At 43.0% G+C, this 144179-nt stretch overlaps 1 protein-coding gene and 1 long non-coding RNA gene across 2 annotated transcripts; one reads left to right on the top strand and one right to left on the bottom strand.

Moving 5' to 3' along the window:
• Positions 1–28490: 28490 nt before the first annotated feature.
• Positions 28491–128983, bottom strand: TSPAN7 (tetraspanin 7). The gene is made up of 8 exons (XM_054071668.1): positions 128827–128983; positions 47634–47822; positions 45394–45468; positions 43810–43905; positions 41863–42018; positions 37006–37089; positions 29906–29978; positions 28491–29593 (listed from the first exon to the last, which is right to left on the bottom strand). The coding sequence occupies exons 1-7, from the start codon at positions 128905–128907 to the stop codon at positions 29910–29912; spliced, it is 750 nt and encodes a 249-aa protein (XP_053927643.1). The 5' UTR covers positions 128908–128983; the 3' UTR covers positions 28491–29593; positions 29906–29909.
• LOC128852695 (uncharacterized) lies at positions 124675–140358 on the top strand. Its single transcript, XR_008450691.1, has 3 exons — positions 124675–127628; positions 134038–134099; positions 134337–140358. It is a non-coding gene; the product is annotated as an uncharacterized LOC128852695 (long non-coding RNA).
• The last annotated feature ends 3821 nt before the right edge of the window (positions 140359–144179 follow it).

Raw genomic sequence — 144179 nt, 5'->3', positions numbered from 1 at the left:
AAAAAAATCTCGAATATGAAAACAATGAAGGGGAGAAGACCGCAAATGAGTCTGATTTTCTCTTCCTTACATCTCTGTAAGTCAGCAGCAAATGCAGATAATTCCATATAGATGTGCTAATACAGAATTGGCCTGAGTATCATTAAGACCTCTGGACTGCATGAACTCCTGGTTTGGGGAGCTTTGTTTCCCTTTAGTCTAAAATGCTGCATGTAGACTCATGGCCAAAGTATAAACTTTATCCTCTCCCTCCCATTTTTCTTCTTCTGTTCAAGGGAAAAGAATCAATTTGGCTGATTTCAAGTCCCTCAAAGCTGGGTACTTGGGAATCTGGGTTAATCTGAACAGGGTTTGTGGAGGTTTGATCCAGCTCTCCTTTCCAGACATCATTTAAATCCCTTGTACCTCCTGCATACAAGCTGCAACTGCATCATCGTAGTAACCCTGTGACTGAGAGTCTCCTCTGAGACTGTAATCTCACTCTGAACAGCTCTCTGGCGAGTGCTCCTGAGTGGTGATACATCATGCAATTTTCTCCTTTAGAGGCTTGCGGTGTCATCTTCACCATGATCCCTGCCCTGCTTGGCCAGTGCTGGTAAGCCAGAGCCTGGGGCTGGCCTGGGAGCGGGTTCCCACTGCAGCGCCACGTGGCTAGGGCATGTGTGGGGTCATAAATGGCATTCGCAAAATCTACCCCTTCCTCTTTCCTCTTTGCAGACCTGCCTGTGCTCTGGCAGAAAAGATACCTGTTTAGGATGGCGGGAGACCTTATTGGCGTAGCAAAATAATTCTCAATAAACTCGTGCCTTTCTGTAACGGTATTTAATATGCAGATAGCCAAACGAATGCCACTATGATAGATTTTTATGGACAAATATTATATATTAAGCCCTGATTTATACATTTGAGCATAATACCTGGGGCTCTGAGGAGAGCCTTTAATCTCTGTCAGCGAGGCAGCACGCATGCTAAAACGCCGAGTAAATCTGCACGGGAGCGGTGAACCGAGCGCAGCATATATCAGAGTTCTTCCGCCTGATAAAATTAAATACACAAGACCACCTTTCTGTGACATTAATGGTTTGATACGCAGGGGCTGACATCGGGAAATACCGATCTCTGCTTTCCGCTCTGACTGTAACCTGCAGCATTCCTGCTGTTTCTGTTGTCCGCATCCCAACAAACAGGAAGGGTGACAGCTTAAGCTCCCAGGAGAAATTCCATAGAGAAGGAAGATCTCTGCCTGCAGCTTGGCCCCTCACCTCCCCTCACTCTGCAGCAGCTTCCCTTCGTTGTTGACTTGGGTGCAGGAGAGGTGGGTGTCAGCGCCCTATTTTCACTTCATCATCACGTATAGTAAGGTGAGCATTGTCTCAGCATGGGGTTCTGCATTTAATAATCTCACCAGCTCAACTGTTTTTATCTGAATCTCCCTTCTGAACTGATAAATCTAAATTGCACATTTTCTAAACCGCTTAGCTTAGGGGTAAATCTTGCAGGTATCCTCAAATGACTAGCTGGTGTCTTCCGCACCTCACTAGCACCATCTACTGTAGCTTTGTTATACTGTTTTCCTTTCCCTTCACATCTGAAGGCTTGGTGCTTTCTGCAGGAGCCGCCTTCAGCCCGAGGAGTTCGTGGAAGAACAGATCTGGTTTCGTTTGAAAGCCCTGGGGCTGGGACGATGGTGAAACAAATATAACACATACCCATCTTACAGCTTGTATATCCTCGTTTTGAACCGGTGACCTGATCTTCGGTGCCTAACTTGCTGTTGATCAATTTTACACTCAGTGCTCGGAAAGAGAAGAAGATGGAGCAGAACAAAGGCGGCCTGCCTTCACTGAAGCTTTTAGTGCTAGCTGATGGAGAAAGAGTTAGGGATGTGCCAGGACAAGGGGCTGGAGCGAAGCTTTGTGTGCATAGAAAAGGGCCTGCATGGCAACAAATCTTCCAGTTGCTGCCAGTATGTGCCAAGGAGGAGACATCAGTTTGGGTTTCTACCCTCTGATGGGGAGTTACAGAGTGGGACTAGAGGCAGCAGGATTTTCCTGTGAACGTCCTATCTCTTCTTGTTACATTCAGCATTAAAAGGGAAGCTGCTCTGAAAGAATATCCTGCTTTTCCCAGCTCGGCAGTTCAGAGCTGACATGGAGGCGTTACGTGTCCTTATTATATGCACTCCTATTACAATGTGGTTTTGACTGGAGGATGTATGCTTAAAGACAACTATTACAACCAAAAATAGAACTAGAGCTTTTCAACTGCTGTGACTATTATGGATTTCTATGATTAATATTTAGTTGCTTTACAAAAGCACTGAAAGCTGGAAGGCAAAATCAGAACGAAGTTGTGCTAAGGATTACATATGGGTTTTGGTGGTGGTTTTCCTTTTTTTTTTTTTTTTATAAATCTGTTCATAATGAGTATTTCTGTAGGTGATAGATTAACATAAAAATATTGCCAGTCTGTTCCAGGACTGTAAAACACAAAGCAAGGTACATCATACATATTTTTTTTTTTTTTTTGTTACTCAGATTTTCTGTTTGAAACTAAGTTGTTTCAATAGCAAGTAATATCTTTTTCCACAGTCCTTGTGAAAACTGGAAATGAGGCAGCTTTGGCAGCTTAGCCTATGAAGTTCTGTGGCAAAGCTGCAGATCGAAAGACCACAGGGTTTTGTCCTGACTTTGTTTCTTGATGAAGTTCTGAAAAGAGCTAAATTAAATCCATGCACTAGCCATATGTGTAATTTTGTTCTGTTGGAATAGCTTATAGCTGTCAGTGAATTTCTTCATGCTCCCAGCATTGTGCAGGGGATGATACAATAGCCTGAAGATTACTCTCTCCCATAGTACCATGCATTTGCAAGCTTAAAGTTATTACAATAGCATTTTTTTCATTTGCATGGTTGGAGAGAATCTGGTTTTTGCAGTAAATTTGTGTTTCAAAGCATTCTATGTCCACCATTATTGGTGGTTTACAGTAAAAGATTTCCTCCCCCTCCCCCCCTATTTGGGGATGTGGGAGCAAATGAAATAAACCCATCATAAAAAATAATTTTGTCCAGGTGGAACATAAATCAGCCAAAAAAATATTATTCTACATGGCAAATAAAAAGCATATGCTGTATTATTTAAAGCACAGCCTCCATATTCACATACAAAATTAATGCTACAGTGGGAGGTAAAACTGATGGAGGCAGACAATGAAAATATTAGGAGTAAAACATGATGCCAGGAACAATTCAAGCAGAGCCACTTGCAGGGTCATGGTCATATTCCATTTCAAATGGGCATGGAAATACACTGTGGGTTATTCTTCTCCAGAGATGCACAGATAATAAGCACCTGCTCCCCATGTCTACTCTTCCCTTTTAACTGTTGATTTATTGGACATTTCTGAAAGCTGTGGTCAGGCTTGTGAGGGATATATAACGTGGTGCCTCCAGGAAGAAATGGGAGCGGGCAGACGAGCTGCCAGACTCCCCATCACTACTGTGGGGTGAAGGGCTGAGCATAGTTCAGAACAAAAGCTGGCTCCTCTTCAGCTTCCAAGTGAAAGGTAAATCAGCAGTCTCCTTGTACTCATTGTGCCCAGGTCGCACCTAAGAAAAGTTAGTAAAAAATCCTAAACAAAAATTCCTTGCCTCAATCTAGAGTAAATGGTGATTTCAGAGGAGAGACAGATAGTGTTCAGCAGTCCAAGGCACCGAAAGGAATCTCTTCCGTCAATGTGTTTTTTGACTTCCCACAGCATCAAGGAAAATACAGGGATATATCTCAATATATCAACAGATTATTGCATGTATTTTAAGGTCATTTTCAAAACAGCACCAGGAATCCAGCCTTCTTACGTGTGTAAGAAAATTCATACTACATACTACTACTCCGTACTATGTTGGAGACAGTAGTACCAGAATTTTTTTTTATACTCATCCTACTTCTTCCAGGCTATTCACTCCCTAAACTAATAGCCTCACTAAATAAGGGATGAACATAATCTTCAGATAATGTTGAAGCTGGGTCACTATGAAAAGACTTTCAATAGATGCAATGTTTTTACATGAAATTTATAAAAAAGCACACCTGCACAGAGAGGTAGCTTGCTGTGAGTTACGCTCTTTCACTGTTCTCTGATATTTTCTTCTCTGCAGCAAGAGTGGAGCTTTGCAGCTACCAGGTTTGAGATGTTCCAGTTGTGGAAGTCTATGAGATTTAAACAGCATTGCATGCCCATTTATAAACAAAAGAAAGCAAATGCTGTTTAATTGAAAATGTGAATCTGGAAATGTAGGGCTATTAAGAATCATTCTAAACTGTGCATTTTACATACATGGGTAAGAAAAAGGTCCACTGTAGCAACTGAAGCAGTGCATGTTTCCGTTCCTTTATGATGATAATCAGTTTATTAACCTAGAACTATAAAATTATTCAAAATTACTTTAGGTGATGCCAAACTTCTGACACAAATACCCCAATATATGGAAAATGAGAGGGCAGCCACACAGCCTCCCGCTGAGTCCTGCTGTATCCTTAAAATGCAGCAGCAGAGGTGAACCAGCAGCCAGATGGGAAAGATAAAAGAGCAGTGTGGGAGCAAGAAATTCTTGCATTTTAACCCCAACTGTACTCTTGCTGTGGTTCTAAGTCCTAAATAACCTTGGGCATTAAACAGTCATAGTGAAGGTGAGGCTTTACACAGAGATCCCTGTGCTCATTCCTGAGACCCATAGACCTGACTTATGCTCCCGAAAGGGCACCAAGGTATTTAAAAATCAAGTCCTGATGGTGCATGCTGATATATTTTGAAATAGGATGGTTAAGGTCTGATCTCGCAAGTTCGCAATGGAGTTGTAGGCACACCTCACTTGCAGGTCTACTGTTGCTACCTCTCAGGCAAGGCAAGGACTGATTCCTTATTTATTCTCGACTGCAAGGAAAAACAACCTTGGGCACTACATTTGTTTCAAGAACAGGGCCTGCGGTACGTGCCTCGTTTGGACTTCGCATATCACTGTAATGAAGAGCAGCCCAGCTGCATTGGTGTGGAGATTTGCCCTCCGTGTAAGGATGGTACAAACTGCTGTGCTTGGAGGGCTTGACTGCTTTCAAGTTGTGCGCTCGTGTCTCTGTGTGGTGCTGCACTACACTGCACAGGGGTGCCGGCTTGCCTGGGACTAGCTTAGGGACCTCTGCACCATACTTTCCATCCCATGCTGTCAATGTGCCCTCTCTCTATTTGGTATCTAGAGTTTTTTCAATGTGAAGTTACAAAGGGTTTCAGGAAGTACACCTGACTGTGCTCCCTCATGGTAGGTTTTATGGCCCAACGCTTATATTTCATTTCATATAAAGCTCTGTCTTCTCTCTTTACCAGTGTCTCTGGAAGTATATCCTCGACCATCATGGTATGTACCAGACTTTAACCAAAGGTCTAGTCTGAACAACACAAAATTACTCATGGGAGCAGAAAGGCTGAAAAAGATCATCTTGTTCCACACAGGCTTCCTGACATGAGTCCCGATTTATCAGTGTAAATCCTGCAGAGATGAACCTGCCCAATGTGACGTAACTGGAGGGCAACACTGTCCTTCTCCACCATCACTATTCACTGCAGGTTGCTGCAGACCTGGTAGCCAAAGGTCCTCAGCGGATTTTCACACGGGCTGCTGGTCAGATGGATGCATGAGCTGAAAGGAAAATCAGATAGACCTTGCTGCTTGCCTGGTAAAGAGTGTGGTGATGACCTTACCTGGTCATCAGAGGATTTTTGTCTCCAAGTGAATCTTTTTCTTTGACAGACCAGTTTCAATGAAAATGTGTTTCCTACCCTGACCTGCATGCATGCATCATGTCTGCTCCACCGTGGAACCGGAAAGGAGATTTGGGGCACGCATCTGGCAGAAAGCACTGCTAAAACTACAAAGTAAACAGACCTCCTCAAATGGGGGACAGTAAATTTACTCTCTGATGTCTTTCAGCCCTAGAAGTCTCAACTATTCCAGTAATTTCAATTGGTATAAATAACACTGCAAATGTTCTCCAGCAGAAGCATTATCTTTTAGCTGATGGCATCCCTTTAAGTGCTCAGACACTGTTGTGCTGAGTTTTTTTGCTGTAGCCAAACGGGACTAGATTGAAATCAATAGCCCCATTTCACCTGTCACTTACTTAAGCTTGATTGGAACCCATGTTTGTAAAGCTGAAAGGCTTTTCTAGTCCATGGTTATTGTGCCTCCCATGGCCTGCCCACCTGTGAGAATTTCACATTCCTATATTTTGAAAAGAAATATGATGGACAATGAAAATAAATGTTTGTTTTGCTATAATGTGTTTGACTCAACACTTTTTCTGTTATTAAGGCTGGGCTAAAATGAGACTGCTTGGAAAGGAGACACATCTGCTCAGAGCAGGGACTTCCATAACTCATTCAGAGTTATTGGTCTTACATACAATATTAGTGATAAAAATTGATTATCCATTCCGACTTGCTTCACAATCCATAGCTGCTTTTTTCATTCATATTACAAGTTGTTTTATACAGACTGAGACAGTGTTATTTAAATAGCCAAGGATGAACATAATATATCTTACTTGCCATAAGCCCACACCAGCAGAAAGCAGGATTTTTTCATGTTACACCTCTCATGTCCTAAAGGTAGAAATTATCTTGATTTGGCAATTGTCACGACTCCTTTCAACTTGGAAGAGAAAACAGCCTTCAGTCACCATGTGTACACTGCTCACTCAGGCTTACTGCTGCCTTTTAATCCCCAAGGGAAAAGTTTTATAGGAATCTCTTTGGCCCTATTGTTTGATGAACAGTTATGCTGAGCTTCCTAGGGGAATGTCATTTTTGGGAAAGTCTGACCAACACCTCATCAAAGGCAGGGGAGAGGGGGAAGGAGTGAATATTGTGAGAACAGAGAGAAAAATTAAAGGGAGGGACACAGCTGAAAGCTTCTGCAAAACTTAATGGAAGTCCATTTTGGAAATAACACTTCAGCAATATGGGCTCACCTGCTCCCAAGGAAAGACATTACACATAAGACATCTGCAAGGATGTCACGTCATGACCATTAGCATCCGGAGCTTTATACACACATTGTCTTGAAGCTGTAGAGGAGTGGAGAAGTGCTTGTGCCATCAGCTCTCTTGAGTTCCCAATTATTAAAAGAACAGAGCAGTTTGGATATTGCCTTGAGAAGAAAGTGTAAAAGCTGCAATCTCCAAGTTAAATTGGCTCTTTGACTCCAACACTTAGATATGGTGTAGGAACAGAAGTTACCTCTAAACTGGGATAAACAATAGTATTGCAGTTGTGAGGAGTCTATTGACACGACCATAACCTTAAGTCCCTTACAAAAAAAAAAGAAAGGTAAGCTATTTGCCTGCCCAGAGATCAGTATTTTCTTTGACTTAAGCCTAGAAGATTTTGGTTATTTGATCCAAAACTGGATGCTAGGCATCCCAACGTTTCCTCTGTAACTCCTTTTAACACGAACAGGTATTATCTGCACCCAAGGAAGAGGAGAACAGACTACTAATAAAAATTCCTTGCAGCTTACCTGCAGCTTTCCCTCGTATAGTAAAACAGCCAATGCATAGACTGACATAAAATTGAGAGGAGGGGTGTTTCACTATGGGACTACTAGATGTAAATCTCTTTCTGTTCAATAAGGAGACAAGTTTTTCCACCCAGTTGCTGGGTAATCTCTTTTGGACTGAGGACTGTTTGTCTTTCACCGGATCTAGAGCTCCTGAGGGCAACTGCAGCGCAAACATCTAATGCCTGCAACAACAATAAGAAAAAAAAAGCTACCTGGCCTTTATGGTCTCCTCACCTACGGTATTGAAGAGCCACATCTGATCTTTAGGGTCGTAGGTGACCCCTGTGCTCTGAAGGCGGGAGGGGGGTCAGGCAGCAGGGAAGGGGGTGCACAGCATCCCTCCTAGGGTGCCCAGGGTAGGCTGTGCCCACCGGGATCCGCTTTGGGGAGCAGGGAGGGGCCGGGAGCCGCAGCTTGTGATGCGCTGCCAAAACTGACGCTGTTTTGCCATCTAGTGCCTCTGGGCCAGATTGCAAGAGCGCATCGCTCCGCTCCCGCATGCCAGACTCTCAACGAAATCCACTTTTATGGCCCAGCTAGAACTCTCCTCTCCTCTCCTCTCCTCTCCTCTCCTCTCCTCTCCTCTCCTCTCCTCTCCTCTCCTCTCCTCTCCTCTCCTCTCCTCTCCTCTCCTCTCCTCTCCTCTCCTCTCCTCTCCTCTCCTCTCCTCTCCTCTCCTCTCCTCTCCTCTCCTCTCCTCTCCTCTCCTCTCCTCTCCTCTCCTCTCCTCTCCTCTCCTCTCCTCTCCTCTCCTCTCCTCTCCTCTCCTCTCCTCTCCTCTCCTCTCCTCTCCTCTCCTCTCCTCTCCTCTCCTCTCCTCTCCTCTCCTCTCCTCTCCTCTCCTCTCCTCTCCTCTCCTCTCCTCTCCTCTCCTCTCCTCTCCTCTCCTCTCCTCTCCTCTCCTCTCCTCTCCTCTCCTCTCCTCTCCTCTCCTCTCCTCTCCTCTCCTCTCCTCTCCTCTCCTCTCCTCTCCTCTCCTCTCCTCTCCTCTCCTCTCCTCTCCTCTCCTCTCCTCTCCTCTCCTCTCCTCTCCTCTCCTCTCCTCTCCTCTCCTCTCCTCTCCTCTCCTCTCCTCTCCTCTCCTCTCCTCTCCTCTCCTCTCCTCTCCTCTCCTCTCCTCTCCTCTCCTCTCCTCTCCTCTCCTCTCCTCTCCTCTCCTCTCCTCTCCTCTCCTCTCCTCTCCTCTCCTCTCCTCTCCTCTCCTCTCCTCTCCTCTCCTCTCCTCTCCCATCAATATTTTATGTGCCGTAATGGCTGGATAGCCCCAGCTCCGAAAGGCTGTGTTTGTCTAGAGCGATGGGAAGGGGATAAATCGCTGGTGGCCGCAGGAGCTATTAATGTCTCACTGGGAAACCCTTCCCTTGCCGATTAGCTATTGCCTAAAAGTAGATCTTTAGTGTCATTCAGATCTCCTGATTTAGCGCTGAAACTGTGATGGACTCGAAGCCATTAGCTGAGCGCTGCTGCCACGGCTCAACTTGTTTGGCAAATGAGGCTCCTTCGGGCTGCAAGGGATGTGATTTACACAGGGAGGCTTGGGAGCTGAGCCAGGTGAATTGCTTTCAGTGACAGTGAGTAATGAATGTAATCAATTTTGCGAGCCCTCCCCCTCCTCTGGTAATTGTCCATGAGTAGGTCATGATTTTCTCACGTTTATTCATTCTTCTGAATTATTTGGTGAATAATTTCAGCACACGTAGGGCATCCTTAAAGGATATGCAAGCAGTTTATTGGGAGAGCCTTGGTGTCAAAGGGTTTTCAGCTGGTTGACTGGAAGTACAGAAACACTGTACTAAGCCTTTCAGTCAAGACACACGGGGGTTACTCACATGAGTGAATTTATGGTTTACATTCTGAAATAATTCTCGCCTGTTCATTTAGACTGTGCTGTGTCTACAAACTTTGGGTCTGTGACATTTTTAAGACTATAACTAGATATGAAAAAAATGCCTGCAGTGCAGTCCAACCTAATTTCCTATAAATACAAATTAATATTTGCTGAAGCTTTTTGTTTTAGTTTTAATTTCAGCAAATTCTAGTCACCTCTAAAATGGAGAGGGCAGAGATAAATTACTTTTGCTGCCCCACAATCAGTTCCAAGCACGTAGAACTAAAAAGTCTCATGCTTCATGGACCGATGTTAGGCAGGTGAGGGGAGGAGCGTGGGGGAGGGGCAGGTTTCAGCTTTGAATACCATTTCTTCCGGAAGAAATTTCTTTGTTGGTAACAAATTTCCAGAGAAGCTTTAGAAATAATTTCTAGTTTTGTTATGTAAATATTCCTTCTCCAGCTAGGTCCACACATCTGTCTTCACAGGCACAAGAACTTGTCATGGGTCTAGTCAGCTCTGCTTGGGCGAGGGAGAAGAACATAAACCACATGCAAAGCACTTTAAAAAGCAGATGATGATGGGGCAAAGCAAAAACGAAACTGACTTGAGCTGTGTACTGAGAAGTAGCCAGAAAGAGCAAAAACAATGATAATAAACAGTGAGGTGTGTTCAGAACACTTCTGTCACTGCACAGGAAAACAAGGCAACAGCCATGCCACCACGAGGAAAACTTGGCAGCTTTCAGGTAAAGTCATACCACACCCTGTAGGCTTGGAGAGCTGTGCATAATACCAAAGTTTAATTTTACGTGCTAGCGCAGGCTATATTGTCATCTACAATTCAAATCTTTACTTAAGAGGTTATTGGGTTCTCTATCAAGAGAGAATAACAAAGAAGTGTTTGAAGACAAGCTCCGGTGAGACCTGATTTGATGCAGATTCATGGCTTAAGGCTGAGCACCTAAGAGGACTTTGTACTGCATAAAAGCAGTTACACTCACATTGTATGCTTTCCCTCAGCTGGGAACATTAATAAGGTCTTTTCCATCCACCTTCACACAAACCGCAGGAAATTTATGTCTTTGGACATCTTTGGCCTTCTGTCACATTTGGTTAAATTGGCCAGTGAGTTTAAAAACTGTTGAAGTTACCTGGACTGAAAATCAACAAATGGATTAAATTAGTCTTGCTTCCTTAGTAAACTCAAAGTTAATCAACATAGAGTTGAAGGGATTAAAACTTCAGCCTTCAAAATGGGATTGAATCACAGCAGAAAAGATTACCTTTTTGAAGTATTTTCATCATTATCAACAATAATGACAAATACAGTAATGAAGAATAAAGTAATAATGATAACAGTCGACATTTTATGTAATAGCTTACATCTCAAAGTGCTTTTCAAGCTTCTTTTTTCTGCTTTTAGAGTGGTGTTCTCAAAATACACTACATTTTCGCAGTTTTTCTGAAGTCCAGTCATTCTTGGGACAGAACAAAGGCAATCACATCAGTTGTATCACACTGCTCATCAGTGGAGGGAGAGGAAATTTTAGACAAAAACATTTGGATAGATACTTGCCCCAATATAAAACATCAAGGTTTCTTTCATATTAAAGCAAGGAAACCACAGCTGAATGGTAGACATCTAATTTGGTGTTTTCTTGGCTAGACTAGGCAAACTGTGAACATTATTGTAGATATGACACCCCAAAGCCAATCTCCTGTCAATACAATGAGATCAGTGTGGGCTGGAGTTGTGCTGTGAATGCATAAGCACAACCGAGCTGATTTTATGAGATGTGCAGTGATGTGCGATTGCACAGATTCTAAAAGATAAAGAGCATGCATCAGATAATGCCTCAGACCCAGATGTAATTGTAAATGCCCCTCTTCCAAGGACTTCAGTGTCAAAGATGTGTTCAAAGACAGAAAAGTGGCCATCAAAAAGCCTTTGAAAGTATTGCTGCCGAGCTGCAACTCAGTTTAACTTTTAGGACAGGATGGGTAATATTGATTTGTATTCTTACAGAAATGTTACCTATGAAGTCTATGAGGATATATATGCAAAAAGGTAGAGAAAAAAAGATTACTGAATGCTTTATATATTACTCCTTACAGATCCTAAAGTTGGCAGTAGTTATCTGTTGAAAGTAGTCTGAGCTCTCGTTACACACTTGCCCTCAGCACACAGACATGAGTGCTTCCTCTGCAGTTTAGCAAAAGAAGGGGTACTGTATCACATACTAATTAGTTTGCCTTTACAGTATTTCACTAAAGTATTATTATTGCCATTGTTGTTGTTATTGTTACTATTTTTCTCCTAGTGAATGTGCACCGAGAATGACTAAATAATTTGGACAGACATGGCATGATTGGGAAAGAAAAGGGTTTTGAAGCACTTCATTTTCCCCATCCCATTCCCTCCAGCAAGAAGAATAAAATCCTATGGTTTTCATGCAGAACCTTATGCAGGAGACAGGCAGAAAATAATTAAGCATTCCTTTCTGGCAGCCCAGCTTAGGTCTTGCCTGCAAACATGCAGATAATGCGACTGCAGAAACAAGGCATTAATGGCTGTGTTAGCTTACCGGTGTGCCGGCAAGGGTAGAAGGGGGTGCATGCAGCCAGTGCTTGCTCACTGACCTAATCTGTCTCAGAGAGTCGATGCCAAGAACACCTAAAGCCTGACAAAAGTAGTAGAGTGTATTGGGCTTGCGTATGGGTCAACACCTGGGTAAGGTCTACAAGGATTACAGGGAGAAAGGAGTGGTGCTTCTTTAGCTTTCCCAGGGTTCATAGGAAAGTAAGTAAATAACATAACCCATGTCCATCTCCCTGGGTTAGACACAAGGACAGCTAGGAGATGCTGGAACAACCTCAGATACCGTAAGCCTACATCAGCTGCTGGTGTTAATGCCAGCTGTGATGTGCTAAGCATGAAGGTGATGGAGCATTGTGCATGGGATCCTGGCTAGTCAGCTCTCCCTCCAAAAGTTCTCTTCTGATAAATAAAACTTGGATGGCTTCTTCAAAGCTCCTTTGAGCTTCTGAAGCTCAGTTATTCCTTTGGAAGGGCACAGGATAAAATAATGGATTAACTGGAGGTGAAATTGAGATCATAGAAGGATAAACTAGACTGAGGTTTCCTTCTCTACTTTGTTGATGCAAGCACCACAGATAACTAAACTGAAGTGTAGGACTTCAGAGAGACAGACAAGGAAAGAGCTGAAGCACTTTTCAGAAGGGATGAAACACTTTTCAATGTTGGTAATGCTGTGTCAGAAATGCTCTTCCAATTATGTTAAATTGTATGAAGAATGTTTGATAGGAAATACTAATTGTGTGTAAAGCTACTTCTGGAAGTTCTATAAATTAGCTTTTCAAGCAACTTACTGGAGTGAGAGTTCAATTTTCATTGAATTTCAATGGGATTTGTGCATCTGCTATATCACAGTCTCAAACAACATTCTAAAATTTGGTTTTCACAGCAGCAGTACTTCACTGCTTTCTTGGTAGTGAAAAATATCAAATCCCTTAACTATAAATTCATATAATGGAAAAAAGTACAGTAGAAAATTGTAGGCTGCTGTATTCATTTAAAGAAAACATTCTTAGTCTTGCTAATCCCTATTCAAATAAATCTAGCAATGACTTTAAGAGACATGGAATGATCTAAGTGTACTAAGCCAGCTCTGTGTCTCCTTGAATAACTCAAGGGGGGAAACAAAACAAAACAAAACAAAACAAACCCAAACCAAAATAAAGTAAAGCAATACAAAAGAAAACTCCAGCCCATTGTCAGGTGGCACAATTTTGTAAATTAAAATAAGATGGGTGACAGGTGGGGGCCCTTTCAGAAGTCAGATTTTGGTAGTTAGAAAGGACTGTGATAGTCAGGCTGTAATAAAATCCCAGATACCAATGCCCCAGAGCAGACTGGATCTAAAAAAGCCACAGATATCCAGGAGACACAGTCTTACATTAAAAGTTTGTAGTTTAGTTAACTCTACAGCACTCCTGTGCTTGAGATATGAGTTATTATATCTGGGAGCATCACTAGGGTGCTTGAGCATGAGCATTGCAGAAGTACTTGAGATGCCACAAGGAGCTGCAGGGATCTGACTCTCCCAGTCAGCTGCCTCAAGGTGAAGAGCCCAGACCTGACTGCCTTTCAGGGTAGACAAAGAGGTTTTTTGCACTGTCCATTCCAGGATTTTTAGCTGTTTTCTCTCCATTTCAATGTCAGTCATTGCCAGCACTTTCCCAAAATCCCCCTTTCACATTTTCCTTTTTCAGCATCTCGTGAAGTACCATATTCACACTTTTAATGAATATTCCCTAAATGATTGGATGTTCATGGTGGGAATATGTAGAGGGATTGATTACACCGTCTTTTTCTTTGAGTATTTGTTGCTGGTTACAGTGTTTCTTTCCTCTCTCTCCCCTTTTGTACAGTAGGCTTTATCCTATTCACATGGAAGGCTTCTGCTTTCTGCAAATCAATTGACTGTATCTCATCAAGCTAAACACGCTGACAATTATCAGGTGGCAAACTAACTGCCGTTTTGAATTGACATTTTTCTTTTTCCAAACTTTCAACCTACACCCAAAGGTACCTGACAGGTAGTTACCTGACAGGGTGCTACACCCTGCCTTATCTTTTTCTATGGCAATACGATAGTTTAGGAACAGTTTCTACTGGGATGCTGCAGAGTGAGGGGCTGACCATCAGAAAACTACACAGTGACTTACATGGCCTGCCGTGTCTTTTCAAACTGGTTCCTTGTACTTTCGTGTCCTGCAAAGCTCACTACAGGATACAGCTACTCAAGTCTGTATTCCTGGGGTGACACGCCACCTCTCCTTTCGTTTGCTCTCCTTACAGACATCTTATTTTCTTTCAATTACTTTTTTTTTCTCCAGTTTAGCAGCTTTCCAAAAGCAGAGACACTTGATCATCATCTCAGCCTCACCAAGCATGTTAAGTGTGTCCTGCATATCAACAAACGTCACACTTTTTGAAAGATTACAGTTTAAATGTAAAAACAAGGCCATCCTAATGAAATAGACACTTGTGAAGAAATGAATCAGAGACCATGGAACATTTTACAGTCATAATAGCTTGGCAATGTTCTGTTATTTATTTACAGCTGCATTTTGGCCTGTAGCATGAGCCTGATTGTAGTGGTTGAAGGAGAAGGAGTAGGAAACAGTGAAGGGCAATGCTGGTAAATGCTTCAGATTCTGGCTTTCACCTTTTTTGTACATCCACTGCTCTAGCTGTCATGCTTATTCTGTACCTGAGTAATGTATTTTCTTTGATAAGTGGTTTGAGTTGCATCGCTGGGTGTGAACACACTGACCTAATTCAACCTCCTTTGCAATTTCTAAATTTCTCTGTTTACCTCTTTCATTCTCAGCTTATTCACTGTTGCTTATAATCACCAGGCTTTACTGCCTTAGTGGTTAGTTTCTCCAAACATAATTAAATTGTCTGGGATTGACATCTGGCTCTGCTGAGGTTTGGGTTGTATCTTCTTGGCTGCCTCAAAGTCCTCCTTGATTTGGGATTCTGATCACTCCTTGGCCCTACATGGCACATCATCAATGGGTGCTTTAATTCCTGCAAGACTCTCTTGAGCCTACAATAATGCTGTGAAGTGTTTCTGGCTCTCAAAGCACTCTGGAAGGTTATTTCAGGACTTAGTCTCAGCTGTGGTGCCTGTTGTTCATGCTGGAGCCTCCGGCAGGACTGCATCAAGCTACAGCACTTTATTGGGGTCCTTGTCCCCTTGCAGGAGGGCTGTGAGCTCTCCAGAGCTGATGCCTTCACCTTCACAGATAGCCAGAGCTCTGGTTTGGAGTGTCCTTGGTCCTTCGACATCTCATAAAATCCTGCCAAAATAGTTGATCTGTGAAGGAATTGGGCCACTTCCTGTTGTATATGTCCTTGCCTAAAGGTCAAAACAAAACCTGGTACCCCTTCTGCCCCTCTTCCTGTCCTCCACTGTTATGAAGCCTTCGCTTGTTTTGTATGCTACAACCTATGCTATCTGTTGTCTTCTGCAATTCTTCTTTTAGTCCGTTAATTTCAGGTTTGTGAAACATTGCAGGTGGTAACAGAACAGAACTTGTCTTTTCCATTACACGCCTTTATGACCCTTGGCAACAGCCCTGTGCCTTTCATAAGGACACAATTAGTGCCTCTTGCTCCTGGGAAGGCTTTTTGCTACTTATTGTTGTACCTTTTGGTGATGGGCACCCTCTTGGTCTCAGGCCTAACAGCTCAGTTACACACAATCTCATGTTCCGTTTTTTCCTTGTCAAGTTAATTGACAAGGGAATTTAGTAAGAAGTACCCAATCTAGAAATGTCCCTCATCGGTAAGTTTGACATTATAAGTTTTAGTCTTCATTTTAAATTTCTTGAGTTTTCTGGTCCCATGATTGCTTGTGTGGCCATGATCAGCTGTGACCATTGCTATACATTTTCACTAGTGAGAACCTTAAAAATTGGCAGATTGTCTTCTCACTACACTTGAACTTCCTTATATCTTTCTTGTAAAGACTCTTTACATTGTGTAAAGACTCTCCACATTGGCGGATGAGCTCAACATGAGCTGGCAATGTGCACTTGGAGCCCAGAAAGCCAAACATATCCTGGGCTGCATCAAGAGAAGTGTGCGCAGCAGGTCAAGGGAGGTAATTCTCCCCTTCTACTCTTCTCTCACGAGACCTCACCTGGAATACCACATTCAGTTATGGAGTCCTTAGCAAAGGAAGTACATGGATCTGTTAGAGTGAGTCCAGAGGAGGGCCACAAAGATAATCAGAGGGCTGGAGCTCCTCCTGAATGAGGACAGGTTGAGAGGATTTGGCTTATTTAGCCTAGAGAAGAGAGGGCTTCAGTAAGACCTTACACTAGCCTTCCAGTACTTAAAGGGGGCCTACAGGAATGATGGAGAGGAACTGTTTATCAGGGAGTGTAGTGATAGGATGAGAGGTAATGGCTTTAAGCTGAAAGAGGGGAGATTTAGATGAGATAATAGGAAGAAATATTTTACTGTGAGGGTGTTGAGGTACTGGAACAGGTTGCCCAGAGAAGTTATGGATGCCCTATCCCTGGAGGTGTTCAAGGCCAGGTTGGATGAGTCTTTGAGTGACCTGATCTAAGGGGAGGTGTCCCTACCCATGGCCAGGGGATTGGAACTGGTTGAGATTTAAGGTCTCTTCCAGTCTAACCAGTCTGTGATTCTACCTTCACCTCCCAGCTTTTCCCACTCTGAACTTTTTGTGATTGTTTCCCATTGAAAGCTCTTTGAAGTATGCATCCAGCCTGTCTCATTATCACTCCCTGTAGAAAAGGTTTCCCCTTTTCCCTTGGATTTTGTGTGTATTTTATCTGCTTTACTCTGGCATTTCCAGCCACATGGTTTTTGACACTTCATAGACATCGTGTTACAGTTTGGCTTATTCATTTCTGTTGTCATGTTGCTTTGCCCACTGTGGTCTTTGCACCCATGCAGAAGCTGCTATGTATTTTTATTTTCTGTAAGCCCAGTAAGGAGACATTCTGCACACTCACAGAGTGCTAAACAAAGATGTGTCAAGAGCTGATCAGTTTGGAGTTATGGAGTTTCTTTAATATGCTAGATTAACAAGGCTAATTGTTTCTTTTAAGTCTGTTTTAAATACGTAGGATTTTTTTTTCTTTGTGAACTCTTATGGAGAATGTTTATCTTCAGTGGATCTTTTATGTAACTGTGTCATCGGTGAAGTCATGTTCTTCCCTCTCAGCTTCAAATGCAGTAAAACCAACAACTACCCTTCCATGTTCCCTATATTTATTCTTTTAAGCTTGACAGCTGATCTGTACGTAGTGAGTAAGATTTCATAAGTAAGCAAAGCAAGTCATACAGCAAGCAGCCCTCCAATACCACTGTTCTCTAGTCTGGCTTTACTCTGGTGCTGCTCCCTAACTCCATGTTTGAGAAACTGTGAAGGTTAGCTGGAAACTTGGGTGTCCCACTAGGAAAAGTAGTTGCTTCAGATTTGCTGGTGGGCTCCACTGGAGATTGCCTCTGTGTGCAGAGACTGAGCCTTGCAGTCTGCAGTGTCTTCTAACTTGTACTAAATGAGACATCCTTTATCTGCGACAAAGTGGGAAGTTGTGTTATTAGCAAGATTAGTTGCTCTGATCTCAGGCAGGAGGGCAAGCTATTAATTGTACTCTTCCCTGATTAGGCAGTCTTCTCTGAAGCACCCGAGCTGCACAAAAGTTCGGGTCCTGCAGAGAGAGCCCTTAAAGAGCCCTGGCTGTGCAGTGCAATGTGCAGAGCTCTTCCTGGGAAAGGCTGGAGCCGCTATGTGCTTCAAATGCTGAAGAATAAGTTTCTTTAACAGGAGGAATATGAAAACCCCTGGTGATGTGCCTATAATCATCACTATGTAATAAGACATCTTTTTTTTTTTAAGCTTGCAGTTTTGGTCCTGAAATTTCGGGGTTGAGTCCCCCAGGATGACCAGAGTGTCTGTGTGTTTCAGCTGTACTTCATTTACACCTGACCTGATCAGTAAGAACAAGATTTACAGAACCAACCACTGCCAGAGAGAGGGGACTTCTCTCTTCCTGCGTTTACCTTCTTGGCTCTTAACTGCAAGTGCTCCTGGGATAAAGGGAGTGGACCCACAAATATTTGGCATCCAACATAACTTCTTTTCCCTCAGTGGAGTTGGCAGAGCAATCAGCAGAAACCAAATTGAGACCAGTTTCAGGAGACTGCCCTTTGTTTTGCATCAATTTCAGAGCTGCCTCTGTGACAGGCTAATGAGGGCTGCTGGGTGCCAGGTGCTGCTGGGGAGTACCACCGCACATCCTTCCCCATGATTGAACTGCCAGGGTATCACAAAGCAGCGAGAACAACTTTGATACGCTCAGGAGGTGAAATGGCAAGTACAACTGTGAAGCTTGAAAAGGAAGTGCCAGAAAGCAGAGTACAAGCTATTGCTTATCATTTAGCAGAGAAAAACGTGAGTGCAACCAAAACAACAGCATTATCTGATTAGCAAGAACCTGCAACTCGACAGGAGCAGATCTGCGAAGGCAGGGGATCTGTCAGTTGTTGTTGCAACACCACTACAAGTGCCACAATACATTAAGTGGGAATTAAGAGTGGTGGTGTAACAGGTGTAATTGCAGTAGTGCTGAAAGGGACACTGTCAGAGCTAGCAGACCTGCCATTAGATCTCCTGATCTCCTGTGTGGGTGTGCAGGAGATGCAATGTTATATTGCACTGAGGCTCTGCCTCATGGCTTCATTGTGGCATCCAAGGATGCAACAATTCCGCGCTCACGCACAGAGCTTGCGAAACTCAGCATCTTTTTTGCTTATGGCCCAGAACAAGCAGAGGACTGCTGTAACTGGGACTACCTCAAAGAATGGCCTGGTATGCCCATGCTTGGGACCACTCTGCTGACCTACCAAATACCTCTCTGCCACCCTGAAAAGCTACCTCTCAGAAACACGAATCAGCTTTAAAAGCACTCGGTTGCTTTTAACTTGCCCTTCCTTTGCCACATAATCTCCCTTCCCATAAGGCAAAAGATGTATTAAATTTCAGTCAGAGTATAAGGTATACAGATACGTTATACAATAACAATGATGATGATGATGATACGTGGCAAAATAGCTGTCTTCTACACACATACACAGATGTGAGTACTACCGCACACATACACTCAATATATGAAAGGTCACCTAGCATGGTTTATCTGATCACATTTCTTCCCTGAAGGATAAGCAGTAAAAATGAAGAACATTGATAAATTGGAAAGTCCATATAGGTTTTTTCACAGCTAGGGATTCTTCTGCTCACAAACCTGCACAAAACACAGAAGATACGGTTCACATGAAGGGCAAGTGTATCATGGCCATCTTCCAGTTTAAAGATTTTACAGGACATTTCATTAAGTTACTACTAATACATTCAGTTTAGACAAACCCCCTTGGTTGTTGCCTTGAGACCATGCCTTAGATGCAAAGATGTGCACCCTCACTAGTACTTTCCTCAGGTGCGTTTTTCTCAAGGAATTGAAATACTGAGAACGGTAATTGGGGGAGAAAACCAAAAAGCTTGGTCTTTCAACGTGGTGTTGAAAATTGCATCATTGGTACCAACATGGGGCTGGAAGGGATTGCTAGTACTGAGAAATGCATCTCTTTTAGACCCCTGCAGCTGGGCCTGCGGGTCGTGTCCTCCAAACCATGACTCAGGATTAGTCAGCTAGACTGCACTAACTCCAGCATGGCAGAAAAGCCAGGCCCTTTGCTATCTGCTCCTATCCAATTTTGTCAGACTTGACACAAAAGGCCTGAATTTCCTAATGTGTTCAGGGTACTGGGACACCATAACACTGCCAGGTGAAGTGCTGCTCTCCACCAGCCAGTAGGTTTGCCAGGGAAGTGCTGGAGTCTCCTGCAGGGTGAGGATGAACCCTCCCTGGCCATGGATCAGCAGCTCCCTGGCATGACAGTGCCAGAGTGAGCAGCACAGGTGAGATGGGGCTACTGCACCCTATGCCACACACTGGCCCTTTGGCACAGCTGAGTGATGTGGCTTTGACAGAGGATAAATGAGACCCTACAAATGGAACAGCCTCCTTACTCACCTGATAAATCTATCTTTCCCTTCTTTGGGCAGCAACAAGGCACTACATATAGTGCCTGGTTATAATCTGTGCCTTAAAAGCAGCTTATTTTTTCCCTAGAGAGATAAGAGAGTTGCTGTGAGTTTTTGGATACCTGTGCATGCAGCATGCCTTGTGTGGCCACAAACAGATGACTATCATGGCCTTGGAGAACATCCTACTTATAAAGAAAATGCACTCTTATTATTCCTAAATACAAGATACGAGTCTGCAAGAGAGTATTAGGGAGGCTGAAGAGCAGTAACAGCCATAGCTTGTCCACTCTGGGAATAAGCCAATGGCAAAAACAATAGCTCATTTGTGCCTCAGCTGGGAAGTGCCTCCTGACTATTGTAACTGCATGGGGTGTCCACTGTTGAAACTCTCCTGGGACAGGCAGCTGTGTGCAACTACCTTCAGTGCTACAGGCAAGTTTATTGCAGGTAGTAATGCAGCAAGAACATCGGTGATCATTTGACTGCTGGTTGGACAGTTTGAGCTTAACCTTCTGATGGACTGTCACACTGCTGTCACTTCAGGGCAAAAGACATAGTTCATGCCATTTCCACCATTCATTTTTAACACGACTGTTCTCTGAGTGTCCAGACATAGGCTGCTTAGGGGGAAAGCAAGAGTTTGGTCACTGGGGACCAGGGGCTGGAGCCCATAGCTCAGCCAGTAGCGACGCTGCTGCAGCCACTGACTTCATCTGAGCCAGAAACACGGTCTAACTCCAGAAAAGAGATATTAATCATCTCAGTTATCCAAAAAGACCCACGCTTGTCATTATTTAAACAAGCATCAGTTGAACCACTAGGAAACAATGAAAAGAAAAATATCAACAGAAGAGCTCAGTTTCAGAAGTCACTATAATTTGGGGGACTTTGTTTCTTTTCCTGGCTTTTTTTTTGAGGGAGACTGTAATTCTGTAGCTGGAAGGAGCTGAGCTTTTTACTCTAGTGGCCCATGCAGCCTGCATGTCTATGGATCTCCTACTCTACCATCACTACATCCTTTTCTAATAGGAAAACTTAGGCACATTGCATTCAGTTGAAGGAAGCTATCGAAAGACTCAGGACAGAATACAAAAAAAGAGCAGTGGTCTCCATCTTCTTATCCTGTTAGCCCGTGCTCTTGAATTGCTGCCATACATGGCTTCCTTAAGAAGCCCAGAAAATCTGTCCACATGGGGAGCCAAGGGGAAGAGGAGGTGCTGGACATGCTACTCCACATTGGTGGCAGCATTCTGGGAAGGACTAGGACTACCCTGTTGGCTGCCAGGGGCTGCCAGACCTGGCCCAGGGGCTGATGTGGGCAGCTTATAGGTAGTAGTCATCAAGGCTTTACAACTGCTGTGCCTACCTGGCAAAGGTTCATTAAGTGCTATATTAATTGGAGTTTTACAGAGTAGGTGATTTAGAGGGAGCGTTTATGAGCACCTCCCACTTCATTAAGTGCACCTATGTACAGGATCACATCTCCTATTGAACCAAAACATACTCACCCTATAAATCCTGTGTGTCTCCAGTGCTCACATGTTGCCCTCGGGACTTGCAGCACCGTGTCCCAGGAGTCCTTGTCCCTACCATAGTGTGGAAGGTCCCTGCTCCAGAAGTGTGCGGAGAGGACTGGAAAGGAGGCGAGGCTGCAGGCCTTGAGGTGGGAATGGGCTCTGTAGCAAATAAGCATGAGATGGCAGGTGGAGAAGTGGCCCGCAAAGAACTTACCTGCACCTCCCATGGGGAGAGCCCTAGGGGCCAATCTCCCCATTATCATGCTGGACCACTTCTTCCTAATTAGGCAGCACAGCTTGGAGGTGAGGATTCAGCTCTTCACTTGAATCCTCAAGATTGTAAATGTAGTGGGAAAGCTTCTAAAGCTTGGCAGTAAGAAGCTATGTAAGCAGCCACCGCTTTCCCCCCACCCCCTCCCCCCCTTCCCCAAAGTCAGCAGCAGCAGCCTGGGTCCCCACTGATTCCAGGCTGAGCTACAGCCATGTGGGACACGTGGGCTGGAGCATAGCACTGCCCCAGGTAGTGGCCAGGATGCCTCCAGGGCAGGGGAAGGGAAATTGTCATTCATCTGTTGGCTTTTTAAGGGCTTTCCTCTGCCAGCGAGCATCTGCTGTTGCCATGCCTTACCACCTTGAGAAGAACCAGGCAACTGTGATGGCCACGGATGGGCTGTCAAAGCAGAACAGCCCCTGAATTGAGAAGTCTATGCAGCTTTTGCATTTGCACCAATGCATATCTCACTGAAAATGCCAACACTCAAATAGGAGCAATGGGGAACAGAGAAGAGGAGACAGCAGGGATGCACAACCCACTGCCACTCACTTGCCAAAAACCTCTTAGGCAATAAAATTGCTATGTCCAGACAACCATGCAGCCAAGTCATCTTCCACCCTGTCAAGCTTTGCAGACGTGTTTAGGAAAAGCTAGTAGCCAGCATCAGTGCATCTCCACTGGCTGCCTGAGCTTTGCACCCAGGGACAAATGAGGCACTGGTCTTTTTCTATGCTTTGCTTCTTCTCATTAATGAGTAAGAAGTTACCATATTGCACTAATCCAAGAAATTAACGGCTTTCCATTTCAAAGCAACCCACTCCAGTGTTCAACAGAGTAGGATTGCCTCCTGTTTGTGACCGTCCTTCTGCCTGCATTGTCAAACAGCATTGTTTTAGAACAACATTCATCTGAAGTGGATTATTATTGGGTTGACTACCCCCTGGGGTATAATGAAAAGCCCTCATTAATTCTCAGGGCAGGAGGGCTAATTACTTTTTTATAAAAAACTGTGCTAATTGCCAATAACGTTTTTATTGAATGGGTCTCATAGAGATGATTTTGATTGGCTTTTTGATTTCCCTTTCACATTGTAGCACTTAAAATAGATAGTCCAAACAAATAGGGAGCGCCTAGGTTATCTGGATAAGCATTGGGAAGAAACCCCACCATTACAAAGACCAGTGGACTACACCAGTCTATGTTTAGTTCAGTGCTTGAGGTTGGTGTGGTGCCATCCAGGGGTTTCCGAGTCTCCTACCCTGAAGCTGCCTCATGCTTCCACATAGCAGTTTGGTTTCCGTACCCCCCACCAAGGCCTGGCATTGATTTTGGCAGGCTGTCAGTGTCAGCACGGCACAGGGAGCAAGTGCACAGGCTGGTTCCCCACAGGGCTGAACCCTCCCTGTCCTGCAGGCAGGCGGCATCCCCAGCCCTGCAAGTACCAGGAGTGCATGAAGGTAAACGGACTAGAACACAGCAATAACCCATGGACACAATGTTCCTGGGAGAAGGACTTGCTCCTTTGACATTTGTGTCACAATGAACTCCAGGGTGAAGAAAATTCTGGGCAATTTTTTGTTTGCTTTTAATTACAAATAACTACAGGGCTGAGGATACTGAGTAATCAAAATAAGCAGTAAGTTGTTTGGAACAAGTAATAACTTACAAACATGACATTAACAATAAATCCCACAGAAGCACAATAAGCCCGTGGGAGCCAGAGTAGGAAACTACCAGCATCAAACTGCTGCTGTAAAGGTAGTGCCACAGATTGATGCTGGCCATGAATTTCATTGCACGTGCACCATGGTAGTTTCTAGCAGTCTCATGCCTGCAGGCTCCCACTAAAGGCTGCTCTCACCATCAGGAGGGCAGAAGGGGTGTCTTGGCAGGCAACAATCCCCTCCAGACCATACTGCAGACCGCTCTGCTGCCAGCCTGAACTTCCGAGTCTGCCCAGCTCAGAGCTGGAGATCTCTGCACCACCATGTTGGACACACAATCAGATTGAAATATTTTCTGTTCCAAAGCCTTTTGACTGAAAATAGGAGAGTTATGTATTTTTTGCTCTTTTCTCTCCACCTATCCAGTGCTCCTTTTCTCACATCATGTTTTCTGATTCTCTACTCATGAAGATAAAGCATACAACCATAGCTTCCAAGTTTCTGCAAGCCAGAAAGCTGTCCTTGCTTCCCCTCTGGAAACAATAGCAATTAAAAAAAAAAAAATCATGTTTTTTACCTGGATGAATAGTCTCCATTTTAAGAACAGATAGGACTTTCAAAAATGGCTTTTCACTTCTGAGTGCCCTGAGAGGTTTTGAAAGGGCCAGATTCCCAAAGGGCAGGTCACTCAGCACTTTCTGAAAGCTAAAGCATTTTAAAAATACCTCTACGGGGTTGCCCAAAATCTAGTGCTTCTGAAAATCTTGGCCAAGATGCTGTGTTATATGAGCACAGTGAATAAAAAATAGCATTCTGGTGATTCAGTAGTTGCATTGGGAATGTACGTCACATTTCGAGTTACACTTGTATAGCGCTCCAGGGATCTTATATATGCGTGTGTACATATACACGCTGCGTGTATATATACACCTCAGTTATTGATTACAAGGAAGGACTGCAATCTAGAATAAGTACTCGGTGTCTCCTATAGAGAGCTCAGCACATACCAAAAATAGTCACACTGCAGTTATTGAGGAGCAGAACAAGACTCCAGAGCTTGTGGAGTTGCTGTCTCGGCACAGCTTGCTTTTAAAGAGCTCACGCATACCAGGTATCTCTGATCACATTGGGCAAAAATGAACCCCCCTTTGAATAAAACGTTTCCTGGCTGCAACAGGAGCAGGTGCAATGACAAGCAAAAGGCAAAAGCAACAGCTTTTTTCTTCAAAATTAGGCCAGGCTGGTAAAAGAAGCCTGCAGAAGGTTGACCAGATTTTTCACACATTTGGCGGGCAAAACACTTTTATTTACAAAAAAGCAGGAGTGTCATTTGGATGTCGAATCATGAAGATTTCTATTTTTATTATACAGGTTTTTACTAGAGCAACCCTAAATCAGCCCTGGCAGAAGTCTGATATTCCAATAATCCTGCCTCTCCAGTGGGATGCCAGTTATTTTATACAGCATTAACTAAATTAAGCACAGGGCTTGGCTGGCAGCAAGTTAATAAGCTAAACTTAAAATGATCTTGAATGGTAATGAGCCATTCAAGTCAAGGGGCAGAGTCACAGAAGATAAAATTTTGTTAGCCCCTGCATTGAGTCCTTCAAGGAGTAACAGGCTGAAATCCCATAAGCAGTCCTGCAAAGTCGGTCTCCTCCACAGCAATGCTCACTCAAGGCTGGCAGCAGCCAGCATGGCCCTCCAGCACAGCCGCCTGCTCCCAGAGCTGCAGTTTGATGCTAGTGTGAAAAATCACTTTCATGGCAACACGTTATCCTCCTGGCAGTGCTTCCGGATGTCCTCCTCAGCAGGAGCAAGCCCTGGGAGGCAGCTCAGGATGGAATGCACATGCCAGCTAAGGCTGCTGGTCCACCCTGCAGCCAAACCAAACTGCAGCTTACTGGGGAGAAAACAAGACAGCCTTAATGCCCCTGCCTCCTCCTCCCACAGTCCGCTCCCATCACCCACTCTCCTCATCCCACAGCTATGCCCTATTCCTCCTGCCCCTCCTGGGACTCATCCAGTTGTCCCATCACCCGTTTCAACTCTCAAACCTGCCAACTCCTTCTTTTGCCCAGCTTGGGTCTGGTGATTGTAGTGAATGCAGTTTGCTCTGGAAGGGATCAGGCAGCCTGAGCCAGCCCAGCCCAGTGGGAACCACCCCTCCTCTACCACTGATTCAGTTCATGACAGAGTGTGGACCTCAGCCTTCAAGGCAAAGCCCCCCTGGTAACCGCAGGTTCAGCTCTGGAGAGAAAATCTCTTGCACCTACACCCAGCTGAAATTAATCCATACTCAGCAGCTCTGGTTTTTTTTTTCCCTTCCTACTGCCTTGCTTCTCCCTCCAGGAGGGAGGCATGGAAGCCCATCAATGCTGTGTGCAGGGCAAGGGATGCCACAGTGCCAACTAGCACAACCCTCCCTGCTGGAACTGCTGTGTGGCCTCAGCCCGAGCCAGGGGGATTTCTCTGGAGAAGCCCTTGGCGGGTCCTTCAGCAGCCTGATCCTCTCCACAGAAGCTGTACAGAGCCGGATTAACACACCTACCCCATACAAGCAGGAGTGCTGCTGGGCTGAGGGAAACAATTGAGCACGCACTGAAGGGCTTTGCTGAATGGATTGAATTCACCACTTATGCCTTAAAGCTGAACGCATGCTTTAATGAATGGGGATGGGCGAGCTGGAGCAGTCTGGGGGCCTGCTGACCTGTCAACCAACATCAGCATCTTCAAAAGAAACAGTTCTTGGCACAAACAACTCTTTCTTTCAAGAAAAAGGAAAGGAAAAAAACAAAAAAAAAAAAGGAAGACTGAGAAGCTGGTGCTTTTCCACTCTGGAAGGTTACTGGTGGCTCCAGAGGGGAGACCTGTCCAGGGATGAATAAGGGAGGAAAACTGGGACGGCTTGTGGACCTCTTCTTTCTGGTGTGGAAAAATATTCTCTCCTGAACTTCTTGTGCCTGTGGGAGAAGGGCAACGGGTAGCCCCGGCAACCAAGCAATTGCTGCAACTGCTTTCAAACCTTCGGAAGAAACTGCAATTGTGAAGGGCTGTCACCACTGCTGAGCAGCTTTGTCCCCACGAAAGTACATGCACACTGCCCAGCATTTATGCTTACGTGTGTCAGCATTCTCCACATTTAAAGGCGTCTCACTTCTTCACGGGAGAAGCTTTATTGAGGGCAGATTTAAATTTGTGCATCAGCTTCCACTTCTCTTATTTACAGACTTCTATTTCAAATTAGTTTTGAATCCCTTGGACAGTCTATGGTGGGGGGAGAAGGGGAAGGGGAGCTACGTGGACCACTTCCTTTGTGAGTGACTTTGTGACTTGTTCTGAGGTAAAGTCATTTGCTTGGTACGGAAAAAAAGCACAGTTAAATTACTTCCACGCTTCCATAGGACAAGGGCTACAAACTTCACAACATCCTATTAATTTACAGTGATAAGGGAACACCTCGGATACCTGAAAAACCTTGGGAAAACAGGTCTTCAACTAGAAGTCAGTGCATCCCCAGACATAACAGCATCCTGACACAAAATGCACTTCAGACTCCATAAAAGCTTAATGCCCCTCTGAAATAAAAATACTAAGCCTTTTTGTCCCTATTGCCAACAACTTTTACCAGGGAGAAATGTATGTAATGAAGAAATTACGAGTTGTTTGTGTTTTTCGTGGAACAAAGCAGACCTGTGGAATGGCATTACAGCATGCCTGGCTATCAGCACAGCCAGAGCTTCAGCTCCTGGGCACCACAGGAACACAACCTGCCGAAGACTCCATATGGTGGGGTTGAGCATTTCAGAGCTGGGCTGAAAAATGTGAACTGTGACAGAAGCTAAATGTGAGGCTCTAAGCTCCAATCAAATACAGAAGCAGAGACTGAGCACCAAATCGCAACTTTTTGGTTTGGCAGTGGATCAGATCTATAAAACACATGACCTGCGTTTGAAGAGCAACACACAGTAAGGATTTTCTATTTTCCCCTGGCAAAATAACCGGGGTCCCACCCCTCCCTGCTCTGGAAGTGCTCTCTGAATAAAGACAAAGATGCCACTGAGGTTTTTAAGACATACTGCCTTGGCATATGCTGACTGTTTTTTTCCTGGGCGGCTGCGAGCCATTTTAGTTGTAGGTGAGAGCACACCTGCCATGCCAGTACTGCTCCAAAGTTTACTGGGAGCTGATACCAGAAGCATCACACAGGGCAACCCTGCCCCGGGTGGAGGGTCCAAGTAACTGTGGGTGGGTGGCACTGACAGATGGACAGAGGGATGGAGGATGGGCTGGGACTCTGGCAGCTGTACAGGCTGTGAGGACACAGGTGCTGCACAGTTCCTCCACAGGTAAAAGGCTACAGGTCTTCCCTCCTCTTCTTCCACATTGCCAGTGTAAGGGCATGGTCCAAAACTTCCAGGTTGAACCTTTCATGGGCTTTCCATCAGATTTTAAACACTTCACGTACTCATATGAGAAGGACATAAGTGCCTGCCTTTCCAAAAAAGCAGCAAAGATGGCTATTACCCACCCCTCTCAACCCCAGACTCCTCTGCTCCGCACCCTCACTAAAATCAGACAAAATGCTTAATGACAAAATCATGTGCAGCACTGGGGATGGGACAATTAAACGCTGCAGATCATTATCAGTCACAAGAAGCAAAATTGCAAATCTGAGGGTATGTATTTGTCATGTAGTGAAACCAGCTGTGAAAGGTTTTTCTAGAATATTTGACACAATTCCAGCTCTTCCTCTTTTTTCCCAAAGTAGTAACATTTTTCTGTCACAAGGAAGTTAGTTGCTAAAATATGCATAAAGACATGTCACTCCAAGCTGTGCACTTGTGTTTCATGTTCACATCCCTCCCTGAAAGAGTTTTGTTATGAATAAAGAACGAAAAGGAAGCGGCTAGAAATCCGTAATGGTTCCATTTATTAATACGTATATCACAAATACTCACAATATCAATGCATTCTCATTGGCATGCTAGACAGAGGCATTATTAAAAAAGTCCTATTTTTTAAAAAGATTTTAAACTTTTGCTTTCCCCCAAAAATATTTCATATGCCTGTTTTTTTGTGATTTTTTTTTTTGTGTGTGTGTGTTTTATTTCTATTTGATTCAACAATGTATTTGGTGGCTGCAACCTCAATGCAAAAAGAAAGAAAAAGGAAGAACAGGAAAAAAGTGTGAAGGCCGCAGTACAGCACAGTTCAATTAGTTCATAACTACCTAATAAAAATAAAGGAAGCAAAATTCCTGCCTTCACAGTAAGCAACAACACAGCTTAATAACAGTATTACACAGGATCAGGTTGAGAGGCAAAATGCACTAGACAAAGCCTACCGGGATACGCACTAGGCATACAACACTGAGTAAGATTTAAAGATGTAGAAGAACATTAGGAATAATAGTTCCCTTCAAGCACAACATTTTAACATCATTTTCAAGTATCTTTATGTTATGTTACTGATTCCTTTGTTTTTGGGGAAGGGGGACAGGTGCAAGGATGAAAACCTTAGTAAAGCAATAAACAAAACAAGAAATTAAGATAAAACCAGAAGAATATATATTTCATATACCGGTTTATATGAACGTGTGCAACACTTATTAACCATGGTGAAAGGCTAATTATGCCCTCCAGTCACTACATGCACAGCCCGATCAACGCTGTTAATGAATTACCTTTGTTAACTTACGATGCAACTACTGTGTGACCAAGAACATACATACAGTGCCGTCCTACGCCCAGCCGCAGGGATGGGGTCTGGGTCCAGAGGCTGAGGGGACTTGGCTGCTCTCAGTGGCACCGCGGTACTTCACAGAATGGTACACTACGCATGGGACAGAGTTCGGGAGGTGGGGTGCGAGTGTGCGTGCGCACGTGCTTGCTTGTGGGGGCGTGGGTGTGCGTGCGTGTGAGAGACAGTGTGTGCTATAACATTCGTTTCAGTCTTTCTCCAATTCTGCAGCTCCTGATCTTCAGACAGGCTCTGGACTTCACATTTCTGAAAGACTAGAGAGCAGGGGTGATAAAAAAGAATAGAAGCGGGTTGCTTTGCTTGCTAACAGCATTTATGGCAGGTATTTTGCCTTCTCTTTTCAAGAAGAAAATTGAAATTACCAAACATTCAACAGTATATTTCTTCATTTTTTTTTCCCCACCAGACAGAACACTGGGATGAAAATCCTAAAGCAAAGAATCCTGTGGGAAAACTTAATTCTTAATGGACATCTAAGACTTGCCCACTGTCTTCAGTGGAAGCAGCACAGCCACAATATAATGGGGCATACACAGCATACTACAAGGAAAGAAGGGAAAGCTCACCTTGTTACACCATCTCGTACTGGTTAGCAGTAATAAACCGGGACAGACAGCATGCCAGCAGCATCCCAATCAACTGTTTGGACAAGAATAGAAGTAGAAGTTTAATTAAATGAATGCAGAACAAAGGAGAGACCATGGTGAGCAAAGATTTAATGTTCTGGAGTTATTACGCACAATGTTTTTATGCCTTATTTTAAGGACTACTCCAATCAATAAAACAGCATTAAGATCTCCTGTCTATGTTAGATCTTCCTCTTGACTGCTATCAGAGCATATTTTTTTGACAAGGAGCACATCTTTTTACTACTTTTCAATCCTGTTGTCACTGCCCGGCCAAGTCAGATGTGGATGGGCAAACTGGCAGGGATATCACCACACTACCGGCTGCATTTCACTCACAAGCTCCACCTGGCTCCCTTGCTACCACCCACCGCCTCTAAGAAATGACAGCCCCCTTAATTTTGTTAACAGTGTGCTGGGAAAAAGCGTCCTAATGCCCCAGAGTGGTTATGCTTTCATTACAAATGATGCAGCACCAGAGAAATGAGCGTTATAAATCTGGAAATAAATTTCAAAAAAGCCTTTCACTATTCCCTTGGCTGTCACTCAGATTATTGAAAACAGATCCCTGGCTTCCACTCGTCAATACGCACTCAGTCATTTCAAGGTTTTGCCTATTGCAGTTTGTTAGCATTTCCTGCATAGGCCAAGAGTGTTAATATACTATAAATAATTTAACCTTGCTTTTCTCATTTGGACTGGTCAATTAATTAACTCATGAGCATATCTAGATTGTTACAGCTTATTCCTGGCTATGAGGGGAGGCAAGAGAACTGTCTCTGCAGCTGGACCAGCCTTCCCTGGGCTCCAAGCAAGGGCTGTCACAGCTGCTCCAGTTGACTCGTTGGTGCCTGCGAGGCACCACCTCTGCCCATCTCCTTCTGCTGTGGGCAGAGAGCACCACAAAGGAGCAGTGTTTAAGAAGAGGGATCACAACCATTCAGCAGCAGTGGAGCTCCTTCAGACCCCACAGAGCATACATAGATAATGCCTGGGTAACCGCTCATCCAAATTGGCTCCTTCTACTTCATGCTTGGGATCACATATCCTTTCCCTTAGATCGTCAGTGCTCTCTGTTAACATGATCATCATCAAAATATACATCTTTTCTACCAGCCAATTTCTTGATTTGGGATGACATCAGCCCAGAGCAAGACCAAGCCAGAGTACTTCAAATATGGATAAACCATGTTCTGCCTCTAAGATGACACATTTCTGGTCAGGTCATGCTTCATTTGCCATAAATTTTCTCCCTCTCCTGTTTCAATGCCTACTAGAACTGTTCTGAGCATCTCAAAATGGCACAGACTCACCTATAAAAGTAGGCTGAACCCTCCTGTCCTCCACATGCACCCCCTTATTTTGGCATCAAATATCAAGGATGACATTTCCCTGGTTACAAGGAGGTGTGGACCACAGATAATACGTCCTGACCAAACTTCCATAAAAACCTAAGCTACCAGGGTTTGGGGACTGCATATTCACAGTTGCCAAAAGAGATAAGGGTGCAGAAAACCTTACTCAGCTTTTAAAAATCTCGCTTGAAACCATTTTAGCTAGCTGGTTGTCTTTCCTACTGAATTTCTCTAGACAGGTATTCCAGGAGGAAACGTATTTAGTAGCTCCTCCAGTAGTCCATAGACTGGCAATGATAAGGATGCCGGCATATTATGGCTGGGTTTTGTATTGCCAAGCTTAAATGTTCTGGTCACTGGCAAGATTTTATCAATTTGGCCATTTGAAAAGTGTTGCTGAAAATCCACCACATTCTGAGTTGGTTTTTTTTTTGTAGAGAGAGTTTGACAGTCCCTCTGCTTACTCACGTGATGTTTCTTTAGCTTAGTTCAGTTTTGGAGAATGAGATTTCCCATAGCACATCCATAGTATGTATCTCTCTGTGCTCTGACAGGCAGAACAGAGTAAGTGCCTCTGGGTGGCTCTGTCCCACCCACCTTGCTACCCCTTTTCTACGTTTGTGGAATCTTTCAGCTATCCCTTACCTTCCTCCGCTGTTCTCAGATCTTTGGCCCACTTGTTAATGCTTGGCTGTGACCATATGCTGGTTTACGCATTGAACTAGTTATATTATCACTGCATTAAACTTTTAAACTTCTATATTTTAGAAATAATGGCACGCATATTGAGCCACTGCATACACATTTTATACAGGATATACCAGGACACAGCAGAACTCTAATAAATATCTCAGAAGCACTCTAAACACATATAAACGCACGTATTTTCCAAGGTGTGTAGACTTCCACATTTAACCACAAGAGTATTGTTCCTTCTGTAGCCAAGAAGAGGCGGTACTGTATTAAATTGCTAAACTTTCCTCACAGTGCTCTTTCATTACAGTCATAACTACAGCCCTCTGTATTTAAATCAGGCTAGAGGGTTCTAGTCTGCAAAACACAAACGAGTGCTCTCCACCCTGCCTTGCTCTGCATTTGCTTGATCACTTGCAACCTCTGCTCTTCAGGCAGGAGGAAGCCCCTTATCCTATTGTGCAGCAGGTCCCCACAGCTCCTTTGAAAAACCAGAGGAATCAGCATAAAAGGATTCCTGCAAAGAAACTAGCTGCTAGAAGTTGCATTAATTTTCCTTTGCTCCCATTGTCTCTCAAATCCCCCATCTCAACTTTTATACGCTTATGAATATTTTATATTTTATTTTATAGTCACAGTTTTTTAGGTACTAAGATGCTAGATTTGGTTCTGCATTTGTATTTTCTCTCACTTCCCCGCCTTCTTCCTTTTTTTATAAGATCATCTTGGTCTTCTAAACTATTATATAGAAAACTGAGAATTTGCCTTGGAACCTCTGGTCTTGGCACAGGAAACTGGAAAATGCTGGCCCTTTTTTTAATTTAGAGCCCTGGGAAACCCACATCCCTTAGGTGCATCTCCTTTACTATCATTCTATTGGCTAAAACTCATTCCAGGGAGCACAATGCAGTGTGTGTGTTCTTCACCTCTCCATGGTTTCTAGTAGTCATCTTGGGCATGCCTCAGATCTGACCATTGAAATCCATCCACAGCAGCTTCCTAGCAATCTCATCTCCTGTCACAAACAGGCATTTTAATGTGGCTATTTTGCAGGAGATAACATTGACAGGAAGCTGTCTTGCACGATAATCTTCATTACATCTTATTATACTGAAGAGAAACTGAAGTGCAATTTGAATTTCCATTTTATTTCGGGTCTTGGTATCTTCACCATTTTGTATTCTTTGAGAGAAATTCTACAAACAGAAGTGTGTTGAACTAACTTGGTATTCATCAGTGGATCAAGCAAGCTAAAACTGTGGGGTTTTTTTAATCCATCAAGAAAAATTGTTTACTTGAATTATTTACTTTGTCACATTCTCAACATGACGAGCTTCAAGAATCCACATCTCCAGCTCCATTTTAGAAGACAGCAAATTTTTCCACGCCATATGTCACTCACCTAAGTCAGCCACCTGTGCCATGGTATGCCCTGGCACAGGTCCTATCTCCACTCTGAATCCACAGCGATTAATCTTTAGAAGCAACTCAGCCTTAAATTTCAAGTCAAATATTGGATCCCAACATGGATCTCACTCCCTAACCCAGGTGCAAGGAGTGACTGAGGTATAATCCTGTGCTAGAGCCAAGACTCACCCTCACTATACTCAGACAGGAGTTGCAGCAGACTAGGTAGATGATATCTGCACCAGAACTGCTTTCACAGGCAGGCAAAGCTACTCACATTAACATTAACAGTAAAGAGGGCAGGTAGATGTCACACTGTAGAGACGGACTATTGCTTCATGAGAATGTATATCTTCAAATGACAGAAACCGTGCATGCTCAACATGCTTTGAGCACACAAAGAGCACCTGACTTCCAGTCCTTCAGTATAGAGGGAATAATTTGTCCTTAACACTGCACTGAGACTTCCCCACTCAAGGACTCTACTGCGACCACAGCCTATAATCCGCCCCAAAAACTCTGCCTCTTGCACCCTCTTAAGCCAACGCCTGCTGTGTAGTTTTATCTGTGCAAAACTTTTCATCATCTGTTCTGCTTGCATAATTTTATTCTCTGTTGGGCACAACACAGTCATCATTTTGCTACTCTGAAGAGCACCTGCTAAACTGCAATTATTCCAGCTGGAAGTCAGCATTATCATCTGGTTCCAAAACCAATCATATTATATTTTATTATTATTATTATTTCAAACCTGAGGAGCAGAGCCTGCTTCTCAATGTGCAGACAATGTCAGCAACACAGTAGTTTTCTTTTAAAACTCTGCCTCAATTGGGAGGTCTATGCCAGGCCTGTAAGACATGCAATGCCATTACATCAACTTTCCTTATTTCTGGGACTCAGCACATTCCCCATGCTAGTAAACACCTAACAAATCATGTGAAGGAAAGGCCCTTGAGCATGCTTTACTGTAGAAGAGCAACATGATCTAATTTGTCTTTTATTTAGATTAAAACTATTCTCAGTAGGAACAGAAAAACCTTGCCTCCAGCTGGAGGAGTGCCTGGCATTACTGCCAGCCATGGTTAACCTGAAATCAATTTGTAAACACCGTCTCCCTAATTGGGTCCAGCAAAACAGATTAGGCAGTAAATGATAACTGGCTGCCTGCGTATTCTTCACACCCCAGGAGAGCTGCATTTTTCTCCCTTGCCTTCCCTTTCTTCTCCTTTTTGCACATTTGCAAATACCCCAAGCAGCTGGATATCTGCTCAGAGTGCCAGAGCTTTGCGCTTACACAGGGAAGCAACATCCCCAGCTGGCAGCAGGGCGCACGCTGCCATCAGGCAGCACGAGCTGCCAATGCCACATCAAAACATACTTTGGTTTTCACTCAGAGCCGCAGCAGCGAAGCGCCTTCCCACCCGTGCTGCTTGGAGCCTGTCACGCTAATCTTGCCTTGTGCCAATGGGGCCCCCATTCCAGGGACCACACTCTGCATGCACTGCCTGCTTGCCTTTCTGTGTTAAGCTCACAAACAACTGATGACCTAGAGCAAATATCTAGGCATGTGCCAGAATATTAACCGTCTGGCTGAACTCTCCTTGTAGTCTCCCTCCCAGCTGCAAACAACTTTCAGGCAAGAGAAGATGATGCTTTGCCTATCACACATACGATACACTAATTAAAGGCTTTCAGGTAGCATTGGTCCTGACTGAGGCATTTGTCCCAGTGACATATGAATTGTAAAATTCTGCTCATGTCATTTTTCTTTTGGATAGTTTTACAAGAAGCATTATAAAATATGCTTTATAGCCTGCTGGCTGTCTAGAAACCAAACTGAAATATGCACTCAGAGTCCTACAGCAGTAATCAAGTCATAATCAAGGTTGGAGAAGAGTATCAAGACAACTATGACCATTCAACAAGAACTAGAACAGCCTATTAAAAAAACAACAACAAAACAGAACTCCCCCCCCGTCCCGCTCCACACACCAACAGCTCCAGACTGGTGGTTTCACCACTTCTGGATTCTGAAGACTTGATACCCAAACACAGGCTTTGGGTGGCTGGTGGTATGATGAACCCACAGTTACGCCCAAAATAAATGGACTGACAGGCCAGATGATGGGCATCTTACGTCTGACATTTAGACTAGAAGGCACTAGGTTTCCAGATATGTTCAGGGCAGGGTAGTCAGCTGGTCTGAGTCCAATAGGTCTCCCTTGTGTTGTGTGTATGTTAACTGAGAGGATGTGGTTGGGGACAGTTACTCTGAAGAACCTGGAGGTCATTGCAACTGCTGAGCAAGTTATACCTCAGCCAGATGTAACTAAAACACTGTACAGCCAAACATGAGCTAACTGCATGGGGCCGCAGGGGTAACAGGGCAATCACAGCCCTGCCCTTCATTCACTTCTCCATCACTGGCAACAGCACTGACAAATCACTGGTTTGCAGCAGCACAGTGTAAAAATATGGTTTGCTAACTAAATTAATGAGATTTAAGAAGTCAAATAAGTTTTCCTAGCATCTCATTTTTTCCAACCATTGCATAAACATAGGTCATCCAACAGACATATTAATATTTTCAGTGTTGCCTCAGGACCCAGAGTTTTAATATTGTGTGAATGAAGCAAATTAAAGTTGCTTAGCTTTTGAATACAACATTTACAGTTGTACTATGTACTCTCCACAGAGAGAAGACACACTGTCTCTGAGGTAGGGGTGGGTTAAGTGTCATACACATCGCTATGCATTTAGCTGAAGCATCCTGCAGGCTTTCGCATTGCCTGTGTCTTCCTTTCTCTCATTTTTTGCATGTTTCTGGGGTAGTCCTTGCCATCACACATGAAGCGACTAGTATAAAGGAGCATCTTATTGAAAGATGCAGGTGTTTTCCTGCCCCTTCTTGTTCAGAAGATTCTGACTAGACCTTTAGTTTTCCCAGTGCCTGTCTAGGTAAAGGCAGTTTGACTATAGGGGGAGCTGCAACCACCTTCTTAGCTCTTCCCTTGTCCCTCCCACGCCAAAGTCCTTTTGGTGCAGGCAAGGAGTTGGTTTAATAATTTGATTCTGGCAGATCTCTGCTCAGTATTCAGTGCTAAAAGGAAAAATAAATAAATAAATAAATAAAAGGGGTCACCAGAACTAGGTGCCCCCTCCAGGCTCCAGGTCCAGGATGGGGAGGCCTGAAGCCATACTTTTATTTGAATTTTTTTCTAGACTCCTTTAAGAAAAACTAAGAATGCTTAGAAGATAGCAGCCTATCCAAACAATGGATAAGCTATTTGTCTTCTTAGCTGTTTATGCTCCATTTAAGCCAATGTTTTATTGGGTTAACCTCTATTTGACCCAGTGGAGGGACAAGCTGTTTTCCTTGAGCTAGTCATTAGCTCAACCGTAACTGATATTCCCAAGGAGAAACTTCATTTAAGTTGAAAAAAAGAAAATCAATGAACAGATGACCTCTGGACTAACGAGCATGCTGAGTTCAGTCCCTTTCCATAATCCTTCCTTCCTTGAAGTCTGGGCAAGAAAAAGAGAGAGGGCAAAAAAGGAGGTGAAGGGAAGCATTTACACACTTACCTGTGAGAACGCAATCCCAAAAGCCACTCCAGCTATTATTCCCATATTTGTCTCCATAAAACTGGTCACCAAGTCATAACAGCCCTGGAAAACAAACAAAATCATTCCTTGTATTGACCTTCCCTGCCATGAATGCATACATTCTAAACTCTCATTTAGAATGGACTTGGGCTAGACAAAATTTCTGCTGTCATTTCCGACAATGTTTTCTTTCTATTTAATACAAATTCTGAGGGAATGATGGAAAGTAGTGGCAAAAAACGTTTTTTTCAGAAACAAACGTATTTCAGTACTTTTAAAAGCTGAATGTGAAGTTGCACTCATTTTTACAAGACCTTAATTTAAAGAAAGTCAGTTTGCATTATTTTAAAACAGTAATATAGCTTTGACCTGAAACCAAACCTGTTACAATATAAGGTAATGTTATAATACAATATAGGTCTCATAAATTATAATGATCTCTTAATACTTCAGATATTTAACACAAACATGCCTCAGGCGTCCAGTAAGGCACTCTGCATGCCCTCATCTGTCAAAGGACACCAGGCAAGGTACTGAGTAGTATATAACTTTAAACCATGTAACAAAGTCATCAAGAATTTTATATAAAGCTTCTTGATTCATTTGCTCTTGGAAATAGAATTCCCTGTACTGCTCCCCAAACCTAATTTCTCTCTCTGCCTCAGACCTGGACTCCATCAACTGACTTGCTGTCTCATACCTCAATTCACAGCCCACACTGGGGACAGAAGGGTCATACACATTTCTGCCCTTCCCTTGGATAGGCTTTTTGTGAGATGCCCCTCTCGGTATGATAATTTTCACCAAGTTTCTCCCCTCAGCTGCTCTACCCCTCAAAAAAGTCTTTGAAATAATTAGCTTTCCTAGTTTGTGGTGTCTAAATGAATCTAAACAAGTGACTCAAAATTCAAAGAAATAAAAAGAAAGATGACAACTATTTTTTCTTTTATTACTAAGCTGTTTGCCCATGTCATCCAAAGCCATCTCTCAGCCCCTTGTACCACACTCTCTCAAATGACCAACACCACTCTCAGCTTAAGGCCAGTCCCAAGGCATTTTATTTAATGTTACAACTTTATATATTTTTATCAGAAGTTGGGAAAAACCAGAAATAACAGAGTTTCCTTTCTGAGTTTGGACTCCCATCCCATAAGAGAAATGTCTCCACATTTCACTTCCATCCACAACTCCATCACTTCATGAAGTAAATTGCACAATTTCTTTAACCTCTTTTGTAGTATCAGAATACATTTTATTTAATCCTGAGGGAAATGAAATGGTGAACGTAGCAGTAGCTGAGGACCAGCACAGCTGTAATCCATTTCTGAAATGTTTAAGCGTACATATCAGCCCTTAATTACGTCTTACAACAGAGTATAGTATGTACACTTCAATCTTGTTAATTCAACACACCAAGCAGCTATAGTTGTGTATCTTACATGTTATGAAATGAGATTAGACTTCTCAAACAGTGCTTTAATTCTGTCTGACATGGCTTAATATTCTCCCAGTTCTTCCAAAATCTGTTCTGTTCAACATCCTTCAAGAGATGCAACATCTAACAGCAATGGTAATTTAAGGAAGACAGAAGATCTCGTTAAACAACATGCAAGTGAGAGAGTTTTGATTGCTCGCCTCAGCTGAAGACTGTGTTTTCCCAAATCACAATCATCTGTTTCCTGAAGTATACCGCCTAAATATAGCCTGATTGTTCAGTCCTTACTGTGCACAGGCTGAGAGCGCAAGAATCACCAAAGAGTTGCATATATAGCACAGAACTATGTGAAACACTGAGTGCACACATCTAGGGACTGACTCAGAGGACAGAAGTGACCATTTACCAAGCATCTGATCATTCCTGACTCCACGCATATTTTCCTTTATTAAGATTTTGGAGAGAAGTAGTTCTTGAGGTTTGTTGGTAATGAGCTCCAAAGATTAAAAGCCCTACATGAACATTAATTAGCTAATCCTAACGACAGCTCTTAAAGTTAGGTATTGGCCCAATCTGAGATGAAGAAACAGATAGAGACTATATGATTTACCCAAGGTCACTAAGCAAGTCAGTGGTTGAGCTGACAAAGAAAACTCAGGAATGTTGTCTTTCATTCCTGCAATTAGATCATTAGCTTAATCTTCTTTGGATGATTAATCATTAGTCCTCATAAACTGCTGGTAATTTGATTAGCTCATCAAGAACATGTCTTAATGATAGTTTTGCAAGATCCATCAAAAAAGAGATGTTCCAAATATACTATCCACAGAAACATAACAAGGGTCTTCCACCACACAGATAATATTTTCTTTTTCCCCCAACACACACAGACCAGAGTGCTTATTTCCAAGATAAGAAAGGTGCTTGGGCCTGAGGCAACGACATTTGCTTCCAGTCTGAAGTGAAAGCATAGGGCTACACAATATTTCCCCTTTTTGCTTTTTATTCTCATCCCCCTTTCAGAAACTTCTTATCTTGCTCAAACCTCTGGGACAACTCTGAAATCTTGCAACTGTTGAACAGAAATCTTTACAACCTTTGATTACAAATGACTATCTCTAGAAAATGGGACACAATTTTGCAGATGTCACAGGACATTCAAACTTCCGCTCAGTAATTAAATCAAGTCAATTAAGTCAACTGCTTTCTGCAGAATTAGCATTCCTTTTCTATCAGGCAAGTTGTGCATTTGCAGGAGAGATGCTTAGAAGCAAGAGGACACCTTACAGCCTCCCAGTACTTAAAGGGGGCCTACAGGAAAGATGGGGGGGGCTCTTTATCAGGGATTTCAATGATAGGACAAGGGGTAATGGTTTTAAGCTGAAAGAGAGGAGATTTAGATTAGATATGAGTAAGAAATTTTTTACTGTGAGGGTGGTGAGGCACTGGCACAGGTTGCCCAGAGAAGGAGTGGATGCCCCATCCCTGGAGGTGTTCAAGGCCAGGTTGGATGAGGCTTTGAGCAGCCTGGTCTGGTGGGAGGTGTCCCTGTCCATGGCAGGGGGGTTTGAACTGGATGAGATTTAAGGTCCCCTCCAACCCAAATCATTCTATGATTCTGTGACTAGCACAAGCTCATTCATCCCTCAGCTGCTTCCTGCAATTTTGCAGGCATCCTTTGCTCAGGAACTCGCAAGTGCACAGTGATTGCTGCGCACATGCAGAGCAAATCCTGCACTTTCAGGAAACACCAGATCAGCGCGGGGAATGCAAATGGCACCTGCTCAGCCACACAGCTAGGAAAGGTTTAGAGTGCATGACCATCCTGAACTGAAAAGATGGGACCTGCTGATAAGAGTACCAGTCACACTAGAAAGCTTTCCTGCTAGGAAGGTGGGCAGAAGCATGGGATACGGATGAGCTGCCCAGCAGAAACTCTGCCTGCAGCAGATGCTGGCTGCACTGCACTTCACCTAGATCCACCCTGTCTTGCCTCTGACCTTTTTTCCACTTCTACAAAACCAGAAAGCTTTTGTATAAGTTCACAAAGTGCAACTGAATGGAGTGGCCCATCCTTCATGCTCATGCAACCAAGCAAGATTTACTTTGCCAGTGGTGACTGTGAGTTTTGTAACAGATGGACGTCATTAATGTTCCACATATGTCTGCAACATGTGGCTTTCATTAAACTACTCCAGAAAAGAAAGGCTTAGTGGAAAATAATCCTCTAGTATTTTTTTTGTTTTTGTTTTTGTTTTAAATACATGCTAGAAAACGTTGTCCACATGAGCCGTTTTCAAAGAAAGATGTTTCAGGCTACTCTCAGCTACCACCCCAACCTCCTGATTCACAGGTGACTGAGGTTAAAAAGACAGAAAGTCAGATAGGCATTTTCATATTTCCCCTGTTATCTACTCAGGACTTTTATTTATTATTTTTTTTTAAATTCAACTCTGAAAACAAAACGAGAAAAGAAAATAATACTTAAGTCTGACTAAGCTATGCTGCAACTTATGATTAGGCCACAATACTCCTTTTACCAACAAACTGTCTGTTGCCCCTCTTGCAAATCTCAATTGAGAAAGAAAGAATTGATGATGCACTAGCACTTAAAGCAATAACTTGAGTTGTATTTCTGCAGTGTGGTATCTGTCGTATGTGCTGCATTAATTTCTCTTTAGTCCTCCCTTTCTTTGTAGTTTTCTGTGTATTTATTCTTCGACTATCCTTTTCTTCCTCTTTCCCTAACCTGCTTTCCCAGCCCTATTCTGTCTCCTGAACCTGCTCCTTCAGAGGAGGGGTCATTTTGGCTGCACTATGTTTGCCACGGCACATGTTCGAAGATCTTCTTAAGAGTCACAGTAAATGTGTCAGCCAATCACAATGCTTGTTGTCCATCATCCATGTTTTCTCTGATTGGGATGACAGTTTCGGAACTGAAGTTACTGTTTTAATAAGCAAAAGTAAAACCTGTCTTTCCCTCCACCTTGCTATGTCTTTGTGCTTGACACAAATCCACTGCATTCAGCAGTAGTGAGCAGAGAAGCAGGGAAGTGCTGACTAACCTAACTCTGAAGGACACTGAGAGCATGTGCTGCTCATAGTCCTGTGCCTGGCCAACACTGCCTCTGTGTGCAGTGCTGTACCTCAGCCTCTGCTGTGAAGAAGTAGAAGAAAACCCCTCCTCATAAGAAACATCCCTGAACCTGGTCATTTGAGAAAGACCACATTAAAGAATTTGAAAACAAGTGGAGGGCAAAGCCCATCCTTACCATCACTCCAGCCCAATACATGCTATCAACCAATCATTTGAAATGAAATACAATTGTAAGCAGTCATACGCGTCACTGGTGTACTGGATGGTTTCATAACAATTGCCACTGGCACAATGTTACTGGTACCTTCTGGTTTACTTTAGTGGCAGCCACAGTCATGTTGCGCAGGTCCTGAGTATTACAATCACTGGAGTTCATGCAACAGCTTGTAGGGATGCCGTGTTTGAAGAAGTAAGGGCTGGTGCTCCAGTTGGTGTAGCTCTGAATGCCGCAGCAGCTCAGCTATGAGGAATAAGAGGCAGATTTAAAACAAACTGTAATTAAAATTTGTACAGAACCATCACTGCCTGCTTAATAAGCTCATAATCAAAATAGAGACAGGTAACCTACAATTTTGAAAAGTAGATACCACCCTCCAACTCGTATATCACAAAAGTATCAAGAATGTCACTTACAGAAGATGGGAGTGGATGACTATGAAAAAAACCCAGATTTTAGGAGCTGACCTATTATTTGTACCATTTGTCAAAGGTTCAGCCATAAAGCCATCTTTTTTAGCTGAAGGTCTGTTGTTTTTTTTTTTCATTTGTTTGTTTCCTTTGCTTATTTATTTATTTGAGTGAAGATGATCCTAGAAATTCCAGACAGAGTCTCAGAATGCAGTAAAAAAAATGGCCTTGAAAAAACCCAGAGCATTGCATAGAATTACATGTAACACATAGAGGGTCAAACTAGTACAAACTGCTAAGGTGAAGCAAGGCTCTCTAACTTACCGAAATAATTTCTAGGAAAATTCACTGAGACATGAATAGGGCGACACCATATGTTCATAGAGTGTGTCTATGAAATCAGTTGTAAGTCAGGAAGGATATTCTGCTCTAGATGCTAAGCTAGAAGACAGCCACTCAACCATATGGAATATGTGCTGAATTTTCTGCATGAATAGGGCTTATAAATACAGCTCCTGTAAAAACAGAGCTACAAATGAAATTAACATTTTGCTAGGCCGAAACGTTGAACAGATACTCAAAACTATTTAGTTTAGCTATCTCAAAGGAATGAGAAGTTTGAAATACAGGTTAACATTAGGCAAACAGGACAATTTGATGGCAGAATATACTCCCTTTAGAGCACTGCAACAATCTGTTAACCTGCAGAAGCCAGGTTAGAGGCACAGTTTCAATCACAGTGAGGGGTCCCCAACAAAATAGCTATAATTTCTAAACAAGACCTAATAGCCATTAATACAATTACATTAAAATTTAGACCATCCAACAAGTTACAATCATATGAAAATCAAACTGGCTTATAGAATATACTATGAGTTGAGGGGATAGCTTCTTGTTACAGTAGACAGTTTCAGTAGAAATTTAAATGTGAATTCTGTTGCTCTGTGTTGTAGTTGGAGGACTTCGTCCCTTGTTGTTGGCATTTCAGATAGTTTGGTTGTGCTGTGTGCCCTGGCAGAAGGCAAGACAACCTCCCATTGCCCTGTTACCGCACCCTGTGGGTCAGAGAGACTCCTCCACCAATCACCCAATTCATCCCTCCAGCATGGCCAGAGAACAGCTTTCACCACTGACCTCGGCAGAACATTTGTCCATGCCCTTTTCCTCTGGAGAAAATACACTGTTTCTTCCCTTAACTGACTAGGCCTCTTTTGCCAGCCTCTCATTTTGTTTGTGAGAAGAATTACTGCAATTTACCAGTGACACAGGGTGCTATATTATAAAATCCTGTCTCATTCAGCTCAAATTTACAACGTTTCATAATCCCTTGTTCTTAAGGGATAAAACTGGCTCCTAAGCCCTATTCGAGATCTAGGACTAACAATAAACAAGCAGGACAGGCCCTGTCTCTATCAGACATATTATTCATTAAAACTTAGGCAACTTGGACAAGGATATCAGCTGAAACACTTCTTCTTTAGATCATCTTTGCCACCCTCTAATTTTGCTTGCAATATACACCTTGCAGATTGAGCTATCCACATTTCATGCTCTATGATTGAATCTGAATGTACGCTTTGTCTCTCTTTATTTATTAATTTTTAATATCCAGTTTTAGACTTACACTTTCCTGTACGTTATCCACTGCATGGCTTCGCTCATCATTCTTGTTGTAATTCTGGATTGCCTCAGTATATGTCCTAAGGAAAGTATCCTTGATCTGTGGGGGCAAGGAAATAAACAGCCCATGTGAGCAACAAAAAGCGTAACATCTGCAGCAGTTTTCACAGGAAGCAAATATATTTCCAGACCTAACAAGGCACCCAAGCTAGACCTTCTCACTCATTTTTAAATGTGTTTTCAGAGCTGGCAGAGCTCCCTTTTAACTGTTGAAGTCATGCATGCCATTTTCCAAGTGGAGTCTATTTGGCATAGGAAGAAAACTATCCCAGCAAAGTGTTTAATTTTAAAAAATAGAAAATTACTTAAGCTGTAAGAAAGATATCCTTTGATGCTTTTTCCCCAAACAGTTTTATCCGGCACTAAGTCTGAAGGAGGCTGTGTGTTTCTCTCTGCTCATAGATGCCTGATGGGAGCCAAAGCCTGTGTATGCTCCTTGGTGACACAAGCCAGTGACATCAAAAGAAAATATGAATCCCCTGACCAGGTGGCAGCCCTTGCCCCCAGCACCAAAGGCCATTGCATAAAGGACCAGAGATCTCTCAGCTGGAGAAGGTCAGGCTCATCACTAAAAAAATCCCACTTTGAATGGGTGGTGAAGGGGCTGGGTAGCAGATAATCTGTGCAACGCACATGGCTGTGACCTTCACAAGAGACTGTGTTGCCCAAAAGGCAGCATTGACCTGACACTGAGGCTGCCACAGGTCAGGCCAGGTGAAATTTCAATCCACAGCAGAGAGACAGGTATTTCAGGATTAAATTAAAAACTATCCACCACTTGCAAGAGTAGACACCAGAAAAACCTATAGCAAAGAAAATCTCCTGTCAAAAGTGCGAACTAGAAAAACAGTTCATACAAAATGAAGTGACAAAGAGGGTCTCTAGGGTTGTCCTGGTTTGGCACTAATGGCATGTACGTCCATGGACTTAAAGCCAGAAATTGACCTGACGACAGTGGATAAAGCAGAAGTGCTACTACATATCTGGACCATCATGCTTTTGTAAAGCTTCTTCTTGCCCCAGTTTCTTACCTCACTCTATTTCTAATCTCTCCTTATTCTCAGGATAGAAACAAAATCCCATCCCACTCCCTCCCCTCAAAAAAAAAAAAAAAAAAAAAAAAAATTACAAGTCTGTTCTGATGCAGAAGTGCTCTCTGCCTTGAATAAACAAGGGCTTGCCTGGCTGAAGAAACTGAGTTTAAGAAAAGTATTAATCTATTTTGCAGCCCACAGCATATGTAAAAGAGTAAAGAAGATCTTACATGATGGACACACAAAACTCGATAGCTCCAAAGTAAATTATCAAGCAGCTGAGGCCAAGAGCTTTGGCTAAATCCCTTCATTCAGATTCACACCAGTCTTTAAGAGCTGTACATGTTGTTGTTGCACAACAGCCACATCCCTGGAGATGCATATGGAGCTGCCGAGCTCAGCAGCCTACACATTTTCCACACTCCAGAGAACTTCTCAGCAGCCCTTGCCCAGGGAGGCACTGCCATATACAAACTCAGCACATTTCCACCTACCTCGTGGCGAAACACAAACCCTGAAATGCCAGCCACTAGCTCAGCCAGGAACACCAGGGATAGGAACATGGCATACTGAAAAGGAAGAAGGCAAGAGAAGTCAGAACGTGACAGGCTTTTGTCTCAGCACAGATATTGCTCAGTTACCACATAAAATTTAACTTTCCACTCTAGACATCCTTTAAGGATGTCAATAAACCAAAGGTCTTTTGGAGGCAATACATAGGTTATTGCCTGAATACGTTGTTTATACAACTCATAAACATATCTGTTGTCTGATTTCTGTTTTTTTCTGACATTGTTCCCACATTTCTTAGTGTTCTTATATAAACTAAAACACACTCACATGACAGAAATGGATCCAAGTCACTTGGGTTTTGATCTTGCGATAAAGAATACAAACAGACCCTTTATGGTTGCACGGTGCTCTGCTAAAGCAAATAGGCTTCTCCAGGTGTTTTGGTTTGTGTTTATCTGTCTCACTGCTAGACTGGGATTTGCTGCCTGATTACTGAAGCTTCTCCAATGAATGAACTGAGCCACTGACTTCACTGGAAATATTCTCACAGTAATATTAGACAGATGCCTCAAATACTTCGCTGAGCCGAGGCTGGTGTTTGGCGTGAGGACCAGCATTTGGATCTGGAGCTAAATAAAACAGTGCTTTGAGTGTAGACACTCACAAACTATTAAAAATACATCTAAACAGATATAACAAAGGTAAAGAAAAAAATGCAAAGTAGGATGGTAAAATTTGAAGATGAGGCTTAATTGTCTCAAGGGAAAATTACCTTTTTTCTCCATGTGCTAAATAACAGTTAATTAAAAAAGGAAACATTTTAAATTAAATTCAGTCCTTGCAGGATTTAGTGGCAAGAGGGAAATTTATTTTTAATGGACACAGTGAATGCAGAAGTAGAAAAATCATTGTATACAATTAATGCAGCTGTCAATTCACTGTATTCTGTTCATGAGACAAAGAAAGTTTTGAATATTTGTTATGCATACAGTGAAAGTAAAACAATGTGCTTGGAACAGCACATGACAGCCTAAGTGGTATACCTTTAAAAAAGTTACATGACTTACAGAGGGATTAGCAGAGCCTGAATTCCTACGGATTTAGATCTTTCTCCTTTATCCCTTCCCAATTTGGACTGCAGTTACCCTGACAAGGCTCTCCACGTGCCGTGACAGCACATCACCAGCAAGAGACAGCAGTGGTGTGCTTAAAACAGCATGAGGTACATGCCAACTGGCCAACAGCACACACCTGCTGACCAATATGCAGCTGCTTCCTCTCTCCTCCTGTGTCATCAACTGAGGAAGTTAACTCTCTTTAAGATGTCCTTTTTGAAAAATCCAGTTCAAGCTGGAGAATAATCATCCCATCTCCTTAGAAAAATCAGCCCCAAATTATTGTAGCAGATGATACATTGCCAAGCCCCTTTCCACTATCTCAGGGCATCACAAGTACAATCCCCACCCTTGAAAGCATTGCGCATGTAGGATTTTTCACCTTAATATTCCTAGAAATACACTTTATCATATAGGTTTGCCTTAGCTACAGTTACTTTGCATTTTAAGGTGGGCTGGAAAACTCAGAACAGAGAAATATATAGAAAAAAAGGTTAAATTGGGCTGAGAGACAGCTGCTTGGTATACCTCGAGTCTATGGTGCTTTTGAGATGAGGACAAACATACAATACAGAGCTTTGTTTTCTGTGGTTGATTTGTTTTGTTCTAGTGAATGTTAGGAGAAAAAGAAAGGCTGATGTGTGTTTGGAAGGTACCAACTATTTTCCCCATAGATTTCACATCAGGGTATTAAAATGACTCCTTTAAAATATGCTTCAAATGAATTTCACATTTATGATACTTCAGACATTTTTAAGATTGTAAATATACCTATATATCTGGCTGACAGAAAAACAGAACAGTTGTAGAATTACTCACAGAGTAATTCATCAGCAGCATTTCACACTGCTCCCAACCACACATGAGCTGTATGTTCTGCGGTAGCAAAATTCATTCATACTCAATCAACAACTGGTTTTGGCAAATATTTTTTCCCCTTTTTTGTCCAAAAGACACACGTGTTGAACATTAAGATCAATAAAATGTAGTTTATGTGCCTAAAACACCACGTTAACATCTGGTGAAGCTTGGCAGGGGTTTGGGGGAATCCCAGCACATCAACAAACACTCTTCACCTCTTGCTTAAGGCACTTTGGCATGCTTACCAGTTTCAGCATCCATGGGCTGCCACGACAAGTGGCAAAACAGCCAAAAAGCCCAAAGACAATGATTGTGGTACCCGTTCCGATGAGCACATAGGGGGCATTGGTGGAGTTCTCAGCAATGAGAGAGATGTACGTGCCAAGGGTGAGCTTGCCCCAGACGCCAACTGCGAGAAGGATAACGCCTGTGATCTGCAAAGCAAGAAGAGAAAGCCTTCAGGACCTGGCAGGGAAGGCATCCAACGTTAATGCACAGTGATCCTGAAGAGATTCATTGGTGCTGTTGTGCTGGCAGAAGGAAAACTCACTTACTCCAGAGGGATGGACAGAGAAAATTCATTTCCAGCATCTGGAAGTGTTATGTTAAAATTGTCACTGGAGGACAAATATCTTGGACTCATCACCACAAAGCTGATGACTGCCAAGAGAGGATACAGTGTACTACCTACAGGAACCAACTTTCTGCTCACTGAGAGAGGTGGCCAATTCCATCACTCTTAACAAAAGCTAATAACAACTGTGGCAACCTCACCTCTCCTGAATTTTGCCACAAAAACTACCTGAACCACAAAAAAAACTACCTGAACCACCTGTGCGACGTCCCGTCCTTCTTAATGCCAGTTTTGGGAATACTCCCCAGGCTATAGAGCAAGCAAACCCCTGGCTGCCCACGAGCTTCTTCCCCAACACAGGGCTGGAGGACACCAGTGGGACACCAGTGCCCAGCCTCTTGCCTGAGACACCCAAGCAGAGGGCAACACGGGGCAGGGCAGCCAGGGTACACAGGCTCCCACCACCAGCAAGGATGTAGGGGAAGTCCACGTTGTGCCATACACTGACATCGTGTACGATGGCCATGACAGGGATGATGCCTGCACTGGCTGCTGATCATCATCTGACTCTGACATACCTCCCTCAAGGCTGTAAAGACATAACTCATTCCCATGGCGTGGCCAAAGGCGGGACATGAAGGGCCAGCCCTGAGTGCCAGCTCTGCAAACATTTTCTGGATTCCCCCAGAACTACTTACTAGCTCCTCCAGCCCACTGTCGAGGGGCGGGAGCAGAAGATATGTCCTGACAGGATTCTTCTGTCTGCTCCTCATTTTTTCCTTGTGAACATATTTATATTGCTGTGAAATCTTGAAATTCAACACTGTAACACCAAGTTTGCCCTGCTGATGTTTGTAGAGGGGATCCCTGTTCACAGATATGTTGCCCCTAAAAAATCCCCGCTGAACTATGTTGTAAGACTTTTCAGCTGCTTCTCATACAACTTGGCGTGAATTAATTCAGGCAAAGCCTTCCTGAAGGGAAAAAGGAAAGCAGCTTTTAGACTTTTTTTACCTAGGCTGGCTTAAAAAGCACTATGCAGGGTGCACCCCCATCACTGCTTTCCCACTGTGCCCTTTCCATCATCCTGATGCTCAGCAATGTCAGGCAAAGGAGCCCGTCCTCTGCTTGACCTATATCTGCGGCAGTGGCAGCAGGTGCAGTATTTCTCCCTCTCTGGAGAGGGAACTGCATTCAGAAGAACTGCTGAATAATCAGAGCCACCTAAGGAAAATACCAGGGCGAGGAAGGATACTAAATAGATGCATTGAAAAAGGATACAGGTGGAAAGATGCAGTGAAAGAAAAGAAACCACAAAAAGAGAGAATAAAGAGAGGAGACCAGAAAGACAAAAGCAAATTAACGTGTCCTCAGAGGCCGGAGATCTTTTCTATACCAGAGAGAAAGTAATCTCACCCAGCAATTTTGACTCTTCCTAGCTCATTCCCCTCCTTCCTACACACCTCCCAGAGCTGTAGGGAAGACATGTCCCCACCAGGCTCCCATTCAGAGCACACGAGGGTGCAGCACTGCCAGGGAAACACATCACATCCCTGTCTTCCTAAGCCTCCCTTTCTCCCCCTTACCAGCTGCGACAGGCGCTGGCATTTCTGTCACACCTTCAGGACAGGATTAGCAGGGATTTCTGCTCTCCTGCCCACAGTGGCAATACGAATAAATCCAGCCCCTGTCCATCTTTCAGCGCAACTGTGTGAAAACTGCTGAATTCTTGGTATTCTACCCACCAACTAAGAGCTGAGTGCAGCTCACCTACCCACAGGCATCCCCTGTGTTTGGTTCCATCAACATACAACACTATCTTCACCTCTCTTCCTCTTCTTTCTTAACAAAAGCTTTTTCAGAGGGAGTAGTTCTATCAGCAAAGTCTAAAAGTGAGCTGTGGGGGACTCTGAAATCTGCAGAACAACTTTTGGTTTCTCACTTCCAGTTTAACAAAAGGCTTATTACTGTGCCTGAGCTGTTGAAAGTTTTACCACTGTCCCCAGGGAGAGGTAAAAGCAGCCTTCACTGCCAAAATGAACAAGTAGCTTCACAATTGAAAGAGAACTCAAGCCTTGTAATAAAAAGCATTTTTAGTCGGCTGTTTGAAACAATTACTAACCCTTTACTATGCTTTTTAAGAGTGTGGTTTCCCCATGCCCTCAAGGGGGGCTATCCAATTTATGGTACATACAGACTTGGAGGGGGGGAAAAGGAGTAAAGCCTCTTGATGGCTCATTCCTATTCTGTTTCTAAATAGAGCTCTTTACATTGGTTTAAGGAAATCCTGCAGTTCTTCGCGATGTCTGAAAGCCCAGCAAGCCTGGCACGGTGAAGAAGGGATGTTTTCACAAAGACAGGCCACAGTTGTGTGACTTGGGTTGCAGCACTGGAATTTTGCTCATGAAGAGGAAAAAACAGAGGACTTCTCTGCAAACCTTTTCATGACCTTTATTTAACAGAACACAAGCTGCATAACTAATGCCTACCTGAAGGCAAACCTTGTTTCCTTATTTTCAAGATACGCTTTTTATCCCTCTCTCTCTGCTCCATCATGCAATCAAGGGAACAACGAATGTACTGACTTCTTGCTTGGCTTGGTTTTTAGGTTGGTTTTCTTTAGAAGTAAGAGGGACAAGGGCAGATAGAAGAACAGGATAGCACTGGCCTGAAAACATGGCAGCAGGAATACACTCAGCTCCTGCCATTCACCATCACTACACACATCTTCTCCTACTCTTCCTCTCACCCCAACAGGCTGTGGAAATGAGCTGTATGGTTGTACCTGATTAATGACGCATTTCCTTCATTTGACTAGAAACCACGACACCAGCCTAATTCTATGGCCAGCATGACCCGTGGATCAGGCCCAATACTCAGTGTGGGTCCATTCACACCTGAAAGGCCTAAAAAGAAAATCTGTGCACCTTCTGCAATGCAGACTCTCCCCAGTCTTCCCCATTTCTTTCCCACTTTAACATTTCCCTTCAGACTATGATCACATAGTTCAGGGGCCAAATGGAAAATTATTAGGAAATCATGAAGATGAACAGCGGCAAGTAGACATATAGATATGATCAATATGATCTTCTCCTGCAGATGTACGAAATATTTCAGATATCCTGGCAAGGCAGAGGAAAGTGACCATAAGTCTTTTGACTTCTAGAGCCTCCTTGAGCCAAAATTCACTATCTAGAGTAGCTTTATTTATAAACACTTGCAACAGTTGGCACAGGTGGAGCAGCAGAGCAGCAGTCCTGCTCCACCGGTGGACTTCTACAGCAAAACTTGGCCTTCACATAGCCCCTCCAAGAATTAAGATTTGTCCTGATGATAGTATGACAACTACAGCCTGTGTTAAACAGAGGGCACAACCCCACCCCAGCTCCTCAGCAGACACAGAAGAACCAAACTGGCAGCTGCAGAAACTACGATGCCCCAAACAAGACACCTTTAGTGGTACAGAAAAACAAGCACTAGCAAGGGCCGAAAAAAAAAAAAAAAAAAAGTAAAGTTTGCTTCTAAAAACCTGCCCAAACATTAGGAGCTGTGGAAGAATTGTCGGTAGCTGCTCTTTGGAGGGCTGGGACTTCATTCCCCCCACAGTCCCTGGGGGACAGAAGGGTCAGAGCAACTTCTTGGAGACTCAGCCCCATTTTATGCAACACCAGCTGTGACAAGCATGATGTGATGAAGGCAGCCCTGGATTCTCCCACCTCCCTCAAGCATCTCTGACTTCAAGGACTGTTTTTAGGGTTTTTTTCTTTAATGTTTTCAAGCTCAGAGTCTAAATATGCACAGAGACAGACAGCTGGGGGAAGGATGCGCAGGGGAGGGCTGCCTGGATAGCTCAGCCATTTTCAATAATCACCAGCAGTCAGGTACCTCAATATCCCGTTGCTCAGCAGCTAATGTTGGGTCCGCCTCCACTGTGCAGTGCAAGGCAGGAGCCCTGGTATGAGCAGAGGGCTGAGGAGCATCCTGTGGGCATACTGCTGCCCTCAGGGCAGGATTAATGAAGCTCATGGAGCAACTTCCAGGGCTGGACTGGCAGCGCCTGGGCTTGCAACTACGTCAAGAAGCTTTGCTCACTCACCGCTATTGCTGGGACACCAGATATGGAGACCTTGCCCTCCTAAAGTGGATCTCTGACCACCCCTTTTGTCACAGTGCTGAGTGCCACACACACGGGGGAGGGGGGGAAGGGGGGCTGAGGCTGAGCCATTTACACTGCACACAACCAGAGTCAGGCAGGTGAAATGCACCCTCAGTGCGTACAGACATAAAACTCACAGCCTGTATGGAAAAACAGAAGCTGTGATTATTACACGATGAGGTTACCCAGCTTTTTGTGCTGTCCTGTCCTCTGGTGTTAAGGGAAAGGGAAAGAGAAAAAAAAAAAAACAAATTTTCAGATTTCAAGGCCTGTCACAAATATAACTGCATGCTTTGATTCAGAAAAGAGCTCTGAAGTTTTCCTTGGACTTGATACAAACCTTGGCTTAAACAGTAATGTCTCACACCTGGATAAAGCAGTCAAGGCACGCATCCCTCCATAAAGAGATGACATCATGAGAGAAAGGTTTGCGCCAGGTGTCAGGGCAGGCTTGGTTTATCCATGCTCCCACTGCCACAACAAGCCCCAGAAACTCAGACAGGCTTTGTGCCCATGCAAGGGCTTGTTGTTTGTGATGTTTTTTTGTTGGTGGTTTATCGTTCTTGCAAATTGAACCACCTCTCACACTATTTTAATGGATGTTCCCTTTCTGTGTGTGTTTCAGGCCAGAGCACTTCACTTCCCCTTCTGTTGTATAGCACTCTCCTTCCAGCCTTGCATATGGCTTCTGTCAGGAGAATCCCGGGCCTAACGAGGAAGCGTCCCAGCCCCGAAAGTCTCATGCCCTGGCTGACACATTCCCCATCCTTGACACCACCCACAGCACCTCCTGCTAGGAGCCACCACCAAAGCAGCCCTGCCAGACTGGGCACTGCAGCTCTTTTCTCCTGCTTGCCCCTGTGTGGGAGAAGTCACCGTCAGTTGCAGTAGAGCACAGGTTTTCCAGTTATTGATACCTGCTCCATGCTCATGGGCTAAGACATGCCAAAGAGGGAAGCTGAGAAAATTAAGACACGCTTCTATACACCATTACTACACCCACCTTTCAAGACCAGCAACCTCAAATCACTATCTCTTCGGGAGACCAGGAAAAGAAAACCCCACCCTGCAATTTCTGGTTCTTTCCTGTGCACTTTTTCCAGCCTTCAACATTATTAGAAAGCTATTTCATCCTGGATTTCATCAAAAGTAGATCCTGCCTTCCTTACAGAAATTCACTGTTGGGGAAGCCCCTAGACTCACATTTCCTCATCTCGGAAACCGGAGACGTAGCATTCAATAAAACACGATTAGTCCTGCCCTTCATTTAGGTCAAAAGTTTTAAAGGTTAAAAGAAACCCAACGTAGGAGATATCTAAGTAGGGCAAGGATTGTAAAGGCTACACACAACCACAAACTGCATTGTTTAGTGCTAGCAGGTATCACGTTTCATTGTGTCTGAACTTAGGCTCAGCAAACACAGCCCAGAAACCCTTCACTGGCAGGAAATTAAGCAAGCAGGCCACCTGGTCATTTTCTAAGAAAAACTACACTGAAATCAAGTCGTGGAGTGTTTTAATCTAGATAAATCAGCATGTTCTGGTTTAAAAAAAAAAATCTGGAAAAAAAATCCAACCAGTGCCACCCGTTCTTTTGGCCATGTGCATCATGACCAAATCCCAATGACAGCAAGACTGCACATGGACCGCTCAATCATCCCTCCTTGCCTTGTCCTGCCTCTCCTCAAGTGAGGTATCACAGATACATCCCACCAGTAACTATTCCAGTCCAAGGCAGGCTGTCCGGCTCTTTTGTGTTCCTTCAGCATTAGTACAGATATTTCCAATGTTATCTGAAGTATTACCCCAGTTCTGGAGCTGATTAGATGTCATGAAAAAGTTAGCATGCTACAGACAGGCAGAAACACACCTGAACTGAATGCTAGGTCTAACTTCACTTGTCCAATAAACCATCTGCTTTTAAGAGACACACAAAGATGTGGCCAACAGCATTAAAACAAGAGTGTAAAACTACAGAAGGCTGGAGCAGGATATTCTGATAGTGCTGGGCATTGCTGAAATCAGAAGTAAAGCTAAACATACAGTTTCTCTATACAAAGCAACAGAAAATTGTCTAAGAATTACTTCTTTTAATAGTGCCAGGACAAAGATTAAACTATCAGCCTTTTCCTTCTAGGTAACAGTGACAAAATATGTAAATAAGAGAACAGGATTCAGAGAACAACTTTTGAAAGTGCACTATCTTCAGTGGCATCAGAATTAGTCAGGAAAACACTACACAGTCCTTTAAAGTTGAACTCACGCTCTATCCTAATTGAGTCCATTGTCTTCATATCCCAAATCTCACACAGCATTGCTACCACGGTATAAAGGGAGCTGCTGCCTTAAAACTGAGATAGGAGATATGAAAGCTACTACATGTAGCATCCATGGAGATTCAAGAAGCCCAAACATCAAGAAATTAATTTATACACAGGGCTTCCATATGGGAAATTTGAAGTTTATCATTTGCAGAGGTGAAGATAAAAGTGTAGCAGGAACTGATATTTTATCTGTCTACATAATTCGTGTCCTCTTGTTCATTACAGATGTCAGCTATTTTGATTCCTAAGCTCTAGCAAAATAAAATTCAGAACCCAAATCCAATTGATATGGAGCATGCAGCAATCCCTACTGCTTCCAAAAGCAGTGGGAAGAGCTCAGCATTTCCCTGGATGGGTTCTTTTTCCACAGAATTGAGATGCAGGAGGGAAGCTTCATTAATCAGGGTCTCATTGTAGGCATCAATTTTCTATTTCGTTTCATATTCACAACACTACTTAAAAGAATGTAAAATGTGTGCAACTTAATAAGAGATCCAAGGTGGCAGCAAAGAGTCAGATCCAAGGAAAATACCCATGTTGCTGATATTTTCAGCTCCTCAGTTTCAAGACTTTATCTTCCAAACACCGTCCTCCCTGCATTTTGGTAGAGGTAGACTGTCTCTGCACAGCTGTACTGCAATGTTCTCCTCAAATAGTCCACAGAAAACCTGCAAATAAAATGGATGAAGCCAGGGGAAGCCAGACCAGAACCAATGCAATCCATCTTGGCTGAAGCTGAAAGGTCTAGTGATGGATTTAGCAGGCTGTGAGGAAATGAAAGAGGACCAAGGCACACAACTAATTAGATCTTCCAGATATTTCCCCAGCGGAGGGAAATTTTTTCACAAAGCAAATGGTTGACCTTGACAGCATCCAGAACAAATCCTGCATTAAAAGCATGTCCAGAGAGGCTTAAAAATAACTGGCCTACCTCTGAAAATTTTATAAGTTTCCCAAAATAGGCAAGGGATCACATTCAAAATGTTCCTGCTTTACAGCCTGCCAAGCAATAGGAGTGAATGCCTTTGACTCTTCCCTTGCCTAAGCCTCTGCGGTCTCATCAGACAGGCAGGTGACTAAAACAAACATAAATCTTTCTTTGAGCTCTTCACAAGCAGGAGCAAAGCAATAAGAGAAGATATGCTATAACATGGAGATGCACGTAAGCCAGCAATACAGCGGAATTCTCTGTTCTCACATGCGATGATCATGACTACACTTATGAAGCCAACCTAGGTTAACCTCTAACACAGGATCAACCTCTGCCAGAGTTAATAAGAAATGGAGATGTCATGAGCTTTATCTTCGGAAGAAAGCAACTCTTTCATGCCCTTTCCTCCTCTCCGGAAAAAATAAAAAAGGATGTACATAGATAGAAAAAAGTCAAACACAAAATCACCACCAAAGGTGTAGTCACTAAGGCACTGGCCATTATTTCCCCTAAAAATGAAGCTGCTTGGAAAAAAAAAAAAGAAATTCTGATCATAGACAGGGGTAAAACTTCCTTGGTTTTTTTTTTTATTTTGTTTCTTCTTCTTTTTTTTTTTTTTAAATCCACTAAAGTATATTCCACTCAGGGAAAATTCTACTCAAGAAAACGTTAAAAGTCAATTAATAACCATTTCGGAACCATTTGCAAACTGAGAGACAATCTGTAAAGGTCACTATGTCAGGAGAACAGTGGCCATTCTGGTACATAGCTGCTCTAACATACTCCAGTCCTTGACCTTATCAGCCTCTCAATACATCCCTCAGTACCTGACATGACTTTTTGTTTCCCTGCTCTTCTTACTCAGTCCTGTCCCTCCTCTTCTTCTCCTTTCCTGACAGAGTTCCCCATCTAAGTAATCCCTTCCCAAGAAACACCAGACAAAAGATTTAAAGAAAAAATGCCGTAAGATTAATTTGTTAGATTACATTTCTTTCCGTGATCCATTGCCTGTCTCACCTGGGTAGGCTGCAACAATTTGGGCTCAGGGTTGTGCCTTCCTGTTGCACACGTGTGATGTCCAGCACAAAGAGTGTTGCTTTATCCCAGCTATCTATTTGAGTTATGATCCCTGCTGCTCAGCATCCATCTTACACTAGCTGCTATCAAAAAATTCATTATCTACCATAGCTCTTGCCATTTCCATCCAAAGCTGCAATTTCTATGTATTAAAACTATTTGCCCATACCCTTCCTGCAGAAACTATCATCAGAGATGCCAACACATGCAAACTAAGAGAACAGGGATGCTGCCTCTGCTTTCAAGTTGCCACCAGGTCAGAGCTGAGTATGTAGTGTACCCAGGTCAGGGGATAGCCACCAGACTGTCCCTGAAATACAGTGGAGGAGGTTTGATTAGACACGTCGATGTCAAGCTTAACAACCTGTTCTTGCACAGCTACTTTCTGTAAGTTGGACTATCTTTTCCATAAATTTTTTTAAGTTTCAGTGGTTTTCCTTTCTGGGTCACTATTACATGAATAGCTGCTCTGAGTAAACTGCCACCAAATTAATGTCCTCAGAGCATAAACTGTAGCACTGGTAAAAAATTATGGAAAGAAAATAAAACACCAACTCTCAGATAGATGCCAAAGTGAATACTAAGTTATCACGGAGTTGACCTGGCTACTCACCACCAACTTCTCAGGCAACAGAATGTGTACTTATCCCTAACCTTAACAGTGCCTCCATCAAGGAAGTACAGCTAAATGCCCTCTGATAGGAAAACGCAAATTGCACATACAATCCAGCTGTTTTCCAGCACCCCCACCCATACATACTCTAACCGCACACCACGGTTTAAAGACAGTTTCCATGCAGCTTAGGGCAGAAACTACAACCAAACAGGGCTGTGTCACTCATTTTGTAAGGAGAGCAGGTTAAAAAATCATAGACTAGAAGAGGTCAATGACCATTTAATGAACAGCAGCGAAGAAAATATCACAGTCATTTTGTTTGCTGCAGGATGAAGAACTGGATATGGCCCAAGAAATCTGAAAAGCACTAACAAAGGGTGCAGGTGTGGGACACAGACACATATGCAAGACAAGAGCTTGAAAATACCCTTGCAGTGTTGCTCCAAACTAATAAATTCTTGCTAATACAGCAGCAAATACCTATTTTTATAGAATTTTCCTATAAGGAATTAATTAATTACATGCCACTTGTAGGAAGGCTCAGGAAGGATAATGAGACTGATGACCTGGTCTCCATACTAAGGCCATGAATATTATGAGTGGTTATAGTAGACAGTCACATTCTTATGGTGAAATCTCAGCTTTATTATACCTTGCACTTACAGGAAATACACTTGGAAATCTTAGTAAAATTAAATTCCTCATCATGAGGCTTATGTTTATTTTTATGCAAGACACTTCATTAAATGAGAGAAAATATTCTGGTTTACAATTTAGTCATCAGTGGCTCTATTAATTGATGTATCTTCTAAGTCTGCTGGACACAAAAATGTGGTCATCTCTGGATAAAAATAAAACGCAAAAATACATTTCTGCTGGGAATTTTCAGACCTAATTTAATGAAATGTAGCTTTAAATATGCATGGCTGAATGTCTAAGGAAAAAGAACTTATAGTTTGGAGACATCAAAAGCAGCATCCCAGTCTGCAAGCTAAAGCACATAGTTAGAGAAAGGAGGTGACTTCAGCACCCATCAATAGCTTGTGGAGCACAGCTTAGAGCCCTGTATCTGTTCATGCTTCCCGAATACTGATGTATCAGGCATGCCACAACTCCTGTATATGTCAACTGTGGTCACTTGTGAAGAAGTGGCATGGTGGTCCGTGGTCACCAGAACAAAAAACATGCTGGTGGGGGCAAGTCTGCTTTGGATAGAGGGGGCACAGACTGTTTCTGGAGAGTGGCTGGATGGCTTCAGCTTTGACCTGCTCAGCAACCTGCAGAGCTGCAGCCTGCATCAAGCAGGACCATGCACCTCAGGGAGGTGGCGAGACACAAGTCACCTGTTTGACCAAGCCATGATGGAAGTAGGACTGGTTCTCACCTCTCCTCACCAGCATCTCTTCTGTTGAGCTGTGATTAGAGAAAGCAGGCAGCTTGCTTTCTCACTCATCGGGCTCACAGAGCTCAGTTTTCAAGGGCCTGCAGCTGGACAAAGGCTAAGGCACAAAGCCAGGACCAAGAAGGCTGCTGGAGCTTGACATTGCATTGATGCGTGTTTCACATTCCCTGCCTCCATCCCCTTCCAAAAGATACACGATGATAGCAAAGGCTAACCACAGATGCAGCAGTGAGGCAGCATCTTTGCAGCATGCATCTGCTCAACACATGTCCAGGATGCTCTGCAAATGCTGCACCTGCACTGCTGAAAACTCATCTGCAGCTAAGCCGCTCTTTCCTCAATTTTTTTTTCTGAATATCCTTCTTCCTCTTATTGTGTATTTGCTCTGAAGAGGGCCTAGTCTGTTTTGTATTCGGCCAGAGATCTGCTCTTGCTACCAAAGTCTGGATATGGTTCATCCATGAATGTGATCCAAACTCGCAGCATTCAAGGAGTGTTCACCACATTGCAACTGACTTTCAGCACAACAAAAGGCTAACAGACGGGAAGGCAGAGACGATACTCTAGTACATGACAAAAGGAAAAGCAAACCTTATAGCACTCCGATTAAATCTAATTAAAACCAGTCTTAACGATTCAGGCAGCCTTTGCGATGGGAGAGGTCAGTGACAGGCAACAGACTCACCATCTACATTTGACAGTGGGCAGAGCATGTACAGAGGAATCTAGCCCTGTCATCCTAGGTAAGGATGAACACAGAAAAGAGAGCATCTCACCTCATCAACCACTCTCAGAGAGTGTCTGTTTTACCAGAGAAGACTTTTGTTTACATCTGCTGCTCTCAAAGACAATTCCCACCTCTCTTCCTACTCCTCTTGGGCAATGCTGTTACTGGTGGATGAGAACACTGCCATAGAGCTAGAGAGTCACTGTCAGGACTGATGTCCAGTAAACTACCATTTTAGACTACAGGAGGACTCTTCCACAGGAGCCACATCATAGGAGAGTAGTGGACCTCTTCAAGCTCTGCCTTTTCACCATTCATTGACGGGCTTCAAGAACTGGAGCAATTTCCTGTGGTGGCCTCTCAGCCTCAGCACTGGATTTTCAGGCTCTCCCTTCTGGTCTCAGGTGAAGAATGGAAACCCACCCCTTTGAAGATTCTGATGATCAGACAAAGCAGCCCTGTAGCAGCCTGTCCTTTAAATGAGTGAATAATTTTGTCCATCAATGACCTCAGAGCTGCTGGCACAGCTCTACTCCGACATCAGCTTGGAGAGCAGAGTGCAGCATCGCCTGTGGCCTGAAATTGCCCTGCTGCATTGCTGCTCTTGAGACTGGGATCGCATTTGGGGAGCTCATGGGGCTGCACGGGCAGTGCTGCCCTGCCTGTGAGCACATGGGATGACACTGGTAGTGCAGGACCACAAGTCAACAGCTTGTCAAGGTGGATACAGACAAAATCACGCCTTTCCAGATTACTCAATCCTCCACATTCGCTTGGTTGAACAAACCAGCAGGCTCCCCACAAAGTTATGAGTCTACTTTCACATCTGAAATTCATGGCCACTGTGTGGTTTGTTTTCTTTTTCATATTTACTTGCTTGTTTAACAAATATTTAGGGCAGACTAGGTTTACTTTCTTCCAGTTGTCCATCTCTTTTAGAGATGTCCTTATCTCCTTGCCAAGCCTTCAACAAGTATAACTTTAAACATTTATGTATGCATGTATGTAGTTCAATATCAATGAGAAAGTACACTCCTAACCAAAGAAATAGCGGTTGTTCTGAAGATCTAGTACTGTATATAGCACAACAGAAGGAACTAACTAATCATCACCAAAGTGATCATCACCAAAGTGATATGGTCAGTGAATATTTACCTGGTGGACTAGAAAGTTTTTGGAAGCTTAAATGCAGCAGCTGTCTCTCATTTCACACTTTCAAATCCCTGCAGTAACAATACACAAAGATAACTGCAATGTGGCTTACACAGAGTAGTACAGGTTGACCTCAAACTTTAAAACAGTTCTCTAATTTTACTGAGCTGTAAGACCTGAAAAGATAAAAAATGCAAGATAGTCATAACTAAATGTTTTGAAACAGGAATATGTCACAGTTCATCCAGCTTGACAGAGGAAGAAGATGTAATGTGTGCATCCTGAGTGAAACGTTCAGAAAAAAACATACTCTTTCACACTAGTACACACTTTGAATGACAGCAGACACCATGAAAGTTGCCAGAATAGATACAGTCAGCAAAGACTCTGCAAAACAACTCTGAAGGGGAGTTCCTGCAATGCATGTTAGGAGAGGAAGGTCCTCCAGGGAATTATTGCGCCTGTCTAACACACACCCATAGCCAGCACACGGAGAAAGGATTCGCCACTGCACCACCTCCAGCAATGTGCCCAAGGGTAAAGGGAGCAACCAGGCCTGTTAGGTGCACAAAAACTCTTCAGCAGATGCAGAGCAGTACCAGCCCAATTCCATCCTTAACTAGACACTAGTCTGCTACTGTCCATATGGCTATTATATTTCTGTAATTATGACTTCACTGATCTTACACAGCTGCCTTCTGAATATAACGAGAGGCAGTAATGACATTCACAGCAGCATAAGACCCAAAGCGATTTCTCACTTCGCTGGCTGTGGGAACTGGAGGAAACGCAGAGCTATCAGTTTGTTTATCTGCTGATCTTACAAAGGTAAGATTTAGCAGCAAGAAAACTTCAAAAGAATTTAAAAGTGATTTACAAGCTCATTAGTCATTGCACACAATAGCAGTAGTGTGAAACTCTCTCAGAACCACTTTGTATTCAATCGTCTATGCTCCTAATAACCTTCAGAAATAGCAGAATACAGCATTGAAATGTGAAATAATAGATATGTGATAAAATTCAATAGTACCAAATTCAAGGTCATGCTTCTGGGAGCAATGCCAGAACTTTCCTAAATTTGCAAATATTAGTGGAGGAAAAGGATTTCTGAATGCCAGTTGACCATGGATTTATGGGGAACCATTCACACTAGACAGAGAGAGAAAAAGGCACATGCAACACAAGGGTGCGTTTCCAGAAGAGGCTGTGCACAGGCTGCATTTGCATAAGGTACCAGTGAGCCCCTTCCACAAGGCTGAATGCAATTCACAGTGGGTGTTAAGTCTATTTATCTCCACGCAAGAAAGGTGAGGTGACAGTGCAACAGGTACCGAAGAAAGACTGCCAGGATAAGGAGGCAATGAGGAGTCCCTAGCAGGAAGTGAGATGCGTGACTTGCATGAAGTGGGATAAAGAGGGTAAGGGGATATGAATCTGCCTGCTAAAGGGATTACACAACAAGGACAAGAGAGAGCTAGTTAAGCCAAAGGACAAATATGCTGGGAACAAAGCAGGCACGCACTAGCCACGAATGCATTTAAGGTGGAAATATGAGTAATGAGGTTGTGAGCAGCCTCCTCCTCTCGCAGAAGTGAGGTAGGAGGGAAAGAGGTGAAGCCAGCAGCACAACCACTGCTTGCAAAAGATGACAGCCGGGAAGCTTTCATCCCTTCACCCACGGGATAGAGGCTGCGAAGCAGCAGCACAAGTGGAGAGCAAGAGGGCTCTGCTAAAATCCCTAATTGGCTGGAGGCTGTGAAAGGGAAGCCTCGGGGCTGGGAGCTCGTAGCCTCCTCCTGCGCAGTGCCAGGCCACTTCTGCCAAGAAAGTCATCAGGTGCAGTGTTCATTGCAGTTCAATCCATGCAAAAATCTGCTTGGAAGCACATGTAATGGTCTGATAACAGCTATGTTTAAAGTTTAAAAAGGATGTTATTATTGCAACTAAAGCCCTAATGTACTGATCTCATTTTATGGAAAATGACTGGTTATTTACGTTCTCCTAAACATACTCAGAATGAGCTGAGAACTGCCATTCTGATTGCCCTTTTTTTTTTTTTTTCTCGAAAGAACATATTTCTTTCATAATTGAAACTTCTGAGTCATTTCTCCTTTTGCGTACGTCATAGTTTCCTCTCCAGCTCTTTCGGATACCATGCTGTAGTGAATTTCTCCGGTGGATACAGATCTGCTTTTGGCAGGCAGTATAACATATGGTAGTTCCCCGCTATATTTCTGTGCAACGCACATGGGCCATCACGAGAAAGCAAGCATTCTCATTTCAGCATGCCCAAGTCAGTCCTCCAAAACCAGTGATGTTCTCTGTAACCAACTGCATTTGCGCTTACCCACACCTTTGCTACTGCTCCTCCTCCCAAATGCCAGAAGCAATGCAGCCAAGGAAGAGAAAAAAGGTAACAAAACAAGGCTAAGGAGGGCAAAACCATGGTTTCTTCCACTCTAAAATAACCCATTTTTGTCCCAGTCAAGGTGTGGCACTCTGACTCAGCATCTACACAAATTTTTCATACTGCTCTGTTTTTCATTTGTGTGCTGCTGTTTTTCATGTCCCTTTCCTACTAAAAAAGCCAAAGTCAAAGCCAGAAGTCTCTTTTAATACTTAAATGTTTTTATTTTAGAGAGAGGAAGGAAATAACTGCCCTGAAGCCCAACAGGAAGGCGTTCCTATGGACTATGGTGTGCAGATGATCTGCTCAGTCTCCTGCACTGCTGGGAGATGGATTTAATAACTATAGTTGTTCTGTCAACTCCTATCCTCTTAAGTTAAAAGACGGAGGAAGAAGGCTGATGAAATTTAAATTTGTCAGTTCCTCCAGAGCCCACAGAATAAACAGACACCATGTGCAGCCTGTTCCTAACTTCTAAAAGTTTTATGAAATATGCAAGTGTGCCTTTTTAGAATGCACATTCATTAAAATCAGCAACTGCCTACAGATAATCTGACACACACACCCCTGAAACAATTATGTGCATGTCAGGGACCTTTTAGGTGAGACCAGCTGCTAGCCAGAGTGACCATCAACTCCCTTCTATCCAGGTTTCTTAAGGATATAATTTCTTTATCCACAAGCAAGTTGGATATTCAAGGAAATGATGCTCAGCTGTGTGTGTGTAGCTATGTGATCAGAATATCCTTACCCTCAGCAAAATAAAAGATAACTGCTGCACAGGCTGGCATAAAGGGGCAAGTGACAAGGCAGCTTTGAAGACTGCATAGGAGAAGCTACAATTCCATAGTACGCCCTAGCATTTAGCACAAGACTGCAGTGAACTGGCCTACTACAGTACACCATCTTATTAACAGAAAAAATATTTCCAAGAACCAAAATTCAAAATGATCACACACCCCCGCCAATACACCATAGTTTATAAATATTATTTTAAAATAGTTTATGACCTGTAATTGTTTATCAAAAGTCCCTGGATTACATTAAAAGAAACAACCGAATCGTGTTTTATATTACTACACATATAACACATACAGTTTCTTAAGTAGTTGAGATGTAGGAGTGCCTGCATTTGTGGGTATTGTATATATGCATGGGTGTGAAAATAAAAGCATATCCCTCACACATAAGTTGTTTTTTGCTACATCGCTTAATGAAAAAACTGACACTTCTGAGTATGCGTGTACAACTGCGTGTGTTCTCGTGTCAACTAAACCCTGCATTTTTCATCTAGCGTTGCACTCAAACTGCTAAATTCTGGCTGAAACAAACCCAAAATAAGTCAGCCAGAGCAGCACAAAAACTTTAAACACAGATGTTTGAGGTGGTGAAACTGTGTGGTGTTACTAAAAGAAAATAAAGAAGTAGAAAATATCAGGTAATCATAATACCCGCTGACACTACCAGATAGCTAATAAGACACATGTAACTGCCCTGCTCCTACTTTACTACTCTTTTGAGACACAAACTGAACTGCAATTCTCCAACAGGATGGTCAGGCTGCCAGAACAGCTTATAGGTTTCCCACCATCTAAACTCAGCTTACGTTCTGGTGTGGATTCAGAAGCTGTGGGACACATGCAGTATTCCCTCATCCCACTCTGAAGCTTTGGCACAAATCCTTTAGAAGCACAGGGACTAACGCTGATTTTTCTCAGCTGAACTGCTGTGAGTCCCTTCAGAAGAGCCTGAGAGGCAATGGCTCACTTATATACTTCCATCTGGCCTGCAAAACGTCTTTTGTCAAAACCAGTGAAACACTTCAAAACTTCTGAGCAGGAATGCTCCTGCTATTTGAGATGTAGTGAAAGATTTACAGGTGTCTGACTTGCTCCTCTCTCCTTCATTTTTTCTTTTCTTGAAACTACAACAGTGATGTCCTAAACGATAGAAGGACCAAATTGTACCAGACTTTGTGTATCTTATAGCTATGAAAGATGATTCATTGTTAAATACTTTAAGACTTCTTTATTCCAATTAATCTGTTCAGCTCTAATCAGATTTTGATATACCATTAAAATACTCACTAACCAACTCCACAATCACGGCAAATAAATGAAGTAGGGGGACTGTTTAAACAAAGGAGAGAGGACGACATTATCATGATCCCCAGCTCCTGCACACACAGTTTCAGACTTTAACTAGCAAAACCTTGCTAAGCCACCCAGAGGAGCCGCTGGAAAGGCAGCCATCCCACAGACTCTTGGTACTGCTCTTGAATCCCTTAAACACAAAATAAGTTACCCACAATAAGAGAAAGAGATAAGATTTGTTCTTCGTGGCAGCTTTTCTGAGTTTCCTTTAAAGCGCCTGTAACTCAGACAACTGACAAAAGCCCTTCTGTGCATTAGCCACTAGTGCATTTTCAGCTTCACTGGAAACAGGGCTAATAAAAGAAAGTCCATGTTTACATACAGCAGAGAAGAAATACGTTGAGGAAGTAATTTCATTTTCAAGCTTGAATGGAAGTACTGCAATTAATGGAAAGTAAAAAGATAAATATAAAAAATAGGCATTAAAAAACAGTTATATGTTTTAGAACAGCAATTAAATGAAATGATTCAGTGTAGAGTGCCTGTTGAAAAGATTAAAGAAAACTATTGGCTCTTTCTCAAGAAGAATTACAGTTTGAATGAAGGTTTCACACTAGTATAATGATAGTTTATTTACAGATATTCAATATTTATCCTACTAACATTCATATTAACAGTAAGGCAAGCTAATGTTACTATCATTATATTAAGCCATTCTGTTTTATTTCATTTCACAGAATCATAGAATGCCAGGTTGAAAAGCACCTCAGGGATCATCTGGTCCAACCTTCTAGGTAATATGTAATTTAAATGAGATGGCCCAGAATATTTGACTAGTTGCTGCAAAATTCCTGTTTGTGCTGTTGCTAGTCAGTCTTGTTCAAGTCTCATCTATGATCTAAAGGCTCCAATCGGGGGAGCCACCTACTAGTGAGCGAGAACAGAAGGTATTAAACCACTGACTATGAGCTGTACAAATTCCATGCATTTACCAAGCTTTCCCATTTTACTTCACCAGCTCTTACTACCAGCTGCTAGCAGCTATCACCAAGACCATACTGTGACTGGCTCCAGGCAGAGATGTAGCTTCCAAATTTGTCATCCTGTCTGGCTGTAGCTGATGCTCACTGTTAATCCAGGACAACACAATCGTGACAGGGTGGTTTACCAAATGGGCTATGTAGAGCTTAAGATATTGGAGCCTGGCAGCCCAGGAACAAAATAATAGCAGTATCAGCGAGGAAGACAACAGCAAATAAAGAAGCTACATACACATACAATGAAAGAAATAAAAACCTTGACACAAAACACTATGGGAAAAGACTAGACATCCCTTTTCTATTTCGTATCACTAACCACGTTAACACACAGTACAGTGCTTTCACTTCCAAAGTCCATGTGAATACAAAAGCAGCATATCCTCCTACTTAATTAACATATAAAATATAAAGAGCTGCATTTTAATATCTGTTATACTCACACAGACCTCCCGGCTTCCAAGCATTCCAGGTTGCTGGGGACCTCTGCTGCCTGAACATTGCAGAAGACAAAGCTAGGGAATTGTGTATTTTCCTAGGATTCAAAGGGATAAAATCTACACCAAAGGCTGCCTCCAGCTCTGACAGCCCTGACAAACAGCCTGAGTATGTTCTGCTTCTTCAAAAAAATGTTATTTCCATCTAAGTGTTACCAACAGACAGTGCTCCAATGTCAAACTCTGGAGAAGAAGACAGCCCTAACAACTAACAGGGATTTCTCTGAGAGAGTCTGCTTCATCACTGGCTTCCTCAACCTGTAAGTCTCTCTTGGACTTCAAGGCTCTGCCTGCAGGTGTAGGAGATTAGTGTAACAAAACTCAGTGTGAGACTTCATGGAATCAAAAAGTGATTTTATTTCATAAAACTCCAAAGCTGGTTTTACTTGCTGACACTCTCATATTCAAATATTCATAAGCACTAAGATGCATGTGTGCAACCAACTAGTTTGGTGAGAATCACCTGTGTACACACACCACAGAGGTCAGGAGATACTGGCTGCCTAGTCTGCGCAACATCTCCTGGGTTCTGCTTCATGGGACATACAAAACTGATTTAGGGCTCATCTTCCACACCACTTAGGGGTAAATATTGTTCAGAAACTCCTGCCTCCTTATTTTATTTTACTCCTCTCAGAAGTCTTAAGCAAAAATTCCTGAATTTCACATGTCTTTTGTTTTCTTTATTTGGGCATCTTATGGCTCCAGTCCTGTTCTTCCTCTTATGCTGTCTTTAGAGCAGGTTTTTCTTCCTCTTGCCCTTCAGTTCCTTGTATCAACTCATACAAAGGGTGCTCCAGAGGAATTAACAGATGCTGTTACTTTAATCTTTGCTCTGCTGTTTCTAATGTAGGTTTCACGTACAGACATTTCCATACATACTTCACTTACATTAATCTTGTTACTTCTGTTACAAGTTCTACATGGGGAAGACTTTATGCATTTCGCTGCACTGCAGCTGTAGATATGACTTCATTATCAGTAGAAAACATGGCAAAACAAGCCACCTCAAGAATCATGAAAATCCAGAATTAACAAGAATTAATCTTTTTTGTTTGTGCCAAAACGGCCAGGCTTTCAAAAAGATATTTCAGATATATAGTGACTTAAGCACAGAAGGGCTGAAATTGACTGACCCATAGGTTACTCAAACACTGTTCATGACGTGAATGAAGTACCAAATGAATGTCCTGTCAAATAAAAAAACACATACCATTCTGTAATATAAATCTACCTTTACAAAGAGCTCGTTGCAAAATGCAAATCATAGAAATCATATGCAAATCATGTACATCTAACCCTTTCTACCCTTACACCATCCCGACAGACCAGGCAACAAGATTTGACTCTGAGATCACTCGGTTCCTAGATTCCAAGTTCCCAGTTTAGATCTTACTCAAGAAATTACTGGAGAAACAAACAAACATTTCCGTGCTGTAGACATTGAAAAGGGACTTGATGCATGTCTTCCCAGAGCAGTGTAGTGTTGTTTAATAGCTAGCAACAGAAAACAGACGATCAGGAGCTCCAGATGCTTGGGCTGGCTTGGGGAGAGGAGCACACTTTGGTTAGAAGTAAAACAACTTGGACTTCTTTAGACTTTAAGATCTGTGCCATTCATAAAGACAAAAAACTATGGCTGAATGCTAAGATACATATAGATAAACGGGTGTCCTGGTAGAAGATATTACAAGAATACATCATATTGAATAAATCATGTCGCTGAGACATGAAGCTGTCGTAAAAAAAAAGCTGAGGTAAGTGCACACGCCTCCCCTTCAGGGAGAGAATTAATTCATCTGACTGAGTGTAAGGGTCACAGCTTTGCAAAACTGGAGAGGACTGACCCACAGGAGCCGTAACAAGCAGGCATCACACAATACTTGTCCTATCACTGCACACATGGCAGCACTGGAGAATTTGATGCGAGTACCTTCTTGGCCCTCACTGGGAAAAATGTAGAAACTCATCAGCACATCCTAGACGAGGCTGAAAACTAACATAAAAGAAGCCTGGTAAGTTTGGAACAGTTATGTTGTATTTGGTCTGCTCTTGCTACCTGCTCACTGGGTACATCACACATATAATAAAAGTTCTCAAAAGTTAGTTTTCCTCTCTCTGAAATGGTCCATGTAGCTCGGGAAGACAGCAGGTGAGAACAACTGTTCCACAATGCAAGTGCGTTGACCCCACTACACATAAATATTATTGCCAGCACCGTTCAAGGCTTGGCTATTAGCTATTTTGTGCTACAGTTGACAGCACAGCAGAACACCCTGTTACTGAGAGAGCAAGAACGGAAAGAAGATAAATAAAGAAGGAATACAGGGAGACATAAATAGAGACAAAACCCATAAATAAGCGCAAACAAAGCAAATCTTCAAAAGCAAATGTGTTCTCCTGAAGGAAATTAGCTGAGGTTTGTCCTCTGGCACAAACAGGTTTTGTATATATCTTCACCTACTGCTGAAAAATAAACAAAACTGCTTTAAGGAGGTTCTGCCAACCTTCTCTCATCCTCTTTCATCTTTGGCTGCTATTTTGCTCTATCTCTATGTTTTATACTCCTCACGATGCCTAGGCATCCCCTTCTAGGCATACCTGCCAGGCACAGGTCAACAAAAATAGTGGGGAAGCTGCCAAACATTTCAGTGGCTCTAGATCTCCTCTCTTCATGGAGGGGCATTCAAAAGCCATTCATGACCTGCTAGGCACAGAAAGGTAGAACAGAATGGCCCTTTTCTATTACACAGTATTACTTACTTTCTTACATTATACAAAGAACACTTAAGAATATCCTTCAAAGCAAAGTAATGCTTAAGCTGCAATGACAAAATGTCCTTTCTGCATTCTCTGCCTTCTCTCCCAACAGGACTGCTCAAACACAGCCAAATTCCCATTTGTGCTAACCTGACAAAGTAAGCTGAACTTACTTTGATTGAATTCGATGATAAATTCAGATCTGTAAGGGCTTCTGAAATAAATTTACACATGTTGAAGATGCATTGAAGAAAACATTTTCTTATTCAAATGGATATTTTAATGACAGCACAAGTAAATATGCCCCTGATGCATCATTACAGGAATTCACTGTTTAAGCAAATATAAGGAAGTAAAATCTATTAGAAAATGTTGATGCTCTTTTCACTGTCCAAGCTGATAAAGTGCCAACAGAAATGGAAAACCAAGCCCCACCTATTGGGGAAAAGAAATAATTCTTGTAGGATCTACAGTTAAGTATCCCACTGGGTATGAGCTGTTTGCCTCCACCTTTTGGAATGGCTGAGACCTGGCAGCAAGCCATCAGCAAGGTATTATCTTAACTGTTATTTCTTAAACTCATAATGTCCCATTAAAATGCAACAATAATATGAAAATGTTTTGAAAGGAAAACCAGCACTAATTTCAAAACTTGAAAACAGCATTAATTCCAAATCAAGATCACCAGTGTACATCTTTAGCAGCATTGCCTGCATTACTGCTGCTAAATGAAACCAAAAAGTTGTTGTATTAATTTAAACAGATGTCCTTTCTTAACATAAAAATATTCTTTTCTAGCTGGCCTCACTTGCTGTATCAAATGAAGGCACAGAGGTAATTAGGAAGTGGGATAAAGCCATGCAACACGGCTTACTGAAGCTTAGATATTGCAAATTAACCCAAATAACTCTTTCTGAAAAGCTGACTCACTTTTTATACCACAGGAATACCACTGGAACCATCTGCGTTCCCTTCAGGAAACCTGCTGACAGAGCACCACGTGGAAAACACAAAAAAGCCTGTACAGAAACAGTCTGATGATAAAGGAGCTGGCAAAATAGAGGAAGCTGCAAGAGTTATTGAAGAAATTCTGCAAGCATTGTAGTGGACTTATTTTTACGAGTGTCACAAAAAAGATTAGGAATATTCTAAGGGAAGTTTATTGGTGACGAAACTGGCCAACACTGTCGCACAGAGGAATACTGTCACACAGAGTACACTACAGGAAATTGAGGCATTTCACACCAAAACAGAAGAAACATAATTAGCCATTAACGTCTTCAGCGTGTGAACACAGCTCTCTGCCATGCACTGGTCTCAGTCATCAGAAATTGCTGGTGAAAGACCTGTACCAGATACTCAGAAGGTGTATATTAGCTACCAATGCAATGCAGGTGTGAAAAATGCTTGCGTAATTGATGTATTCCGAGTAGGCACATGGAAATATGGGTGCTACAGAACAAAGCATGCTCCTCTGATGTACAGTGTAATTCTGGCTGTCCATGTTCAAGTATGACCAGACAGTGTGGAAGATCTAGAGAAGAAATAGTCAATCCTTTCACCTCTGATTAGCCTACTGTATGAGGGAACAACAGAAGAATGTGGCTTGTTCTGCTGAACGCAGAAATACCTGACTGTGAGCTCAACTGGCTTCTTCTGTTTGTTCCTAGGGAACTGCATGGAAGCAACTGTATTGTCTAGGGATAAAATTAGGTGCTTAACCCCTCTACAAATGAATTTCTGACAGCCTTTCAGAAAGACTTTTGGAGGCAACAGTCTCTGTGACAGAGCTTGATCAATACGTGAACGCATCAGACAAAGTAGCTATCAGTGGTTAGTAGAGAGTCAGATTTTTTCCTCCAGGAGGTGCTTTCCACCCCACATTTCTACAGTTCTAGAAATATCTACATACCACAAAATCCATATTCATGTTAGGTCATATCAATAATCAGTCCCTTAACCTGGCTGGCTGCCCCGAAATCTTGGCTCTCTGGAAGAGACTCCTGCTCTCCCTGACCTGCGCTCAGCAAAGAGAAGAACCTGAAGTAGACTAAAGCTTGATGTGGTCCATACTGCCTAGGACCCCTGGTAATTCTGCATTCAAGATGGACAGCAATGAATGTCCACAATGCTGTTCGGATGCCAAGTCTAACACATGCATCCCATCTACAAGAAGGGTTGCAGGGAGGATCCGAGGAACTACAGGCCTGTCAGTCTGACCTCAGTGCTGGGGAAAGTCATGGAACAGGTAATCTTGAGTGCTATCATGAAGCACATGCAAGAGAACCGGGTGATCAGGCCCAGTCAACACGGGTTTATAAAGGGCAGATCTTGCCAAACTAACCTGATTGCCTTCTATGACAAAATGACTCAACTACTGGATGGGGGAAAGGCTGTGGATGTAGTCTTCTTGGACTTCAGTAAAGCCTTTGACACAGTTTCTCACAGCATTCTGCTTCAGAAACTGTCTGCCTCTGGCCTGGACAGGCGCACAGTCTCCTGGGTGGAAAACTGGTTGGATGGCCGGGCCCAGAGAGTGGTGGTAAATGGAATTAACTCCAGCTGGAGGCCAGTCACAAGTGGGGTTCCTCAGGGCTCAGTACTGGGTCCAGCCCTGTTCAATGTCTTTACCAATGACTTGGATGAAGGCATTGAGTGCACCCTCAGCAAGTTTGCAGATGACACTAAGCTGGGAGGAAGTGTCGATCTGCTGGAGGGTAGGGAGGATCTGCAAAGGGATCTGAACAGGCTGGACTGCTGGGCCGAGACCAATGGCATGAGGTTTAACAAGGTCAAATGCCAGGTCCTGCACTTGGGGCACAGCAACCCTATGCAGTGCTACAGACTAGGGGAGGAGTGGCTGGAGAGCTGCACAGAGGAGAAGGACCTGGGGGTGTTGGTTGACAGCCGACTGAACATGAGCCAGCAGTGTGCCCAGGTGGCCAAGAAGGCCAAGGGCATCTTGGCTTGTATCAGAAACGGTGTGACCAGCAGGTCCAGGGAGGTTATTCTCCCTCTGTACTCGGCACTGGTGAGACCGCACCTTGAGTACTGTGTTCAGTTCTGGGCCCCTCGCTCCAAGAAGGATGTTGAGGCTCTGGAGCATGTCCAGAGAAGAGCAATGAAGCTGGTGAAGGGGCTGGAGAACAGTCTTACAAGGAGCTGTAGAGGGAACTGGGGTTATGAGGAGCTTATGAGGAGCAGCTGAGAGAGCTGGGGTTGTTTAGCCTGGAGAAGAGGAAGCTGAGGGGAGACCTTATTACTCTCTACAACTACCTGAAAGGAGGTTGTGGAGAGGATGGAGCTGGCCTCTTCTCCCACGTGACTGAGGACAGGACAAGGGGGAATGGCCTGAAGCTCCGCCAGGGGAGCCAGGGATCAGAAAAAAATTCTTCACAGAAAGAGTCATCGGGCACTGGCAGAGGCTGCCCAGGGAGGTGGTTGAGTCACCTTCCCTGGAGGTGTTTAAGGAACGGGTGGATGAAGTGCTTAGGGACATGGTTTAAGGGAGTGTTAGGAATGGTTGGACTCGATGATCCAGTGGGTCCTTTCCAACCTGGTGATTCTATGATTCTATGATTTCCTGGTGGCATAACCTAGAAAGGAAAGAAAGGTGGCATGAGAAAGCGAGCTTTTATCTTTCCTCTTTAAAGTCCTCATCAGAAGACTGAAGCTTCTCAGGCTCCAGTAACTCCCTATTAAAGTCATCAGTGCCTGGAGAGAGCCTTCACCAGCACCATGACTGCTGCAGAAACCACAGTTTCCCAAGCTGCCTAGTGGATTCCTCGTCTTCCTCCAGTAACCTGATGAGTTGCTCACGTACAAGAGTAATGTCTAAAGGCAGTTTCTAGTCATGCTCTTAACTCTTTTTCACAAGCATGTGACTATGTGGAGCTGGCTGGGAAAGAAAAAGAACATAGGTATTTTTGTGGGGAAGATCTCATTCTGGTTTACAGGCTTTATACTCCAACTTGACAATGCTTGCTAAACTTTCAGTGTCCTGCTCTGAAGCATCAAGCATATGGCTTCCTAAGTAAATCCATCTAGTGTTACTTTAACAGAGTTTTCAGATCTTACTTTTCCATTTTAACATGCAAGTGAGTGTTCAGCTCCCCCAAGTACCAAGAGCACCCACAGACACATAATAATGCCTGCATAACTCTGCAGAAACACTGAAATAAAGGCCCAGAAGCCTTCATCTACTGAGGCACTTGGTAGACTACAAGTCGCTTATTTCAACAGATTTAGGTATCCAAACACTAAGCCAGAGCTGTGAGCTCTTGTCTTCTGTTTCATTTGTTGATCTTTCAGTCCAAAACCCCAGTGCTGATGGTTGGCTGTCGACACTACTAATCATGAAGACTGTGCCCAAGAATGGGCATCACAGGGCACAAGATAAAATACAGAGGTAGCAGGTTTTATAACTACTACAAACAAGACTATCAGAGATTGTGAGAAGCTCAGCATGCAAACAGAGAAATTTTCAAAAGCACCATGATATTCATAAGGGATAATGCATTAGAAAACAGGCATCTGGTTCCAAAGGCTGACTTTCATTGCAGAAAGGCTGAGAAAACAGACCACCTGAAAACTCCATCTGCACCTTTAGGTACCTAAGCATCTTTAGAAACTTGTCTCTACATAAATATCAACTTTTCTGATCACTAATCTGTCTGCATTAACCTGCCCCTTCTCCTACATTCCTTGACATGTGTTAATTTTTTTTCTATTAATCCATCATAGAATAATGTATCAAAACACTCTAATTTCAGCTCCCGACCCGTAGCTTTTTAATACAGACACAACATAGTTACAGCAGATTTTTACTATAAGTATGTTACTAGAAACACCAGTGGTTCTTGTAAAGAAAAGGTCATATTAAATGTACTCTGCACAGAACATAAAATCAGTGACATTTTGACCATCAGGCCTTGAGGAATGATCTGTACTCCCTGCTCCCAGCATGCTAACTGATGCTGGGCTGATGCTGAGCAGATGGCTGCAGAGTGTTTTTTGCTGGCACTGAGCCACCATGTTGTATTTTCTTGCCCATGAAGGTTGGGTTATTTATTTATTTATTTATTTATTAGATGGCCTTTGACACTCATGATTGGGGCAGGATGGAAATGCAAACACATGAACAATAAGATGATGATGCAGTTGTGAGAAGCTATTCACGATCAGACTTTGAGTTTCTCCTGCCAGTTTTCAATTTACCACCTCTTGCCTCATAAGGCCTCCCCTATTGTCTCTTCAGCTTACAACTGCTAATGAAATGCTTGAGTGTTTCTATGGGAGCTGATATTAATGTGTTTTTCCTAGTAGTTCTCTTTCTTTACAAATAGCGCTAAGGATGTCAGCCGAGCTCCCCCAACCACTTTTGTTAAACACAGAGGTTAAGATCTCAAACTAATTGGCGTAAAGACAAAAGAGACTTTAATTAAAAATCTGTAACAGTAAAAGGGATTAAATACAGATGCAGCATTATTAGATGCTAATTTTCATACAATTGTTCAGAAGATGCATTTTTAGTAACTAATAAGATGCCTATTTTTCATTTCTACATCAGTTCCTCTAAAAATTGTAACTGTTTTTATCTCAAACTCTTTCCTATCATTTAGCTTCTCACAAATGCTCTTGTTTTGGCATAATTTTTGAGAATAAGCAAAACAGGAACCAAATAACATGAACTAAAGTAGAAATAAAACTGACTCCAAACTAAGATCCACATAAATTATGCTGCACAGAATCAATAACTGTTCTGCTTTTTGCATACATTTTTAAATAGACCTAATCCGATACATAAAGGCGGCAGGTTTAACAATTACAAGATAATCATCAGACAGGCTTTAGATCAGCCAGATGTCCAGAAATATACAGTTAATCTCAAGTGTAGTTTTACCTCCAAAATTACACTGTATTCTATCTTCTGCCCCTCATGCCTCATTTTTAAATCCTTCCATCATTCACTCCATAGCTTTTTATTATCCTCCCCTTAACTCAGTGTGATCAGTTAAGTTCCAGCAGATGAATACATTTTCCATATGAATAGGAAATCCAACATAGCCACATCACTGCCTGGTATTTACATGTAAAGTGGTAAATCTTATAAGAAGAAAATTAAAACAACATCAATTTATACTTTACATTAAGTGGATCAGACATCTCCCCTCTCCCTTCCCCTGCTCCCTCCCACTCCCTGAAGCTTAAATGACGACAGCAGCACTTAATCTTTTTTGCTGAAGGATGTTAACAGCACTGGGCTATGTGTACTGTTCCTCTGAGTTTCCCGGTTATTAAATATTTTTTTCTGCTTGGTTGCTTTCAGGCTTAGAGTCAAGTTAAAAATAAATGAATACAATGCCATTGTTAATACTCAGTTCTGAAACAATTTTAAATGCTTAAGAAGTAGCAAGAGAGCACAGTTTGAGCAGAAGTTCTGATGAAATTTATTTATTCTATTACAGTTTAAGGTGAAAAACCACAAAAATGCAAGATTTCTAATAAATGACTGGTGCCACATAGAAGGGCAATGAAAACCCAGAAACACTCTACATCAATTGACCTGCTTCTAAAAATATTTTGACCAAAACTAAACATGAAACCACTCCCTTCACTCCACACAAACTGACAACTAAACCTTGCAAGTTTTGCTCAAATGGTGTTTGTCTACAAAACCCCAGATGAGTATATTCAAGCAGCTTAAGCTCCTGCCTCAATTCTGAATCAGCTCTGAGAAAAAAGAGGGTGCTTCCCATCTTCCATTCTGAGGCCAACTCCCAAGCGGATTGCATTTGTCCTACAAGCATCTCTGGGTGGCACAAGGGAAGCAGGAGAAAAATGTTCCCCACCAAAAACTGCCCATCCTTTTGGTAATGCCATGGACAGCCACCTGGTCTGCTTTTTCTACTCTCTGCCTCTTCACCTCCTCTCCCTCTTCATCTCCTCTCTCACCTGTGTCCTGGAAAGGAGAAACCAAGACAAAACCAGCACATTTGCTAATGCACAAGCCTAGTTTCCTTACCGTCTGCGTCTCACTTGACAGTGATGAGGCAGACAGAAATGGGGCAGCAGGAGAGAGGTTGAAACCTCTGTACCAGGCAACACCTATGAAGGAGCACACCTACTGCTCCAGCACATCTCATCATCCCCAACACCAATGGCCACTAGGAGGACAGCAAAACAAAGCACAGCGCTGCCCAGGGAAGCAGAGAGATCAGATCTAGGTGAGGACCAAAATCATTGAGCGAACACATGATGGACCCTGCAGGTATGGAGGTTGCAACTGAGGTTGCAGCCTTGCTTCGATCACGGAATGCACTGTGTAACATTGTGAGGCTTCACTGCCATAACCTTTCAGCCAAGCATACCTCCCACAGCTTCCACATCACCACCTGCACGCGAAGAAGAGTCTGAAGAAACCAAGGAAAATAGGATTACTCCTCCCACCCTCCACCCTCCTCCCTCGATACAAACCAAACCAATACAAAATCAGGGCAGCAAGAGCTGAGCCAACAGCCAAAGCCATGCAGGAGTTCCTGGGCGCTTCTGCTGAAAGCCAGAACGTAAAGTATGCCTCCCCACCCCAGAGGCCCCAGCCACCCAGGCATACTGGATCACAGTCATGTCTCCAGTACCACGCAATCGTCCACCTCACAACAACCACTGGTACCTGCTGGCTCCCTGGAAAAGAAAGCAATATGAGTCATTCTGCTGAATAAATCCCTCATTTACTTTTCCAGCTATCTCAGGAGACAGTCATTCCTCTTATCGCAGTAAAGCACATTAGGAGAATGAACATTACCCAAGGCAACTGTGTTAATTTTTTTTAGAGGAGGAGCTTGCATCAGAGTAGCTACCATGAGGCATGCTGTCAAGAAAATATAAAATAGCTCCAGGGATGGCCAAGAGGAACCTGATGACTAAAGGAGTGCCCTCGAGAAGGCTTTGGGATATTCCATGAAACGTAGCCCATGGCAGGAGAAAAGCAAAGTGCATATAGCTTTGAGCGAAGTAGGCAGGTCAACATATGTTAAAGTGACACATACATGGGCAGTCAGCTGTGCTGCTGCTAATCAGTCATTATCCGTCACCCTCTCACAGATACTGTTTTATATTAAATGCTATTTATAAGCCTTTTACATTGTGGCAAAGCACATGGATAAAGATGGAAATGACAGTATTCTGTAACTCAACACACACTGGTATAACTCCAGCATGGGATTTGGGCTGAGTCTGTCAGCTCCAAGCTCTGACTTTCCAGTCAACATACAGGTCACACACCACAGTTCCCATGGCTGTCAGTCACCAAAAAAATCTTCCATTTAGCAGGAATGCTTAATGCGGCATAGAATTGACAAAATAAAGTGAAATTCAGTTCTGGTAGGATCAAAATACATCTTTTCAGGCAGTGTGTGGTAAGCATGTTCTGGCATTCACACCACAGGTAGGCCAGCACACCATGGTGTTCCTGGATAGATTTTTATATCTACAATCATGTTTTGTTTTTCTGTTTCAGGGAAGTGGAGTAATTCAAGCCTTCTCCACAGCTCCTTTTTCATGCCTGAGCTGAATTTTCTGAAGGCTACACCTGTGCAGCAGTTCTTCAGCTTAGGTAACTTAAGAAAGATGTCTTTTTTCATATTCCTCCTCCTCTTTGCAAGGGAAAGCCCAGACCACTGCTCCAGGAGGTCAATACAGGCTGACCACAGCCACCCCTGTCCATGCAGCATTGTCATCCTAAACCTGTTTCCTGACACATGATTAGTAACTCAAATGATTTTTCTCTGGAGGCCTTTTCCTCTTTGTGTTCTCTTATACTCTGCCTCCTTCCACCTAAGTGTCCTGAATATATAATTGGAAAAGTATCCACCATCATGATAACAGCAAAATAAATTCTGTCTTCTGGCTTACCATCCCTTGTCCATTTGTAGACTGCAATTTCTGCAGCTCCTGTATAGCCAACCTCACCAAAACTATGGGCCACTGGCAGACGGGGCGCTACCGCATGAACATCATCATGCTGGCAGCCAGATCCACTAGGAAATAACTTTGCCAACAAGGAACAGAGGAAATAGAGACTGATTAGACAAAAGATGAAGAGCAAGAAAGTAAGACAACAAAAGAAGAGACAGAAGGAAATGAAACAGCAAATGCCACCACAATGTTTTTATTGATATTTTACAGCCCATCTGTGAAGCCCTACATGCTTTACTAGCGCATCTCTTTTGCAAGAAGAGATGTAAAGAAAATAATCATTGGTATGCAAATACTTATTGCTGTAAATACAACTAGTTAAGATCTTTGTTATGCTTTTAGCCTACCACTGTTGTACTGTGAACCAACCCTCCCCTCCAAAACAATTTGGTCAGCTATTTAACAAAAAAAAAGTCAAGCAGGTGAGACCACAAGTAAGACATGTAAGACAGCCCTCTGCCAAAAAATACACCACCTCTTTTGCCCTCTGAAGACAGAACCAGCAATCTGATTTATGGCCTTAAATGCCTAGAAGATTACAGATAAAGCTGATAATCCATTTTTAAGATGGCTAAGTGACCATTTTGTCCTCAGACATTTGCATATGATGTAGGACATTGTCCTGTGGCGGTTTGACATTTTCTAAGCAAAGGCCAAATCCCCTCTTGTGTTCCAAACACCAATAGATAACATAACTATTTTACTGGTAGATTTAGGTCCAGATTTCTAGTAGTCAGTTGTAGATGCACAGCAATCTGCAAGCTAGTCTTGCTGAAGAAGGCTTTCCCAGGGCAGCCTCATCACCAGTACAGGCAGCTCCTCCTGCCACAGGTTGGGTGCACCCACCCCATGGCAAGGATGGTGTTTCCCCCTCCATTTCGGCTGTCTGGGAGGAGGAGGAGGCAGACCTTTGGAAGCAGCACGTCAGGTAGCCCTGGCTGATCACTGGATGGAAGAGACTGACTCTGCCCATCCATTTGGCTCTCAGACTGCTGTAATGGGAGGTTGCACAGAGCCATTAGGCAATTAAAGCAACAGCATTTCATTTGGGCATGTTCAAAGTGCTGTGCAAATAGAGGGATTAATTAATCCCCACAACAGCAGAGCAAGGTAAGCACCACTCTCCAGATGGAAAAAAATACAGCGGAGACAGTGCAGAAAAGCTAAGAATAAAATGTAGATCTGTTGCCTCATCAGACTTGATTTCAGTCCCTCGGGATGCATAGGAAAACATTTGCCTTTAAGGAAGGAGTGATTTATGATGATCTGCATCTCAGCCTCAACTTATTTTAACAATTATAACTGGACAGGAAAAAACTCCGAAATGTTAAATGAAGCTTTTAAATAAAAATCTTCTATTCCAATGCAGAGACATTTTTTGTATGAAAGAAAGCAACTGCAAAACCCTTCTGGCTTTGTGGTGGCACGTTCCTGAACTCATTTTCTCCAGAGGAACGCTAAAAGCAAGCAGTGCTGGGACATCCTTAAAAACAGGCTGTCCTACTGGCTCTCAAGTCATATGCCATTTACAAAAGCAAGCAGAGAGTTGTTCTGTCACTACTTAGACCCAAGTGCTAAATAGTAGTAAACATAACTAAAATACAAGAAATCAGTACTTGCACACAGAAGAGAGTGGTGTAATTACTCCAGGGGTTCTATATGATATCAAAGTCTCATGAAACAACTTGCAGTCATTGCCCTACATGAAACCCAACACATCAGGTTTATTTCCCATCCACACAAAAAGCAGCTATCAGGAAAGAGAGCAGAAACTACTCTTTGCCATGCGGAGCAGATGACAGTCCATATGAAGGACATCATCCTCCAAGGCAGGGGGTAGACCAAGACTTCCTTAGATTCACTGAAAACCCAAGATTTATGCACTTGCTCTTTCCCGATAAAAGGATTGAGCAAACTTTCATATGATGATTACTTATTCACTACTTGGCAGGAAATTATTTCTACTTAGGTTAAGTCATCTTGAAGACAAAAAATTACAGAGTGCAGTTTTATTGGGAGGGCTTGCAGAAGTTCTCAGGCTCATATTGTCCTTCCTGTTGCCTCTGCAACCAACCAAGAGCTTCCTCTTGACTCCTCATTCAAAACACCTGAGCATTTAAACATCTAGTCAAGACTAGCTGTCTTTCATACTGGGAAAACATATATGGTAAATATTTTAACCCATAAGCTATAATGAACTTGGGTATCATTCAGACTACTGAACATCCTTGTAAAATGCAGGCTTTAATTTTTAGCGGCTTTTTTTTTTTCTATGCCATGGGATGGCACACTGACACTAGGAAAAAAGATGAAAAATCTATGTAACAGTCTAGCTAGAAAAAGTCTTTGCATTTATTATTACCAAAATACCTGTGTAAAGTACTTCCAAAATAATGGATAAAACTCACAGTCTTACCAATGACAGGACAAAGCAGGAAGGTAATTACTAGTATGGGCACCTTCATATAGTGTGATTTCTGTTACAGCTTTCAAAAACAAACCACAAAGGATGGGGGTGATAAGCTCAAGGTATCCTGATGTTACTTTCTTTTTTGGCTGACACCTTTCTCCGGAGCTCTCAGTCCTTTCAGTCACAGCCTGGCTCCATCAGCCAGAGCAAGAGAGGCAACATGCAACTGCCGTCCGTGGTGAGATGCTTGTTCTGGAGGCACCGTATCTCCTACTGTGCAGGAGCATTTTCGTTTTCCCCAAAACACCCTATGTGATCCCATCTGTCCTGCATAGCTTATGGCTCATGGGTCTGGGACTTGGCCTGGTTAGGAGAAGACAGAAGTGGTAAGAGTTCATCAGTGTCAGTTCACATACAGATCAAACCCTTATTTCAGTAGTGACTGACCCTGTGGCTAGCAGAGTCGCAACATATTGCTTGAACCCCATCCCTGATTGCCATCTGAACCCTTGTAATCAGCTCAGCTAGGAACAACTGCCCGTAACTATGCTTGCTTTTTAAAGTACCTTAGTGAAACCTACTTCCACCTGGACAGTCGCTTCCCAACAGATTTTTTTCTGTCATAAGCCATCTAACAGTCTTCTGCGCTGTGAAGTTTGAAGCAGGCTTTAGTATCATCAGTTAGGAAGGAGCACATTCAGGGCAGCCTGAAGTCCACCACAGTCCATCTGCTTTGCATTTCCTATAAGCTGGACCAAGGCTCCATGGCATTTCAGTAGGACACTAATCAGCACTGAGGCTCCAGTGGAATTCAGGCTTCCACAGAACTGTCCCATTTGCTGAGCATTTACAATCTTTCCTAAAGTCTCTTCTATGCAGAGTTCATCCCTGTGATGCTAACACATAAACCTTGACACTCGCCTTGTTTTTTCTTCCAGGGCAACCAGTGGGGCTGTTTAAAGAGCCATCCCTGTTCCTGTTCTGCCCTGCCTCCAGGGTGGCTAGCACCAAACATCAAGAACTGGGGTATGCAGCCAAATACTTTGCCTGCAAAAGTCATGGCGATGAATAAATGGCAACTGCGCCTGAGAAGTAAAGCTTGACAATCTCTTAAACAAAACCCAGTACGGAGGGGGCTTTAGAACAAGCAAACAAACCAAGGAAGAGAATAAAAAGAAGATACGAACAGCCATTGGCTCATTTGATTGCCAGAGCCACATGAGACAGGCTGCTGATAAAGACATGACATCAACATGTAAGAACTTGCAAGATGGCACTGAGTGGAAAAGCAGGAGACATGGCAGAAAAAAGCCTTCTTGAATATAGCACTTCCTGCTGCACAGCTAAGAAGCTATGGGAATTACTCTTTCCAGTATTAGCTGGCTGGTTTATTATCTTGGCACTGGAGGTCCGGGAGGAAAAGAAACGTGGGTTTCAAGCACTCTGCCTAAAATTGTAACAGGATGGCAATCTGCAGTATGCTGCACAAAATTAATCACTTTCACTTTACATCTCCCCTGAGATCTCACTGCTCTTACCCAGTGAGAAGGCAAAAACAGGCATTACAAGGGAAACCTTGTAAATAGAAACCAAACCAGTACAATGCAAGCCACCTTTCCTATTAACAACATTTTATCCATCTATTCCTGCTGCTGGTCTTCACAGAGAAACCGCATTACTTGTTAGAGACACAGCTCTTGAGTATCAGAGGGAGGTTCACGGACACTTTCCCAGCAGCCACACACAAACCTCAAGCCCGCTGAGCAGTGAGCTCATAGCCTGCTGCACCTGCCACACACATATGTGCATCTACTGCCCTTTTTGCTTGTTTTATCCTCATTTCTGTCTCTATTCAGCACTTAAGAAAAGGAGCAAAGGAAAGAAACAGAAAGGAGTCAGTCGTTTCTAGCAAAAGTAAAAATAAGTCTCTATCTAGCTAAGGATGACAGTATAATTTTGTTTCCGCACCTGCCCATTTTCTCAGAGCTAACCAGCAAAAGCCAGCCAATGGCCTTCCCCTCTTCTACAGCACTGCCACCACCAGCCTTACGCTCTCTAAGCATCAACGCAGTTCTTAGTGAAATTTCACTGGCAACATTTTAAATCACAAGTTTACCATTTAACTTCTAATGATATATATATGCATGTATATATCTAAACCCACAATTTACTAAAGGGTCTGGCCTGCTCAGATCTCATCCTACCCAGGGGGAAAACCCACTCCAAAATACAATACCAAGAGCCGAGTAGTTTCTTTTCCAGCAAAGCTACTGATGCTTCAAAATCTAACGTCTGAGGGATCCTTTAGGCAAGATTCAAAGCAAAAAAAAAAACAAACCTGCATTACCTGGTGGTGCCACCAGATGTCAGAGAACAGTAGAGAAAAATTAGTTTTAGCTGTCCTAAGTAAAAAAGCTGGTATTATAAAGAGGAGGTAACGAAGTCAGCTTAACCGTGCCATCTCTATGACAGTGATGTCCACATGATTCTATCCCTATTTACTGCAACATGTCTTATCACACCACGATATCTTATATGCAGTGAGTTTTCTTTCAAATAAACACCCACAGGTTTTGAGAGTGCCATCAAGGGAAAGAAGGGGAAAAAAAAAAAAAAAAAAAAAAAAAAAGCTAGCTTGCTTTTCTGAAGCTGGAAATTCAAAAGAAAAACCCTAAGGTAATGCAGCAGCATTATGTAGGTCTTAAAGGCACATAGCTCAGAAATACCCAACTTCCAGCATTAAGATCAACTGTGCTTTGTGCATATGTAACAATGTTATTACATACACTGTTATCTTCTCTCTTTTAATTATCATGCTGTTGGCAGCAAATTTTACACACTTTATTCACATCCCCACCCTCTCCAAATCCCCTGTCAGTGATGAATAAAATACAGAAGGATGCATTATAAACTCTATAGCAGCCAAATTCTTCCTGCCAAATTTGAAGAGTCCCTTTAAATCACTCTATAGCAGAGCCTGAGAGAACGAATTGAAATACATGGTGGGGAAGGAGGGCATACAAGGTGATAACAGCATGAGTTTGAAATCATGGATTGTACAAAAGTGGTAAAACCACAATTCAGTTTGGATGGCAAGACAGAAATGTTAAAAAGAGCTATCCTTGCACTCCACTGCCCTGCATCCTCCATATGTCGCCTTTCTGGAAACGCGTCAGGCAGCTTTTCAAATCCTACAACTACTTTTTTTGATTCTTTCAACAGGATGGATATAAGGCTTGGAGGATGCTGAAGCACCTTACATGATGTAAAATACTTACACTTTATTGTAAAGAGAGTAAGAATGTTAAAAATTGGTATGTTGGGACCTTTCCAAGGTAAGATGGAAGTTCTACAAATTCCAAGGGAAAGGAAAAATTCCCACTTCTCTTGCTCTGCAAATCTTTTACAGGAGCAGTCCAAGAATGTAAATAAAGCTATGGCTGTTTAAATTGCACTTTTGACTGGCTTCAAGCAAAGGATGTCCACAGAAGAAAACTATTTCTATGGCAGGTTGAGAGACTGAAAAACAGGTCTAACACTCGAAGACATTCAAGGACTGAAACAGGGCTGAGAGTGCACATCAGGTGAGGAGAGAGAAGCCTGGCAAAGCAGCCAATAGCATATGGCAAGTTAATTATTTTTCTAAAAATTCTCCATGTATGATTCTATACATTGCATTAGATGATTATACATACACATCTACATCCACATGTGAAAAATCTAAGAAGCCACATTTTGAAAGGATAATTTGCCATCTCCTTAGGATGGAGATACTGGGCAACTTCTCAGGAAGCCCAACCCAGGACCTGAGTGATACATGGGAAGACCAGCAGCTGGGAACACAGCTGATGCCCTGGAAACCTGTGAGCAGATGGAAACTGGAACGATGGATGTCAGCAGGGGAACGGCGCGGGTAGCACTTTGTTCCGGATGCTTCGTGCTGAATGTAGGAGATTATCGGTTATGTGAGCAGGAGATATATGGGCAACAGCTCCAGCTACTGTGGATGGTCTGCCTCCCATCCTAATCCCCCTTCGAGGCACTGAGGGCAGCAGATGCAATGCTTTCCTTTGCTATCTGAAACACAGCACGGTGTGGAGTACAAGGTAAACAGAGCGTCAACAAATTGGTTTGTGCCAGCCTCGGCATAAAACACTCAGTATGTGAGGCACATGGTACAGTCTAATGAAAATTGCTCCGGAGGGTCTCAGTACCAAATGTATCAGCGAGGAGATGGCCCCATCCTTCTGTTAAGCCATAACACTAGGGAATTCCCAGGACACTGAAGAGCAGTTCTGCTTGTTGCAGTGCATCTGTCTGTTGCATGCTATAAATACAGCCACTAAGGGTGTACATTAGTTCCACCGTATGTCAGGCAGCAGACACTTCTAGTATCATACGTTGCAAGCAGTACTTCCTCATAATAATTCCTGATCTGGTCCTTAGGGTTACAGCAACCTGGGAGCGAAGCAGGTGCTTAGGATTACATTGTTGTTATCTAATGCCAAATGCTTTTTAGGGCTATATTTTTGTACTGAGCAAATTTATTCTATAAACAGCATTTGCAAAATCTCTAAAAATGTACATGCATGCTTATTTATTTATGAAACAGTGAATAATTCATGAAAGAGGGCAGATAAAGGGAAGAGATGGGGACAAACAAGGTGCTCAGGACTGTAACATATGTACAGATTTGAAGAAAAAACATTTGACTTTGAAAGATAACACTGTGAAGTTATCTAACAGTGTTGGCTTTAAAGCATTGTGATGTCATTTCATGCTCATAAATGTGCATCAGCAACCACAGGAGAGATTAATGGTTCAGAGCTGCACCACAGAGATCCAGGCACAGACGTGCTGAGCTGTGTGCTTTTTCACAGAAATGGCCTTACTCTTGTGTAAGAGAGCCGTAGGCTGTACGAAGCACAGGCATTCGATGAGACTGTACGCAGACCAGTAACTTGAAGTAAAGGTAAAGTCTGGGGAGCTGTGTTCTAAATGCCGATCACAGCTGCCAAAAAAAGGGCAGTCAGGGCACAACTCAAATTCCACAATAAACAAACTTGAACAATTTATATGAGAGACAGGAAAAAAAAAAACAAATCTGAAAAAAAGCCCCCAGAGGTGGGCTTCCTCACACTATTTGTCCTGCTCTAACCAAATGCAAGGCAGGTTGATTGCGCCCTGGAACTGCAGACACCAAAAGGAGTTCATGTTTCAAGCTCCTACTGTTGGCATTTGAGTTTGATAGAATCAGGTCAAAATCAGGCTTGCTCAGTCTGATACGATGCAGACTTCTGGATCCTACCCTGCTCACCAAGAAGATGAGAGACCTCTTTCTCCTTTCCTAGAGTCATGTTGCTAAAAACTGTCAGAGAGGTGCTAGTGCTGTAGGATGACATATCAGCAACAATAAAAAAAATGGTCCTGAACTACAGTGAGCATTTTCAGAGAGGAGAGGTTAGGCCAGCTCTTGGCCTCTGCCTTGCAAGTAAAAAAACCCACCTCCTAGCTTTCACCAAGAAGATAAACACAACAGGTGGGGACAGTACATAAATTTATAAGACTGAGAGGGCACCATTTAAGACATCTTGGTCAACACTATATCCAAACTTTTGCCTCCCAGTTTCATAGAGGAGCTGTTCTTCTATTCTTAAACAAGCAATACATGAGTGAATATGTAGAGAAATCAGCATTCACATATTTGACATACAGATGAAAATATCAGCAGCTGTATTTTAGGTTAAAGAAATACTTGAAAAAATGCAGAAATACTACAATGAATCCCAAGGATGACACAGTCATTTGTAAGGATAAAAACAATCTCATGGCCATATTGTAATTTTGAAATTAAACCTATCCTTTCCCACATGATGGAATTTCCCATAGTTTTCTTTGGCTTTTAAAGACTGAAAGCTTTCGATGCAAGAACAAAGTGGATGACATTTAATACTAAGAACTTGCATCCCATTGAGTCCTACCCTGACGCACATTTCCTACCACCACAGAAAAAAAAAAGAGGAAATTAATAACTTCCCAGGTGAGGCAGGCATCAAGCTATTTAAGTTAACAGACGCATTAAAAAGCCAGAATAAATCCTGATATACTAGCCTAACATGTTGTTAATGAAAAGAAACACAGAGTGAACAGGATGCATTATCCTCCTCTCCTAGTTTTACCTCCTGCAAAAGCAATTTTTGGCAGTGTACACTGTCAGAATCCCTTCTCCATGAGACAGGCACAAGTAAACGGTGCAAGTCAGGGAGTGGGGTGTACATAATTTTGCCTGTCCATAACTGGTGAAAGCAATCTGTTGAGGCTCTGGAGCGTGTCCAGAGAAGAGCAACAAAGCTGGTGAGGGGGCTGGAGAACAAGTCTTATGAGGAGCGGCTGAGAGAGCTGGGGTTGTTTAGCCTGGAGAAAAGGAGGCTGAGGGGAGATCTTATTGCTCTCTACAACTGCCTGAAAGGCGGTTGTGGAGAGGAGGGACCTGGGCTTTTCTCCCAAGTGACAGGGGACAGGACAAGGGGGAATGGCCTCAAGCTGTGCCAGGGGAGGTTCAGGCTGGACATCAGGAAAAAATATTTCATGGAAAGGGTCACTGGGCACTGGCAGAGGCTGCCCAGGGGGGTGGTTGAGTCACCTTCCCTGGATGTGTTTAAAGGACAGGTGGATGAGGTGCTGAGGGGCATGGTTTAGGGATTGATAGAAATGGTTGGACCCCATGATCCAGTAGGTCCTTTCAACCTAGTGATTCCATGATTCTATGAAATTTGTCCCAGGATCTTGCCACATTAAGCAAAGAAAATGCCTTCACTGAAAAGGCCCTTCCAACCTTGTAAGGGCTCCAGTATGCCCAAGTGGTTCTGGCAGAGTGGACTAAGCAAGGACATAGGTTAAAGAGGTGCACTGAGAACATCTCCTGAAAGGGATCTGCATATATTCCAATCAGTGAGGTCTTTTAATTAGATGAAAGCTAAACTGAAGGGGTTGTACAGAAATGTCAGTCAGGCCTCTTAATGCTTCAACACATCCCCTACAATTTACTCAGGGAAAGCAAAGACCAATCTACTGCTGAATTACACGGAGAAAACCACAAATCAGTCTGAAATCCAGGTTAACGAAGCCAGTTGGTTTTGTCACTGGGAAGATACTGACAGTCATTAAAGCAAAAAACCACCAAACCTCTGCACGTTTACCATTTCAGACAGTCTGGCTCTCTGCGACAGAAGCAAGTGGCTGCCGATTGCCACCAGCTAATTATAGCACCAATCTCGCAAAGGGGCTGCCGCTGCCAGTGCGGTGTGAAGGCAGGCAGCTCCTCGACACATTCACCATCAGCACTCCAAAAATGAACTGCTACTGCCCGCCTCCATTTCACAGCCACCATTTAATTGCAGACCACCACGCATGGAGAGACACGGGAGGAGCTTACGTCCTGGCAGTCTCTTTTGGCTGACACCAGGTAGCACAGGCGACACCTGGTCCTTCTCCATGTAAGAAAACTCAAGGCAAGACCTTATGGTGGTAGAAACGGATATTTATTTCAACTCCTTACATATCTGGGTGACCTTCCAGAGAAAGTGGAGCCAAAGCTGTCAGAGCCTGCAGGGCACTCGCTGCCTGCAGTGGTCCTCGCCTGCAGCTTCCATAGGAAGGTAGGTGATGGCAAGCAGCATAGCTACCAGGTTCATACCCACTTGCCCGGGGCGATGGCCATGAAACAATAACTGCTGCCCATTTATTCTTCCAGACCGTTGTTTAACAGGAATGAAAAGCAAAATAAAGCAAAGGGAGACTACAAAAATGTTTTCCTTGACCTGAGTCAGGAACAGCCTGCTGCAGACCTCCTGCTGGCCTACCCTCGGTCAAAACAACCGAGAGGACTGCTGCACATATTTCCATCTCAGAGTTGTTTACAGTGTTTTGTCCTTCCCTCAGGCACTTTCCTTCCCATGATTAGCAGCGATGTATGAAGATACTTCGGTATCATTACCTTTTTCCTGGAGGTGTTCCAGTCCACCAGCCCCTTAATGATTGTGGCGAAGTGCAGCACAAGCCCCAACCACTGCATTTCTCATCCTGTACAGGTCCCCAGGTTTCTTCCAACACAGTCAGAAGCAGTTGATGAGGCACACACATTTTGCAGCAAAACCTTTCCAGGCAAAGTATTTGGCTGCATACCTCGGCTCTCAGTGTTCGGTGCTAGCCGCCCTGGAGAAAGGGCAGAGCAGGGACAGGGGTGGCTCTTTAAACAGCCCTGCTGGTTGCCCCCCGAGACCCCTAAGGCACGTGTCAAGGTTTATGTCCGTCACCGTCACAGGGCTGAACTCTGCATAGAATAGACTTTAGGAAAGACTGTCCATGTTCAGCAGATGGGACAGACAACTCTTTTCCCTATAATTCTGCTAATGCAACCAAAATGATGCCACACAACATTAAAGACTGCAGAAGTCTAAGGAGATACTTCACATAAAATCAGTGCTAAGTAGATGGGGAAACGGAGATGGCAAAGGAGTGGAAAACAGCCAGCATGATAGTTTACCCAGTCATATCACATTTTAGTTACTTTTCACTACACACAAGCTGCCTCTCTTGGAATCAATTCCAGCTGCACCTAAACTAAATCTGATTAAAGTTGCTGTGATTACTTGTATCTCTAAAGTATCAACTCATCAGTAAGAATGAAACAGAGTCAGCTCATCAAATGCTTCTCATTATTACAGTCTTTCACAGCAGGAGCTTGCATCTTCCATCACTAAAGACATCTGCTATTATCATCAGAAACTTGAAGACAAAGTGGCACGAAGACTTTTTTCAGGATTATTGCAGTTTGAGCATTTGTCAGTGCCACGCACGCTATCTCCATTTTCCCCAGCTGTCACATCTAAGATGCACAAAAAGAAGTGCAAAAGTATTATAAAAAGTACCTACTGTAAATCCACATGTTGGCCAGAGATTTGAGTATGTGTATTGTACTTGAACCTCCATTTGCCTTCAGCCTATGAACTATATTAGCTTTCAAGTCTATGGGGCCATTAACATGCAGGCTTTTAATGCCAATGTTCCTGAATGCCAGCATCTAGTTGCATGTTGTTGAACATACATTTGAAGTCAGGAATGTGGCCATATCAATATTTACTACTTACTAGCTTCCAAAATCCCTATGCGTATGACTGATTTACATTTCCCTGCAAGATTTCTACCTGAAATTAAGATTTTCAAGTGAGTAGCCTGCACTTATGCCCCTATTGTTTTGGACAATTGTTCACTGCTGCAACTTGACTATAGTCAAACTGAAGAGAAAGCTAGTATAGTAGCTTCTCATGAGTTTTCACTTCTGCAGAAAAGCTCCAGATCCCTGTGTATAAAAATATTTTTATGGTTTCTTCCTACTCATATAACCACACTGCTTTGGGTGCTGCATCCACAGATGTTCCTGTAAGCAATCAAGGAAGCGTAGTGTGGATAAAAGCAGCAATGAATGGGGGACACATACAACTGTCATTAATGGATCATTCTAAAAGCAAAAAGGGATGTCAGGTAGGTTCCTTTATTTTTTTCTTGTGCTTAGTTCTATTCCACACTGACATTAAGGAGAAGAAGAAATAGAGGAGATGCTTATTAAAATTTGCAGTGCACAAGTCTGGAGGGAATGCAATTATACCGGAGGACAAGATTATATGAGATTATTTCATCGTTTGAAGACATGCTTTGAAATTCAACATGGCTAGAAGTATAGTATTACACATACCCAGAAACAACCAACAAATACAGGCTGGGGAAAACTGTTCAGACAGCAGCTCTTCAGAGAAAGATTAGGGGCGGAGCAGACCATAAGGTGAACGTGACTCAGTGAAGTCATACTGTTATGAAAACTGAGCACACTGGGGTGTATATACAGGAGCACACAACACTTGCAGTATAGGTCATCCTTTCATTCTGCTCAGCTTCATAAGGCCCCAGATGGAGTACTATCTCCTGCCCTGAGCACTTTAAAAAAAAATAATTACGAGGACCAAAGGAAGAGAGGTCAAAGAACAAGAAAGATATCTAGAAAATATGACTTATGAGGAGAGATTACATAAAATCAAGTTATTTTCAACTAGAGATGAGAATGCTATGGGCAGGGTGATGATGGACTTATATGTACACAGAAACATGCCACAAAAGTCAACAGAACAATCTGTTCCCCATAAGTATGGCAGATAAGGAATAATGTGCTGAAGCTGGAACAAGAATGACAGATCAAACATTATAAAAACCACATATAATGATAACAAAGCACAGGAATAGATTTTATGCAGTTCTTCAAACACAGTGCAGTATGATACAGTGATGAATGACCGAAGTATTGCTGACCATAACCAGAAGCAGGGCGAAGGACTTGATAACCTCCTGACATTCCCCCTCCAACTCATCTTTTCCTAGTTTTCAAGGAATCTCAGTTTTACAACTGTAAGCACCAAGAGTTGCAACAATATTCTAACCACAGGAGCCATAGAGAAATGTATGTGCAATAAATAAATAACTAACACTGAAAGTCGAGCCACAAATCATTTGTGCTGTCTGGGTCAGTGTGATTGCAGGGAAGTGACTTCTACGAACAACAGGATTCAACTAACATAAGTTTAGCAGAACAAGAAATTTCAGCCACATATCACTCTCTTCTGCCAGCAGAGTTAAGGGAGAAAAACGCCCATGGTCAGTGCCTACTTTGGGACAAAGCAGGCTGTGCCAGGGGTGCACTCTGTGCTGGCTGGGCAGGCAGTCTCAAGGGTAGCTGAGGGCTTGGCTGGAAACACTAGATTTATTTATGTGCCTTACTGTACAGATAACAGTAAGATTTGTACATGTGCACCATAACACTTAACTGCGTGCACTGCATCTCATGCAGAAACCTATGCTTACAGCTCCAGCTATTTCGTTCTCAATGAAGACCGCCAAAAAAAGGAGATGCTCTACAGCACTGGCATATGAGGTCTCAGGTGGATTTTAGGTTTCTCTTCTTAAAGGATTTTGGCTACACCCTTTATAACATAAGGGAGAAGAGCTTCCCAAAGTGCTTCAGGGCTGTCACTGATATTAGTCTGTATGGGACGTCAGTACGTGTTGAGTAACACTTCTTTGAAAACTGTATCACTCGCCCTTTTATTTTCAAAACACAACTTAGGATGCTACTGGAGAGGATCAGTTCACGTTACACCCTTACTGAAACACTGGCTCTAACTTCTTTCAAGTAAGAAAAGCATAACCCTTCAGATTATGTTTCAGGTTTGGGGTCTGAACATTTTTCAATAGATTTTCTCTTGGTGGGGCTTAGCCTTTGCAGAAAACATTACAAAGCTAGGGGAGTGCTGTTCCACAGCTCAGGGGCCTTTTACACGGTGCAGGAGCTCAGCAGTTGCTTTCTTACACTGTAGAGTTCATTCCAGCCCCCTTGGGGCTGAGAGGGGAAGAAAGGCACACACAATTCCCCTACTGTGGAGCACAAAGATAATGTCTTCTAATTAGAGATCTCTAAATATTTGGAAGTCAGCATCCATTATTATTCTGGAAACTTCATAAGGCAATTGAAGACGGGCTAACTCTGGCAAATATTATTCATAACAAAAGAACATTATCCGGAAAGCACAGAGGCACTTTCCTGCTTTTCAACCTAATAACGCCAACATATATATTACAGCAGGATTTCTACAGCCAGGTAGACATCAGCTAGCTCTAAAGTAGAAGAAAGACAAACTTTTAAATGTTAACATCCCAAACAAAGTGCAGTCAGAGATTCCCCCCTCCTCCCATAGACAAGCCTTTGGAAAAGATTTCTGCCAAAAATGGCACAGAACATCAACTGAAAATAACAGTGAATTTATATTCAGCTGTGTCTTTCTGATGCCAATGGAAGATATGCGACTTCTCTTCCCTGAAATGGCTTTGGGAGAAAGGAATAGAGAAATGAGAAAAAAGAGAAAAGAAAGAAAAAAATTGTACTGGAATTGACTTTGGGAACAAATGCAATGTCAGCTGAAAGAAACCCATACTGGGGTTGAAACAGCACTTTGCTATATTCAACTGTACAGATTTGTCTGACTGGAGATGCCTGCGCTCAAGGACATTGCCATAATAATTGGGAACATGCTGACATCTGCATCAGAGGCTCAATCTAGTCAGGAGTCAAAGTATTAGAAAGAGGCAGTGAGATAACCCTTAAGTGTCTTGAAAACTTTTAGTCAGGAGAGCATTTGGGGGTTGCGTATTTAATTCCAAGATGTCTTCCTAAGCCTGCTGAAAATGTTGGAGAATGGAGAGTGGATCCTTTACTTAAACACTTCTTTCAGAGGCATCCCAACCAACACTTCATTTAATTAAAATGTAATTAATTCACAGACTATGCTTAGCCAGTTCTACAGACTACATCCATCAGCCTATTGTGGGGACTCACAAGCAGGGTGGTTGCTTTATCTCTTTATTAATTTTGCACATGCCTAGTTATGGTTGAAACATTAGCTTTGAAATAGCAAGATTCCTATATGAGAGAAAATCAGAAGGCCTAACAATTAACAATTTGAGTCACGATCTTCTCTTGCCATCAATTTGCACGGCATTGGAGAAAGCAGAAGAGGAAGATGCATAACACAGATGATGCAGAGATACGTGAGAAATCTATCATCAACCCAGCCCAAATATGCAGAAGGGCTAAGAGGACTTTAATTTCAAATGAAAATTTCAAATTAAAATTGTCCAGTCACCAGAACATAAAATTACTTTACAAGAAGTGATATGTGCAGTTGCAGACTGTTGCTGAATCAGGATCCTAAAGCACCCATCATATCAAAAGCTGACGAAACTCAGGATAAAAAAAAAACAAGCTTTGCTTCCAGTACATAGCAAAAGAACCAGGGAAGTGGGACTGATAAAACTGATGAAAATATTTAGGAATATATATATCCAAGCATTTTTACTGACCTTGACTCGACCTGTGATTGTCTAAGTCTAGAATTAGATCTTTTTCTTCCAAGACAGGCAGGCAGACAATGAAAGCCTCAGAGAAATTAATAGTATGATACAAGAAATGGGCATCTTTGTTCATGTTATGGCACTCCCTGGGATACCGAGGTAGGAAGAGCTGTCTCTTTTTCTTAATATGCCTCACACAAATGGCCATGCACTTGCTTTGGCCAGTGTCCAGCAACCTCCTCTTGATCTTCATTTTCCTCACTTGAAAGAGTACGGCATAACATGAGTTTAAGTGCAGAGAGGGTTTGTAGGTATCCATGCAGACGATTCTGAAGCAACCAAAACCAGCCATGGTCCTTTCCTCAGCAAACTGTGTTTCCTCTTGTAATGTTACATTTTCTTTACTGTCTGCACTGGGGACATATTTGACCTGACGTATGACCTGCTATCATTACCAGAATTGCCTTTTCTCTGTTCTGCATTTTCCTTCCAGGATGGCTCTTTGATCTGGCCTTTACACAGGAGTCTTCAAGGGCAGAGGGCAAAAGGAGCTGCAGAAAGGATGGAGGAGAGAAAAATCACACCAGCATGCGAACAGCAACACAGTCTGGAGCCAACACCAAAACAGTTAGACCTTTCTCTTGCTGGTGGAGATCACTTGCATAGTAGAAGCTGAAAGTTGGTGCTGTTGAACTTTACATGAATCAGCGGCTGCTGGGAGGTGAGCAGCAGTTGCCTGGCCCCTGTCAGTGTGATGCGATGTGATATCATCGCTCAAGGGCAGCTGGTCTCTCCTGCAATGGTGGTATGATGCATCTGCAGTCCTGAAAATGTGACCATCGCGTAACAGACTTAGAAACTGCTGCAGTTAAAGCAAGAAAGGATGATAGCATGTAAACAAGCACGCTTCACCTCCCAGAAAACCACAGAACAAAACCAGAAGACTTTTAACAAGAAAGTACTCGAGAATTCGGGTGCAAAATTATCTCATACTGTTAAAATCACTTTCCTTGTCCCTGAAGTCTACCACTATTTCAAGCAGCAGAGCAAGTGAGAACACCTCATCACTGAGGATGCACCACCGCATCATTTTAGGAAAAACACACTGTGTTTAGCAAGTCATCCAAAAATGCATCCTTTTACATCAAAAGCAAAATCAGCTCTTTTAATATAAAACAAGAGCAGTTTGGGAGCTTCCCATTCATGAGTTTCCAAGTGCATGTGCCATTCCCTAAAAAGCTGAACTAGCTATTGCTTCAGAAGCAGCTCTGCACAGGTCATAGTCTCACAATATACTTCGTATTTCTCTGCCCACACAAATCCCCCTGCACAGCCAAGAAGAGGGCAGGCACCAGATGCTCTCAATGCAGCTTTCTGTTTCCTAATGCTGCATTTCACAGCCAAAAATCTAACAGCCCAAACCAACCCATGCATTTATAGGTACCACACATCCTAGCTGTTTATTGTCTAAAGCCAAGCTCCACGCTGCAGAAATAACTACACCTTGAAAAAGAAAAATTCACCAAGGTAAAGTAGTGCAAGGGAAAATTGCAGAGGGCAGAGGCTTTCGTAAGGAAAGCATTCTGGCACGTCTCTTCCTCAGTGGCTTGGCCTCCTGAGTAGAATACAAATGAAGAGCATCACTGACAAGCCAGTGTAACATCTCAGTCTCCTTTACAAGTCATCCATTCAGCTCACAGCACAGAGACAGTGCAGGCATTGTCAGAAATACACTGGTCGCAAACAGAATAAGAGGAAGGCCCACAGACAAATATCACCCTATTGAGACTGAACACAGCCTTAAAAATACACTAACAGATACACTTATTAACATGCATGCACAAAATGGAATATCGACAGAGCACTCAAAAATGCTAGTTCATTCATTATCCTCCATTTCAAGCTATAACATTATCCCACAATTAACTGATATAATCTCCATGCTGTTCAACTTCTCTACTGACGAGAAGCTTACAAGGAGCAGGCATTGTCAGGAAAAGTTTAAAAATACACCAAAATTTTACAGCAACTGCGAGAGAAATAAAGTACTTACTTTTCTATGTGACTTTTTTTTTAACCTTGTGAGTGCTGATTACCAGGGATGCCACGTGTTTAGCTATGCCAACTGGTATGTAAAAATTAAGTGGGAATAGACTTTTCCTAAATGGGAATAGTCTTTTCCGAAGCTTCAATTCTGAGACAACATGGCCATTTCATTGCTAGGAAAGATTTGGGCATTTCATTCTTAAACAAAGGTATATTGTCAACTCAAGAAATGCCTAGCTCTAGAACACATCAAAGACAGAAAGACAGCGCACAAGAATTAACATAGCAGAATTTACGTAAGAAATATAAAGTTGAGGATGCCATATATTTTATTGGCTGATCATCCTTGCAGAGAGGGATAAGTGGGAACAAACTGTGGACAAATAAGGGAGCCTTACATTTTAAATAGCATATTATTCACATTTCTTTCCCTACCTCTATCACTCTGTGAACATCTGATTCAATGGGCCTTTTGTGTTTTTTCTTTAATTAAACATTTCAAATCATTCACCACATCTAACTAATGAACCCTGCATATTTTATTCCTGTTTTGTGTGCAGATGGGTTGTACACACAAGTGTGAGCATTGTGGCCTATGAAGCATGAAAACAAATGTAGATATAAAGAGTAAGAAACCCCTCTCCACTCTAATACAATTTTAGAAACTTGGAGGGAAAACACTCTGAGTGCTGAGGAAGCTCAGGCTGTCAGAAAATCTCTGAGAGTCACATATGAAGTTGCAAAAGATATATATACTGGGATAACCAAATAATTATAGGCAGGATTTTTTTTAGGTAAAGAAAATGATGGGCTGCACAGGAACAGTAAACTCTCAAGCCCAATTCATGTTCTTTAGGTGGCAAATTTATACAGACTGTAATGAGAAGGGCATGCTTAATTAAGCTTTTTATTTAAAGAAAGAGCTGAAAAACATAAAAAAAACCCTCACTACATCTCTGGTACATATTTCCCCTTTCCTTAGCTTTGCTTGGTCAAAAATCAAACACAGAGCAGATTAATTTATTGGCTGGAACATAAAACCAATTAAATAAATAAACAGCTTGTCACTCTGGCTTCAAAATGAAACTAGTGGAAAATTTTTTACTATGGAATCTATTTTGGGAAAGTAATCAACCACTGGGAAGGGCAAAGGCTAAAGAAAAGGCCACAGGCATTAAAAAAAAAAACACCTGGAGACAATGTGCTATTTCTGACGTTATTGAGGATTTTTGCTTGGTTGCTTCATCATGCAGGTGTCAAATGGTAATGTTGACTCTCAAAGATAGTGCTTTTTACACAGAGCATCCAAAGATGGATTATCTGTCACAGAGAAACTGCAATGGAGGTAAAAGGAATTGCCGTAACCAGCCAGGCAGTGGCAGAGTGGGTAACACCACCCACATGTCCTTCAGCGCAGTGCAAAGATTTGGCCCACTGCAGGCTGCTCGTGGCCAGTGTCTCGTAGCCAGGGCTTCCTCACCAGCAGTTCTGCTGGAAAGGGATGAAGGAGCTTCACATCTTACTTTAAGCAGCCTGGGTGCACGTGGAAACAGAGGAAGGTCTCCCCCTCTTCCAGCTGTGCACTGAAACAGGTATGGCAAGAGTGGAGAAGTGGCAAGCAGGGGTAAAACATACGTCCCAGGTGTCTGAGTGCTGTCGCTATCATTGTTCAAAAGTGGTGATGGAAGGTGAGAAGCCGTCAGTGGGAGCCTGCAGAAGGAGCCATACTCCACAGCTGCCAGCTACAAGGGGATGCCATGGTACCCATGTGCCAGGGCATCCCGCTCCATCTCCAGCAAAGCAACCACACTGCACAACAGTGGTCCAAGGTCCCAGGACTGGGTATGAAATTAGCCTTAGCACAGACAAACACAGCCCTGCAGCACTTTACGGTACCCTGTCCCTTAAGACCTGAGATGCTGGGGATGTGGGCACAGTCTCCTGCAGAGATGTACCGCAGGAACAGGTCAGGGGACAGCCTCCATCCCAGCCACCAGCAGAATTGTCTGTGGCAGAGACAGGCATAGAGGTCTCTCCCTCCGGTTTGTTCCCATCCAGCCACCCATCATCTATGACATTTTTCTTCAGCAAGAACTGTTTCCTATATTATTTCACTCCTGTTCTATAAGACTATGGAAAGCCAGTGGATGTCTCTGCAAAGATATTGACCAACTGAGCTGTGCTTAGGCTTGAAGGAAGCAAACCACTTGTGAAGAGACCCTTACGTCTCACTTCAGTTCAAGCTGCATCTTTACGAATCACCCCTGTGAAAAGGTAAGAAGCAGCTCTTTCCTACTGACAGCAGAGACACCAAAGTGGAGAAAATTATTATACATTGTGTAGAAATCGTTTCCTTTGGCAGCAGTTAAGAAAATGCTCTCTATCCTGTATACAGCCTGCATGCTCCTGCATAATAAAGAGAGCAATTGAATAGCCTTTTAAGAAGTTTACTGGGTCACATTTCTCCTGGACTAAGGCCAGTGCTCCCACTATTCCCCAGTGCTGAGTACACAAATACTTTACTGGTCTCAGTCCTTATTTCTTACTGATGCTGACAGTGTCTGAAAACACTGAAAAATGAATCTTGAAATGGAAGTATGTAATACATACTTCTAAAGGTTGTTTAGGGTAATTTAACAAATCTGCTATCCTTGCTTCTTAGGTGGCTGAATGGCTGCGAGAAGTGGAGCCTGCGCACTTCAGCATCAACGAGCATGGGTTTGTTCCCAGTCAATACAGGACACACTGTTCCTCAGAGGCTTGGATGAGAATGATAAGCAACGTAAAATACAGTGAAGGGTAGGATAATGTGAGAACTTGATTATGGAAGCCATTAAAAGTTAATGGCACTAGTCATATGAGGACAAACTATGCCAGTGAGTGTGGTTTTGCAGAAAAGTGCACTGAGGATAAATTATACTTTCCAGCTAGAGATTTGTGCAGCTTTCTAAGGCAGTCAATCCTCCCTCCATCACAATCAGGGAACCACATTTTCCAAGAGGCATGTGATGCAAGATGCTATGGGCAAGGGCCTGTGCATAGCACTGCAAAAAAGTTCAATGCCTTGAGACAATCATCTACTGCATTTAGTGCTTCTCCAAAGCACCAGCAAAGCATGGAGACAGCAGCAGTTGCACAATCAGTGTCCAATGCTCCCTAGGTCAAAGGAATTGCTAGGAAACAATGCAACTTTTGCAAAAGGGGGCAGTTTCTTACAGAAGAAGGTGACAGGACAGAAAATCTCCTCAAGCAAACACTGTCCTCCCTCCCGTCATTAAAAAAAAAAAAAAAAAAAAAAAGGAAAAAAAAATAGAAAGCAGGGACATGAAGGAGAGAGAAATATAGAGTGAGCTGGAGGCAATGACAAAGGGATATCCAGCTTTTGGAGTCCCTTTTGAAAAGCCTTGTTTGATACCCTGGCTGTGATAACCACTCCACACCCCCCCGTCAGCAGCACCACCACAGCTCTCTGGCTCCTGGCACAGCAGCCAGCATGGGACTCTGCCACAGAGCCAGCCTTGTCAAGCAGCAAAGCCAGAAGTTACCTGCCACACAGCCTCTTCCCCCACAGCCAGGGAAGAAAGCAGAGGTACAGGAAGAATAACGTACAGCCAAACAGACTAGGAAAGAAATAAACTACCTTGCATTCCTAAATAAGCCTCTTCCATATCTGAACACACAAGAACTACACAGAGGACATAAAATTAAAAATTAAAAACAACAGAGAAAAACCTGTTAGCTATACTATTGAGTTTCCCACCTGTTTAACCAATAGGTCTCCTAGAAAAGTTATTTTCTCTGTTTTTCTTTAATGACTTAAAAAATAATTCAATATTTTAGTGCTTCAGGTATTAGTATTTCAGCAAAGCCCATCAGGAGCTACATTTCAACAAGCATTTCCATAATCTGAGGGTAACAAATCTATAGTGAATACGCTGTGCACAGAAAGAAGAAAGGAGCTGCACACATTAGGAATCAGCAGCAGTTGCACATCCAGGGAGTGCAGGAGAGGAAAAAAAAAAAGCTATAAAACCCAATCTCTAATTCAGCCATGGAAAACCAGCCTTCCCCCGCACAGCTGGCTCACTCTGGTCATTGTGGGCTAAGAGGCGCCACTGAGAGAAGGTGCGACACGACTCATTCAGGAGCTCTTTGCACAGACAACTGACTTGCAGAGTACTTGGTTTAGTAGTAATTTTGCAAAGTGAAGCGGGTTTCCCAGCCTGAGTCTAACCACATGAGATCTCAGCTCAGCCAGGTCAGTGAGCTGCCCTTTCACGAGCAGAAGGCATGTGTGGAAGGTGAAGGCTCCACAGGACACAAAATGGACAGGCACAGAGGTACGTTTGCAAAGTCTGGCCAAGAATTTCACTCCTCATTCCCATTAGACTAACGGGCACAAATGCAGGGAGATACTCTTTATGCTGCCCAGGTTGAGGCAGTTTAGGATAGTTTTGCCAAGAAGGCCTATCTGGGGCAATTTTAAATAATTTCGGATACAAAAGCAAAAAGGGGAAAGTGAGGGGGATTTAAAAAGGCAGAAAAAGAAACGGGGAAAAGAGCTTTTGAAGCACTCCTATTTATAATGTTAGAGACCCAATAGCTTAATTTCAGGCCTAAGACCTAAGATACTAAGTTATAATAGCCCTGTCACTGCACTTAGCAGAAAGAGCTATTTTGTGTTGTACCGGTAAAATGTACCCGTCAAGGCACTACTGAAAAACCTGCAGGAAAGCCTCACTTTCTTGTTTTGAAGAAACCTTCAGCTTTTATTGAGACAGCTATGCACAAGCTTAGTAAAATTATGTGCATTCTCTTTCTGTTCCTCTTGTAAGGGCTGTAAATCAGCAGCACACATATTTGCCTAACACCTCACCTACCACTGAAAACTCAAATTAAAAGGGCTTCGCTTCTGCAAGAGGCCACAAGCTGGCAAGAGCAATGGAGCAAGGTCTCACCTACAGGAGTGCTGACACCTCTGAATGGCACCAAGCCCCCCAGCTCCCACCAGGATGCCCAGCATGCTTCTGCAAAAGCCTCTTGGCTTGGGCAGGTTCAGAAGGAAAAGACTTCCTTTCTTGTCTCCTGCACGAGCAAGGAGCAACAGCAGCACTTTGAGCCAGAGCCTCCTCATGGGAGCTCCAAAGTAGCACACTCCCAAAGAGATTTGGAGACAGACATTTGTCCAGGTAAGAAATGCCATGACAGGTGCTTCATGGATTTTCTCATTGTTCTAAGTTACATTTTTAAGTCTCCCAAAAGCCTCCCCTGATGGGACCCCCACCAAAAACTTGAATGTGAAGAGCCTGCAGCTACACAGGACTGCACCGATGTCTGACAAATCCCCCAACTCCAGGGTAAGGATGCAAAAACCAAAAGGAAAAGTAGACACTGCGCTATAGACACACACAATGTGCCATCTCTCTGCTTCACATAGCAGTAGTTCAGTACTCTACTGCTCTTACAGCCACACTAAACCACGCCGAAACTCTCCTTTTCTGCACATCCATTGGTACAATCGAACAGCACATCTGCAGTACCATCAGCAGCGCAACAGTTGTTCCCAAAAGAAAACCTGAGCCAGCTCAGCTATTCTGATGTTTTCCACGACAGAGGTCATTTTAAACGATGCTGGGTATGCTGCAGGCAACATTTATATTTGAAAAGGTTTAAAAGAGCAGAGTTCAGTTTCCATTATATGTAGATCAAGTTGTGGTAAAAATTTAAGCTTGAGATACTTGTAGGAAGGTAGGGTAGGCTGATAAGTGGTGACTCAGACAAGCTGGCAATGAGGAGCAAGCTAACAGAACATTTAATTAACAAATTAACTTTATACTCTCTTAAACAAGCATTACAGTCTTGCAAACATTCAAGAACATAGCATTCAGATTTTAACCAGTAGGGTATGCCTGACATTTTTCCAAGCCTTACTTTCCAGTTTCCATTAAGAACAAGTTTACCTACTGCATCATCATATGTTCTGCTGACAATAACATTTTACTCTGTACACTTCTTTATAGCTGCAGGACAATTCCTCTGAGTCACTTCTAGCAGTATCACACTCTATCAGCAGCACCGATTTGTGTGAGTGCCTGTTTGCCTGGCTGTCCTCCAACCAAATCAGCTTTTCTGACTGAATCTCCTGGTCCCTTTCTGAGCAAGTAAGAGTCAGGAGGCTTGCAGAAATTGTTCTTCCCATTGGGAGAGGACTCAGCAACAAAATCTTGGAAACCCTTTTCAGAACTAACTGGGAAGAAGGAAAGGAAAATGGACAGGAACAACAGAGATCCATGTATCTCACCTTTGTGCCTTACAAAAACCTTAACCTTCCAAATCAGGAAGGGAAAAGTTAACCAGTGCCAATACTGACTGTTGAAGGCAATTTCCAGAAAACATACAACTTTGAAAAGAAGAGGCTAAAGCTACAAAAAGGCATCTTCATGTGCTACTCCAATCCATTAAGACACTGGATCAAACATCATGGGTTCATGAAAGGCAAGTCTTGCCAAACTAACCTGATCGCCTTCTATTACAAAGTGACCCGCTTACTGGGTGAGGGAAGAGTCTGTGGATGTAGTCTTCTTGGACTTCAGTAAAGCCTTTGACACAGTTTCTCACAGCATTCTGCTTAGGAAACCGTCAGCCTCTGGCCTGGACAGGCGCACACTCTCCTGGGTGGAAAACTGGTTGGGTGACCGGGCCCAGAGAGTGGTGGTAAATGGAGTTAACTCCAGCTGGAGGCCAGTTACAAGTGGGGTTCCTCAAGGCTCGGTACTGCGACCAGCTCTGTTCAATGTCTTTATCAATGACCTGGATGAGGGGATCAAATGCACCCTAAGTAAGTTTGCAGATGACACTAAGCTGGGTGGAAGTGTCAATCTATTGGAGGGTAGGGAGGCTCCAAAGGGATCTGAACAGGCTGGACCACTGGGTTGAGTCCAATGGCATGAGGTTTAACAAGGCCAAATGCCGGGTCCTGCACTTGGGGCACAACAACCCTGTGCAGTCCTACAGACTAGAAGAGTGGCTAGAAAGCTGCCTGGGGCAGAAGGGCCTGGGAGTGTTGGTTGACAGCCAACTGAACATGAGCCAGCAGTGTGCCCAGGTGGCCAAGGCGGCCAATGGCATCTTGGCTTGTATCAGAAACGGTGTGACCAGCAGTTCCAGGGAGGTTATTCTCCCCCTGTACTTGGCACTGGTCAGACCACACCTCGAATCCTGTGTTCAGTTCTGGGCCCTTTGCTACAAGAAGGATGTTGAGGCTTTGGAGCGTGTCCAGAGAAGAGCAACGAAGCTGGTGAGGGGGCTGGAGAACAAGTCTTATGAGGAGCGGCTGAGAGAGCTGGGGTTGTTTAGCCTGGAGAAGAGGAGGCTGAGGGGAGACCTTCTTGCTCTCTACAACTACCTGAAAGGAGGGAGCTAGCTGGTAGAGAGGAGGATGCTGGCCTCTTCTCCCAAGTGTCAGGGGACAGGACAAGGGGGAGTGGCCTGAAGCTCTGCCAGGGGAGGTTCAGGCTGGACATCAGAAAAAATTTTTTTCACGGAAAGGGTCATTGGTCATTGGCAGAGGCTGCCCAGGGAGGTGGTTGAGTCACCATCCCTGGAGGTATGTAAAAGATGGGTGGATGAGATGCTCAGGGGCATGGTTCAGTGGTTGATAGGAATGGTTGGACTCGATAATCCTGGAGGTCTTTTGCAACCTAGTGATTATGTGATCTGCCCAGAAGATTTGAATGCCTTTTCAGCCTTTTGGTCACCATCTTTTCCCTGCTCCCTCAAACAGTCCTTGCTTCCTGTGTTGGAAAAAAAGATTTATCATTAGCAAATTTCAAGAGCTTTTAAAACAAATTTGGCTCATGTTTCCCAAACTAAGTTCAGGCAGACCAGAGCATCCATCTTTGGTTTTGACCATCCGCTCTTACAATGGCCAGTCTAGACACAATGGACGTGATCACTCCAGTAATCACCATTCAGGTAAAATAATAATTGTCAACCACTCAACAAGCAGATGGGAGCAACGGCTCCAAACACCATTCAGACACGTCCCTTGGGCTGAGACCCTTCTGTAGACCTTGCAAAAGCAAGCCGCCTATTACACACTTACAGCAGGAACCAGTAACAGACATTTAATTTTAATTAACAGTTTGCTGAAGGAAAGGCAGAGGTAGCAGGGCCAGAACACAACGGAAAGTGATGCTTCCACTCTCTACTGGGACAAAAACAAGAAGCAAAGATCTCCAGTGATTTGAAAGAGCAAGTGGTGGCCAGCTGAAGCACCTCGGGGAGTCCTAGTGTTATGGGGAAAAAGCTTCTTGGCCAGTAAACGCAACTTTCCATGAAACAATGCTAATCCCCAAAGCCCTGATGGACACGCAGTAGGGAAAGTAGGAAGAAATGCTGTCTCTCCTCTGTTGTCCCCAGGACATTCTTTCCATCCTCCACACCTCAGTCAACCCTCCCTGGAGCCATGGATTTGCCTACTGCATTACCATCAGCAGGAAAATCTGGGTTGTTTATTGTCCCTCTCAGGGAGGGCGATCCCGTATTAGGAAGATTAAGGTCAGCCTGTAAGCGCATGACACGATAATCTCCTGCAGGCACCTAAGGGGCTGTGGCAGAGATGTGGCACATCCTTCCTCAGCTTCACACCCACAGCTAACCACCGTGCCAGACAGCCTCCACAGAGCTCCTACACACTCAGGTTGTTCCTTGGGTGATGGTGGCCAGGGTGTACCCCAATAGTCAGTTGCCATTATCAACACGGCAATGCCAAAGCTTGCAACCCCTACTCAGGAGTCCTGCAGCTCAGCTGCTCCACTGCTCAGCACAATACATTGGGGTCTACAGGACCTCCACGGGCTGCTGGACTTGTCTGCTGCCTAACTCCTACAATATTTTGGTCAAAACACACCAGTGTTGCTTTGGCATCCCCTACATCTTCCCAGCAGCAGGCAATTTGCTCTCCTATACCTTCTGAACAGCTTGTAAGCCAAGATCCTTTTTTTAAATGTTAAACAAATTACACTGGGAAAGTCATGAATTATTCCAGTGAAGTGCAGGAAAAAAAAAAAAAAATCTTTATTTTCTGAGAACAGCAGCTGTTATTTCTCTCCTGAAGGAATAAAGAACCTCTCTGTACATTTGGGGAAAGCAAAATTGGGACTTCTAAAAACTATTGTTTACCTAACAAAACTAAAAGTGTAATTTAATTTCACCCTCAATACAGTAACTAATCCTGAATCATGGTTCAAAGCACAGTGGTATCAACAGAAAAAATAACACCGAATTCCAACTGCCCCCAAATCCAAAACTTATTTCTTGCCCAGAATATCACATTACTGCTGACTTGGGAAAGACAAATCAAGCTATTCTGAACAAGTCTGGTCAGAATCATTTTCTTCGACAGCAAACCAGAATTCAAGTTTCTGGATGCTCAACCACCACAGCTCACAGCATTTCTAGTATTTTGCAGGCAAAGCCACAGTCTTCCAGTTGCACGCTGTCCCAATGAGAGCCTTACACTGCAAAAACTGCCTGACATGCAAACCAAACACATCACAGGCAGACAACACAGTGTCCAGTTACGCACTATCTGAATCCCCTCAATGCTTGTGGTTGCTTTATTTCTTTGTTAACTGATGGTCCCCACCCTACTTAGAGCAACTTCTTCATCACCCCTTGCCCTGTTGCCTCCATTTGCAGGGGAGACTCCAGCCCATAGCTCTCATGCAGCACTGGAGACTGCAGCACTGATTTTTAGCAAGCATTATCACTCTCGCTCTCGTTTCATGGGTGAGCAACAGCTTTGAACGCTTCCCTTCAAACACTTAATTGCTTGATGTATTGAGAAACTACCTTTTAAAATTATTACTCAGTTCTGTATCACCAGACCTCCATCTCCCAGCACCAAAACCTATCACGCACAATCAACCCAAAGGAATCTTTTATTGTGGCATCACAAGGAAAGCAGTAAGATCCCTGTGGATTAAGAAAACTGCTCTTATGCAGTGAGTTCAGAATGCTTGGTACTTTTTGTCTTAGCCTTTTTCCTTTAGACCCAAAAGCATTTTTTTCCCAGACCTGCCTGGTACTGATTTTCCACCAGCACCTCAGGTGAGGAAATCACTATATTCCTTTTCAAAAGCCCAGCCTTACCACAGATTTAGTACCTAATATAGAGAAGGAAGAAAATAGCCCACAGTGTGGTTTTGAAATCAGTGCAAATGCAGTTAATATTTAAATAAGGAAACATTCTTAAGTAGATCTTACGTAAAGGAATCCAACTTCTTCTGATTCTCCTTTTCCACTTCCTTTCCTATTTCCCCTCTAAACTCACAAAGCCAGCTAGAAAAATCAGCCCATGCGATGGAGCACAACAGTTGGCGTTCAGTGTACAAAAGCAGCCCCTCCACCCCAAAACCACTCGTTTCTAGGGCTGCACTAAGATGCCGGGTATACCAGGTATCTGCTTAGCACCTATCTCATGGTCAAATTTTCTTTTAACATCCACTTCCTCCAGAAAGAGGAGTTTGCTCTACCAAAGGTAACTCAACGTCCAAGCATCTTTACTACACACAAAAATATAGGGGTGTCAAGTGAAAAAAGGAACAGAACCCCCTTGGAGAGAATCACAGCGACTGCTGAAATATTAATGAAGCTCTTTATTTGAGAGAATCTAAAAAGGACTTTGAATAATGCATTGCAAGCAACGGTACATCAGCAGTGGCTTCTTTATGTGAGAGGCAGCTGGCATTTTAAAAATAGACAACTTTCAACTTGATGGGGGTAGCTTACCAGCGGAGGAAATTATCCACAGATGCACCATCATTTAAGGGAACAAAGCAGATAAATAAGCAGAGCACAAAGAAAGTTTATTAGTACAAATGTTCTGAAACAGCCTTCTGCTGTCAGCACAGGCTTGCCCATCATAAGCACAGCTTCACTATTATTGGGCATCTCAACATATTGTGTCCCTTACTGTTACAAGAAAAGGCTCTTTAAACTATGCTCTGGCAAAGATCTAATGATTTACTTCTGTAAACAAAGGAGACGTTCTGTCCTCCCCAGGCAGCTCATGAATTTCTGAAATTTATTTTTTTTAAATAGGATTCTTAGTAATGTTGGCTTTTTAATGCAACAGAAAAAAAAAAAGAAGTGGGAGAAAATGTCATTGTAATAGGAATGAAGTGGAAACTAAGACCCTCAGAGCCTACTCAGCTCTGCAGCTAACTGGATACATGGGTCCTTTGGCTTTAGAATTGCTCTAAATGCCCCATTCCCACAGCACAAACACCTTTAGCGCAGCACATTAAACAGCCACATGCAATGCAGCTAGTGAACTCCTTGACCCATCAGGGGTTTCAGTGCCTACACTTACTAATGGCAATATGACTAATGGACAAAGATGTCGCTGTAGCTGAGTTTGTGACGAGTGCCCCAGAAGGTGATATAAGTCTTTGCAGCCAGAGATGTTTTTCCAGGTATCCTCGATATGCGCTTCCTTTTTGTACAAAGCCAGGATATAAAGTGCAGCTTTAAAATACAGTTGCACAGGCATATCCAAAGGTGCGGCGCCTGATTCAAGGCACAGGTGCTTTCCTACCTGGCTCTGCTGCACATTTGCATTGCCGATGGCCAATGCCCTTGGCACCTTTCTTTTCCAGTGGAAGTACTGTGAATCTAGCTGACAATAAGAGCCACACCATTACAGAACTATTTGAGAAAGGGGCTGATGGGAGTTTTGCAGACGCACAGAGATTTCCCTCTTCTATCCCAATACAATCCCCTCTGCGACCCGCTGAACCCACAGACCAGCCTGCTTTCCCTCTTTGCACATCCTCAAAGAGTGGGATCAGTGGACCATCAGCTCCCCATCCCGAAGGATGGGAAACTGAAGGGGTAGTACAGAGGGGCATGAATTGACTCCATAGTGAAAGCTACATCTCAAGTGCTACAGCGTTTTAGAGCTACCTCGTATCATAATATGTAGAATGACAGTACTCCCATAGTACCAATATACTGACCATCACATATAGGCATGCCGCTACTGAGGCAGGAAACCTTAGGAAAAGCAAAAGGTCCCAGAAGGCAACCTACAGCACAATAAAACAGGATACCCTGCCAACCCCATTTCTTCTACCATCTTCCCACTTTTTTCTATCTAGCCACTCTTATTTTACTGGTCATCAAATGACTGGTTGGTCACCTCAAGCATCAGTTTCCTTTTGCCCTTCTCATCCCTATTGACTTGTTCCTTCCTCTTCCATATGCTGCCCTCCTCTCTTTCCATTAACCAACTATTTCTGTTCTTTCATCTTAGCCTGGACAAACAATTCCATCAGTCTTTAGTGCCCCCATTTCACATGACTAGAAACAGACAGCTGACAGCACTAACATCCACACTCACTGCCGGTGGGTGAACTCATCTGAAGGAAGAAAATCCCAAAGGAAAGAAAGGACAAACTCCAGCCCACAGGCATTACGTGATATTATGGCCTTAGAGAAACTCCCAAAATGGCATTAGGTAGTGAGAAGCAGGGACTCCCAAAGCAGCCAGTTTTCTTGCTCCCACCCCCCACTGGCAGGAGGTAGCAAAGGGCTACTGCCCCACTGCAGCCACCTGACAGGCCTAGATCAGCAGGAAAGGGACAACTCTCTGCAGCCAAATCTCCACAATGAACTCTCTGTGATGGCCAGCTCTTCAGAGCCAATGCTCTGTGGCCAACTCTCCATGGCATCCAGCTCTCCCCAGAACAACTCTCCAGAGCCAACGCTCTGTGGCCAACTCTCCATGGCATCCAGCTCTCCCCAGAACAACTCTCCAGAGCCAACGCTCTGTGGCCAACTCTCCATGGCATCCAACTCTCCTCAGGACAATTCTCCACGAGACACCTCTACAGAGCCAGCTCTCAGCTCAAAAAACTCTACGTAGGTAGCCCCGAGTGCCTGGCAGTAAACAGTCCAGCAGATGCCACCGGTCCTTCCACCTGGTGCACACCAAGCTCTGCAAAGCATCAAACATTGGCAGGGACTGTGCGTGGCATGGAAGGGAGCCCTGAGTGCTCAGGGCTCCCCTACGTAGACTTGTCCCTGCAGAGAGTCAGCCACGTAGAGGTGTCCCATGGAGAGCTGGTTGTGGAGAGTTGGCCATGGAGACTTGGCCGTGGACAGCTGGCCACAAAGAGTTGTCCTGGACTCAAAGCCACAGCATCACTGCCCACCACTGGACGATAATGCCTGAGCATAACATGACACTTGTTTGTTTCAAACCCGAGTTTTGCCTTGCCTGGGCCTGTGAGGAGACATTTTGCCACCACGTGCCTGCCCACAACACCACCTGTGGGGAATACCTGCCAATATTCACACAGAAAACGACAGTTCATCTATTCAGAGAGACCGTACTCCCAAGGGTGGGGTTTACTGCAAATGAGATGACAAGAGAGTTTTTTAGGGCTTGTTGCATAGTTTGCACTCCTGACATCTTTGTGCATGCCAGTGCCTTGTCTGATGCCATTCCCTTCTGCATCAGCATGCGCCCCACCAAAGTTTTTACTTTCACACTCTCCTTTGCACTTTTATTTACCATTTTTTTACCTCTTCTCACTCTTTGCCATCCCTTTTTTTTACACAGTGCATGCTTTTTTTTTTTTTTTTTCCACTGCATGCAGCTGAACATAGGCAAAAAATACCAACCAAAACCCAATGCATCTCAAGGGCTTAACAGGGACTTAAGTGAGAGGGTGAGCAATGTCACCCAGAGTGCCAGGGAACAGTTGCTCCCTCCCCATGTTAGCAGCGTCCAAAAGGCAGATTGCCTGCAACGTGTAACTCTCAAAAAATGCTGAACAAGGGTAAAATACAGGGAAAATAGCCTATAGTGAGCACTTGAACCCCCAGATTGTACCACAACCTAGAAGTCCCAGCAACATTTGGTCTCTTGACTAGCTGGGTAGAGTTTCAGATAGAGGGAGCTCACAGAGGGAAAGGCAGGTTCATCTAAACCAAACTAAAAACAGATGTTAAACCTTTAAACTGAGTGGTGAAAAATAAAAATAAAAACAGAGAGATTATTTCAACAGGAGTTTTAAACCAAAGGCAACACGAAAGTGCAAAAGATCACAGTATTTAGGATGATGCATTCCCTGCAGACCAGGCCATAAAACGTCTGCAGTCTCAAGCTGGGAACATAACAGGAGCTGGTAAAACGTAGAGGGGAAAGACAAAAGAGAAGTCTGAATAAATTGTCCCATTTGAAAAGGACACAGGAAAATAGGGAAGCAGATCAAAAGTATAGACTTGTACATAGTATGGTGAAGTCTAAAACAGATGATGCAGACTATAGTAGGGGGGGCTGAAGTGTTTGATTTTAAATGAGGATGCCAACAATCATCAAGAACCTTGTGAAAGGGAGGAAGTAATGGGGATTCTTTAAAAACAAGCTACTTATTACCTAGGAAAGAGAGACTTGATCATTTTGATGGGGAAACAGCACTGCCTTAGCAATGTGACGACCAAAGATAGCAGTGGCCAAAGAAATCCACTGCCTTCCTCCAAAAGAATGATGCCAAAGCATGGGAGCCTGTCTGAAAGGAAATTAAAGAGAACAAGCAGCACTAAAAGTATACTTTTGAGGGATGTAGGAAGATTGCTTAAACATAACCATTTGGAAGCATAGGGCAAATAGTACCTGCCAGAGGAGGCATCAGAAATACACAAAACAAACTGTTGCCATGAAAGTGGCATGATGACCACTGATGAGCATTTCTGACTTCCCTTGTAACAAAAGACAAATGCTGCAGGTCCATCCCTCACACTCCACTGGCACCAGGGCAAGCTTCACAGCAGCTGTCTGGGAAGGGACCACCAACGGACACAGGGAACCTGCTGGTTAGCCAAAGAGAAGTGTAATATTAAGAACGGGATAAATGTTTTGCTGCTTTATTCTACCAGAGCATAAGCTAGAGATGCTGGATGCAGAACGAATTTTGAACTTCAAGATCACTTCCAGGATGATCAATATTATTGTTGCTGCTATTGTGACTATTACTATTTAATTTAGATATGCATAAGAATACCACTTAATCACTAGCTGTTTCAGGACAAACTGTTAACTGTTTGCCTTTTCATTCCTTAGACCTAGACCGGCAGCCTTGAAGATGCAGCCCAGGTTTGCTATAGAAACACTCGCAGGTACGTCAGGAATGAAGACATCTAAAGCATCATTAGTATGGCTCTTGTCAGTAACTATAGCAAAACAAGCAATGCTAGAGTTCTCCCTTCATCTTTCTATGTCGCCAGAGATCAAGTCACCTAAATTCTTTGCATTTTTCTAGATAAATAATCTTTTACATATAGTTTGCTGAAATATAAAGTATAGTAAAATCTTTGGTCTTTACATGCATCTTCACTTCCTCTGCCCAAACTCAGGCCTAATTTGAAACATGCATTAGTAATGTGAAAATTCACAATGTCTTCCTACAACAGGAACTAAATACAAATCTTTACACTTTGTATTTATCTATGGTTTTCCTGCCGGTTTCACAGTCAGGTAAAAAGTTCATAGTTCATTGTAACAGACCTCACCAGTGAGCTAGAGAAAGAAAGCAGAAAGCAATGGATAGTGTTATGACATCAGTGTTCTCCTTCACAAGCAGGTAATGAACTGTCTTTTCCTCTAGCAGTGCCTGCCAAGCCCATTCAAAAGGAAGCTTCCAACTTGTACCTACCTGGAAGACTGACTTATGAGGTCAAACTATTATTGTAAAGATCTTTTTGTCTGTCAGCTTGTGATATACACAGAACATCTTTGTCAGGAAAGTTACTACATTTAAACTCTAGTGTGAAGTTTTGGGAGGATGGTGCTGGTTAAATCAGGAATCCCTGTAACCTATGCAGCCTTTACCATAATATTTACATGTCTTCCCGTGTCCAATAAGAATATATTATATATATATAGCATCCAGTGTGTGAGCAGCAATCAAACTAATATATGGCACAACAGGGAAGCACCTTCCTCACCATCCAGCTCTCAGTTTTCCTGCTGGAAAAAGGAGGAACAAAGCAGCCTCCTGACTGCTATGGGGATACCAGATCTGGACCAAATTAATTTCTTATTGGCCCTCTGCCAATTCCTTCCTTACCAGGCTGCTAACAAATTAACGAGCTGCTTCTCAAGAGCAAAGCTTAAAGCGGGAAGCGCAAGGGAGAGTTAGCATTAAATATGTTGATCCCTTCAGCAGCTTAGGTACAAAAGCAGGTGCACTCTCCTTTGCCACTCTTCAGAAAGGTGTGCCATGACACTCCATCACAGAGCTAAGAGAGAATAAAAGAGACAGAAAAACCTCAGCTGTCACCTCCACAAAGTACATTTGGCCATTTTGCACAGCCACGTGTTCTATGACTCCTGTTATAAACTCATCTTTTCTTCCCCTGAAAGACCAACAGTGCTATTCTAGCCCCAACTCCCCAAGTGAGACCACTGGTGAAAAAGCAGGGCACAGGACTGCGGCAGTTATTTACATCCACTACTCTGAAATATCCTGCTGCATTCCTAGCTCTCGTGGGAGAGGCAAACTCATCTGAGTTCTTTCAGACCACTACGAGCAGAGCCCCTCTAACTTTCTAATGCCAAACATGTGGAGAAGAGTCTTGCGAGTGCAAGTAGGCAGATTTGGGAAGAAAGCTGACAGAACAAGAGGCCTTTGTGGCAGAATGCAGTAACCACCTGGAAGAGAAATTTCTGAAATATCTCAGCCCTTCCTTGGAAACTCAGCAGAAAGAATACGGTCAGTAGAGTCCTGAAAGCTACTCCCTTGTATAAGCTGAAGGCAAATGACCTTTTGTCGAAGAAAACAAGTTCACAAACACAAAATGACACAAAGGTGGCTTTAATTGACTTGGAGATTACTTTAATAACAAATGAGGCAAAAGATGCTTTAAATGAAGGGAAGGCTGTTTCCAAAATAAAAAGTTTCACGTTAATTTGGGAAGAGACCACAGATGTACCACTTGTATTTCTTGAGTGACCAGAAAAGTTTCTAAGTGAGCCCACACAGAATGTGGCTTTACCCTAAACTCAAGCTAGTGTGCGTACATGGCAGGGTAGGAGGGCGAGGAGGAGTTTTCACTGTCTTACTTGGTTTCCTCCCCCAGGACAATTTGGAGACAGTCCTCATGGGTTTTTTCACAACACATCACCAACCTTTTCTGCTTATGCTCAAAAGGCAGACATCATGACAGGAAAAACCGTTACCACTCCAGTGATGCAGCACCATGAAAGTGCAACTTGCATAAACCATGTTATGAGATATAATTCCTTCCAGGCCAGACTGGGGCGAAATGTCTTCCCACTGCTCAGCAGCACAAAGATAAGGTCTGAGCCTGACAGGATCACCTTAGGTCATCTTCAGCATCATTCCCTGGGCTCTTCTAATGTGTTTTATCTAGTAAGAGTTATCATCCTACAGTAGAAAAAAGAAGTCAAAATGTTATATCATCACGTGGTTGACATAAGTTCTAGTTACCCTACATGAAGGACGGACTGCTTAACTTCCATCCATCCAGGGAGAAAGAAAAAGATTTAAATTTAGAACTGTGGCAGAGAGAACTAAATAAAAAGTTATCTTCTAAACTGGATTTGCATGGGAAGCTCCTAGGACAACAACAACAAAACAAAACAAAAGAACTCACAAAGTGAAGATTTTCTCATGTCTGACAGGAATTTTTTCAGTAAGAAATTTCTTACATATTTATTCGTGTGAAAAAAAAACCAGTTTCCTGCTTCCCAGACATCAGGTTTTTTAATGTCAAGAGGAGACAAATATCAATATATACTTTTAAGAGCTCTCTGAAAGGCCTGATCTACCAAAACACAATCACATGGTCGTGTCTAGGATCTCCTGGCCTTTGCCTGCTGGTGCCTTGACAAGCATCCAACAGTACTTTCATAGGTTAATTACATCCAACTGTAATTTCAGTGGTTATGGCTAAGCCTTAGCCACCTTAGCAGAAACGAAGATTTTCCTCAACAGGCTGTGTTTAAGACCACAGCTTTCTTCATCCATGAATGCTTTTTCCCTGCCCCCATTAGAGACAGGCCTACTGCTACAGATTAAAACCAAACCAGAGTGTGGAGGATGCTGCCAGCCCAGCGTTACGAAGAGATGGCTCCAGAACAGGAGCTGTGCAAGCTAGCCGCTTTCTGACACATTAATCTCTCCTCTTTGGCCTTTTGCCCATAATGATACCTAAGCATTCCAGTGCAGGAGCAAAGCTATGAGGGGACAAACTCATCCAAAATGTCTGCAACTAATTCTAGTTTTCATCTTTCAGCTTTGCATTAGTTACTGTATTTTAAGGCCATCCTGTGGCTCAGTGTACACTGAACCATGACTGCATAACGGATCTGGCTGCTCCCTTCTGTATACTTTCTCAGACAGTAGTTTTGATTACAGGATAAGAGAAAAAAAAAAAAAAAAGAGTGGAAACCAGCAAGCACAGCAATTTTATCCAAGAAGGGGTATAATTTCAATATTATTGACACAGCCCAACATAAACCACATATGTTAATTTTCAAGTATGCCAAGACTTGGAATAAAGAATACCAAAAACTAGGTTTCCACAGTTCCAGTGCTAGCTATTCTCCCTCCTGGGGAACATTCATGATGTAATGCAAAACACTTATGTAGATAACACTGTCTCCTACCCCTATGATTCTCCCTGTCCTAGCTAGCTAGCATGGGCCATCTGTTACTGCTTAGCGCACAGCACCACTAGACACTAGATTGGTACTACTTACATGAAAAGGATGAAACAAACTGTCAGCAAAAATAGCATTAAGTCTTTCCTAAGCAACTCGCAATTTACCACCGGAAAAGTGTAATTTAAACTGTGCCAAATCAGGTGATAAAAGACACCAAACCACGAATTAAGCCAGAGGCCAGTCTGTCTCTACATGGTACTACTTATGGAGAAAGAGAAGTGGGAAACAGAAATCATGTTGTTTCTTACTAAAAATTCTCTTTTTTAGATAGCAAGATCCAGGAATGCTAGAGAAATTAATGATCTTTTGTGAGTCCCTGATGAACCCTTTTCCTTCTTGTTTACCAGACCATACAAGAGGATAAGAACAAAACAGTGACTGCTCTAAACTCTTTTGCTCTGCTCTCAACCTAACCACTGAAGCAACAGCCACTACAAGAGATAAAACTGCACAGGGACTATCAGAAGAAAACCAGCCTGCCATCCACAGAAAAGCACTCAGCTTCAAGATGCACACTAGGATAAACAGTCACTTTTTTCCATCAGCTGCCCCCACCTACACACTCCAAACAATAAATACACCTTAATCTATGGCTATTGAAAAACCTTAATTTAACTCTGACACAAAACCAAGGACAGACTGCATTAGCTTCTTGCCAGAAGGGCCTCACTGGGGTGTGGAAGAACGCAAAGACCTACGTTATGGAATAAGAATTTGCTCTCAGCATGAACAAACTCTCTTCTTGAAGAAATCCCCGAACTAAATTCTTCCACTGAGCATTGAGTTACCTGAAGCTCTTATCCTCACAACCTCTTCTAGCCTTAAATGGCAGCTTGGGAAGCCCACTCTGTCCTTTCTGACATAACTCACCTGCAGCCTCAGTAATTATTACTGCACTTTTCCTGCGCTAAAGCAAACTCCCGCGAGCTGCCATCCCCACACAGACTGTACTTTGTAGCTGTCTGATTAAAATTTAGCTAAGAAAACTGCTAGTAAGTCTTTACAGCTGCCATAGCATCCACTGCATGAGTAAATTAGAGAAAAATCCTTCTTTAGCTAAGAAGTCTGTCCAATTGCTAGCAGCACTTGACAGTCTCTCTCAGAAAATTTGGCAGAATCCCCAAATCACAAAATTCTGCATAGCAGTCCTTAATCAGAGCTCCGTGTTAGCAAAATCCTTCTCTGCATCTTCATGTCCACAGTAGGGTAAAATTAAGCGCCGGCTTTTTCTGGAGGTCAACATTTAAACTTGATCCTGCTTGCCATACTTGGTACATACCATGGAGATAATAGGTAATTGACATCTCGCAAGAAGAGGAGGAAGACATTCTTATGCAGGCACACAGAGTTTCCTTTTCTTTGCGGTAAGAGTGTCAACATGTTTACTCTATAGCCAAATGATGTCTCAAAATATAGTTGTATATCCATCTAGTGAAATGTGCATTTATTTCCTTGAAGGAAAACTACCCAAAATATGCTCTGCATAAGGAGAAACGACTTTTTTTCCCACAAAAGGGCTTTCCTGATCCACAAAGTCAGGGATGTTGCCTGGCTCATTCCCATCTGTGGAAACCCACTGACATTTGGGCCTGCTGTCATGCACTGGCAGCTCTGCCCCCTCTCCCAAGACACCGGACAACCTGAAATGCTTTTTCCAGTCCATTGTGTATGTAACTTCAGAATAAAAAAGCTTCACAGTCTACCAATTGCACAGTTCAGACACAGCCAGCTGCTCCATCCAGTCATCTTTCTCCACAAGCAGTATTCATTAGACTCTCAGAGATATTCCAATACTCTACAAGCTACCTTAACAGCAGGTAAAATGCAATTTTTATTTTAGCTTGCTGCTCCTGCAATTGAAATAAGATGTCAAAGTGAGTGCTAAAAATGTAATAATTATTACAGTCAGGGACTTAAAATAACTGATTCACAGCTCTGCCAAATTTGACCAAACTGTTCCTTACGCATATTGCTTGACTTGCATCCGTGTCTCCATCTATAAAATGGATGTGCCAACTATTACGTTTTAAGAACTACCACTAGTAAATAAATCTGAAGATTTAGTTTTCCCGTAAGTGATTACCCAATGTTTCTTAAGAAAAACAGTATCTGGAGAAGAAAAAAAAAGGCAGTATACAACTCTCAGCATTGTAAAAACCATCACCTTGTCAATATACAGGAAGCAGCCAGGCTCCATTTTTTGCTGAATTTAATCCAAACAACGTGCACTCTGACATGCCCTCTGATGCTGACCATAATACTCAGCATTTATTCATCCACCAGCTGACTAATGTGTGATCTCACAGTACACTATCTCATCAACACATCCACAGATAGAGTCTTTTACTCTCACATTCTTTAGCTTAGGCTTCGTTTTTATAGAAGCTCCAAAATGTTAAACAGGGTCCATCCAAGCTTCAGTAGAATCACCATGCTGGAGGAGTGCACATCTTCTTGTGAAATTATGTTGTGCTGCAAAATCAAAGGGCAACCAAAGCAAGTCTAGAGACAGCAGGCAGAACTTAACCAGTCTGTCTCAACAGAGGAAGGGAAAAAAGGTTTATCCTGCTCAGATATCCAGCACAAGAATGAGTGATAACACCCCTGAATCATGACTCCATGAGAATTCTGTGGGATACAACTAAGAAGAACCTTCTGTTTCACCAAGCCTGAATATTGAGCATGGGTGAGCCTCAAAACCAATCAGCTCACTGCATAAGACAGTCCGGTAATTTATGGTTCCCACTGATTTTAAGCAAAGCAAAGTGACTTTGCAAGATATTTTATGTTTCATATGGACAAAGCTGTCCATCCACATGTATTCATTAACTTCAGCTGATTGCATTCTTCTTAAAATGTCTTTTTATATCATATCCTTTTGCTTGCTAGTACTGCATTAACGTGATATACAGCAAACACACTTTGAAAAGGCAAATGTTACTGCCACACAGACTGACTTGAGTACACAACTGATCAGCTGGTGAATCGTACTAGAAGAAAAACTGGTTAACTGTTTCTCATTTATGAGGTGGCTCTAAATTTTAAATCATTAATAGCTTGATTGATTGTCTAAGAGCAAAGACTTAGCATGAAATTATATTCAATTTCCTTCAGTTTCAGAGGTCTACCATCTTACAGTTTTACATGTTCAATGGTTCTGGAAAAAATAGGAAATCACTTTGGTCTAACGCCTGGCATGAAACTGCAAAGCCAAGCATTTCATAAAATTAAAAGAATAAATCACCTAAGAGGTTGTGGCTTGGTTACATTCTCAGTCATATGGGTATTGCACTACTCTAGGAAACAGCCCGGCTCCTTCCTTTATTACTGGATATTCTTTAGGGTACAGGGATTAATCCTGTCTGGTCCCTTGGCAATCTGAGGTCAGCAAGCAACGGGGGAGGGAACACTTTAAATCTGATACTTCTGTTAAAAAATAGCTATGCTGCAGCATGATCAGGTTTCCCTATGACAGGGACTGCGTTTGTTTTGTGTTTAACTGCACCTGTTTCTCTACAGAAGTGTTACATGCACACCATTCTAGCTCACAGAAACTGAGGCGACTTTTCCACATCATTTTGAACAATCATCTCCCCCAGAGATGCACCTATTTTGAGTACAACCATCTTCCACACTAGCTGTTGCTTACAAAACACAAAACTCCTGAAAGTGGGAGGTTTTATTTTTGTTGCTGGTTTCAGTTGAAAATAACACCATCGCTAGATGAAGCACTCAGTTTATTGCTATACTGGTTGGTCCAGCACATCTCCTGCAGCTTGTAACTTCAGAAGCCGATGAGCACAGTGGGACAGCCCGCTGCATGCCTGCCCACTCCAGTGCAGACCCTAGTGGTGCTCTCAGCCCAGCTGGGTGGCTACTTGCTAACCTCTGGCTGCAGCAGGGATCACCTTGGAAGGGGCAAAGACCAGTGGTTCTGTCTTGCCTGCCTCTCTGGTGAGCACGTCAGTAAACACGGCTGAAGGCAGTCGAGCTCAGTGCCATGTAGTGGGTGATGCAGGGCACTGAGCTGCCCTTTCCATGTTAGGAGAATGCTCAGCAAAAGCATCACTTTGAAGTAGGGAGACCAAATCAGAAAGATTTAAAATCCAGTATTTTTCCATAAGGAAGAGACCACGGGCAAGAAAGAAATTGACCATCCTGCCAGCAAGAGTTCTGCACAAACACCCTGAAAGCTACACAAAGATCATAGAATCACAGAATTATAGAATAGTTAGGGTTGGATGGGACCTTAAAGCTCATCCAGTTCCAATCCCCCTGTCATGGGCAGGGACATCTCCCACCAGATCAGGCTGCCCAAGGCCTCATCCAACCTGGCCTTGAACACCTCAGGGATAGAGCATCCACAGCTTCCCTGGGCAACCTATTTCAGTGCCTCATCACTCTCATAGTGAAGAAATTCTTCGTAATGTCCAGTCTAAATCTGCCCCTCTACAGTTTATACCCATCCTGTCACTACAAGTCTTTGTAAACAGTCTCTCCCCAGCTTTCTTGTAGCCCCTTCACGTGCTGGAAGGTCGCTACAACATCTTCTCAGAGCCTTCTCTTCTCCAGGCTAAACAACCACAGCTCTCTCGTAGGGGAGGTTCTCCAGCCCTCCGATCACCTTCATAGCCCTTCTCTGGACCCGTTCCAACAGTTCCATGTCGTTCTTATGTTGAGGATTCCAGAACTGGACACAATACTCCAGATGAGGTCTCACAAGAGAGGAACAGAGGGGCAGAATCCCCTCCCTCGACCTGCTGGCCACGCTTCTTTTGATGCAGACCAGGATCCGGTTGGCCTTCTGGGCTGTGAGGGCACATTTCTGGCTCACAACGACCTTCTCGCCAAGATCTTGCAGATAGTCAGTAAATACAGCAAACCTTGCCACCTCCTAGAAAGAACCTATGTGGCCCCAGTCTTACCTGTCATGACAAAAATATACCCCTAATGCCATACCCACAAACTAATTTTTTTTTTCTTTTAGAAAGGTGTGACCTTCCATTAGTAAATTCTGATCACTTCCTCTTCAGCATCCCCTGTTTTACAAGAACAGGCAGCAAGGAACGCACTTGGGTTGGGCTTGTATGCTCCAGGAAATAGTACTGAAATACTCCTGAGAGCCAGCTCCAAAAAGTCCTGAGGTCCTGGTTCTTTCTTCAGGAGTTTATAAACTGGACTTGCATGAAAACAACCTCCAAAGTCTGCAAGTAATGCACAGATGATCTGTAAGTTGCTCTGGGACACGAAAGATCAATTTAAGCCTTTAGGTTATTTGACTTGCATAATTTAATTCTGCATTTTTTCCTGAAGTATACTGGAAGGAGAAACTTGGTCTCATATAATATACAAGCTGATCTCAATATTAGCTAGCAACTGCAAACTCAGTCTGCTTCAACTGATTCAAGGATACAGCTGTAAAAAAACCCAGCTCTAACACAGCATCAATGACCTGTAAACCAAGAGGAAATTAAAACAAATCTCTAACCATGCAATAATATTAGGTGCTGGTTCTTATAAGACATTATTTTACAGGTAAATTGAATCATACTCTGTGTGCAATCGGTGCATGCCACACAGCATTAAGTCCTACATCCAGCACAGAGCTGCTGTACCAGTAAAAATGATCCCAGCGATGAGATGCAGTCGTCATGGAGAGTGTCAAGGTACTGAAGGTAACCTATCTGTATTTCTGTTTCTTCCTCGTTTTCAAAGGGAAACTGAAGTAACATGCACTTAATTAATTTATCATTCCAAGCCTAATTAGAGCCAGTTAGATACTAAGCATTATTGAGGCAAACTGCATAGAGGAGGATTGACCTTCTATCTTTTCTTCTGTTAAGGCATACCTGGAAAGTTTCCGCGCTTTTATCTTAACATCTTATTTCAAGAGTAAAAGCAACAACTCTCCTGACAGACTTCCGGTGTTTTGATTGGCTTTTGATGCAGTGGTAGCAATAGCAAGTTTTAACGAAAATGCTTTGGCCATAAGACTATTAGGGAACACAACAGAAACAATGGGATCTTCCCCCCTCTCCATCACCACAGGATATTTGCAGCAATCCTCCATCTCAAATAGCTTTCGCAATTGATCTGCATGTGTTTCCATAAACTATATACAATGTCTTCCACATTTTCTTTGGTGAGGTCAGAGTAGAGCATCTGGGCAGCCCCAGGCAAGCTGCACACTGTCATGCACCTTTGTGTTATCTTCTAACATGACCAAAAATCTCAATCCAGACGTACATCCTTGCAGACTGCATGTGCCCATGACATGTTCCCCGTCTCTGCTATAGACTTCCAATTCTGGTTGGGCCCCGAGCCCCAGATACAACTTGGAAGCCAATACACTTTATGGATCTTCAGGAGGCCAAGCCTTGGTTCTGCCTAACAGGACTTATATAACACATGCCATGACACAACTCACGACACCATAAACTGGCCTAAGTTTCAAATCCAGCTAGAAAAAATAATGTTGGTGTTACCTAGCATATCCAGGATATTCTTGTTTCTTAAAAACTTCCTTTTTCTTAGGATTTCCCAGATCACCAAGAGGTGAGAGGACTATCTTCATTAAAAAGTTCAGGTTTTGATATAGCTCCCACTTACTTTTAGAAACATATGAAATGAGCACTTTTTCATATTCTGTTGCCAGAAATGCTGAAAGGAATTTTCTAAACACTTCAACGTTGTTGCCAGATGGAGGCCAACCCATCGGAAATCCCATCTAAATTATAAATATTTTAAAACTTACCAAAGGATTAAGTCACCATGGTCTATCTCAAAACTTCAGTTGCAGGGGACGTACTTAGGTCCTTGCATGGCAATTCAGGGAGATGGGGAAAGCAAGAAACAGAGAGGGAAGAAGGGCTGCTTGCTTCTTTTAAGGATTTTAGCACTGTCCCAAGAACCATACAAAGGAAAAAAAGAACATCTGGAAAACATCTTGCAAAACACTATACGGAAATTACAGGAAAATTAGTATTAACAACATCTCTTTAATTCTTTTATTATGGCTCCTAAAAAGTCCTGTGGCCTACTCCCAGAGCTCAGAGAACCAGCTCAGCTATGAAAAAATGATAACCCAGTAAGACACAAGCATGCCAGGCTTCAGAGTCCCTTTAGTACAACAGAAATTTAAATGCCTCCCTCTCATAACCCAGAACCGTTATAAAGGCACTCTCTGCAGAACACCTAAGCCATCTGCCTACCATGGTGAAAGAGAGCTAAGATGGAAAGAGTTCTGCTCTATAGATGTGAAGGATCTATTCTCTGAGAGATGATTAAATGCTAAGTAATAGCGATGAGCCTAAAGAAATAGCATCATGCAAATAAAAAAGCCCTTACAGTAACTGCTATCTGCTCCCTGTAGTCACCCCTTAAGTCTTGTATTTTCTTCTAAAGATTCAAACACCTAGGTCTGCAAGACACTGAGGTCAACAGGATTTTCAGTTGCAGATTTGGGGGAGGAAGAACAGACTCAGTACTACAGTAAAGCTAGCATCTCTGTAACAAATATTATTGAACTTAAAAAGCACGAGAAAGATTGAAGGACATGTTTCTGCATGCTCACATACACAAAGAGTCTTTCCAGATATTCATCTATTAACTCACACAAATTTGTAGGACAGTTACAACAACCAAAGAAACAATGATAAAAATCCAGAGATGGAGACAACTAACAGTACCAGATAACCTAATTTACTTCCCTGAACGCACAGGGAACTCATTAATAGTCACATAATCAGACAGATTCTTGGATTCATTTTAAATTCCCTTGGTTCACCTACAATAATTGCCTCCGTTTTCTTGACAAGCAAGGCTTATATGAACCAGCATCCAAGAAAAAGACTCTACAGTCTTCCTGATGTAAAAGTGCTGACAAGGCCTCCCCAGCACCCTTCTCTAGAATCCGTATTTACACTGTTTAGGCCACATGACAGGTTGCTTAGAGCAGGAGTGAACACTAAACAACCGAAGTGTTTACTACACATACAGCAGGACTCCACTACAGCCCTCTCTCACAACCTGTCAAAGAGCAAGGACTTCTGCCACTGCTTGTTTATGAAAGTATCCTACATCTTCCTAAATATAGATAAAACACTTCGAGTCACCCGCTATCCCTCCTCACCAGCCCAAACCGGTTCATGTGAAAAAGCTACCATTCCCAAACTAGAGAACTGTCCAGATGCAAACTCTAAGGTCAAAATGTAGCAGGTACCTCATCAAGATGTAAGCATAGTTACACAAACAGCAGAAAAAGAAAGAGCATTTTACCAAAAGCAAAGTCTTTTAATGAGTCATTGAGTCACCTTTAAATGAGGTGTACAATGCTAATTTGTACCATACACAAACAATTTTCAAAACATGAATGGGCATCAGCAGTGCTAAAGTGACACCAACTTGCCAACTCCTCAGCTTCAAAATATGCATGCCGACTACACTTGTAAAACCAATTCCCTGCCAAGGAGGAGAACAGCATGACATCCTCGTGATGCCTTAAGGCACAAGCAATGCCACATGGAAGCTTTGCTCCTGTGCCATCCCACCCAGGGGTGACCCTGGGGACAGGTGGGGACTGCTCCTGCACCTCCTTCCAGCAGACCTGCAAGAACAGCGCAAGTGGATGGCTTTATCTCCTCTGCTTACTTACAGTTACTAGAGCTGTCACGCTGGCATGGCTCTCCTCCATTAGGACTGTCTTAAAGTGGGTTTTATATTGCAGCTGTGATAAAAACAAAAGATCCCACTAAAAAAAAAGCAAAACTAAGACAAGTTGGGTAAGTACCCCATCCGGGAACTTAGAAAGCTGACTCCAGAGCTGTGCTTTTAAATGCCATCTAGCCTTTTTTTCTTTTTTTTCTCTTCCTAAATCCAGTATTTAGCCAACAAAATTCACCTTGGGCTACACTCACAAGAAAACACTATTATCTTTAATCTTTCATGTATGTCATTCTGAGAACAGAACAGTAAACAACTGACTTAAGGAGATGATTGCATGAGGTTTGTGCCTAAGCAATGGAGTGCTTCGAATCCATCACGACAGGGATATTGTGCATTTTTGAGAGTGTAATTTTGCAGGATTTCAGCTAATTTAGGTACAAACAATAACATTCCTTTGCAAAAATACAGCAACGATGACTTTGCAGTTCATGGAATCACCAAAAAGTGAGAGCAATCTAATCCATGTGGGAAAGCTAAATAATTTCTCAAAATATTTCCTTTAAACCTGTCTTCTAATAGATATTAACAAAATTTAGGAGCAAAAATATAAACATGGTAAGTAAAAGACATTAAAATGACCAGACACATGCAGAAACCAATGCAGAAGCACTGTAAAAAGTTCTGGGGCAAAACCCAGTAATTTCAGCAACCCATTTGGACATCCATAGTGAAGATGACTAACGTCACTAGTAACTCAAAGGGACAAGCAAATTTAATCCCATATTATAATGCACAGCTCAAATGGCTGCATTTGAAGATAGGTCAGCAGTTCAGCCATAAATTTGTGCTACAGAGCAGGTCATGGCACTTGCTCTTTGTCTCACGCATTTCCCAGAAAATGGGAAAATGGCTTTGTGAGGTTCTGAAATGGTGGGTGAATGCCACCTCTGTCATATTGCTGTAGCGTGAGGACTAGGAGCTGCCTGCCCCAGTGCTGCAGCCACTCCCACCACCCTGCCACCAACCTCCTTTTCAGGGATGCCTGAGAGAAGAGGGAGATGCCCATGGTTTTGCAGCCAAGAAAGACTTATTTGTCTCACCACACTCCAGACCACGGCAATCCTGTCACCTCCTAAGGGGTTGGACAAGGATGCTCAGGTCCGTTTTCCAAGTGACAAAAACTTGAAAATCTACACTTCTACTACTGGAAATCCATATCTTAGTTCTGATTTTATCACACAGCAAAAGACAAACCAAAACCCTAACTTAGTATCCAAAACATCAATCCTGGTCAGAAGATGCTCTTCAGCTCAATGACCCACCTTGGAAAAATATGCGAATGGAAACTCCACTTATACTCTTTAATTACATTAATTTACAGCAACGAACACCCATACCAGGAGGACAGCACACACAAATCACTGATTTGAGTGCCGAGCGTCTCACAGGGTCTAAAATCAGAAGCTAATCACTTTGCTATGGTGCCTGTCTGGGGAAACAACCAGCTTTGCAGGGAAGATGAAATCCACTATATGCAGCCCTATGACTTTAAGGACCAGTGCATGCACTCTTAAAGCTCCCTCCCAAAACACATTGAGACAGGCTGTTAATTTGATAACAAAGTATATTTCAAAGCATACAATGAAATATTAAGTATACATACATTTTAAGACATAAGATGACTTAAGAAGTAGCTAAATACAAGGTACTGACAGGTGCTTAAAGGTTTCACTCCCCCACAAAAAGAATACACTTTGAATCCTAACCCAAAATTCACCTTCCCTTTAAAACAAGACAGATTATATCTTGGATTTCTATTCAAGCAATTTATGATACACAAAAAGGAAAAAAAAAACAGCTAACAGTCAAGCAGTGTTTTTATTGCCTTTTTTTTTAATCTACTAGTTCCAAACCAGATGCACTCAGTACAGAATTCTGATTAGGAAAAAAAAAATGGCTGTTGAATTTTTATTATTATCTCCCTTAAGGACGAAAAGCGGTAACCCTAGGCATTTAAAGTGTACTATGAATAACAATACATATGAGAGTGTAAAAAGCTTGTTATCTCTGTTTCTGGAATTTTTTTACCCTGTTGAAACATTTATGGAAAGAAGTTGGGAAATACAGTGCAGGGGGGGAGGGAGAAGAAGCTATCAAAATAACAAATACCATCAAATAAAACCTATTTTGAAAGGAAAAACCTACGCAGTACGAAATTTGTGTGAACCATGTCTCTTCGTTACCAGCCTGCAGCTCTCATGTAGTCAGTGGAGTCTCATTTAAGCTTATATTAAAAGCCTTCATCTACATACATCTCACACATCGATACAAATGCAGTTTGTATTTAACCCTGACAAATAACCACTCATGATAGCAACGTTCTGCATACATAGATTTTCTTCTTTTATAAACAACATAAACACAAGTAAGTCCTTCTGGATGTTTCAAAACAGCTCACTGGATTCAAAGGTACGTCTTCTCTCCCATCCCCTCACATTATGACCCATAACCACCTGGCACATATTTGAAAGGTTTCCACCACATATCTCCCTGTTACAGGATGACTTTCCTCCCCGTGTTATAGTGCAACTTCATCCCTACAGGGAGAAAAACCCCGTACAAACTGCAGCTAAGCAATGCAGTCCTTTCTCCTTCAGAAACTGGCTTACAACCTCTCCAAAAAAATGTAGGGAAGCTGTCAGAATAAAATTCTACAAACCAGCCATTTGTGGCACTGGCATGGTTTCCTTCTGGTATTTAGGTAAGTCCAAAAAATAATTTTTTGAAGTACTTCTATTGAATCCTTCCCATATTTTCAGCTTTGAGAATTCACAGGGACCAAATCCGAGTTACACCGACTCGAGAGCCAGCAGCTTGTAAGAGTACAAAGAAAATAATGGAGGGAGGGTGAGACAACTGTGCGCATCCCTCAGTTTTCAAACTTGCCTGTAAAAAGAAAATGAGGATATGGCCAAAACACAGCATGTTTCTGCTCTACTCGTGGCAATAGGTGCAGCCTCCTCCAATCTATACTAAATGGGTTGATTCAAAGCCCAGAAAGGGGCCAAAAAAGTGAATTAGTTTTTGTTCTTCTATGCTAAAAGGAAGAACAGCTGATGAAGACTTAGGGTCTTCTGTCAACTACTCTGGACATTTACCAGGCCTTTTGCTGTCTTCTCCCATTGAGATCTGTCTAAGTTTCCCTAGGTTGGTGCCTTGGGAGACCAGATGCAACAGTAAGCATGATGAAAAAAGAAATTTGTTCTCTTCTGCTCCCTGTTGCAGGATTCTTTCTCCAAGCGTTTATTTTCTTCACCCTCTTCCAGGTTCAAGGAAGAGGACAGACAACCAATCAATGGCTGTCAGGTTTTAAGTCACTGAAAGAGCCACTTTAGTGGGATGTGCCCTTGGTTAAGACTGGAACGCATGGGAGCCTGACAGACAGTTTAGAGGAAAAGAATCATTAGAGCATCCCACCAGCACAGATGCATTGCTGTATCCTAAGCCAGAGCTCAGCTGTGTTATTTACCCTATGAGATCGCAGCTGTCAACCTGGCCTGGCATCACGACAGCCTACAGCGCAAATGCCCTTAGCCAGCTGCTTGGATTGATGTACAATTCCCTCTTTTTTAATGAGATTAGCGTTCACAAAATGTGCTAGCTCGACAGGCATGACAATTTAAGTCCTCTGTTTGTTCGGGCTACAGCAGATACAGCGGTCACTTTTAAAATAAAACACAATTTGAAAAGATAACATGAATTCACCAGAGCTCCTGCAGTTGCTCGTTAATCACAGGAAGAAGAGTTTCTTATAGATCAATTAGGAATGGAAAAGGACTGGAAAGGATGCATCTTGAAACCGTGGTAAGCGTGTAAACTTAGCAACCTACCTCCTTGCGACTAGTGTGAAGGATCTATTTGCCAACAAGAAAAAAAACCACCAAACAACAGAAGATTCCAGTTTCCTGTCCATTTCAGTCATCAGACATATCTGCCGCAATTAACACCAAAATCGTTAAAAAAAAAGAAGAGGGGAGGTTATGTTAAATGCCGGACGGATGGGAGGGTTCAATAACACAGAGGTACTGCTATAACTATGGATTAGTAAAATGATTTTTGCTTATGCTTTTTTCTAAAAAAAAAAAAAGCCAGTGAAGTTAAAGTTGAAACAGTTAAAGTCATATGTTCACTATAAAGACGTAAAACATTATTGCCATGAATAATCAGTTCTTTGTTTAGAATGCATTTTTAAGCAGAATGATGAAAATTTGGGCTCTTCTTACAGCACAAAGCAATTAAAACGATAAGACACAATCAGCTTCCCTTGCAAGGAAAATGACAAATTCTCTTCAGTGTATTGTATCAATGATGTGCAGATTGCAGTCTCTAACAGGACACAGCGGGGCCATTATCATCTGTTGTCACCATGTACCATTAAAAGGTCCTTAATCTGCAGATTGCCACCACAATACGCTGCTCCTGCCAGGGATCTGCTGAGTAACAGGCCAGGACGTTGCGAAAACCTCCAGCCTCCAGGGTCGCCTGAAAAACCCGGCTCCCCGTCAGTCAATCACTGCAACTCAATTAATGTATCTGGGTCATAAAAATGGTTTACGGGAGCCTGAGCCGGGTTACGAAACGCAGCGCCGAGGATCTACCGGGAGGCGGGAGAACCCAGGTAGGAGCCGAACAGAAGGGGGCTCGGGGAGGGGGCAGGAAGGTGGGACAGGGATGCGGCAGGGATGGGGGGGACAGGCGGCAGCTCCCCCTCCACGGTCCCGCAGGGCACAGAATGGGCGGGGGGGCATCGACCCCTGCGACTTTCCCCTGCGGGGGCTCGGGGGGGGGGGGGGGGGGGTTTACTGTCTGCAAAAAGAGGCAAGAACCTCTATTATGTAGATATATGTGTGCATAGATGGACGTGTGCGTGGATATAGGTGTGCGCAGATATGTGCGTGCATAGATATCTGTGTGCATGGATATATGTGTGCATAGATAGGTGCGTGCATAGATATACATGTGCACAGATATACGAGAGCAGAGATATGTGTCTGCATAGATATATGCATGCATAGATATATGTGTGCATGTATATGCGCGTGCATAGATACACGTGTGCACAGATATGCGTGTGCATAGGTATATTTGTGCACAGATATGTGTGCGCATGGATATATTTGTGCACAGATACGTGTGTGCACAGATATATGTATGCGTGGATATATGTGTGCATAGATATATGTGTGCATGGATATATGTGTGCATAGATACGTGTGTGCATAGATACGTGTGTGCACAGATATACATGTGCATAGATATAAATGTGCACAGATATGTGCGTGCATAGCATTATGCACGCATAAATATATGTATGCGTGGATATACGTGTGCATAGATACGTGTGCATGGATATGTGTGTGCACGGATTTGTGTGTGCGTGCATATATGTGTGCACAGATAAATGCGTGCATGGATATAAGTGTGCATAGATATATTTGTGCACAGATATGTGTGTGCATAGATATACATGTGCACGGACACGTGTGAGCATGGATCTGTTTGTGCACAGATATGCGTGTGCGTGGATTTACGTGTGCACAGATACACGCACGCATAGCTACATGTGTGCGTGGATACGTGTACACAAATGTACGCGTGCACAGCTGTGTGCGTGCACAGCTACGTGTGCGCACGGGTAGATCCCTGCGTGCATGCCCATCCCTATCCCGGCACCGGCAGAGCCGCGTCCCCGCCCGGCGCCCCGGTGCCCCCCGGCTGGCGGAGCCCCCGCACCCCGCGGGGCAGGTGGGCTCCGGGGGGCCCCGCGCCCTGCCCGCCGCCCCCTCGGCGTCCGCGCCGCACCGCGCCGCACTCACCCAGAACACGAAGGAGTAGATGATGAGGAGGGTTTTCAGACACGTTATCACGGGTTTGGTCTCCATTCTCCTCGATGCCATAATACTGAGATCCCGGCTGCGGGCTGGGCGCGGGAGGGAGGAGGAGGAGGAGGGAGGGACGAGGGAGGGAGGGGAGGCGGGCGGAGGGCGGTGAGCTCAGCATCAGCCGGGCATCCCGGCTCACCGCGCCGCCTGCCGCCCGAGGGACCCGCCGGTAGCCGGGCACCGTGCTGTGCCCCCGGGGTGGAACCGGAGGGGATATCTTGGGAGGGGGGTGGAAAGAGCTGGGGGTTTTGAAAAACGAAGTGAAAGACATTTCCCCTCCACCCCCAGCCCCGCCTCCGTTGCTTGTAGAGATGCTCACAGGCGCTATTTGGCCTTCTGAGGAGCTGGAAAGGGAATTGCCCATACGGAGGGAAATGCCTTTCAGCGTCAGGATGAAAATTTCGTATTCAAGCTGCAAGGATCCGTGCAGGTACCACGGGTTTAAGGGTGCTCTGCTTGCAGCTTTATCGCATGGGTGAGCCAGGCTGCATCTTGAGAGCAAGAGCTCTGCACTGAATCCATTTGGGCTCCTCCAGCTCTGCGTCTCTGACACAACCTCTCCTTGGCAGCTCTGCTGCACACGATTGCGTTGAGACGGTAGGATTTATGAATGCTACCTTACAAGAGCAGGTTATGGAGCGGGGATACTGCTGGAGCCTAATCCCCAGCCTTGGCTTCGCCTCAGCCTTGAACCTAAACTCTGTGCTAAAACTAGTCTGGACATTGAACCCCAGCCTAAACGGATCAGGAACTTTGTACTACTGTATGTGTTTGAGACCCTTAGCTTCAACTGGGACAGACCTGGCTTGTCTCTACCAGGCCACGGTGAGCCTTGAGTGGCAGAACACCCTGGAGAGGGAACAGAGCTCCAGAGAGACAACCTGCTTCTCATTATTGTCACTGCAGCTACCAGCCCACCACAAAATCCAGCAAGGGATGGACAGCAGGTAAATAACCATATTAGCCTCGGAATGGAAAGGGAGTTGATCCTGCAGAATCTTAGCAGAGCAGCAGTGTGGGTCTCAGTGGCCTCCCCTCGGTGAAGATAAAAGAGGTCTGTGGTGTGGCTGCCTTCAAGAAGAGCATGGCTAGAATGAGTGTGGTTGTGCAGCTCAGTAGCCTGAAATGCTGCACCACGACCACAGGCAGGGTTGGAGAGAATGCTCTTAGGCTTTCCTTTCTGTAGTTCACGTTTTGGAGGAGGGTATGTGTGCATAGGAGTTAATACTGGAGCATAGCATGTCCCTTCTACATGGTGCACCTGCACAGTCTTCAAAGCAGTGCTCTGAACTATACCTTTTGCTGCATTAAAATCAAAACCAAATCAGTTCTAAGCAGCATTATCACCTCAAGATACAAAACCAATGTAGTTTGTGTAGCTGTGACATATCAAAGTGATACACCAGACTTTGTCATTCAAGGGACAATGTTTAAAAATAGAGAGAGAAAAAATAGTTCCCAAGGAAGTGGTTTTGCAGTATACAGAAGTTTTCCCATAAAGACTGACACAAAATGTTGTTGGCTTTGACTTATGACTTTAAGAGTTGATTGTCTAAATGGATAGCCTACTGTTTCCTCCAAATTTGAAGGCATTTAAAGGATGCTTGAGGGGGAGTATTCTGCAGGAAATAGTGGTTTTTAAGCATTCACCACTTTTGTTGAAAATTCAGATGACAGGTGCATAAATCTTTATTGACTTGGCCATTAAAATGTAAATAAGTGCAGTAACGGCAAAAATTATATTGATACTAACAGCAGTTATAAATATTCAGTATACAAAAACTACAGTAAATTTTTTGTCAGAAAGTAGCTAAGCAGGAGCAGGAGAGACTTATCTTCCTGCCTCTTACACATTGGCTGAAGGAAAGATAAATGCTTCTGTCATAGGCCAGGGGATGTAACCATTTACTTCAGTAGCTGTGGTTGTACCTCCCCTCCACTTCAGGTGTTTTCAAGAAAGTGTGAAACAAAATACAGTATCAACCAGAATTTAAATTTGCTGAATTTGACAAAGGCGATGACTCATGGTTTTTTTTTACCAATAACATGTGATTTTTGGTTGTTCCATTTTGTAGTGCCTAGCTTGAGATAGCTGAGGTGTCTCAGCTTAACTTTAGGCATCCAGAGAAGCATTCACCTCTGAAACGTTGGCTTGCCTTGCATGGCAGGGTATGATGCAGACTGTATGACTTGGTTTCTAAAGAGGATGCTGTTATCTCCAGCTTCCTGGACTTATGTCTTCTATTTCACACTTCCAAAGTTACAGCGGTGGGGCTTAGGTGATGGTCAAGCTCCTTTTGCAAGAGAAGTCAGCCTCTGAGTCTTCTCACAAAGATGATGTCCTGAGAACCAGATAGTCTGTGTTATCTCCCCTTGAACCTACAGTCTCCTGCGGAGACTGTCTTTGGGAGGAATGCTGAGCTGCTTTTTGACTTACAGTCAAGCAGCATATACTTCATGGGATGTAGATGCAAATTTTGGATTAAAAATGTAAATGCCTGAACAGAGCTGGACATAAATCTGCCTGGTTACAGAAAATACTATTAAAATACGACAAGAGCACCAAGCCTTCAAACATTTTAGGCTTAAAAGGAATTACTGAACAATTGCTAGCCTTCATGTATGCATTGGAAATATGTTTACCTTTTAAAATAATTTTATCATATTTTTGCGGATTTGAGAGTGTAGATTTTCAAGTATATTTTTGAACAAAATCAAAGCAAGTCTTTCTAAAGCAAAGTACATTTTCAGTCCTATAATCTGTGTGCACAAGGTTGGGGACATAATTGCTCTTCAGATCTCCCCGCAGAGAGAACATCCTTGTAGTTATTTAAAACAGGACATTTTTGCCTAGCTGTGTCATTTTAAAAATATTTATTTAAAACACTAGCACTTTGCAGGGATTCTTCTGACAGTTGGTGTCCATGAGGTCCTTTTTTCCTTCATAATGCCCAGGGAATATCCTCTTTCTTAATAAGTCTGTCTACAACACACACGTTGAAAGGAGCTCCTTAATACCACAACAGGAGAGCATCACATTGTAGAAAGTGAAAACAAGGGCTTCCATCCTTACCTGAGGCTGGCATTCGTTATTTGATGGTTAAACAGAAACTTTCTGAGGAAAGTGATGGAAAGATGTGAACAGCAATTGTGTCAAACATGGTAAGGCTTTGCATCCTTCTGCAGCTATAGCAGTTACAATGAAATGTGGTGCTTTCTTCTCTTCATGCCCACTGTGGCCTTCCCCAGATGCCCATGGTGCTGTTGAAGGCAAAGCCTGCAGCCTTCGCTGTCTCTTATGGAGCATTCTGGCTTATCAACCATACTCAATTCAGCCTCCCTGGAGAGCACGAGTTTGAGATTTTTTTTTTCTCCTTTTCTTATACCCTCTCTCTCCATGTTATCTGCCAGTGACTGTCCTCCTCTAGCGGTACCTACAGCCTGCGTCAGTCCGTTGCAGAGTAAAGACAGTCTTTTTGGCAAAAGGCAGAAAGCAGAGGGGAAAATAAAAACCTGATAATTTTGCTGCACTCCTATGTATCAGGTGAGTTCAGGCAGCTCCATACAGATGATCCTACCAATGCCTCTGTATGGTAAATTTGCTCTAAGAAAGCAGAGCTCTTGCATGGCAGCCAATTCTTTCTGTGGCTGGTAGCTGCATGCTTTTGGCAGGTGCATGAATGGGACCAAGCTCTCAGGCCCAAGCTGCAAAATGTATTTTCTAAGGAAGCCTCAGGCTTTATTTGTCCCCAGAGAATCCATTGGGGAATATACAGCCAATCTCTGAGAACAATGTATCAGAAGAATCCCTGTAAGGAGGCACATGCAGTGTTGAAGATGTCAGCTAAGGTATGCCCATTTATAACAACCAATGAAGAACATCCAGTCTACTGCAAGCACAGACATAAGGGAACAAATACAGGCATCAGCTTTAGTAGTTTATCAACAAGTATGAGTTAGTACAAAACATGTATTGAGCACCAATTCAGGAAAAAGGGCTTGTGGGATGGATCTGCAGTATTGAGAACAGAGTGGCACCTCAACGTGATGAGCAAGCAGTGTGTATTTACAGAGGAAGAAGTAGTAATCTTAAGAAGCTTTCTTAGACCTTTTCAGAAAGTCTTGGTATGCTTTATAGGAATGTACATCATGCTTTATGAAAGATGCTCAGTAAATTAAGGCTTTTGTCTTATTTTAGGACAAGAAGAGATGTCAAGAGAGTAAGAATAAAAATAAGTAGTTTTAGGAGGTAAAAGCAATTGAACTTTGTATCTTTAACACAATCTAACCAGTTACAAGATCAAAAATAGTACAGAGATTAACAAAACTGAGATAGAGCTCACACTCTCATCTGCCTGGAAGTCAGATGGCCACTAGATATATCCATTTGCCATGTTTGGTTTTTAGTGTTGTTTTATAATAATGATTAGATGATAAAGTGAGGGCTCTGCTGTGATGTGATCTTCCTTTGGCTTTGGATTGATGCTTGCAATGGGGACACTGAAATTCTTGATTTTTTGCAGCTTTGTCCCAAAATCCAACCAATTGTTTGGAGGCAAGAGGAAGTGTGCGGTAGAAAGATGTCTTTTATTTTGTTTCCCTTCAGAGCAGGTGTATCACATCTGGCTTTTATCAGTAATGCTGATGCAAATATGCTTTTCATAACTTTTCCAATATCTCAGCAAATACCTTGATTTAAAAGGGAAATTTGTATCTGTTGTGTATGGAGGCATTTCTGATGGCTTGTGGTGACTTTCTTGATTACTCTAAGGCTATGCAAAGTGTCCTTTCTTATGGGAGGGGAGCAGAAATACATCTGTGACTAAGTATAACTACTGTAACAGAATAAATTAAGATTGACAGCATTTACAGAGAAAGGGTAGAGGACCTGAAAAAGGTAAGAGGTCAGAAAGCAGAAAACCACACAAAGAACATATCTATATTATTTCAGGAGAAACATTATTACATCTCCAGATGATACGAGTTTTGACACGCAGCAAGAAAAATGAAGCCATACAATTTTATAATCTTCATCTTTAGCAATAAAGTGGCAATTAACTCTGCACGTTTGCCGAGTCACTCAGATTGGTTTGTCACACTCTGTGCTTCTTTTTTTTTTTTAATTGTTTTCTTTTTTTTTTGTAGTTCTCAACACCAGCGCCAGTTTCTGTCTTGGAGTCCTTGAAACATCTAGACATTTTCTTAAGGTCAGTAGGTAATTTGCAATTACCTTGGGAGGAATTAGATCATTTCTTCATCTGGAAAGATCAATGCGAGGGGTTAAGAAGCATCTGTGAGCTCCCCCCCTCGTCCATGATTTTCATTATTTAGCTTTTGTAAGAAGCATGGTGGAGCTGCACCTTAAAATTTGAACACCACATTTGATACTTTTTCCATTTTCCTCCTTTTCCTTTCCTGACTATTTTGTGATTTGTTTTCCCCAGATTTCTTCTAAGGCTGTCCTGAAGCATGTGCACACAGAACTGGGGATCCTGGCCTATTCTCTAGAACTGGCAGAAATTACCTTTTGTCATCGTAGGTTTGTAAGTTTTCACACAAGAAGTAGGGGCAAGCAAGGAACTTACGGCTTTTCTGTCATGCAGGTGCAGTTATCCACTTAGGTGACAGATGCAGGCTCCTGATTGACATGTAACTGCTTATTGTGCAGTATTTTCAGGGACTCCTTAACGTCCTCAGCTTATGGGTAGAAGGACTGGGAAAGCTCAGGAGAGAAACAGCTGATGGACTATGGATGACACAAATGCTACTGAGGGAGATCAGGATGAGGAACTTCCTCTACAATGGAAAGTAATATTACATTAGTGTTATAACAGTATAGGATGAGGTGAAGCAGCATAGGAAGAGAGTCATGTCAGGGACCTGCCAGTCATTAACTTCAGGGTACAAGTTGGCAGGACATGATTCCCAGTGAGAAGGTGAAAGAAGATACCCTGGGAGACCCAGAGGAATCCCTACTTTATACAGTACAAAGGAGGACAAGAGACCGTGTGAAGAAAGTCACAGAGGCCACAATCAACCCAAGAGCTCTTCAATAAATAGCCACGCTCAAGGTGTCGAAATGAGACCATGCACAGTGAAAGGAACTTTGACGTACACTGCATGAATTTTCAGCCAATGTGTTTTCTCTTTATCTGGTGCCTACTTTTCCTTCTCCTCCTCTAAACAATGACTCCGCTTCATGTCTTCAGAATTTTTAAAGATTTTTAAAGTAGCTGTTTATTTTACAATAGTATACTAGTGATAAAAAGAGAAAAAAATACAATTTAATAGTCAGCATGTTTTGGCAAATATAATCAAGCTGTATGAAGTAATAACATTTAAAAAGTAATTCATTATAGATAAACTGTAGTGACAGTAAATCTTAAAACAACCAAAGAAACAAGACTGATACTTAAAGTGTACCTTGTGTCCACCTCAGTGCCAGTATAGGCAGAGCTCTTGATTTTCAAGGACAGTTTGTTGCATGGCTCATACAGGTATCTGTTACATGAGCATGCAGAAAATCTAGCTCTATCTTAGAGGATCAGCTGTTGTTTTTGAAGCAGATTCCTTTCCTGTGATGCTATGGAATGGAGCGAATGTGAGCTGCTCACTCAGACACTGTTTGCTTCTTGGATGAGCTCAGAGGTGGACAAGAGCAGCTCTTTTTTCCTTGTGGAGGATTTTTTTCTTTGTGCCCCTGTCCTTTCCTTCTAGAAGAGCAATCTGAGCACTGTGTCCTGGAGACACCCTTTGCTATCCTTCCCAGGTTCCTTCAGGGAGTAGCCTCATTTCCTCCACAACCATATGACAATTTTCTAAGCCATTGTGTGAGGAGCTCTGTTTCTCCAAATGGAGGAGCAGGAAACAGGTGGGAACTCAATCCATGTCAGTCTTACTAGCCATAACAAGCACTGCCTGTCAGGCCCGTAGCACACCCTTCTACCCTTCTTAGGGTCTTGACCTCTTGGGCTCAATGCCAGCTTAGATTATGGGTGGGAGACATCAGGTCTTGAATCAAAGAGGTGTTTGAGAAAAAGCTGTGCGAAAAAAAAAAAACCTTGGTGGAAAAGGCTGACCTTCTCTCAGGAAGTGTTTCTTAGCTGGTCAGTCTACCCATGCTCTCTGTCTGAGCTGCATTGTCACCACATTGCAGTCGCGTCCATGTCCATTCCTGTGCTCCAAGCTGGCCACCCACTGTAGATGCACTCAGGTCAGGGACTGCAAGAAGCATACACAGCTTGTTCGCATGGTCTCCCTGGCGCTGGAAAAAAAGCACCATATGTTCAAGCAACAGGAGCAAAAGGACAAGCTCAAGGCAAAGGGAGTTGAGAGCAGAACGGCAGGGAAGTGCACAGGAAAGGTGCCAGGACATCATGCTTCATGCTCCCCCATTCCTCTTTATGGGGCACTGGTGGATAATGCACAGCTACCTCCTGCCCCTGCAGCTCAAAGCTTCTCCCACTTCACTTCCTGATATCCTGCTCCCAAGGTAGCTATTGCGTATAGGCACCTTCGCATCTCTCTTACCATTTCTGGGCATCATCTCCTCCATCTGTCTTTGCCTTACAGTCTTTCATAGCCCTTTGCTGCCTTAGTTGCCTGCTCAGCCCACTGCGCAGGTGACACTAATAGTAGTATTAGCAACAAACACTATGGCGAGGAGATCAGGTCCTCTATATGTGCTGTTGCCCCAGCACAGAGCTCGGCAGGCACCAGTACCTCTGTTGCTGACGCATAAGGCACAAAGGTTGCCTGCATCGCTGGCCATTCACACTGGGTCTGCTGGAACCAGACTTGGACTGTATATGCTCTAGATTTTTGATTAGCACTCGATCAACTAGGACTCTCCTTTTTTTAACATGTATAGTCCAGACTGATAATGTTTGGTAACAGCTCATTGCCTTTGAAATGTATGGTTCTTTTACATGTTTGTCCTGAATTGGATACATTTGTTATTGTTTCTGTTCCTTTTTTTTTTTACTGGCAACCAACAGAAATATACATGTGTTTGGAACTGAGATAAAAGGTTTATTGACTCATTTGATAGAACTTTTATTGATGTAAAAGTCACTTGTATTCAATGCTCAGTCTCACATGGTGAAGCACAAAAAAAGGAGCCTATGTAAACATCAGCACTACAATATACCGTGGAAATGATCCCTGAAGACCTCCCTACACTTTCCAGATCATCCTGGGGCTTCTGACATGGTGCTCAGGAGTTACAGAGCAGCACAAGAACATCCCATGTCTTCTTGCCATCATGCCGTCTTCATGGATGAGGGAAACAGTGTGCCATTGGTCCCTGGGAGTCTGCAGGCATCTCAGTGACACTCACGTGAATGTCCCCCATGGGGAAGAGCTCAGCAAGTCTCATATTCATCACTTTGGTGCCTTGAGAACCTACAGGCTTTAGAAAATGAACTCTCGCTGTGGGGGTTTTTTTTCCATTTCAGGGAAGCAATGTGCTTGTTTTCCCCCCAGCTTGCATTTTACAAGTCCTCTTCAAGACCAAGTCCAGCCTGCAGACATGTGCAGGATCTTTTATCCCACAGGCCACCTTTGGGAAGGTCATCACATGAGGGCTGCACAATGTATATGTGTGAAGAAACCACATGGGCCACACAAGTCATACAAATCTAAACTAAATAACATACTGGGTTTACTAATTTCTGGTCATCCCAGAAGCACAGCAAAGGCCTTTATAATACTTATGAATTACTGACAGGATATTATTGTGATGCAGGAGCTGGACAAAAATGAAAACCATGGGAAAGAATGTCACCATTTCCATGCAAGAATGAGAGAAACAGGTGTACCTTTCAGGGACATATTTTGATGCAGGTTTCATTTTTTAGCACCTGGATAACACTGTTGACATCCAAAGCATTGCTGTAATCAGTGTTCCACATTTACTTTCTCCTGAAGATTTTTCTAACAAATTGGGTCAACTTCTAAGTAAAGAAAGAGAACATTTTAATCTGTCAGCACTGCAAACCTAGCCCAGGATTTTGTGTTTAGAAATGTTGTGGACTCCGAATTTAGCAAGTACTGTTATTGGTGAATAAGGTGTGATGGTATACAATCTAAAACCCTATCATTTCTGCTTTGCTTGGCTTACCATTATTTTAGCAAATGTTTTACTTTGTTAGGGTAATTGGAGCAAATAAGAGCTCCATAAAGATGCTTTTGCCAACCTTGAAAATAAAAAATACACCAACATACTACCAGGTTTTTAAGCAGTAGCATTTGTCACCTTTATAAAGATACTCTCTGTTATAGACATGAATGCAGATCATAAAACTACTCTGACCAGATCTGCAGAGGAATCAAACAGATGGCAGATCCCAGTGCAGTTTGGATGAAGATTTCATAGCTAGATGAGCAAGAGAATACTAAAGTGTTTTCAAGGTCAGCAATGAGGTGAAAATTGTGGCCAGATTTCTTCTGTTAGAAGCATGTGCAGCCTTTCTCACACATTTAAAGGAAATGCACCAAACCCAGAAATTGCTTCACTACCGGGAGCAAATGCCCTCAGTGCAAAATGATCCCGGCCAAATGCCGGGTCCTGCTCTTGGGGCATAAGAACCCTATGCAGTGCTACAGACTAGGGGAAGTCTGGCTAGAAAGCTGCCTGGAGGAGAAGGACCTGGGGGTGTTGGTTGACAGTGGCTGAACATGAGCCAGCAGTGTGCCCAGGTGGCCAAGAAGGCCAATGGCATCTTGGCTTGTATCAGAAACAGCGTGACCAGCAGGTCCAGGGAGGTTATTCTCCCTCTCTACTCGGCACTGGAGAGACCACACCTTGAGTACTGTGTTCAGTTCTGGGCCCTTCACCACAAGAAGGATGTTGAGGCTCTGAATCGTGTCCAGAGAAGAGCAATGAAGCTGGTGAAGGGGCTGGAGAACAAGTCTTATGAGGAGCGGCTGAGAGAGCTGGGGTTGTTTAGCCTGGAGAAGAGAAGGCTGAGGGGAGACCTTCTTGCTCTCTACGACTACCTGAAAGGAGGTTGTGGAGAGGAGGGAGCTGGCCTCTTCTCCCAAGTGATAGGGGACAGGACAAGGGAGAAAGGGAGAATGGCCTCAAGCTGTGTGGGGGGAGGTTCACGCTGGAGATCAGGAAAAAATTTTTTCTATGATTCTATGATATTGCAACAGTGGGAGAATTCACTTGCTAACTTACATTTTCAAAATGCATATTCTACACTACTGTTTTTTCAAATAGTTGTTCATGACTATTTATGTGTTTGTGCATTTTCTTTAAGTCAGTCAGATTTGCAGGTGGTCATACAACAGTTTGTAAATAATATTGGTGGTGAATTTTGGCAACAAAAATGATTTGCAAATAATGGTTACTGTTATTCAATTAGTTCTGGGCCCAATATGCATCTAGAGCTGTTGGTAGCTGATTTTTCCTCTATGCTTCTGTCTTTTATGCCCCCACAAATCTCTGAATCAGTAGTTATGGCTTTAAATGGAAAATTTCCTCATTGATTTGTTGTGTTCTTTTTAAAAAAAAAATCCCTATCAATCTGACTTGTGATATCCATCAGGCTCAACTACACAGATCTGCAGGTTGTATTTCTCTCTTGTTTATGTCATTAGTCTGGTTTTAGTTAATTTTCACTCCAGATGTCTCTTGTGCCTGGTTTGGTTTTTTGGTTTTTTTTCTGTTTAACAGGATATAAATAACTTTGATAGGCCAGAGTAGTTTACTCTGTTTTTCTTGTTTAATTTCTGAATACATTTACCAGAACCTGATCCCTCATCATCACGAAATATCTTTAACTGCCTTACGACATGGATTTCACTACAGTTATTCACTTGCGTAAACTATGCACAACCGACTGAATATTCAGGCTTGTATTCTGAGTGTTCATCTCTTCTCTCATTAAAGGCTGAAGACCTGCTCTGGCAAGGGTTGAGTTCTGGACCTATGAGAAACACAAAGACTCTGGTTCAGCGTGGCTGAAAGAGTGGATGTGTGTGACTCCTACTTGCTAGATTAGGCTGTTATCTTCGTAAAGCGATGCTAAGCTGAATCATTTTTAGTATCTCCCTTCCATGACAGGCAAAGGTTTTGGCTTTTACGCATTATCAGTGAAAGAGGTGTTGTACAACAGCATTAGTAGACCTGCAGTGGGGCAGCTGCCAAACGAATCAGTTCTGTGCTGCATCATCTTCTGCTGAATCACTTCTAGAGCCAAGGTTTCTCTTTGAGGGGGTGGAGGTCAAGCTAGCTTCTCCATTTCTTTTCCTGCAGGAGTTTCTGAAAAAGGGTGGTTTTGATGCAGTGGTGTCAATCATACCTCAGTGGGCTGGAACAGATGCCCACAACACGTCTTCAGTTATGGGTGGGCTAGATTCCTTAGCATATGGATATTTAGCTGCTGGATTATATAAAACACTGCAGCAATCAAATACTTCCTGCTGCTCTTCCAAAGAACTACTCCAAGGACATTCACATATTGCACACAAGGATCCCGGGGAAGCTTGTACTTTTCTCTAGATGTTTTAAGAACTTAAAGAGGTGAAATTCTAAAAAAAAAAAAAAAAGCCTAAAAAAGTACTAAAATTGAGAGGCACAGACAGTTCCTGGCCTGTTCTGTTCTGCCATTTCCCCATTAGTAGCCCAGGGCTAACTGACATTCAACTCTAGGCAGTCAAAAAGAATAGAAATGCTTCTAAAATCTTCCAAAGTTTACAAAAATATGCAGAATCATTCCTACTTATTCTCTAATCAAAAAGGTGCTGATTCAGGGGCCTGCTCTCTGTAGTTGCCATCGCCAGACAGTTCTTGTTGGCACAAGTCAACTTACAGCAGCAACGTTTGCTTCATCTAGGGATCAGCTGCAGGTCTTTCTTGGGCACCTTCTTCCTGCTGACCAGCTCAGCTGAACGGAGGTGGAGAAGAGCAGTCTCAGCACAGCTGATGTACTTATTGACTGTTATCACTGAGGCTGTGTGTTAATTGTTATTCAGACTTGCACTGTCAAATGCACTATTTTTGGTTTTATGCTACTCAGCCGAGGTCATGAGCTCCTGCTGATCAAGGATCATGAAGGAGATCGTGCAGCAAGTTGGTGAGATTTGTATGCTGAAAGTCACTCGTGCTTTGAGAGCCTGCCAAAAATAATGTTTCAGAGGGCATGTATAACACTGCCAAATCAAGCTGATGAATGGCTGTATCATTGAATTTGGATGCAGAATGAGGGTCAAGTTCAGAACAGCCTAGCAGTAGGCTATTCCCACAATCTAAGCAGAATGAGACCGGGGCATTTTGTAATCAATATTTATTAAAAAGAAGTTGTTTAGCTCTGTTGTATTCTGTATTCTAAAATGTAGTAAAGGAAGAGCGGAGAGAAGGTAGGTGACAAGGCAAGTTTAAGGCCATACAGTGCCAGGCTTATCTGAGCATTTGGGATTTTTCTCTAGTTAGGCACAGTAAACCAAGGAACGGAAATGCTGATGATCTCTTCCGGAATCTGTACACATCTAGGCATTGGTTCTGCAGCACTAATGTTCACTCTCTTCTTCCAGGAATATAGTTGTTCATATTTAATATTAATTTTAAAAATGGAAATTAGAGGTCTGTGGATAAAATACTGCATGCTATTTTTCCCAAAGTTGAGAGGGGTTTAAATTTAGCTAATGAGGCTTAGTTCTGAAAGCATACAGCCTTGCGTTTCACCTTTTTATTGAAGAGTTTTTTCTCCCTGTGTAACAGGCAGGTGATATAGCAAGAAGTGTATCACTTTCTCCTATCAGGAGAAAGATGATGAAGAAAAACATAGATCAAGTACAGAACGTGTCAGGTCTTGCCAGAATATCCTCCCCTCTTAGATTTTGCTTTTCAATTCCATTTACATTCTTCTCTTTAATCAGTGGGTGCTTTTCCAATGCTTTTGGCTGGAAGAACTTTTTTTGTGGTGAGTTACTTTTAGGCTCAAGCCAGTTTTAACCATTTTTTTAGTCAAAGACCCATGTGACTGGGAGAGATATCACAATAATCCAAGTCCACTGTGGCAACTGCTGAGAAGAAAACAAAGCGCTTACTTAAGAGATAATATTGCCTAAAGTAACTGCCAACCACGATACTGCTAATTGCTATTAACTTATGAGAAATGCAATATAATTTCTGCCACTCACAAAGGACCGTGCTTGGAGGTGTATTGGGAGTGTCATGGACAATTTAATTAAAATATCTGAATATATAGTAATTGTGGCTGCATCCTACCATGTTTTTTTGTGATCTCAGTGGTATCCTTTCTTATGCAACAGTCATAAGCTCTCAGAGTGATGACTAGCCAGTCCAAATCCATACAAAAAGGGCCAGTCTTTGGTGTGGCACTGTGGCCAGATAATGGCATAACAGACAGAGGAGTAAAAAAACACTTAATGTAAATTAGTTTGTTTGTAAACAAGAAACTCATGTGAGAGCTCATGATGCATATGGCTCAATGGAAAACAAATACAAAAAGAGGAGCAAAAAAGAGCAAACATAATTAAATGGAGCTTACAGCTGAGGCTATCTATCCAAAATCCTCTGTATGCTGTTGCCATAATATCGAGTGATGGACAAATCCACCCCATTGGATCTGGACATACTGGCTTAATAGATTTTAGTTGGTTCTACATCTGTGCTTAGATTACAAAATCACATGTACAAGTTATATTAAATCTCATGGCAGAACATTGCATTAGAAACATTAACTAAGCTTTACAGACTCAAATGATTGCAGAGCTATTCTAAATCACCAGTGATGATTTATACCAATCTTTTTATTAATTTATTGCCTGATCCTAAATCAGAGCATTGCTCTTCAGATAAATGTCTCAGCTAAAAGAAGAATTGAACTCCAGGAAGACAGAGGACCTTGGTTCAACGTAGCAAGGAAGGTGTAAGGATGGAAGGGTTTGTGAATTATGTATTAGTTTGCAGTTTGAATTCAGCTCCAGTAGAGATCTTGCCAAGATGTTCTCTTTCCACACTTACCTCTCACCAGCAGATCTGGTACCTGTCCATTTCCTTCAGTGAATAGTCAGATTTTGAACCATGTACTATTTATCAGCTTTTCCCTCTTCCACCCAAACAAACCCATTTTGGTTATTTTTAAGGGCAGAGCTAGAGCAGGGCTGCACACGTAGGGAGTTTGTCTCCCACCCAGACACCTCATTCTGTGCTTTAGAGCTGGACCAAGACCACTTAATCTCTGTTCAAGGACTTTACTATGTCTCAAAGATACCTCCTGTATTGCCACCAACCATCAGTCATGTAAGTCTGGACTAAAAGCATTGGCTACTTTATTCTCTGTTGTCCTCATGCTTCCTCATGTCCTCCATACACCCTCTGACAGCACAGTGAGGGTTAGACCTGGCTGGTACCAATTCCTGCAGCATGTGTTTGTCTGTGTACAAGCACTGATGAACTAAGGTCCTGTTATTCTTTCAAACAAACAGTGGCAATTCAAATGTTTGCTGAAAAACAAAGGGAAGTGATGCAAGCCTGGCTGAGCAGGATCATCTGTCTGCTTAGGCAAAAATATCTGAGGGGAACTTCCTCCACTATTTTCTCAGCTGATTTCCAGTGAAATACTTAGCTGCTTACCTAATTGATCCCTTGCTGTTGGTGTTTATGATCAAAAAATACTAACAGGCTCCATAGAGATGCGTGTTTCATTCTCCTGGATAAAACTGAAGGTGACAATGCTGCGAAGCCTGAAGGGTGAAGATGGGCCTTTCATTGGACAAAGAGGTGAGATTTTTAAATATCAAGTCTTTCATCTTTCATTTTCTAAGTACAGTCCAACCGGTTCTTTGAAGCGCATTGCTGCCTTTGCTGTCAATAAAGCAACTTAATTTTAGGCCAGTTTATGAAGCAGCACTCAGCCCTATAGCTCACCTGGCATCTCCTCTTTTGAGAGTCATAAAAAGCGAATTTATACCAAGAGGTGTGGCCTTACAACTGGTTCTTGTAGAATCAGAGATCAGAAATGAACATCTCAGCAATAGTGAAAAATGCTTTTTTGTGTCCAGAGAATAGGAAGTTAATGGCTAGCTTGCATCAATTTTTCCTGTGCAGCAGTGCTAAAAACAGACGACACCAATAACAGTTCTCCTGCTTTTATGAATTCAGGTTGCCCTGGTTTATATGGATGTACATGCATGTATGTATGTATGTGCAGTTACTCCGGGTGAATGGAAAGAGGAGCTCTGCCTAGAAAAACTGTCATGCATTTTAGGGCTGTTACAGACTTAGAGGGACACTGGCAAAGGCTGCTTAATGC

This window comes from Cuculus canorus, chromosome 1 (assembly GCF_017976375.1).
Source record: "Cuculus canorus isolate bCucCan1 chromosome 1, bCucCan1.pri, whole genome shotgun sequence".
In the NCBI taxonomy this organism is placed as follows: domain Eukaryota; kingdom Metazoa; phylum Chordata; class Aves; order Cuculiformes; family Cuculidae; genus Cuculus; species Cuculus canorus.
Note: the sequence above shows the minus strand (reverse complement) of the source record. Positions and strands in the feature narration are given on the sequence as shown.

Coding starts and splice junctions, on each gene's coding strand:
- TSPAN7 (XM_054071668.1), bottom strand. CDS start 128,907: ATGGCATCGAGGAGAATGGAGACCAAACCCGTGATAACGTGTCTGAAA. Junction 42,019..43,809: donor TGGATAACGTACAGGAAAGT/GTAAGTCTAAAA, acceptor TATTCCTCATAG/CTGAGCTGCTGCGGCATTCA. Junction 29,979..37,005: donor TTGGGATTGCGTTCTCACAG/GTAAGTGTGTAA, acceptor TTGTCCAAACAG/TTGATTGGGATGCTGCTGGC.